The 144,179-nt window shown below is 35.6% G+C and overlaps 2 protein-coding genes across 6 annotated transcripts; one reads left to right on the forward strand and one right to left on the reverse strand.

Moving 5' to 3' along the window:
* Nucleotides 1-1,996: 1,996 nt before the first annotated feature.
* LOC136043144 (uncharacterized) lies at nt 1,997-93,272 on the reverse strand. 5 transcript variants are annotated; one of them, XM_065728076.1, is made up of 10 exons: nt 93,008-93,272; nt 77,871-78,005; nt 70,450-70,605; nt 63,404-63,575; nt 55,136-55,270; nt 36,555-36,710; nt 25,341-25,489; nt 18,001-18,127; nt 4,582-12,890; nt 1,997-3,913 (listed from the first exon to the last, which is right to left on the reverse strand). In XM_065728076.1, exons 9-10 carry the CDS (start codon nt 4,974-4,976, stop codon nt 2,935-2,937), a joined length of 1,374 nt encoding a protein of 457 aa, XP_065584148.1. In that variant the 5' UTR covers nt 4,977-12,890; nt 18,001-18,127; nt 25,341-25,489; nt 36,555-36,710; nt 55,136-55,270; nt 63,404-63,575; nt 70,450-70,605; nt 77,871-78,005; nt 93,008-93,272; the 3' UTR covers nt 1,997-2,934. The 5 variants fall into 5 exon arrangements, with proteins under 5 accessions (XP_065584148.1, XP_065584149.1, XP_065584151.1 ...); XM_065728077.1 differs by having other exon boundaries at nt 18,001-18,130; XM_065728079.1 differs by lacking the exon at nt 55,136-55,270.
* LOC136043138 (uncharacterized) lies at nt 22,038-22,502 on the forward strand. Its single transcript, XM_065728069.1, has one exon. It carries the CDS (start codon nt 22,038-22,040, stop codon nt 22,500-22,502), a length of 465 nt encoding a protein of 154 aa, XP_065584141.1.
* Nucleotides 93,273-144,179: the final 50,907 nt, after the last annotated feature.

The raw sequence follows: 144,179 nt of genomic DNA on the forward strand, positions 1-144,179 counted from the left end.
TTTTAAATTCTGAGCATACTGAATATTTAGGAAGGTCAGTTTCCTGTCACATGTTCTTTGTTTTACTAAATATAAGCTACAGTTTTAAATTATCTGAGTCAGTCAAAATTCTGATTTTGTCCTTTAATAAACATCCTACACCAGTCAAACCCTATATTGTAGATCAATAATTTTAAAGATGAATTCATGGAATGGAAAGTCAGTGGAATTTTGGGAGATTTTTATTGACATTATAAGAAAGAGGGAGTATTTATACAAGAAGTCTGAGAAGTTTTACAGCAATAGACAAGTAGTTAGGAACACCTGGGATGCCATAGCAACCTCCATGTCAAGGAGTGGATTTGGCCCCATGACAGGTTAAATTTTTCCTTTTTACGGATATAATTCTGTGTTTACTCAAATTTTTGCCTAGCATATGTTTTACAAGGGATGAATTTCCCTTAAAAACGGTAATTAGGCAATTAAAAAATGTATCAAGTGATGTAGCCTATTCACTCTTGAACTAACTGAACAATTGCCTAGGCTATTGTAAACTTCAAATTTACCAGAGCTCTATCCCATCTCACTCTGGCTTGCAGGAGTTGGCAAAAATTATTCAAGTCAGATGTAAAAAACACAATTGGTCTACATTTACTAGGCTAGATTATCAATTAGAAGTAGTAGGGTATAGTTTATGGCACCTTGCCTATTCGTTAAGCTTTGTTAAAATTTGAGTTTTTGTAAGATCTGTTTTATATTCTATGCTAGACTAATAAATTCTTACCTTTTGCTAGGCTAAGCCTATACAAATTAGACCAATAATCCAAAACTAGAAATTGTTAATAGTATGATTTCATCACATTTCTGGGATGAACCCTTCAAAATCAAAAACATATTTAAATTGTATTATTCTGTGAATTATTTTTAATGTTTTGCACTTATATTTCATCACTAGATGGTTTATAAGGTTAATTTGAAAATAAAATGCAATTTGCTGACCAAGAATCATCTTTGTCATTCTAAAATAGAAATTTCTCAAATTAGTCTAATAAAACTTGGTATAAACTATAAGGTAATCAACCATGTTTATCTCCTACACAGAAGACAAATTATTGAAGTTTTAAGACCTTAATTCATGATCACATAAAATATATTTCAAAATATACCTGAATGATTTTCACTTTGGCAAAATGACAAAATTCTACTGAAGACAAAATGACAAATATTACTGAATAATTTTTCACTTCCACATCAAGTTTTGAAACTTTATTTACAAAACTATTCTCATAAATATTCATTACAATTTTTTTTATATAAAATAATAGTTTGCCATAGAAATGACTACTAACCATTCTTTATTTCTTCTTTGTGATACTGAACTTTTAGAAACTTAGAACACATCTGTGTTCCATATAAATAAGACCTTAATTCTCAAATCTGTGACTATTTAGTATTAAGAAAATATATCAAGTACATTGTTTAGTTATAATTGTGTTCTAAATCATATTACTATTAACAGTCCTTTTGCCATTAAAATTGAATAATAACCATGTATATATTGGCAAATATTAAACATAGGCATTTACAATAAATACAACCTAATCCTTGACATAAGAGTCCATTGGTGTCCAGGATTAAGAACTATTGCCTGAAAAAAAGCTGAACCTACTAAATCTTTTATCTACAATCATGATTTAATAAAAGAATTGTATTTCCTCTTTTATCTTGTCTGCTTACTATAGTTGCTTTTGTGAAAAGACATTATTTCAAATTTTACCTGACAAATGAGCCGTGCATTTGGGAATGCTGTCAAAAATAAAAACACTGACATCTTCAAATATTCGTATGTTATGGGCACCATTAAAAAATCTGTTAATTATAGTAATGTTTTCTCTTTACATCTAATGATTGCCTCAAGCTGTGGGCTTCTTTAAAGAGAAAGTTTATGGAAGAGAGAAGGACAAGAAAGTAAAAAAGTGGAGACCCAAGGAAAGATGGAGAAGAAATGTGTCTCTGCATGAAAGATATGGATTTTATGGGCCAATATCTACAGGAGAGAAATGTAGCCCAGAAACGTATGTCAAGTAAAATTGGTTTTCCGTCTTTTGAGGATGATGATAGTGTTTCTTCAAGTTGTAATATGGATATATGTGACACTGTGGTCATAGGTAATGATTTAGTAGAAGAGCCACCTTCTTGTTCTTATGTTTGTGACCTGCCTGACCAAGAGACTATTCAAAATGATCCATTTTTTAATATTGATCAAATTATAAAGACAACTACACCGACAAGGAAATTTATATCACAGAACATTATTGAAAACCCGACACCAGAAAGACAATCAAGTAAACAATCTAAAAATGAATTGAGTGGAGACAGTGGCTTCAAAAAGAAAAAGATGTTTGAACCTTCATCACCCTCATCTTCTGCTATTGACAGATTAGCAGCATCCACCGAAAACTTTCTGAATAAGTCTTCCAAAGTTAACACATCAAAATATAGAGCAAGTCTAGTGGGTGAACTTGTTTCTGCAAAATTAAGAGCGCTTCCATTGAGAAAACAAGTGGAAATTGAAAAAAAAATAAATGATATTTTTTATGAACATGAAATGGAACATTTTCCAAATGTTTAATTTTTATTTCTACTTTGTGAGCTTCTTGTCATATTTAAAATAACCAATAAACTCGGTACTTTTTTCTCTTAATAGTTTTATATTTATTAATTGTAGCAGATTATATGGATGACAGGTGTAAAAAAGAAATAAAAAATAAACAGAATACAAAAACACAAACTCAAGAGATTTCTTTGTTAACTGTTTGCTAAGTGGTAGTAACTTTAATAACTCATGCCAATTGTGATCATTGTCAATATTTTTCACTGTTATCATCATTAATCTTTGGATAATATTCATCACAATGGGGTAAAATTATACAGTATTGCTACAAGCAAAATCAGTCAAGCACTATCAAAATACCCCTTATTTATATGCTCTTCTTGCCAGAGCACACGTCCTTTCTCAGAAGAGAAGTATTTCCCCAGATATTTACGCTGTTTGATAGCTAATTCACTAGCTCTATTCGAAGTGATACGGTTAGTAATGTCCCTCATATTTCTCAACGGCTGTTCCTCCCTCCAAGATCCGTTTTCTAGGTCATTAGAGTCCATATCTGTTGCCGTGGCATATGATCTGACACCGGTTGTAATGTCATCTGTTATGAGGTAGTTATGCAAGCAACATGCAGCTTTGATCAAGGTACTTACTGTGGTTGGTTTCAAAAGTATAGGGGCTCTAAAAACTCTCCACTTGGAACTCAGAATTCCAAAAGCATTCTCTATTACTCTCCTTGCTCTAGACAAACGATAGTTGTATGTTTGTTCCATAGCTGACAGGTTCTTACCTCCAAAAGGACGTGCTATGTTAGGTTTTAGGGGAAAAGCTTCATCTCTTATAAACATGTATGGAAACTTAAATGATTGTGGGTTCATATTCAGAAGGGGCTGTGGTTCAGGTAAGTCTAACTTATTCTCATTCAGTTCTTTTCCAAATGTTGAAGAGGCATATATGCCAGCATCACCCTCACTTCCATAGCTTCCAATGTCAACATAGATAAAACGGTAGTGTGCATCACATACTGCAAAGAGTACCACTGAGAAATAGTTTTTATAATTATAGAACTCTGATCCACTTTTGTATGGTGCCTGGATCTCTATATGTTTGCCATCAATTGATCCAACACAGTTTGGAAAATTCCATCTAGTCCAAAAACCTTCACTAATCTTGATAAAATCTTCTTTGGTTGGGAATTTCGGGTATTTTGCTTCCAGGACTTCAACAATTGCACACAAAGTGTCTTTTATTATGCTTGATGCTGTAGACTTTCCAACCTGGAAAGCAGTAGATAAGGAACTCAAACTATGACCTTCACCCAAGTACCTAAAAAGAATAGGAGTTAATCCTGTTTAATTATGTTTTGCTAAATAGGCCAAATGTTTGTACAATATACCAACATTAATCAGTATAAAGGGCATATTCCTCTAAAATTAGTAAGCATATTTGTTAGCATAGTTGGGTGTGTTCTGAAAAAATATAAAAATATTCTTCAATGTAAGATGTAGAAATTGCATGTGGATATTAAAAAATCGCAAGCCCAAAGTCAATCATAAATAATTTTTAGACAGAAAGTGCTTTGTGGAGGTTTTTCTTGCTGTGAAACCCTTATAATTTTTGGCTGTAAATTCACATATCACTAAAATACAAAAAGTATGTTTCAAAGCTTAGTAACATCATTGAGATATAAAATTTCACAAAATTGTTATGACAAAAAAGTAAAATACATCTTGAAAATGCTTGTTTCTTTTTATAATATACTTGTCACTCTTACCTCTTTAGCTATCAAGCAAAACTGTGGTGTCAAATGTTGGCTGAATTAGAAATAATTGAGCAGAAGAGATTTAAAGTATTAATCCTTATTAATGTAGATTTAAGGTATTAGATTTAAGAGATTAATCTAGCATCATATAAATCACCTAGATACCCATTTCAAACAACAGTTAGTATTTAAAGTCAGTCATGGTCTTGAGACATTATCAAAGTTTACATACCTTAATGTGAGACACAATATTTCACCAGTGCTGATAGGTTTTTGCATCCGGGTGACCTGTTTAACCATGAGATGATGTTCTGAGAGGAGCCCAAGGAGATTATTGTACTGGGATTTTTTCATGCGATTCCACTGTTGAAGGAGATCTAAATCTTTTAATAGAGTTATTTCAGAAAACCAGTTAAAATATTGACCATGCCTCTGGCGCATAGCTGCTCCAAAAACACTCTTTGAGTGTTTCTTTTTCTTTGCTATCAGTTTTTCTTCATTAGTCTTACGTTTCCGACTCTGCTCGAGAAGTAAAGTGACAGTTGTACAAGCCAAAACAACATTCAGATTCTCACAGTCACACATTTTCAAGGTTTGAATTTTCTGGGTAAATTTTTCTGGTGTCATAATTAAAAATATTTTTTGTAAGATTTTACCAGTTTTGAACGGGCGTGGTGAATAAGGATTATACGCGTACAGTTTAATTTTTTTTATACGTAAGCCTGAACAATGCTTAAGGAAAGTCTGAGTATATTCATTTGAGGAAATGATAAGGGAGACGATTAATTGACCAAAGGTGATATTTATACGCTACTAAATCACTACAACTACCACCACTACTATTGCTACTTCCAAAACCACAGAACTACATTTAGAATAATCAGGAGAAATTTGAACTAAATCGAAACACACTATGTGGCTGGACATTGTCAAAAGAACCCATCTCGAGAATGGATTTGAATACCAAGTTGGAACTTTCAAAAAATACTTAAAAAGGAATATTAATTGACTAACAGACAATGTGTGCATAAGACTACTAATACTAGTACCGCTGCTGCATATACAACTGTTACTTCTACTGATGCTGCTACTTCAACTACTACCTCTATCGTAAATAATGGTAAGGCGGAGAGCTTTAAGATAAAATCACAAAAATGTAAAAATAGTCAGGTTATCAAAATAATATATCAGCAATGTCATAGTAATGGTTAATTGTATTAAGTTGAAACTTCCAGGACTTGATAGGAATGATGTTCAAGTCACCAAAAAGCAATACACATACTATTAATACATTCACCACAGCGACTGTAGCTAACGACGCTAGTGTATCAAGATGAAACTTCTAGGGAACATTTAGGGGGAGAAATGAACGAAAAGCTATATGCATGTAGGTTTCTAAAAGGGCATATAAGCCATATCATTGGTAGAGCCACTTTATAATAGCTAAAAATGTCACTGAAACATTTAAAGGAGCTAATTCAATTCAATATTAAAAGTTTTAGTGTCCTTTTCCAATTCCTACCAAGCCCATTCATTTTCCGAACCCATGTGATCAAAATTTTGAGACTGCAATTTTGTTCAGCATAGAGGAACGGCCCAGCAGCTGTGTATTTAGAGATTTTTGGTATGTCAAACCCCCACAAGTATCGAATCAGCTAATTATTTCTTAAAACTAAATGTTGGTTCAAAAGTCACTTCGTGTATGGCTGCCAATAAGAAACTTCAGTAATATATTGAACGATTGGGAATATCAATTTGAAACTTTCTGGGCTACTACTTTTGCTCTTACAATTCCAGTAAATCAAAAGATTTTTAGCGTATCCAGGCTGCCACAAAGTATAGATTGAATTTTTGGAGTGATATTGTTTTATATTTCAGGTAGACTTGAGAAGATATAAACTTAAACCAAAAATGAGATTTTTTTTTCAGGTTTAAAATTGTTGAAAAAGTATCTCCAGCATACAAATAGGAAGCCAAATTATGGAAACTTAACTTTCAAGTAACTTCCAAAATAAGGGAGAACTTAACTTTCAAGTTGGAGGTTGTTTTTATTGAAAAATAGAGTAAAATCTGACGGCAACAAGCTCTCTGATCAATATTCTGGACCGTGGAGAATAATAAAAATATAATAACCGCATTCCATTTAAAATCTTAAACCCAAACTCTGAAAAACTTACCTTGCCAGGTTAGAATGCATAAAAAAGCAGAATTTACAGAAGCAGGAGTTGCACGTCTCACAACGTCTGATTCCTCAGACGATGTGGATAAACCACCACAATCAAGATTAAGGGAACTGAAACTTTTTAACTTTAAACAAAGGTATTTCGAGAATGATAGCGAAAAGGAAGATTTCCACGAATTCCTAACAATGACAAATATGATTACTCCCAAAAATATAACCCCAACGGTACTAAGGCAAAGTAAGCGATTCATCTTCAAGTGAAAGTTCAGAAGAACTAGAGTATACCATTTCCATAAAATCTCAATTTTTTTCCCGAGAGAATCTCAACCCCTTATCCTCCAAAACCAATCCCAGACGACATAGTATTGCCTACAACACCTATAGACAGACCCTTAACATTACATGATGAGTTAAACAAGGATATCATTACTGCAGGTCACCAAAGATTGGAAAACCCCAATCAGCCACAAAAGAAGACTGCTTTTAGCAATGGATATAACAAATTATCCCACTAAACTAGACAAAGCTTGTTTGCAGCAAATCCTCAGATGCATGAAAAACGATACCATGACAAAACAGTATCCAAAGCCAAACCCAAAGATTGGATACCCTGAAAAAAAACTATGAGGCAAAGAATCACCCATCCTCCTGAGAACATGGCTTTCAAACAATGAAGGCATGCATCCCAAGAAAACATTCGACTCTTCTCCAATTTCTAAAAGTCTCTTATCCCCCCCGTATAAAAAATCAACAGGAAGAATCTCAACAATCTCAACAGGAAGAAAATCAAACAGGAGAAATCTACTTCCAGGGGAGAGGAAATTTTCACAGGACAAGGAGGGTCAACACCAAAATCTCAAATTTCTTCTTCCAAAGACCTCAATACTAAATCGTCAAACATCAGTTCTTCAAAAACTGACAGTGAGTCAGACCGAGAAGAACTTAAGGACTTAGAATGATCGAAGCCGCAATCCGCGACAGCACACGTAAAGTAAGCGTAATTAAAGGTCAAAAACTCCTAAAGAAGCAGTAAAAGAAATTTGACCTCATATCGCTGGCAAAACCAAAGAAAGAGAATCCTCAAGCAAAACCAGAAAAAATTACCACTAAATCAGGCAGAGTAATCAGAAAACCTGAAAAGTATGAATAAATATAATATGAAACTGTGCGTAAAATCAAATGGTAAGCTTAAAAAACATAGGCGATGAATAAAAACGTAATTTCACAAGCACGGGGACAAAAACGTTCTTATAAACCCACAAAGTTGCCAGGTTCAACATGTGTTAGTTCTTCAGATGTATCAAACATAACAAATCTACGAGGAATTATCAGTAAAGATTCATTGCAACACTTAAAACTTTCAGATACCAGGGAACAAAAGTATATTTTTAAATCCATTTAGCGTCGTAAAACACCAATCCACTCCAATAGTACGTTTAATTTAAGCATTGACAAAAAACTAATAAAAGTGGATTAAACCTTTGGATTAAACAAAATAACAACCAAATAACAATTTGTTGGATAACATTTGGTGTAAAAATAAAATTAATTACTACTAAAATGAAATGCAACAATCATTGACGAAGAAAACTACAGAAGAATCAGGCTCTCAAGGGGATCAACAAAACTTAGGAGACCCACATCGCTGAGATGATTCTGTCTCCCATTTCATTGAGGATCATCAACAAAGTCTTTCCATTATAATTCCTCAACTATTTGGCTCCCATGAAACAATCTTGATTAGAATATCCCTTATTTTATACCAACGTTAAGCTCCCAAGACTCAAGGAAAACTCCCAGCATCATTCATAGAATTAAACCCCCTAGTGACATTGCAAATAAATACCCTCCCCCCCTGCAGCAACAGCTGGCACTTCCTTCTAAAGAAAGACAATTAGAGGAACTGTCAACTAGGCGCCGACTGACGTAGAAAATTATGATTATTTACTTTTTTTTGGTTTTTAGTGCCGTGTAATTTTTATTTGTTTTTCTTTATACACGCATACCCTATCCCAAATAATTCAAATATTTAAAAATTAAAATAAAATTTCAGTAAAATTTACAAAAAGAAGTGAAAATTAATTGCAACTTCAGTAGAAATTACAAAATCATTACCAGAATATGAAGGAGATACGGATGTTGATCAATTCAATACCAAAGTCGCTCAATTTTTTGAGATGACAAAAATTGACTTGAAAGTGTTTAATAAATGCTACTCCTAAGATTGAAAGGACAGGCACCAATATTTTTGAAACAAATCGAAAATACCATAAGCAAAGAAGCCACTAGAACAATTCACTCAATAGAGTTATTGCAACAAGCCCTGCAAAAAAGATTCATTGACACAAGTTCACTGAATAAACAAAAACATGGTTAAATTATCGATAAATACTGTAGAAAATAAAACCCCTATAAAATCAGGAGATTCTTCTCCACGATTGTTCTCTAGAGAATCATCACCAGAACCCGTTCGAAATCAAAATCGAAACCCGAAGACTCCAAGACAAATACGTTTTGCCCCCAATTATCAATTGAGATCACCAACCAGTAACCAACCAATAAAGTGTTAAAGCTGTAATCGATTAGGCCATATAGCCAGGAACTGTTGTGTGAACGACAATTATCACCCCAATTTTAGAGGGACGAGCAGCCGTTTGTCCAGGGGGGACAAACTATAAAGGGTACACAACAAATGGTAATCGAGGGCAAACTTTCTTGACAAGAGGTAATTGCTAAAATCCAAACAAAACTTCCAAAGCAATACACATCAGTATCACGGGAGAACAAAACAACCTAATAATGGTTGGAACTGGAATACAAGAGGTAGTTATACCAGCCGACAGGAACAATATAACAATTCCACTTCAAATAGTAATCAAACTAACCAAAGTAGATCAAATCAAATTTCTACACCTAACATCTGGGAACCCCAGGGAAACGATACAAGCCTCCATAACTCGTAGGACCAAAATTTGGCGGCAGACATTTTTAAAGGTCCCCAACAGTGATCAAACAATTTTTATGTGCAGCAAACAATAAAATGTTACCGATATTTAAGGATTTTAGGGTAGCAAAATATTCATTTCTCAGCCCTTTTAGATTCAGGGGCAACGGTAAATGGGATAAATGCATTCGTATATCACAAATCGCCCAATTATATTAAACGGCAAATGAGTAATATATGCCCCAACCTGTTGAGTGTAACCAGACATGATCTGGACGTGAAAGAAATTAATTTCTTCAGAAATTTGATCTAAACCACATAACTGTCACCTCATTGAAACAAAAATTATGCAACCTACTGTGGGAAATTAAAGATGTTTTTTCAACATCTGAAGACGACATGGGACTTTTCCCATTTTACAAACATGCAATCCAAACTACGGGATTACCAGAGGCAAAACAGCCCTATCGTATCCCATATAAGCATAAAGAATGGCTAATAAATAAAATGTAGAAGCTAGAAAGAAATGAGAACAAATATATGTATATAATATTCCACTTAAAGAAACCAATAGGATCGATTGTTGAAAGTCAGGACAAATCAATTTCAAAACAGATTTCGAGCGACTGTAGTTTGTGGGTATTAGATTTAAAAGGAGATAGATAACAAGGTTATCGAAGGTCACAAGGTTTCCTTCTATGAGGGGGTACAGTTAAAAGAGGTTCAAAAAAAATTTCAAGGGTGAGATAACAGTTTGCTCACTCAATTTCTATGGGTTTGCAGGCGGGCTAAAATTTGAGAGGATTTTCTAGAAGCTTTGTTTTTGTCAAAATGTCAACTTTTGTTGATTTAAGCCCGAAGAAACAGCTAAGATTACATTTAGATTTAGTTATATTTAGTATATACTTTGGGTATTGCTTACTTTGAGGTCATAAATAAGCAAAACAGTGCTGATGACCTAGCCTTTTGTTTGTGCGTAAATTGTATTCTGTTTGGGGATATCGACATGTAATTTCAACAGTAAACTTAATCATAATGGGTGTTCTCTATTTAATGATTTAATGATAGAGTTATGATTATTATGATTTATATCTTATATCTTTTCTATGTTGATTGTGTTACGTTATGGATCTTTTGATTTTGTTCTTATGATTGTAAAAAGTACTTATTTTTGTTCACAGATTTTCTTCACTTTTCCCTTTTTTCCCCTACCATTATGATCTTTCATTTAGGGGATTTGCGCCCCTTTTTGGTTTGATAGGATATAAATAAAGTTTTATAAAGCAGTTGGTTGTCCAATTTTATTTCAGTTTCCAGTTAATCCTGAAAGGAGCACTATGATTGTGGTAAAAGAAGATGGATCTTTAAAATTGGAGTGTAAGGCAACTGGTGCCCAACAACCTGATACTATATATGGTCCAAAGAGAGTTATGGAAAATATAAAGAATGGAAGCGAAATTTTTTTCATAATGGAGAAATTTTTAGCGAAACACTAACAATTTCAAACATCGATAGAAAAGAAGCTGGATCATATGAATGTGTTGCTACTTTTTTTAAGAAAGAAATGAGGTTGTCCAATTTTAGTCAAATTTCCAGTTAATCCTGAAAGGAGCCCTAAGATTGTGGCAAAAGAAGATGGGTCTGTGACATTAGAGTGTAAGGCAACTGGTGCCCACAACCTGATATTATATGGTCCAAAGAGATATGGAAAATATGGAGAATTGAAGCGAAATTTCTTTGATAATGGAGAAATTGTTAGTGAAACACTAACAATTTCAACACTAACAATTTCAACACTAAAAATTTCCAACATCGATAGAAAAGCAGCTGGATCATATGAATGTGTTGCTAATTTTTTTTTTTATAAGAAAGAAATGAGATCATAGGACCAAGCAAAAGTCCTTATTCTGCACCCGTTATTTTGGTCCCCCAAAAAAATAATGATCTTAAGTTAATAGTAGATTATAGAGCACTAAACAAACATAAGTTAGTGACAAATTTCCTCTACCTAGAATAGATGAAATTCTAGATCACATTTCAAATAAGAATAAAATATTTACTACCCTAGATTCAACACAAGATTACCATCAAGTTAAAATAGCTCAGAATGAAGTATTTAAAACTGCGTTCTCCAAAACAGAGTGTGGCTCTTATGAATATTTAAGAGTACCTTTTGGACTAAAAACGAGTTCAAGTGCAATATGTAGTGCAATTATTGTGAAAGTGCATTATTGTTAAGAGATCTAAATAACATAATTTATTTTGTTGAAGACGTCATTTGTATGGATAATAATTCAGAAGACCATTTAGTAACCTCAGCAAAAGTATTTGAAAAATTTGGAGAAGGAAATTTAAAATGAAGACCAGAAAACATAATTTTTCTTCATACAAACAAAAAATTAGTTTTGACACAAGGACAAATTTCCCCAGACCCTGAAAAATAAAATCAGTTAAAAATCTCAAAAACCCTCAAACTATTAAACAATTGAGAGAAATTCTAGGATTAATGAGCTATTTTGGGAGATTCATAAGGAATTACTCACAGGAAGCAAAACCACTAACTGACCTTATCCAAGCAAATTCACAAAAAATTACTTGGTCAATAAAAGCTCAAGATTCCTTAGATTACCAAAAAAAACACTTATTTCAGAATCTATCTGATCATTACCAGATTTCTAAACAGGAAAATTCGTAGTTACATCGGATGCCTCAACCAAGGGAATTGGGGCAATCAAATCCCAAATAATAAACGGAGAAGAAAAAGATAACGTACGCTTCTCGTACCCTAAATCCTGGAGAAAGTAATTACTCAGCTACCCAGCTTGAATTATTGTCAATTATACACCAACTAGATAAATTTCGACTGTATCTATTGGGAACATAATTTAAACTAAGTTTAGATCATAAAAGCCTTCAATATCTACAGACTTTCAAAAAGCCGACGGGGATACTTGCACGATGGATCCAAAAAATTCAAGATTTAGATTATGAATTCGAATATCTTAAAGGAAAAAACGCAATCCCTTTGGAAAATGAAACCGAAGAAGTTAACGCAATAAAACCAAAATATTACCCAAAAAATAAATAAAAAATAAAAACCGACAATCCTATCAAGGAAGAATGCAAAGACAGTCTACTTTCATTAAATAATATAAAAATAGGTCATAAGAAAGATAAAATCTGTGCTGCCCTAATAGATCATTTTCTATACGACGAAGAGCTACCTAATGCCCTGATAACTTTCAAAAAAGAAATTGACAAATTTCTATTATGACTTAGATGAAAAAATATTGTACAGAATTGTGACTTGACTTAACTTGACTTAATGCTCCTGCCGAAATGCTTCCGGCGTCGAGAGTGATGCTACATGGTGCCTCCATTTGGACCGGTATCTTGCAAGGGTGTGGACATCATCCTGAAAGAATAAATAAATTAGGACTAAATAGATTTAGGAATAAATAAAACCTTCCATAAACTAAGCAGTAATTTTTCGTTACTTTAGCCTTAACAAAATTGAAGGATTACGCGAATAGTTGTGAAACATGTAACTGGTAAAATTGAAAAGAGATGCAAACAATTTTCTAATATTTTAAGAATTTACACAAAAGAAAATAGAAGAGATTGACATGAAACCATGCCCTATTTAACAAATGCGATTAATACAGTTGTCTCCCCAGCTACACGTGATAACTCATTTTATATACTATTCGGACAAGATTTTCGAATCCCGTAAGATGAGATTATGAAGTCAATACAATACTCTAATGATTCCGTAGATTATAAACAAGAATTTATCAAAAGAATGAGAAAGACTTAGAAACTTGTAAAACAAGAAATCGAAAAATCAAAGATAAAACAAGAAGCCGAAAACATCCTAAATATTAAGAGAGAACTTATTATTCAAATAGGAGATTGTGTTTACTTAAAAAATGAAACGGAAGCCGACGGCAAAAAGCTCTCTGACCAATATTTTTTACCTTATAGAATAATAAAAAAATATGACACCAACATTACATTTAAATTCGTAAACCCTAAATCTTAATAACACCTATAAAACACATATTTGTCACATAAAAAGGGCGAAATTCACAGAAACATGGACCCAATACCCAACAACATTGGATTCTTACGATAATAAAAATAAATCTCCGCAATCAAGACTGAGGGAACTTAGACCTTTTAATTTCAAACAAGGTTATTTTGAGAATAGGAGTGATGAGGAAAAATTCCACAAATTTCTAACGATGACAAATATGATTACTTGCAAAGATAGAACCACCATCACGCAAAAACGCAAAGATAGGGATTCATCTTCAAGCGAAAATTGGGGAGAAATCGGACTATACGATTTCCACAAAAACCATAATTTTTTCCCGATACAATCTTAACTCTTACCCTCAAAATGATTCCCAGACGACATGCTACCCCAACATTATTTGATGAATTAAAAAAGCTATACATACTCCCGGTGACAAAAGGTCAGAACAAGTGAATCAGCCCTAAAGGCAAACATTGCGAGAGGCCATGGACTTAATAATATACCCAATTAAGAACAGAAAAAGTACGTTTGAAACAAAAGTGGTCACCAGTGAAGAACAATACCATGATATAACAGTATCAAAAGCAAAACCAAAGGACTGGGTATCTTGGAAGGAGACAATAATGCAATGAATTCTCTATCGTCTTGAGGACATGGCTTTCAAACAATGGAGGTAAAACATGAAAATGTTTGACTTCCCCAAGCTCCAAAGAATCCTTCAACTCTCCCGAGCCAAGAAATCAACAAGAAAAATCAATAAACAACCCTTCTACTTCCCTAAAAGAACAAAAAACAGTTTGATTCCCCTACAATCTATGAGTTTGAAAATTGTTACTTTGCAATTCGAAGCCTCAATAGCAAAAATTTAGCCAAAAATTATCTAAAAAGTAATCAGACAAAAAGCATGATAAAAACAAGAGCTAAGAGCACACATAGCACTTATGACGAGATCGGAAGAGCAAAGAGCTCATATGGCATAAGCTCAAGCGAAATTCAATGGATCAACAGATGAATTTAAAAGGAATATTATAGGCTTAATGTCGGTCGTGATTTAAAATATGAGCTCTGAAACACAAGGTCCTTCTAAATATCAAAATTCATTAGGATACGATCACCCACTCGTAATTTAAAAATAGCTCATTTTTTTCAAATTTTTCCTCTCATTTCAGATGGTCGAATCGGGGGAAACAGCTTTATCAACTCAATTTGAGCAGGCCCCTGACACGCATACCAATTAACATCGTCCTAGCACACCCAAAAGCGCTGAACTCACCAAAGCACTGGATCCCTTCCCCCTAACTCCTCCAAAGAGAGCAGATCCAGTCCAGTTACGTCAGTGACGTATCTACATTTGCTTATTCTAACCACCAAGTTTCATCCTGATCTCTTTACTCTAAGCATTTTCCAAGATTTCCGGTTTCCTCTTCCGACTCCTCCCCCTAGTCACCGGATCTGGTCAGGATTTAAAATAAGACCTCTGAGACATGAGTTCCTTCTAAATATTAAACTTCATAAGCATCCTTTCACCCGTTCTCAGGTTAAATATACCTCAATTTTTTTAATTTTTCCGAATTGACACCCCCCCCCCCAACTGCCCCAAAGAAAGCGGATTCAGTCCGATTATGTCAATCATGTATCTAGGACTTGTGCTTATTCTTCCCACGAAGTTTCATCCAGATCTCTCCAATCTAAGTGTTTTCCAAGAATTCCTGTTTCTCCCTCCAACTCCCCAGTATCACTGGATCCAATCGGGGTTCAAAATAAGAGCTCTGAGACACGAGGTCCTTTTAAGATCCAGTCACCCGTTCTTAAGTTAAAAATAACTCAATTTTTCTAATTTTCCGAATTAAACCATCCCCTACCCCCCCCCCCAAAGAGATAAAATTCATTCCAGTTATGTCAATCACGTTTCAAGAACTTTTGCATATTCTTCCCATCAAGTTTCATCCCGATCTCTCCGCTCTAAGTGTTTTCCAAGATTTCCGGTGTCCAAGATTTCTGTTTCCCCCACCCAGCCCATTATGTCACCGAATCCTATTCGAATTGAAAATGGAGGTTTTGAGACATAAGATCTTTCTATATATTAGGTTTCATTAAGATCCTATCACCCATTCGTAAGATAAAGATACCTCAATTTCCACGTTTTTCAAGATTTTAGGCTTCCCCCCACATCTCCCCCCTAATACTACCGGATCTGGTTAGGATTTCAAATAAGATTTCTAAAGCACAAGATCCTTCTAAATATCAAATTTCATTAAGATCTGATCACCCGTTCGTAAGTTGAAAATACTTCATTTTTTCTAATATTTCCAAATTACTAATACCCCCCCCCCACTCCGACTCCCCCAAAAACAGAGGATCCAGTCCGGTTATGTCAGTCATGTATCTTAGACTTTGGCTTATTCTTCCCACAAAATTTAATCTTGTTCTTTCCGCTTTAAGTGTTTTCCAAGGTTTCAGCCCCCCCCCCAAAGACACTGGATCCGGTAGAGATATCAAATATGACATCTGAGTTACGAGGTCCTTCTAAATATGATATTTCATTAAGATCCGATCAATCATTCGCAAGTTAAAAATACCTCATTCTTTCTAATTTTTCAAAGTTAACCCTCCTCCCCAACTCCCTCAAAGAGAGCAGATCCGTTCTGGTTATGTCAATCACGTATCTAGGACATTGGCTTATTTTTCCACCAAGTTTCATCCCGATCACTCCACTAAGCGTTTTCCAAGATTTTAGGTTCCCCTCCAACTCCCCCCAATGTCACCGGATACAGTCGGGATTTATAATAAGACCTTTAAGACACAATATCAATCTAAATATTAAATTTCATTAAGATCCGATCGCCCGTTTGTAAGTTAAAAACACTTAATTTTTCTTATTTTTCCGAATTAACTGTCACTTGGCACTTTTGGCACTTTTGACATTTTTTTTGGCACTTGGTGAATACCAAGTGCCAAAAAAATAGTATTTGACTACTTAGTGACTCCAGCAAAGTTCCTAACCGACTTCAAAAGCAAAGGCTAATTATATGCTGAATATAGGTTCGATAAATTTGAGTATGCGTCAAATAAATCTTATACTCTATCACTACTTCGTGACTCCAGCAAAGTTCATAATCGACATCACAAGCAGACGTTAATTAAATGCTGAATATATGTTCCATAACGAAATTGCAAAGTTGTGAGATCCTGGTTTACAGGGAGGTCAAACATCCCATAACTAGTGAATATATACAAAAAGACTTAAGAAATTTGGCAGTCAATTTCTAGATAGGTGGAAGTGAAAAGCTAGCCTGGGTAGGAATTTAAGACAATATTTATTTGTACCTAAGCCTGAGTTTATCCATGTTTCAGTGCTCAATTTGTTGCATTACATCTACTGTACAATTTGTATGTAAGTGCCGAAATAAATTATTATTTGTGATTTTATCATCTTTGTTTACGAATCCAGATGCCAGGCATAATTCCCGTGGTCTTTAGAAATGCTTTATAGGGAATCTATGCGATAGAGCAAGACCCATCCACCCCCAAGATGATTATACTACTGAGAAGATAGGGCATTAGCAACAGCGTCCCTCTTGCTTGATCTCTCACTTGTTTAACCCCTGTAGGATCTTAATCTTTCACTCGTTTAATTCCCATAACGTTATTTTAAGTTGAACCTCCCATATTGTTTTATTATCAACAAACCCCCATGTAATATTATTAACAATAACCCCTCCCCCTCTTAACAGTAGTGTATCAAGTTCGTCCTTCTTTCAATACAGTTTTAAAATTGATGATTACCCTAACTTCTTCGGGGCTGGCATAAGCGAAACGAATGGTCAAACTATTAAGGGTTATTACTAATAACATAAATACTAGTTAAACTTAGTTAAGCCAAACTTAATAAGTGAAAGCAGTAATGCTGTTATAATAAGAGTAAAGAAAAAACTTCTATTTTAAAATGATAGTCAAACGTAGACACAAAATTGAAGAACTGTGTTTTTCCTTATCAAACACAACCTCTATGATAGTTTTACAATCTAATAAATTTATGAATATGTTTTTATCACAACCTACTTTATTTAATTTTTATTTATAGCCAAAATTTTGGCTAGAGAGTAAACCAGAAGTAATCCAAGAAGATTTTAGCCAGAAATAAGAGAGCATCTTTGTCATGTGGATATTCGAAGTAGGAATAATCAACCCGTGAGATTAGAAAGGTTGAACTTTTGGCTTTTTGACATTCAGTAAAAAAAAATCTGTATGTTTTAATCAAAACCTGTGTTATCTTTTTTTATTTGTTAGTGGTAACTAGTTTTCATTTAAATAGATTACCATTTTTTGACGCACAAGCTTCTTGTTATCAGCGTAGCAATTTTGTTATCAATAATAGAATAAAGGTCGGCTAAATACCAGTTTAAGAATAAGAGATGAGACATGATTCTCGGAATTAAGTATTACCGAAAACTCAAAAACAAAAAATGCAACAAAAAATACATACCACACATCCAACAGTTGCAAAAAAAAATCAGCCAAAATTCAGGTGATTCAAGGACATTGGAACTACATGGCTCATGTTCTTTCTTGTTTTGGTTTTTCCAGTGAAGGCATGAGGGAAGGTTAAATGTCTGCTTAAAAATAAGAGATGAGAAATAACGCTCAGAAGAAAGTATTAACAAAAGTTTGAGCACAAAAAATTACAGTAAAATATATTAACCAAAGCTGCAATAAACAATATTTGTTTTCTAGACTGACCCAGTGATCAGTCTAGTAAAGGTCTTTTAGGAAAAATACGAAAATGAGCATTCTTAGATTTTTTTTTTTTTTTTTGGTCTTTGTTTCTGGCAACTGTGAGTGCGATGGTTGTATTAACTGCAAGGAGCTACCACAGAAATACAACTAGAAAGGGGAATAGAAAAAACACTAGAATGGCATAAAGACGACAAATGTCAAAAAATCGCATCCGGCATATTGTATTACAACACAATGAATTAACTGAGAAACAAAGTCCTTCTAAATATCAAATTTCATTAAGATCTGATCACCCGTTCATAAGTTAAAAAACCTAATTTTTTCAAATTTTTCCGAATTAACCGCCCTTACACCCCCCCCCCCAAGATGGTCAAATCGGGGAAGTGACTATTTCAAATTTAATCTGGTCTGGTCCCTGATACGCCTACCAGCTTTCAGCGATCGCTATATTGATCATGTATCTAGTTTCGAATCTTCTTCAAGTAAACAGTTTTACCTGTTTTCCAAAAGTCCGCAAATTAAGTGCACTGAGTTGTTTATATTCTACATTTGGAGAAACCTTTCATTAAGTCGTTTATCTCTTATATTCGGAAAAACCTGTGCAGAAGAGAGCGATAACGAACACGAAGGGCCGTATTGGTACCGGCTGGATATCCATCCTTCAACTGCTGGGGATAGACGATTCGGGTATCTGCACTTCCCACAGGTCCGAAATACCCCCTCCTAAGTTTTAAAAACCCCGTGAGGAGTTGACATCTGTCGGCTTCTTGATAAGACCGTGAACCATGGCAAATAATTGTCCTAAATGCAAAAAGAACGTTACAAGAGCTCAGGGTGGAATTGAGTGCAGAGAGTGCTGCAGCTGGTTTCACTTTAATTGTGCCTCAGTAACTTACAACAAAGATACAATGGAAAAACTGAAGGGAAAGTGGCTCTGTCAGAAATGCAAATATAAATCTGGCACCCCCAAAAGCACTCCAGTACAAAACAAATCCACTTTAACACCAGCCGATGGACGCTCGGTCACTCATCCACCAGGGACTCCGATTTCAGTATTCACAGGCTTGGATTCTTCTCAGTCAACTTCCACATCCCAGCAATATAAAACTGGCGACTGCTCGTACTGTCACAAAGTGGCAGAACATTGCTCCTCGTTGCAGTGCTTTTTCTGCTCAGAATGGGAGCACGCTGGATGCAGATCATTGCACGCAGATCTATTCCTAGCGATTAAGCAGCTTGACAACAACTCACAATTGTTTAAGTACGAGTGTACAAGCTGCTCGAAAAGGAACGTATCAAAACTACTCCTGAGACTACGAGATTCCGTGGCAGACCAAGGTCCCACAATGGCACCAAGGCCAAATAGACAAGTAAGTCAAAGCAGGGCTCTGATCCAAGAGCCGGCCATCGATATGCTAATTCTTGCAGAGAGAGAAAGGAAGCAACGCGATGAGAAACGTTTCAACTTTGTTGTTGCAGGGCTACCAGAAAATGATGGCTGTACGGACGCCGAAAAAGTTGTTAAGCTTTGTGAAGACCACGACCTTGGAGCTCGCTTGACGGACACCGAAATCCTGGAAACAGTTCGTATCGGTAAAGCTCCCCTTGGAAGAAAACCGAAACTAATGCTGGTCAAACTAAAACGCAGCAGCCCAGATAGCCTTAAAAAGCGCCAACAAATAGTGAAGGGAGCTCCAGTACTCAGGACATCCAGCGATGATGAAATACGAAAAAACATATACATTAACCCTGACTTGACACGCATGCAGATTCAGAAACGAGCGGAATTCAGGAGAAACAAAGATGAAAGAGCAGCACAGTCTTCTGGTGGGAGCCATTGCTCCCAAACTGCGTAATGCGAATGTGAGACAATAGCCAAACAGCCAAAAGAGATAAACTTACTAGTTTTTAACTCACACAGTATGGTTGGAAAGTTCGGCGAGCTTCAAGCATTCCTCTACGAAAACTCTCGATACGATGTAATCTGCATTTCTGAAACTTGGTTTCATGAAAAAATACTATCGACTAGATTTGGAATACCAGAATATGAGGTTTTTAGGAAGGATAACACGGCAAAACCACAGGGAAGTGGAGTGGCAATACTTTCAAGGGAAAACTTACACATATACGAGCACAGTAGTTTCTCTAATAAGACAATAGACGCCATAACTTGTGTTATGCCAACTTCTAGCAATGGTTCTCGCCTGGCAATTGTAGCCGTGTACCGGTCAACAGCAACTTATAAGAAGCCGAGAGAGGCACTGACAGCAGATCGTGAATTTTCTGCCTACCTGGAGAATATCTGTAACAAATTTAAATCCGTAGTGATATGCGGAGACCTAAACATACCTGAAATGGATTGGAAAAATCATTCCTTCAGGATGAGAAGCCTACGCGTCAAACCAATACTTTGGAAGTTGTATTCAACACACCCATGGTAGACCTGCTCGTTACAAAAACAGTCGTTAACCCCGTTACAAGTGACCACTAACATGCTGTCCACTGCCAAGTCCGTGCTGAACAACTCAAAATTCGTACACAGGATGATGGACCCACTTTTAAATTAAACTTCCATAAAACAGACATAACAAAACTCAAAATAATACTAGAGCATACCGATTGGGAAAACCTTGTGTAAAACCTACCAATCGCCGAAGCCTGGGAAGTTTGCTATGGCATACATCACCGAACCGTCACTCAAACCACACCTTTCAGGAACAAAAAACACATTGGAAAAAGGATATTCCTTCCCAAGCACATAAGAAAGCTCATCAGGGACCGGAGGAAGTCATATAGAGATTACGAAGCCTCTGGAAGCATAAGTAGACTCACCAAGCTTCAGAAACTCAGCTCAAAATGTAGAAAAGCTATCAGAAACTACAACAAAGATTGCGAACGAGAAGAATTTCAGAAAATAAGAACAAAAAGCGATTTCTACAACCTGTGCAAACGCAAGCTAGGTCAGCAACAGAAACTACCAACACTAATAGATCGAGGTGATGTGGTCCATAGCACTAGCCTAGATAAGGCGAATGCTCTTGTAAAATTCTTCGCCAGTGCGTTCACTATTGACAATGGCTATTTACCTCAACTCCAAGACTCACACCCAGGAAGCGAGCTCCACAGCATTGGCTTCACGCCAGGAAGTGTTCTAAGAGCAATGAAGGGCATGAAAGCGTCAAAAGCACTCAATCCTGATGGCATCCCGTCCTTCATCCTGAAAGAAGTGAGAGACGAGCTATGTGAACCAATGGCAATACTTTTCCAAATCTCATTCGAGCAATGCAAGTTTCCTACTTCCTGGAAGCTATCCCATGTAACACCTATTTTCAAAGGAAAAGGGAAACGGAGTGACCCGGAGAATTATCGCCCAATCAGCCTTACTTCACCTTTCCTGAAAATCATGGAAAGGGTCATAGCGGAAAAGTTAAACTCGCACCTCGAATTGAACAACCTCATCTCAGATCATCAGCATGGCTTCCGTAAAAATCGTTCTACTGTTTCCGAACTAGTAGTGATACACGACTACATCCAGTCTACCCTTGACCGTGGGATTCCAATAGATATTATCCTAATCGATCTACTTAAGGCCTTCGACCGAATATCCTTGCGAAAACTCATCCACTGCCTTGAGTCTATGGAATCCAGGGACAGCTAAAAAATTGACTCTCAGCGTACTTGAATGATAGAAAAATAGCAGTCAAGGTTGCAGACACACTATCCACATGGACAGATGCAACCAGTGGCGTCCCACAAGGTAGTGTTCTCGGCCCAGTCTTGTTCGTCATGTACATAGACATTTGCATAAATGCCATTTCCCAAACCGACTTCGGCCTGTTTGCAGACGATACGAAGCTCCTGGGAGAAGCTAGTGCATCATCACAAATCCAAAGCGACTTGGACGCCCTGACAGAGAAGCTCAAAGAATGGCAACTTTCACCAAATTTAGCAAATTGCTCTGTCGTCCATCTTGGCCGCCAAAATCCAATGTACACATACAAAATGAAAGGTATCGACCTGACAAAATCTACCAGTGAAAAGGACCTAGGTGTAATTCTGAGCTTGGACCTCAAACCAGAAAAGCATATCGGCCTGGTTGTGCGTAAAGCGTCGAATACTCTCTGGCTACTCAGTCACTCCCTACGATACCTTGACAATCACTCAAAGATCTTAGCATACACAAGCTACGTCAGGCCACAGCTTGAATACGCCTCATCTCATCTGGTCGCTATATCTCAAAAAGGATATTGACAGAATAGAACGGGTCCAGAAACGCTTTGTAAAAGGACTTCAAGGATTCAGAAACCTTCCGTATGACAAAGCTCTAAGAAGGCTCACTCTCCATAAACTTGAGACAAGAAGAACGATCTTAGACTTAAAAACCCTCTTCAAGATAGTTCATGAGAATTTTGGGAACGTAAAAGACAAGCTTGTTCAAATAACTCCCCAAAGCAACACAAGATCGCACAGTCTGCAATTGGAGCCCGTGAAGATGAAGATTGCAAGATCTAATTCTTACCAACATTCGTTCATACCCCGGGTCATCAGGATCTGGAACAAACTACCATTCCCAGTCGAAAAGATGAAATCACTGGAAGCCTTCTCCAATAGCCTAAACATAAACATACCATATCTCGAGACCTTTAACGTAGGACGACTTTAAATGGAAATCATGCCGCAGTCGATCCGCTCTTCGCCCTGCCATAACATTTTTCTTTTAAAAAGGTGTCAGTTGTATATAAATTTTGTATTGAGAGGCGTGGGGAAAAGTTATTTATTTATTTATATTTAAAAATTGGAGTGGGCCTGGATTGGAACCTGAGACCTCTCGCACCCTAAACATGAATCATGCTACCAGCAAGCCACACGTATGAAAAACGATCATTTCTCTTATCGACAAAGCAAACTTTTCTCAACTATTTGGTTCACTCCCCCCCCCCTCCCCAGATGGTCGAATCGGGGAAGCGACTATTTTAAATTTAATCTGGTCCGGTCCCTGATACGCCTGCTAACTTTAGCGGTCGTTAAATTAATCATGTATCTCGTTCCAGATCTTCCTCAAGTAAAAATTGGGGTAGGCCTGCATTCGAACCGAAGACCTCTCGCACCTTAAACGAGAATCACGCCACTAGACCAGCAAGCCAAACCTAAGAACAACAATCCTTTGTTTAATCGAAAAACTAAATTCTTCTCAACTATCTGGTTCGCCTGATCCAAGCCCCAGATGGTCGAATTGGGGAAGCGACTATTTCTAATTCAATTTGGTCTGGTTCCTGATACACCTACCAACTTTCATCGTCCTAGATTATCTGGAGGAGCCTAAGCTAGCAAGACTGGGACCGACTAACAAACAGAGATAGACTGATGGACAGAAATTGCAAACACTATATGTCACTTGTTAAATACCAAGTGCCATAAAAACTGTATATTCGAAAAAACAATATTTCTCATAAAGCTAAATACCCTATCTCCTTTCTAAAACTCCTGAATAAGGATTCTCCGTCTGATTCGTCAAAGATTTATATATATATTAAGGATGTATATTTATGAGAAAACTAGATAATGAGTCGAATGTAAGAAAGTAAAAGAAGGAATTCCGTAAGATAATTAATTGTTTGTTTGTAAGGAATTCATTAAACTGAGGAAAGAATTTTTTGGATGTGGTATATAAGGAAGGAATGGATGGAAATTATATTAAATGATAAGTTATATGGGGCTTAAGGAGTTGGAAGAGTTTTTGAGCGCATAAGGACCATTTTCTGTAATCTAATCGCTTCTTAATATAGAATAGAACATATTTACTCACTAGAGATACTCCTTTGTCCGTCCGCATCTTGAATATGTTTCTACAGTTGGGCATCCGCAAATTTCACGAAGATATTCAATCAAATTAATTTTTTTCAAAGAACAGCACTTGACTTCAATATACGAAAAAAAGTGTCCCTTGTGTCCGGGAAAAATTAAAGCTTTTTTACGCTTGTACTGACCTTCAGTTCACAGTCTTTTCATTTTCACATAAGAAATTATTTGGTCCATATAATATGGCCCAAAATATAAATAGGTGTTTTCAAAATTGTTATTGATTGTTTTATAAAATGACATTCCTTTGTCAGTTTTACATATAGAAGTATTTTTAAGCCTCTTATATGTTGTTCTGCTTTTAGTTTTACTTCATAATAGAAATGCAACCCATGCAAGCTTGTGAGTTATATCTAAAGTACATTTTATCTTAACGTTTGCAATTACTTAAATCTTTTCTTTAGTCAAAGAAGAAATTTTAAATATTGAAAAATTTGAAGCGTAAGCAAAGTTACATTATTCTGGTCTAACTGATCAACTATCTATAAATAGGCAAACAAGCAATCAAATTTTAAAATTGTCACTAATGTTTAGCTTATGTCTCCTTTAGTTCCCCCTTTCTTATATCCCCTTTAGGTTCCCTTCATAAACATTCTATCAGGCTTTAAATTTCTATCAGCAAAACGAAATTTATTTTATTAAATATATCATTTTCCTGACTGAAAGACAAAGAACGAGTTCACATAAATAATTTAGCAAATAATTGTAAAATCCCAAGAACTATTATACTAGTTGTTTTACATTTTAGTTTTAATGGGCGGCTTTTAAGATTTCTATTCGTTAAACAGAGGGGTCTTGAAATCAAATAATGTGAATTAACTCAAGGATAAACGGCAAATTCACCCTTTACCGATATTAGGATTTAATTCAAGAATAGCTTGTAAAAATTTGTCCTCAGTCTTTAAGTAAGAAAAATTTTCTAAGAACAAATTTCTAAGTAAGAAATTTTTGTTAAATATCCGTGACACCAAAATTGATAGCCTCTACCTAATCTCTAGTATAACTCCAAAAGTAAAAAAATCTTTAGAGGGAGAATATCACAGAACGATGCTAACAGCAGCAAATAATATGATAAAATAGCAATAGATAATTGCCAGTCAAACACATTTAATTAAATTTCAGCTTTCAATCAAGTTTCTCATCCCCCTGTTTAGATCCAAGAGACCCAATGTTCCTCAACTGTTATCAGACAAATAATGCAAATCTGTTTTCCAGATTAATGTCTACTACCTAATATCAGCCATTGGTATCACATTGGGTGTCGCTGAGTCTCTTCTTCTCTCTTAAATATCATGAAACTACCATTTCCAGCTTCTATTGACATTGTTATTCTATTTTTGAAGTTGTGCTTCTTTTATATCACGGTGAGAATTCTGCGCCTGAAAAGGTATGTAATTTATGTGAAGTAAACAGACACATTTTACTGCCGGGCTTGCCTCATATAACCTTGCTTTGGTACGGCAATAACGAATTTTTTTTCAACAGATGAAACACAATTGATGAAACCAAATGTTGAGCAGGAGACGTACGATGGCACGTACGCAGGGGGTGGGATCCAGCCTCCCCCCCCAAAAAAAATAAAATAAAAATCCCATGATTTGATTTTATTTTCACATAGTCTTCTTACACCTCTCACAGAATAAAGATTTTGAAAGATTTGTGTACCCCAAAACACATTCCTGCGTACGTACCTGGAAAGGGGAATTTAATCACACCATCCCTTTACCGCAAAAAAAAGTTGTTTTTTATTGTTCGACTATAGACCACTGTCTATAGTGTTTCGCATTGTTTCGCAACAAAAGACTCGAAACAAAACTTGAAAAACATCTAACGGAGAAGACAAACAAAAATAAAGTAATAAAAACGAAACAAAATAAAAATAGAAGAAAATAACCACAGGATACCCAGTTACTTTAAAAATGTACTACAGAAAGTAAGCAAGAAGACATAACTCATTGTTTTATATACATGGTATTGAGAGGATTATCCAGGAATATAAATAAATAGTAACCTAATGAATGATAAAATAAAATTTCTAGCAACTTCAGAAACAGGGACTGGAAAATGGTGCTAGCGTCAAATAATATCACTAATTCGATCTAGCGTTCGACCGATCTTGCCGATATTGTTTTCTGTCATTAACTTAGCAAATTTGTTAGTTTCAGAAACTGAGACCCAGTGCTTATTACTATGCTAATATTGCCTTATAATTACACCAAAGGAACTGAAGAAACGTCAAATACCAGATCAGGAGTTGGTCACTTTTTCTTCGGTAGTAGCGCAAAATTTTACTGTTTTAAGATACAAAGATCTCATCGAGATTTTCTCAATTTAGAATTACGCAAGCATTACAACTTATAGCATAGGAAAGAAAAAAAAACAGAAAGAAAAACAAGTATTTAGTTAGATATCCATCAGAAACATTTTCTGAATGTGATAATCTCCGCTGTCACAGTTATATACTACTCACACCCTCCTAAAAGACCGACACATAGTCCCTAACTATTTGCAAAATGAATATACCGATATATCTTGCTGAAAACAAATAACCAGCAGATTGGTGTTTGCTTTTAGACGGAGGACTCTTAAATACAAGCGTTAGAAGACCAAACTTTGTGATAAACTAGCAGAATTGAGAATTGAGAATTACTAGAGAATTGAGACCTAAAAATGTTTATTAGAGAATTCCATGGCGGGCAAAAGACTATGCTGAGCTTTACAAACTTTATTTCTGTTGGCTAATTAAGGATTAATCTGCTCCTTATACTGTTTTATGTTTTCAGTCAAGAGCTATATTTTCATAATTCTAGAGCCATGGGAAAACAACAACAGCCAGTGTATTTGGAGGAGCTTTTTAAAAATATGATGCATAAACTAGGAAAACGAAACTTCAGTAGGTCAAAACTTTCAACTTCTCTCTTTACTTTAACCGAAAAAAAAACATTAATTAATTTTTGATAGAAGAACATACATCTTGAACACCAATTAATTAACAATACATTAATTATTGAGACAGCAGTTCGTTAAGGGAAAACCAAAGTGGTTCGGCCGGGCTAACGAAGAATTTATTTTTGTTTTGGGATGAATCTAATTAACTTTTTTTCGAAAAATCCAATATAACCAAATCAGCAAAAAAAATGTACCAGTTCCCACAATTTTAAGATTATAACTAGTATATACAAAACAAGGTTATTCTATTTATGAATGGCACAGCTGAGACCGGACCAGAAAAATGTGTTCAAAAAGCCAAGTTGAAACAAAATTATCTTTCTCCACGAAAAAATGAAAATTAAATTCGTGCATCCAGATACAGTACTGTATATTTTGAAGAGACATTACTATCAGTATTTGGGCTCTTGAAAAACATCGCGTGAGCAATAGACAAGAGCATGGTAAATATCCGACATACATTTTTTCTCCTTGGTATTTTTCAGCGTTGCCAGTCAACTTATTTAGTTTTATGCAAAGTCTGATGGTTTAATCTAAGTTAGCTTTTTAACCTATTTCTAAGATTTATAACTTAATTTAACCTAACCTAACATTTGATATCAAAGCTTGCATAAGACTGAAATATATGATTCGCAAAGCTACTGATTCGCAAAGCTAATTGAATCCAAGCAGGAAAAAGGAATTTCGGACAGTCACCGGTGGACGACGACGTTAACCAGATTTTGGAAATTCACAGCAACAGTTTTACTAAAATAACCATCCTTTCTTCTGAGAAGGAAGATCAAAGTTCGAGTCACTCTCGGAAAAGGAGACTGTTAGGTGTGACGACTTTTTGGATCACTACTTTTTCTGGATTCTGTACAACTAATAGAACTCACTGTGGCATTAAGCTGCCTTACTAAGTACTTTCTAAGACCAAACTGTTCTTGTCTCATACACTTGTCTATAGCATCTCTCAGTCTAAAGATCATCGTGTTACTAAGTAATTTACTGTCTACAAAGACCAGACTAAAGCTTAGATAAATACCACAGTCACTCACTTAACACCTGTCTTATATAGTGGTTTAATTAAGCTTTTTTTTCTGAAATCGCAAGGTACTTCCCCTTTTCCGTAAATCATATTTACAATCTTCAGGAGGTTATTTCTAACCTCAGGGGCACCCTGATCTTGTATTGTCTAAATATGCAACGGCTGACATAATTTCCCCTTTCTTCCAGTGATTTTCGCATTAGAAATTGAAAGAAGAATTGGGAAGCTAAGAAAAGCAAGTGCCTGTCCTTTAGATATCCCATTTCCCCTTATTAAAATACTGGTTTTGAAGGTGTTCCTCTGATCTCGTTTATTCTCCTAACTATACAGAGAATTTTTTGTTGATTGGCAGAGAAAAAATCCTTCCTCCTTTTAAAGACCTGGGAGCATTCAGACGTCTCAGTTCCACATTTACCTTAATTCTATTGCTTATCTTGTCAACTTAACTGATAAAATTCCTTAAAAGCCTAACGCCTGACGTAAATATCCATTTAAGAGCCAAAAATAACATTTTACTTGGTTAATCACAATGTATTAGTTAGAAATTTTCACTGAATTCAATATTGACCTTTCCCTAGTGAAATTGGTTGATCTTTTATATCCAATAAACCACAAGTAGTCATATATCATATTCATTGTTTCACCCTCCCTGTTCCCAATGGAGTAGCCCAACGTACTCTTCATGTTCGACACCACGGTCTTGCTAAGGAGATTTCCCATCAATTGAAATTTATTGACGAGCTTATGGTTGTTGAAACCTTCTATAAAAATAAATCTTATTAATATTAAACGAGATGCCTTCCTCAATAATGCCAATGTGTTTCCTTAACCCTAGAAGGGTAAGAATTCGTAAATTTTACGACACCAAAACACGTTTCGCAAGTTACCATGGAAACGGAAGCTTTGCACGAACCCACCTCCCATATATACTAATACTATGATTAGTCAATTCTTGCTCTGTCATCGGGTATTTATTATCTGAACTGGTTGGGGAGATATTAAGGATTAGTGGTAAAATTTATAAAAGCTTTACTATCTAAGTAACTTTCTCACCTGTTCGTGAAAACTGATGTCTATATTAAAACTGCGTCATTACAAAGCTTTTTTGAACAATGGGGTCCGATCAGTTTTCAAACGTTTTTTGCAAGCTTCATAGCAAATTCTGTCTGATATAGCATATGAAAATGATGAATTTAACTTGACAATTTTCTGGTTTACCATAATTGTTCGCCTATCTGGGAAACAAATAGAAACGTCACACTTGACAACAGGACGTCGGTTACATTAGCAGCAGAGCTTCTGAAAAAATGTTTCGACTGAAGACAATTGGGACTGTATGAAAAAAAAAAACAACAGAGATATTCTGGCAGAGCTACTTGTGAGCAATGGGAGAACTACAGGAACCGGAATGTTCTGTTTCGATTAGGAGCTGAGTCTAGTGTCTTATCTAGCTAATCAATCAAAAATGGTTCTGTTTCTGTCAACTTGCCATAAGGCTTACCAGTATAACACATATAATACAGAAGCCTGATATCACTGAATACTATAATAACACCAAAGGCGGTGTTGAAACATTCAACAGACTGTGTAGTTCAATGTCAACCGTTTGGAAGATCAACATGTAGCCCATGTGCCTGTTTTATGGGCTGATCAACATCGAGTGCATTAACAGTTATGTCATCTACTCCTTCATTATCTCCAAACTCAGCAGCATTCGATCATATTCGATATCAGTCGAACAACGGAAGTGAAAGGTGAAATACGTTCAATTATGTCTGTGGAAAGGGAGAGAACGACCTGTAGCTTTTGCCCAGCATGCATTTGTCGAATGACTACTAATTTCTGAAACCACTAAAAAATTTCGTTTTACGGTGAATACCATGCTAAGTCATGCACATAATGTGACTCCAAGAAATGACATCAATCTTTTGTGCTGCTTAAGACATTATTTGGATATCTGTTTTTCATAATTCCAACTTACTGTTAAAATAAACCTAAATGATGAGTTTTGGAAGTCAGTATTTTTTCAATTAGTAATTTTTAAGAAAGTCTACCATCTACATAACATTTTGGGAAGATTACCTTTCCGGGGTTAATTCCCCCCCCCCTCTTTTCTTAATCATATGCCTTCTGAAATTTCTGCTTCCTCCCTGAAACTACTCGGAAAGTATATTTATATACTGTTATATTGTATATTTATATATATATATATATATGGTATATTATACTGTATATTTATATTTATATACGGAACTGTATATTTAAAATAACAATACTATTCTTAAAGCAAAAGCACAAATCTCCTTTCTATAACTCCTGAATAAGGTTTCTCCTTCTGATTCGTCAAAGATTTATATATATCAACGACGTATGTTTATGAAAAACTAAATAATAAATCGAATGTAAGAAAGTAAAAGAGGGAATTCTGTAAAATAATTGTTTGTTCGTAAAGAATTCAATTGACTGAGGAAGGCACCCGCAAATGGAGATATGCTTCTCCACTTTGGCACCTGAAAATTTTTCAAGAAATCCAAACAAATGAATATTATTCAAAGAATAGCCTCTTCACATCAAGAATTTCTGCTTGACTTCACGATACGAAAAAAAAATGTCCCTTGTGTCCGGGAAAAATTATCACAAAAATTTTCCTGTTTTTTACGCTCGTCCTGACCTCTTTTCAAGTTCACAGTCTTTTTTTCATATTATAGCCCATATAATCTGAACCAAAATTTATATTGTTTAAAAATTTTTATTGATTGTTTTTATAAAATGACGGTGCATTCTTTTGCCAGTTTTATATAAGCATATAAGCATTTTATATGTTGTCCTGCTTTTGTTTTTATTTCAGAATGAAAATTCAGCCAAGCCAGACTTGTGAGTTATTTAAAATATATATATATATATATATATATATATATATATATATATATATATATATATATATATATATATATATAATGTTCTTATTAAGTATGGCGTGTGGTATATATATACATATATGTATATATATATATATATATATATATATATATATATATATATATATATATATATATATATATATATATATATATATATATATATATATAATTGTTCTTCTTAAGTATGGCGTGTGGTACATATATATATATATATATATATATATATATATATATATATATATATATATATATATATATATATATATATATATATATATATATATATATATATATCTTACCGTTTGCATTAGGTGGCGTTTACATTTGCTCAAATCTTCTGTTTAGTCAAAGGAAAAATTTTAATATTTGAAAATTTGAACCGTAAGCAACGAGACAATATTCGGCTCTAACTGATCGACTATCTGTAAATAGGCAGATAAATTATCAAATTTTAAAATTGTTACTAATGTAACACACTAAGTTTATGTCCCCTTTAAATTCCCCTCCTTAAAATTCTCCTTTAAATTTCTATCAGCAAAACGAAATATCTTTTATTAAATATATAATTTTCCTGGCTGAAAGACAAAGAGCGAATTCACATAAACGATTACGCTAGTAATTGCAAATTCCCAAGAACTATTATTGTAGTTGTGTTACATTTTAGTTTTAATGGGTAACTACTGATATTTTTATCCGTTAGAGAGAGGGGGTCTCGAAATCAAAAAACGTCAGTTAACTCAACGATAAACGGCAAAAAAGAGCCAAGAGCTCATATGGCACTTGTGTAGAGGTCGAAAGAGGCAAAAGCCGAGAGCTTCTTCCCACCAAGTCTCATTACGATATCTCCAAATCGGGGAAGCGACTACTTCTAATTGTGTTGCGAGAGCAACACTTTGGTTTTGTCCATGTTTTTTGTTTTTTTGGTTTTTTTCCTATGCCGCCAATCTCAGCTTATTCCTAGAAACTGGTAAGGATTTAACCTGTGCGGTATTTACGGAAAGTGTGGACCTCAGGCCAGATTGATGAATATGACATTACATTTTGGAAAGCTCCGCAGAACTGTTGCCTGGGGCCAAAAAGGATGGTTTTTGCTTGTCCATGAGCCAGAGCCTATGGTGTTCGAAGTGAAGTGGAGTTATATAGCCTATGTGAGAGAGGAGTATCTGAAGTTGTGCAGCCAAGCTTTCGTTTCATCAAACCATGTTTCTGCTTTCGAGTGGAAAGTTCCGTTCGAGCAGGCAAGCAGGCAGGCTCCACTTTCAAATTGATGATGGACTAAAATCTATAAGTGTTAAATATATGCGGCAGTTACCCGGCCCCACTGCCAATATATCTTCTTTGAGTGATAAATAGAAAAACTTACATAGGCAAAAATGTGGCATTTTCCCACGGGTGCGAGAGTTCTGCCATCTATTGTTTCTACCCATTTCTGTTCGTGATTTTAGCTGAGTTTATCATTCGGTATTTCGGACTTGGAATTGCGGTAAAGAAATGGTATTAGATGTGCCTAATTAACTTTAAAAGTTCTCTCATTGCTAAGGAAATTGGAGCTTATCCTTTGCTCCTTTTTAAGTGGTGACGTTAGAAAGTTGGTCTACAGCAACAAAAAAATCAACTTTTGAACTAAGACAGATAGGATTTTTTTTTCGACGGTAATCGATAGCTCTTGATGAGCTGATCAAAGTATAAGACATCCATTTTTTGGTACAAAAATTCCTTCATGAGGTATACCAGATTGAAAGTTTCAAGGGGTTGACAACTTCAGTAGTAAGGTACACACGAAAACGAAATCTAGCCCGATAAAAATTTTGAGACATATAGAGGACTTGTAAGCAACAGTCGGCTGTTAGGTAATAATCATCTTCGGCAATAAGGGGTTGCCACTTTTGCTAGTTGGTGTACCTATTATTTGTTTCCGGTGCATTTGATAGTTAAACCAATTTGGTTCCAGTGGTAAGGAACTTGTAAGTAATAATCGGCTGTTGGGCTACAATCATCTTCAGCAATGAGGGGTTTGCAACTTTTGCTGGTTGGTGTACCCATTTATTTGTTTCCAGTGAACTTAATGTCCATCACGGGAGAGGGACTTGTAAGTAAGAATCTGTTCACTTTGGGCTAGAAATTTGTGCAAATTGTATTCAATCTCTATAAATCTGACAGAATTAATTGTTTACGCAATGGGTACAAAAGATAACGTAAAACAATGAGGTAGTTTCGTAATAATTAGTGTCACCTATGATATTTTAATCCTGAAAAGTTTTATACTGATAGATTTATACTACCAACTAGATTATATAAGATATTGTTCCAAGTTTTCATCCGTCACGATGTCTACGATTGAAAAGGACAAAGTTCAACTGGCTGCAAAGTCAATTTAGTCCCTTCTTTCGATATTATTTTGTAGTTGTTGTTTTTTCAACGCTGAGGAATAGCCTTCAGTCATGTGATAACTGATTGCGTTCTTGTTTGAACACACCGTTTTAAAAACTTCGATAGGCTGACAACTTCATAATTTAACCGATAGTGAAGAAACAAGCACAAACGAGAATGTAAAACAATGAGATAGTTTCGTAACAATTAATTGAATGACATCTATGGTATTTTGATCCTGAAAAGTTAGGGATAGCTTTATAATACCAACTAGATCATATAAGATATTGTTCCGTGTTTTCAGCCGTCACGATGTCTACGATTGAAAAGGATAAAGTTCAACTGGCTGCAAAGTCAATTTAGCAAAGTCAATAGCCTTTGATCATGTGATTACTGATCGATAGCGAAGAAACAAAACCAAAGTGTTGCTCTCGCAGCACTTTAGTCGGTGAAACCGGACAAAGGTTGCCGCAACACTTCACGTTGCCGCAACACTTCACGTTGCCGCAACACTTCACGGTGCCCTGGCAACTTAGGTCTAGGTTAGTCTGGTCAGGTCCCTATACACCTGCCAGCTTTCAGCGATCGATGTATTGATCATCCATCTAGTTTTGGATCTTCTTCATATAAAAATTAGGGTGTTCCTGGATTCAAACCTAAGACCTCTCACACCTTAAGATAGAATCATACCCCTAGACCACACGCCATACTTAAGAAGAACAATTATTTGTTTTATCGGCAAATACAATTCTTCTCAACTATCTTGTTCGCTCGCAACCCCCCAGATGATCGAATCGGGGAAGAAAATATTTCTAAATTAGTCTAGTCTGGTCCCTGATACGCCTGCAAACTTGCATCGTCCTAACTTATCTGGAACTGTCCAAACTAGTAAATCCACCCCCCCCCCCCAACCCCCCCCCCCCTAAGAGAGTGAATCCAGTCCGGTTATTTCAATAACAAATCTAGGACATGCGCTGATTCTTCCATTAAGTTTTATCCCGATCTCACCACTCTAAGTGTTTTCCAAGATTTTCTGTTTCCCCCTCCAAATAACCCCAATGTCACCAGATCCACTCAGGATTTAAAATAAGAAATCTGAGACAGAAGGTTTTACTAAATATTAAATTTCATTAAGATCTGATCACCCGTTCGTGAGTTAAAAATATCTAATTTTTCTGAATTACCCCTTCCCCCAACTCCCCCAAAGAGAGCCAATCCGTTATGGTTATGTTTATCACGTATCTAGGACTTGTGTTTATTCTTCTCACCAAGTATTATCACGATCTATCTACCCTAGGCGTTTCCCAAGATTTCCGGTTTCTTCTTCCAACTCCCTCCAATGTCATCGAACCGGGTCAGGATTTAAAATAAGAGCTCTGAAACACGAGGTCTTTCTAAATATCAAATTGCATTAGGATCCAATCACCCGTTCGTAAGTTAAAAATACCTCACTTTTTCCAATTTTTCCGAATTAACGAATTAGATACCTCCCCCCCCCCCAAACTCCTCCAAAGAAAGCTTATCCTGTCCTGTTAATAACAAATCTAGGACTTGCGGTTATTCTTCCCATGAGGTTTCGTCCCGATTTCTCAACTCTAAGCGTTTTCCAAAATTTCCGCCCCCCCCACCTTCCCCAACTGACACTGGATCCGGTTGGGATTTGAAATAAGAGGTCTTAGTTATGAGGTCCTTTTAATTATCAAATTTCATTAAGATCCGATCACTCGTTCGTAAGTAACAAATACCTCCTTTTTACTAATTTCTCCGATTCCCCCCTCTCCAATCTCCCCCAAAGAAAAAAAACCGTTCTGGTTATGGAGAGCAGGTATCTAGGACTTGTGTTTATTTTTCTCACCAAGTTTCATCCCGATCTCACCACTCCAAGCCTCTTCCAAGATTTCAGGTTTCCCCCTCCAACTCCCCCCAATGTCACCAGATCCCGTCAGAATTGAACATAAGAGCTCTGAGATATGGCATACTTCTAAACATGAAGTTTCATTAAGATCCGATAACTAGTTCGTAAGTTAATACATTTGTTTTCTAATTTTTCCGAATTAACGGTCCCCCTACTCCCCCCAGATGGTCGAATAGGAGAAAGGCATCTTTCTAATTTAATCTGCTCTGGTTCTGGTTCTGGCGAAACCGGGACAGACAGACCGACAAAATGGTCTCGTATCTAGGACTTGTGGTTATTCTTCCCATGTAGTTTCATCCCGGTCTTTCGACTCTAAGCGTCTTCTAAGATTTCCGGTCCCCGTCCCCAACTTCCCCCAATAAAATGAATCCGGTCGAAATTTATAATAAGAGGTCTGAGTTATGAGGTCCTTCCAACAACCAAATTTCATTAAGATCCGATCACTCGTTCGTAAGTTAAAAATGCCTCATTTTTTCTCATTTTCCCGAATTACCCCTCACCCACCCACCCCCAAAGAGAGCGGATCGGTTCTGGTCATATAAATCACGTACCTATGATCTGTGCTTATTTTTCTCATCGAGTTTCATCCTGATCTCTCCACTGTAAGCGTTGTCCAAGATTTCCCGTTTCCCCCTCCGATTCCCCCCAGTGTCACCAGATCTGGTCAGAACTTAAAATAAGATCCCAGAGACACGGTATCCTTCTAAATATGAAATTTAATTGAGATCCGATCACCCATTCGCAAGTAAAAAACACTTCATTTTTTCTGATTTTCCTGAATTAACCCCCCCCCCCCCCCCGGATGGTCAAATCGGGGAAACGACTATTTCTAATTTAATCTGGTCTGGTCCCTGATACACCTGCCGAATTTCATCGTCCTTGCTTATCTGGAAGTGCCCAAACTAACAAAACTGGGACAGACACACCGACAACAATTGCGATCGCTATATGTCACTTGATAAACATCAAGTGCCGTAAAAACCCTTTAGAGGGAGAATAGCACAGAATAATGCTAACTACTGCACATAATAAATAGAAATCCAAGGTAAAATAGAAATAAATAATTTCCAGTCAACCACATTTAATTCAGTTTCAGCCTTCAATCAAGTTTCAAGAAACCTTATCCCCCTGTTTATATCCAAGAGACCCAATATTCCTCCAAGAAATAATACAAATGCAAAACAAATAAATCCAAGAATAGTACATAATACAAATCCAAGAAATAATACAATTTTATTTTCCATATCAATGTCTACTACCTTGTATCCTACTTCGTCATTGGCCATTGGTATCAAATTGGGTGTCGTTGCGTCTCTTCTTTTCTACTAAATAACATCCAACTGCCAGGTTTTATAGACATTGTTCTTCCTTTTTTGAAATTGTGATTCTTTAGTATTACGGTGAGAATTAAGTGCCTGAAAAAGTACACAATTTACATGAAGAAAACAGACACATTTTTACTACCGTGCTTGCCTCATAACACCGAACTTTGGTACGGCGATCAGCGAATCAGTATATTTTTAAACAAATGAAACACGATTCAAAAATGGTGAGTGGGAGACATGGGCTGGTGGGCTGGCTCGTGCACAAGGCGTGCCCCCCCCCCCCCCACCCAAGAATTCCCCGATTTGTTTTTATTTTCACAAAATTTTCTGATACTTCTCACAGGATAAGGGATTTGAAGGAGTTGTGCCCCCCCCAACACAAATACCTGCGTACTTGCTTGGACAGGGGCATTTAATCCCACCACCCCTTCACCGCAAAAAACACGCAGTTTTTATTGCTTGACTATTAGACCCCTTTGATTGTTTCGCAATACAAAAACCTCTAACCAAGATAACGAACAAAATTGAAGTACTAAAACGAAACAAAAATAAAAATAGGCAAAATTTACCACAGGGTATACAGTTGCTTTAAAAATGTAGGGTACAGAAAGTAAGCAAGAAGACATAATTCAGTGTTTTATGTAGAAATTATTGAGAGGATTATCCGGGCAGAAAAATAAATAGTAACCTAGTTAGTGATCAAATGAAAACGTCTATAAACGGTGGAGACTGAGACTGAAAATTTGTCCTAGTGTCAAAAATATCACTTGTTCCATCTAGCGTTTGACAGATCTTGCCGCTATTGTTTTTTTGTTTTTTTCTTTAACTTAGCAAATTTGCTGGTTTCAGAAACTGAGATCAACTGCTTATTACTAAATTAATACTGCCTTACAATTACACCAAAAGAACTGAAAAAACGTCAAATACCAGACCAGGCGTTGGTCACTTTTTCTTCGACAATAGCGCAAAATTTAACTGTTTTAAGTTACTAAGATCTTATCGAGATTTTCTTCATTTATAATTCCGCAAGCATCACAACTTATAGCATATAGTGCGGGCGAAAAGCGTCGAAAAACACCAGAGTACTTCCGTATTTGAGGAAAGCACCAAAATTGGCTGAGATGTACTTTCGAGTATGCTCTTTAATATGGATTAATTACGCAAGCGAAATTTTCCCTCGGAACGCCACTAGGTGGCTTGAAATCCAAGATGGCGGACAAAATACGAATTTGTCAAGATGAGAAGAGATATCCGTTCAAACAGGCTAGTATGGAGTAATCGATGACACAGGCTCCGAATATGAGCTTAAAAATACCTAAGTTGTACCGTAGTGCCGATAGGTGCCTCAAATCCAAAATGGCAGACGAAAATACGAGTTTGTCACAATGAGAAGACATGGCCGTTCAAATAGGCTAGTATGGGTTAATCGATGGCATAGGTTCCGAATATGAACGCAAAAATAACTTAAGTTGTAACGTAGTACCTCTAGGTGACTCAAATTCAAAATGGCGGACGAAAATACGAGTTTGTCAAAATGAGAAGACATGGCCGTTCAAATAGGCTAGTATGGGTTAATCGATGGCATAGGTTCTGAATATGAACGCAAAAATAACCTAAGTTGTACCGTAGTGCCGCTAGGTGCCTCAAATTCGAAATGGCAAACGAAAATACGAGTTTGTTAAAATGAGAAGACATGACCGCTCAAATAGGCTAGTCTGGGGTAATCAATGGCACTGGTATATGAAAGTAAGAGTGGACTAAAGTAATAATATCTGGAATTCCGTCTATTGCTCTGAATAATGATAAAAAGCATTTTGATACTAAACTAACTAAAAAAATACAACCAGTTTGCATGAAAAACCCGACATTCACAATAAGAAAACAACAAAAAAACAACGCTCGTTCGTCCAAACATGAAACATCGCAAACGCCTTAAATTTGCCTCCATGTCAACTGCTTTCGTTCAACCTGTCATCTAGCGGTCAGTTTCATCGTTACTATAAATGACGTAGTTTTAGCCGTGCTCCTTGAAGTTTAAGTGTTTTTTTTATTTCTTATAAGCTAAAAAAGAAAAGGGAATTGGTGGTTGAAAAAGATGTATGCAAGACATTACTCAAGGATTAACGAAACGTATTGTTGTTGCTTGTATCGGCAAGTAGTTCCTCTTTATTAGTTTGACAGACAGCGCTATCTATTGTTACCTTGTGTTACTTCCAGCGAAGTTTGCCAGATGTCATGCCAGTTCAATGGGCATCCTTCTCTTGTTACTAGGGTTTGCCCAATAAGAACAGAAGAATTTATGGTCATCAAACAGTTCGTGGTAACGAACTGTAGTAAGGGGCGACCCGGCTCAATATTTACCAAAACTCTAAAAAATGGAATTTTGATACCAATAGTTACATCAAAAGAATCGTATTTTAATGTTGATTTTAAATATATAAGTTTCATCAAGTTTAGTCTAAGCCATCAAAAGTTTGAGGTTGAGAAAATTTGCCTTATTTTAGAAAATAGGGGGAAAACCCCCTAAAAGTCATAGAATCTTAACAAAAAACACACCATCAGATTCAGCGTATCAAAAAACCATAATGTAGAAGTTTCAAGCTCTTATCTACAAAAATGTGAAATTTTGCATTTTTTGCCAGAAGACATATCACAGATGCGTGTTTATTTGTTTTTTTGTTGTTTTTTCTTCTGTTTTTTTGTTGGTTTTTTTTCCCCAGGGGTGATCGTATCGACTAAAATGATCCTGAAATGTCGCAAGAGGGCTCATTATAACAAAAATTAATTAAAAGTTCTAGTGCCCTTTTGAAGTGAACAAAAAAATTGGAGGGCACCTAGGCCCCCTCCCACGCTAATTTTTTCCCCATGGTCACCGGATCAAAATTCTGAGATAAGCATTTCATTCACCATAGTCGAAAAAACCTATTAATTATGTCTTTGGGGCCGACTTACTCCACCACAGTCCCCGTGGGAGGGGCTGCAAGTTACAAACTTCGACTAGTGTTTACATATAGTAATGGTTATTGGTAAGGGTACATACGTTTTTACAGGGATGTTTTGGTTTGGGGGGGGAGAAGTTGAAGGGGGGTTACGTGGGAGGATCTTTCCATGGACGAATTCGTCATGTGGAAAAGAATTTCAATTAAAGGGGCGCAGGATTTTCTAGCATTATTAAAAAAAAAAAAAAATAAAAATAAATATGAAAACCATTTCTCCGACAGAAGACCAAGAACATGCAGACTTCCTCAAGCTAGTGCTTTGCTTTTACAACATATTCTTAAAGTTCCACTACAGTCAGATCATGTGTGGAGTCGCAGCCAGGAATCAAATCCCACCCTTTCCAGTTTTTCTTACTTTGGCTGGGCCAGAGGCACCGATGGAAAGTGGCTTCCCAAGTGGTTAGGTTCCCTTCCCCCAGTGTCAAAAGTCTGTCGCGAGACAGTGCGTTGTGGTTGCAGAAAAGGGTGTGAAAGAAGGTGCCGCTGCAGGAAATTTGACCTTAACTGTAGCCCACTATGCTGGTACAAATCAAAGTGCTTTAATTGTTGAACATGTGATTATTCTTTTTACCTGAAGATTCGATTGATCTCTTTGTGTTCCTTATAAAATTATAATTTTTAAATGCTTAATCCGTCCGTTTAGCTGATGTTGATTCACTTTTAATAAATAAAAGAGATGAAGTGTTAACAAGTATTTAACTGATTTTAAATTAGCAAATGTATACAAAGGTCATAAATTGAACGCGTCTTGGTCTCATTCTTAGGAAATTTGTACTGTACAGAGTGTATTACTATTAGTCTGACACATGAAGAGCTCATATGGCACTTGTGACAAGGTCGGAAGAGCCAAGAGCTCATATGGTATGAGCTCTAGCAAAATTCTAAGAATCAATAGACTGTTTTAAAAGGAAAATCAGAGGCTTAATACCGGTCGGGAATTTAAAATAAGAACTCTGAGTCACGAGTCCTTCTAAATATCGATATTCATTAAGATCCAATCACCCACTCGTAAGTTGAAAATACCGCAATTTTTCTAATTTTTCCTCTCCTTTCAGCCCCCCAGATGGTTGAATCGGGGAAAACGACATTTTAAAGTCAATTTGTGCAGCTCCCTGACATGCCTACCAATTTTCATCGTCATAGCACGTCCAAAAGCACCAAACTCACCAAAGCACTGAACCCAACCACCTAACTCCGCCAAAGAGAGCGGATCCAGTCTGGTTACGTCAACCACGTATCTACGACATTTATAAGCGTTTACCAAGATTTCCGGTTTCCCCCTCCAACTCTCCCCAATGTCAAAAGATCTGGTCGGGATTTGAAATAAGAGCTCTGAGACATGAGTTCCTTCTAAATATCAAATTTCATTAAGATCCGATGACCCATACTTAAGCTAAAAATACCTTAATTTTTCTGATTTTTCCAAATTAACAACCCCAAGCCCCCTCAAAGAGAACAGATCCGTACCAATTATGTCAATCTCGTATCTATACCTTGTGCTTATTCTTCCCATCAAGTTTCATCCCGATCTCTCCACTCTAAGGATTTTCCAAGATTTCCGGTTTCCAAGATTTTCGTTTCCCCCTTCCAACCCTCTATGTCCCCGGATCCGATTCGAATTGAAATGGGAGCATCTGAGACATAAGATTCTTCTATATATCAATTTTCATTAAGATCCGATCACCCATTCGTAAGATAAAGATACCTCAATTTTCATTTTCCAAGAATTCCGGTTTTCCCTCCAACTCCACCCAATGTCACCAGATTTGGTCGGGATCATAAATAAGAGCTCTAAAGCACAAAATCCTTCTAAACATCAAATTTCATTAAGATCTGATCACCCGTTCGTAAGTTACAAATACATTCTAATTCTCATTTTTTCTAATTTTTCCGAATTACTCCCTCCCTCCCCCCAACTCCACGAAAGAGGGCAGATCCAATCTGGTTATGTCAGTCACGTATCTTGGACATGTTTTTATTCCTCCCACCAAGTTTCATCCTGATCTCTCCGCTTTAATTGTTTTCCAAGATTTCCGGTCCCCCCCCCCTCTTAATGACACTGGATCCGGTCGGGACTTAAAATAAGAGATGTGAGTTTCAAGATCCTTCTAAATATGAAATTTCATTAAGATACGATCACTCTTTCGTAAGTCAAAAATACCTCATTTTTTCTAATTTTTTAGAATTAACCCTCCCCCCAACTCCCCCAAAGAGAGCTGATCCGTTCCAGTTGTATCAATCTCGTATCTGGGACTTGGGCCTATTTTTCCCACCAAGTCTCATCCCGATCCCTCCCCTCTAAGCGTTTTCCAGGATTTTAGGTTCCGCCCCCCCCCCAAACTTCCCCTCCAGTGGATCCTGTCGGCCCTTAAAGTAAGAGCTCTGAGACACGATATCCTTCTAAACATCAAATTTCATTCAGATCCGATCACTCCTGCGTAAGTTAAAAATACCTCATTTTATTTAATTTTTCAGAATTAACCCTCCTCCCCAAACTCCCCCAAAGAGAGCGAATCCGTTTCGGTTATATCAATCGCTTATCTAGAACTTATGATTATTTTTACTACCAATTTTCATCCCAATCCCTCAACTCTAATCGTTTTCCGAGATTTCAGGTTCCCCCCCCCCTCAATTCCACCCAATGTCACCGGATCCAGTCGGGATTTAAAATAGGAGCTCTGAGACACGATATTCCCCCGAACTTCAAATTTCATTAAGATCTGATCACTCCTTCGTAAGTTATAAATACCTAATTTTTTCTAATTTTCAGAATTAACCCCACCCCAAACTCCCCCAAACAGAACAGATCCGTTCTGGTTATGTCAATCACGTATCTATGACTTCTGCCTATTTTCCCAACCAAGTTTCGTCCCGATCCCTCCATTCTAAGCGTTTTCCAAGATTTTAGGCCCCCCCCTCAACTCCCCCCCAATGTCACCGGATCTAGTCGAGATTTAAAAAAAGAGCTCTGAGATACGATATCCTTCCAAACATCAAATTTCATTATGATCCCATCACCCATTCGTAGGTCAAAAATACTTCATCTTTTTCTATAACCGACCCCCCACTCCCCCCCAGACGGTCAAATTGCGGAAATGGCTATTTCTAATTTAATCTGGTCCGGTCCCTGATGCGCCTGCCAAATTGTATCGTCCTAGCTTACCTGGAAGTGCCTTTAAGTAGCAAAACCGGGACAGACAGACCGACAGACAGACCGACTGACAGAACGACAGAAAAAAGCGATCACTATATGTGACTTGTTTAATACCAAGTGCCATAAAAATTAAGGGTGATTGATTTGAGATCTCATATAGACATCTACAGTGGTAAAACATTACCGAGAAGATGGCGAAGATCATGACATATATAAGGGGGGAGAGGTATATTTGCGATTAAGACGATTATTATATCCGGAAAGAGCCTAAGAGAGGCATTCAGTAGGGTCCATTTTATTCCTATATAAGTAAAGAATTTATCTCTAAATTTATATAAGAAATTATTTTTCAAAATCTAGAGGGAAGTGGGAGTTTTTTTCAATTTATTTAAGTGAGAATCACAAAGCAATGTAACTTTAAAATCAATGTATCAAAATCTAAGGGAAGGAGCAACAAATATAGGGGGATATACCCCCTCACCTAGATTGTGTTCCGATAGAAATATAACTTTAATAGTTCTTAAATTCATTGTTTATAATTATCCTATCTGGAAGCAAACATTTTGCATAAATATCTGTCAATGATCAATACAAAATATGTCGCTCACACCGATAGTCAACTGCTAGAAAAATAAATATAACATACTATAAAATTACATTACTTATAATTGTTTTAACACTTAGGCTACTTCTCAAGCGAAAAGATCAGTAAAAAAAAGAAAAAAAAAGAAAAAGTGACTACTGATGCTTCTACCCCAAACTGTGTAGTTTCCCCGCGTAGGGGAACAGAACCGGAACCATGTCGTCACAAAAACCATGAATCAGACAGGCTGTCTGCAAATAAATTCATTTTTAACCACAAATTCAACACAAATTTTACCACAAATTAGGAGGCTTCATGTAGCACGATGAGGACCACGCTGTTCCTAGTAGGGGAAAACAATTTCTTAGGAGGTAAATGATGCAGAAACTGCTTACTTTCATTTAAAAGTTTTTTTTGTTTATTTTCTGGACGTTTTTGAATTAACGAATTAACTTATATAATTAAAATCAACATTAAAATGCGATTCTTTTGATGTAACTATTGGTATCAAAATTCCATTTTTTTTTAGTTTCGGTTACTATTGAGCCGGGTCACTCCTTACTACAGTTCGTTACCACAAATTGTTTGATGACCGTAAATTCTTCTGTTTTTACCGGGCAAACCCTAGTAACAAGAGAAGGATGCCCATTGAACTGGCAAGACATCTGGCAAACTTCGCTAGAAGTAACACGCAGTAACAATAGATAGCGCTGTCTGTCAAACTAATAAATAGGAAGTACTTGCAGATACAAGCGTCAACAATACGTTTCGTTAATCCCTGAGTAATGTCTTGCATACATCTTTTTCAACCACCAATTCCTGTGGACCAATACCACCAATAAGATTGTATGACTTTTAGGGGGTGTTTCCCCCTATTTTCTAAAATGAGGCAAATTTTCTCAGGCTCGTAACTTTTGATAGGTATACCTGATCTTGATGAAACTTAAATATTTAAAATCAGCATTAAAATGCAATTCTTTTGATGTAACTATTGGTATCAAAATTCCATTTTTTTTTTAGTTTCGGTTACTATTGAGCCGGGTCGCTCCTTACTACAGTTTGTTATCACGAACTGTTTGATAAAAATACACAAATATAGAAGTTCGATACGTGAGTTAATTCGTATGGTACGTATATTTATTACTAACAAAAACGTTCGTACAAAAATAAAAAATCTAGTTGTATTTTTAAGTAGCCAAAATTTGGAGGGCAAGTAGGAGGGCAACTCTGATCGTCCGATCAAAACTATGAGAAAGCCATTTAGCCAAAATAAAGATGCAAATTTCGTTTTAATGATTCATGTGCGATGATTAAAACATACATTAATTCAAAAACGTTCAGAAAATAAATAAAAAAACAAGTTTTTTTTAAAATAAAAGTAAGGAGCAACATAAAAACTTAAAACGAACAGAAATTATTCCGTATATGAAATATTGAAGTATATGTATAAGTGTAATAGTGATATATGACCGTATATGAATATTGTCCCCTCCTCAACGCCTCGCTCTTTACGCTAAGTTTTTTTTATTGTTTTAAAAAGTAGAGCTGTGACAAAGAGTCAAACTTTAGCGTAAAGAGCGGTGCGTTGCAAAGGGGACAACCCCTTTCATATACGGAAAATTTCTGTTCGTTTTAAGTTTTAATATCGCTCTTTACTTGCAATTAAAAAATTTTATTTTTCTATTGTTTTTATTTAGGTTTTTTTAAATAGATAAAAGTCGATTCTGAGAAGGTCAGCAAGAGACATGATCATTCAATCCCAAAATCTTACTTTTTTTCACGAAGTGTTTCGTGACTTCACAAAAGACTCAAAACAAAACTTGAAAATACACCTAAAAGACAAATCGTATAACAGAAACAAAAGGAGATTGTTACAAATACTAAAACTCACTGCGAGACAAAGCTACCAATTTCGGACAGTCAACGGTCAATGATGAAATTAACCAAACTTCAGAAATTCACAGTAACAACTGAACTGCAATGACTATCTCTTCTTCTGGAAAAGGAGCATCAAAGTTCAAGTCGCTCTGTAGATACAGACAAAAGGAGACTGTTAGATGTGAAGAATTTTTAAATCACTACTTTTTATAGATTCTGTAACAACTACTAAAACACACTACTGTACCAAGCTGCCTAACACGAACATAGCTAGGCACGCTTCTCCTCCGTACCAACCTCTCTAGAGCCACCCTCTTTGCACCCTTTCAGGAATTTCTAATTCCCCTTAGATCCACCGAAATGAACTCGCATGCCTAATTTGGAAACGAATTGCATTCCATTTGGCCGTCGATAGTTGGCTGAAAGTAGAATAATTGTCTGCCATTTTTTATTCGTAGCACAGGTCCTAGCCATCTCAGCCTTTCTCTCATTCTAACATTTTAAAGCAGTATTGAATCCAAATTTTCCTAAAACCTATGGTTTGAAGCACAATTGGTCCGACGGGCTCTCTTAAAGGAGTATTTATCTTTAAATGAGTTCCACTGGGTTTCCCCCTCCAACTCTCCCCAATGTCAAAAGATCTGGTCGGGATTTGAAATAAGAGCTCTGAGACATGAGTTCCTTCTAAATATCAAATTTCATTAAGATCCGGTGACCCATACTTAAGCTAAAAATACCTTAATTTTTCTGATTTTTCCAAATTAACAACCCCAAGCCCCCTCAAAGAGAACAGATCCGTACCAATTATGTCAATCTCGTATCTATACCTTGTGCTTATTCTTCCCATCAAGTTTCATCCCGATCTCTCCACTCTAAGGATTTTCCAAGATTTCCGGTTTCCAAGATTTTCGTTTCCCCCTTCCAATCCTCTATGTCCCCGGATCCGATTCGAATTGAAAATGGAGCATCTGAGACATAAGATTCTTCTATATATCAATTTTGATTAAGATCCGATCACCCATTCGTAAGATAAAGATACCTCAATTTTCATTTTCCAAGAATTCCGGTTTTCCTTCCAACTCCGCCCAATGTCACCAGATCTGGTCGGGATCATAAATAAGAGCTCTAAAGCACAAAATCCTTCTAAACATCAAATTTCATTAAGATCTGATCACCCGTTCGTAAGTTACATATACGTCATTTTTTCTAATTTTTCCGAATTACCCCCCCCCCCCCCAACTCCATGAAAGAGGGCGGATCCAATCTAGTTATGTCAGTCACGTTTCTTGGACATGTTTTTATTCCTCCCACCAAGTTTCATCCTGATCTCTCCGCTTTAATTGTTTTCCAAGATTTCCGGTCCCCCCCCCTCTTAATGACACTGGATCCGGTCGGGACTTAAAATAAGAGATGTGAGTTTCAAGATCCTTCTAAATATGAAATTTCATTACGATACGATCACTTTTTCGTAAGTCAAAAATACCTCATTTTTTCTAATTTTTTAGAATTAACCCTCCCCCCAACTCCCCCAAAGAGAGCTGATCCGTTCCAGTTGTATCAATCTCGTATCTGGGACTTGGGCCTATTTTTCCCACCAAGTCTCATCCCGATCCCTCCCCTCTAAGCGTTTTCCAGGATTTTAGGTTCCCCCCCCCAAACTTCCCCCCTAGTGGATCCGGTCGGGCCTTAAAGTAAGAGCTCTGAGACACGATATCCTTCTAAACATCAAATTTCATTCAGATCCGATCACTCCTGCGTAAGTTAAAAATACCTCATTTTATTTAATTTTTCAGAATTAACCCTCCTCCCCAAACTCCCCCAAAGAGAGCGAATCCGTTTCGGTTATATCAATCGCTTATCTAGGACTTATGATTATTTTTACTACCAATTTTCATCCCAATCCCTCAACTCTAGTCGTTTTCCGAGATTTCAGGTTCCCCCCCCCCCTCAATTCCACCCAATGTCACCGGATCCAGTCGGGATTTAAAATAGGAGCTCTGAGACACGATATTCCCCCGAACTTCAAATTTCATTAAGATCTGATCACTCCTTCGTAAGTTATAAATACCTAATTTTTTCTAATTTTCAGAATTAACCCCACCCCAAACTCCCCCAAACAGAACAGATCCGTTCTGGTTATGTCAATCACGTATCTATGACTTCTGCCTATTTTCCCAACCAAGTTTCGTCCCGATCCCTCCATTCTAAGCGTTTTCCAAGATTTTAGCCCCCCCCCCCCCCAACTCCCCCCCAATGTCACCGGATCTAGTCGAGATTTAAAAAAAGAGCTCTGAGATACGATATCCTTCCAAACATCAAATTTCATTATGATCCCATCACCCATTCGTAGGTCAAAAATACTTCATCTTTTTCTATAACCGACCCCCCACTCCCCCCCCAGACGGTCAAATTGCGGAAATGACTATTTCTAATTTAATCTGGTCCGGTCCCTGATGCGCCTGCCAAATTGTATCGTCCTAGCTTACCTGGAAGTGCCTTAAGTAGCAAAACCGGGACAGACAGACCGACAGACAGACCGACTGACAGAACGACAGAAAAAAGCGATCACTATATGTGACTTGTTTAATACCAAGTGCCATAAAAATTAAGGGTGATTGATTTGAGATCTCATATAGACATCTACAGTGGTAAAACATTACCGAGAAGATGGCGAAGATCATGACATATACAAGGGGGGAGAGGTATATTTGCGATTAAGACGATTATTATATCCGGAAAGAGCCTAAGAGAGGCATTCAGTAGGGTCCATTTTATTCCTATATAAGTAAAGAATTTATCTCTAAATTTATATAAGAAATTATTTTTCAAAATCTAGAGGGAAGTGGGAGTTTTTTTTCAATTTATTTAAGTGAGAATCACAAAGCAATGTAACTTTAAAATCAATGTATCAAAATCTAAGGGAAGGAGCAACAAATATAGGGGGATATACCCCCTCACCTAGATTGTGTTCCGATAGAAATATAACTTTAATAGTTCTTAAATTCATCGTTTATAATTATCCTATCTGGAAGCAAACATTTTGCATAAATATCTGTCAATGATCAATACAAAATATGTCGCTCACACCGATAGTCAACTGCTAGAAAAATAAATATAACATACTATAAAATTACATTACTTATAATTGTTTTAACACTTAGGCTACTTCTCAAGCGAAAAGATCAGTAAAAAAAAAGAAAAAAAAGAAAAAGTGACTACTGATGCTTCTACCCCAAACCGTGTAGTTTCCCCGCGTAGGGGAACAGAACCGGAACCATGTCGTCACAAAAACCATGAATCAGACAGGCTGTCTGCAAATAAATTCATTTTTAACCACAAATTCAACACAAATTTTACCACAAATTAGGAGGCTTCATGTAGCACGATGAGGACCACGCTGTTCCTAGTAGGGGAAACAATTTCTTAGGAGGTAAATGATGCAGAAACTCCTTACTTTCATTTAAAAGTTTTTTTTGTTTATTTTCTGGACGTTTTTGAATTAACGCATGTTTTGATCTTGGCTCTCCGCACATAAATAATTAAAAAGAAATTTGCATATTAATTAATTACAATTAATCGAAAGATTTTGAGAAAAATGAGCGAGGGAGGAGGCCTAGTGGCCCTCTAATTTTTAATTACTTAAAAAAGCAACTAGAACTTTTAATTTTTTCCAAACGTTTTTATTGGTAAAAAATATACGTAACTTACGAATTAACTTACGTAACGAAATTCTATATTCCTATGTTTTTATTGCGTATATGAGGGGGTTCAACCCTCGTCGATACCTCGCTCTTTACACTAAAGCTTAAATTTTGTCCCAATTCCTTAAGAATGACCTCTGAATCATAAAGGCCATAGAATAAATAGTTGAAATTACTAAAAATACTTTAGCATAAAGAGTGAGGTATTTTAGGTTTTAATGCTGCTCCTTACTTTCAGTAGAAAAAGATTTTCAAATTTATTTTTTCATTGTTTTTTCAAATAATGCGAGGAAATCATGCGCCCTTGATTGAAATTCTCTTCCCAAATGAGAAGTTTCTCCATGGAAGCATCCTCCCACGTATCCCCCCCCTCAATTAAACAAATCCCCCTTAAAACGTCTGTACACTTCCCAGTAACCATTACTATATGTAAACACAGGTCAAAGTCTGTAACTTCAAGCCCCTCCCACGGGGACGTAACCCCCCCCCCCCCCTCAACTCTCCCCCTAAGCCAAAAACATCCCCCTGAAAACGTCTGTACACTACCCAGTAACCATTACTATATGTAGACACAGGTCAAAGTTTGTAACTTGCAGCCCCTCCCACGGGGACTGCGGGGGAGTAAGTCGTCCCCAAAGACATAGTTATTAGGTTTTTCAACTATGGTGAATAAAATAGCTATCTCATAATTTTGATCTGGTGACTTTGGGGAAAAAATAAGCGTGGGAGGGGGCCTAGGGGCCCTCCAATTTTTTTGGTCACTTACAAAGGGCACTAGAACTTTTAATTTCCGTTAGAACGAGCCCTCTCACAACATTCTAGGACAACTGAATCAATACAATCACCCCTGGAAAAAAAACAAACAAAACAAGAGCTAAGAGCTCATATGGCACTTGTGACGAGGCGAGAAGAGCTAAGAGCCAAGAGATCATATGGTATGAGCTCTAACAAAATTCTATGAATCAATAGATTGATTTAAAAAGGAAAATAAGAGGCTAAATGCCGGTCAGGATTTAAAATAAGAGCTCCGAGTCACGATGTCCTTCTAAATATCAAAATTCATTAAGATCCGATCACCCACTCGTAAGTTATAAATACCTAATTTTTCCCTCCCCTTTTAGCCCCCCAGATGGTCGAATCTGGAGAAACGACTTTATCAAGTCAAATTGTGCAGCTCCCTGACACGCCTATCAATTTTCATCGTCCTAGCACGTCCAGAAGCACCAAACTCGCCAAATCACTGAACCCCTCCCCCCAACTCCCCCAAAGAGAGAGAATCCAGTACGATTCTGTCAATCACGTATCAAGGACATTTGTTTATTCTATCCACCAAGCTTCATCCCAATTCCTACACTCCAAGTGTTTTTCCAAAATTTCCCCCTGCAACTCCCCCCAATGTCAAACGATCTGGTCGGGATTTGAAATAAGAGCTCTGAGACATGAATTCTTTCTAAAAATCAAATTTCATTAAGATCCGATCATCTATTTGTAAGATAAAAATACCCCAATTTTCACGTTTTCCAAGAATTCCGGTTTCCCCCTCCAACTCCCCCCAACGTCACAGATTCTGGTCGGAATTTAAAATAAGAACTTTAAAGCACAAGATCCTTCTAAATATCAAATTTCATTAAGATCTGGTCATCCTTTCGTAAGTTACAAATACCTCAATTTTCAAAATTACCCCCCCCCCCCCCCCCCCAATTCCGCCAAAGAGAGCAGATCCAGTCCGGTTATGTCAGTCACGAATCTTAGACAGGTTTTTGTTCTTCCCATCCAGTTTCATCCTGATCTCACCGCTTTAAGTATTTTCTAAAATTTCCGCCCCCCCCGCCCCCAACTGCCCCTCCCCCCAATTACGCTTGATCCGGTTGAGATTTAAAATAAGAGATCTGAGTTACGAGGTCCTTCTAAATATGAAGTTTCATGAAGATCCGATCACACCTTCGTAAGTTAAAAATACGTCATTTTTTCTTATTTTTCAGAATTAACCCCCCCCCCATAGATCGAATCTGTTCCAATTATGTAAATCACGTATGTAAGACTTCTACTTATTTTTCCCACCAATTTTCATCCCGATCCCTCCAATCTAAGCGTTTTCCATGATTTTAGGTTCCCCCACCCCAAACTTCCCCCAACGTCACCAGATCCAGTCATGATTTAAAAAAAGAGCTTTGAGACACGATATTCTTCTAAATATCACATTTCATTGAGTTCCGATAACCCGTTCGTAAGTTAAAAAAACCTCATTTTTTCTAATTTTTCAGAATTAACCCCTCCCCCAACTACCCCAAAGAGAGCGGATCCATTCCGATTATGTCAATCATGTATCTAGGACTCGTGATTATATTTTCCACCAAGTTTCATCCCGATCCCTCCACTCTAAGTGTTTTTCAAGTTTTAGGTTTCCCCCTCCCAACTCCCCCCAATGTCACCAGATCTGGTCGGGTTTAAAATAAGAGCTGTGAGCCACGATATCCTTCTAAATATCAAATTTCATCGAGATCCGATCACCTGTTCGTAAGTTAAAAATACCTAATTTTTTCTAATTTTTCAGAAATACCCCCCCCCCCCCAACTATCCCAAAGAGAGCGGATCCGTTCCGTTTATGTTAATCATGTATCTAGCACTTGTGTTTATTTTTCCCACCAAGTTTCATCCTGATCCCTCCACTCAAGTGTTTTCCAAGTTTTAGGTTTCCCCCTCCCAAATCCCCCCCCAAAGTCACAAGATCCGGTCGGGATTTAAAATAAGAGCTCTAAGACACGATATCCTCTAAACATCAAATTTCATTGAGATCCGATCACCCGTTCGTAAGTTAAAAATACCTCATTTTTTTCTAATTTTTCAGAATTACCCCCCCCCCCCCCCCCAACTACCCCAAAGAGAGCAGATCCGTTCCAATTATGTCAATCATGTATCTGGGACTTGTGCTTATTTTTGCCATCAAGTTTCATCCCGATCCCTCCACTGTAAGTGTTTTCCAATATTTTAGGTTCCCCCCCTCCAACTCCCCCCAATGTCATCAGATCCGGTCGGGATTTAAAATAAGAGCTCTGAGACACAATATCATTCCAAACATCAAATTCCATTAAGATGCCATCACCCATTCATAAGTTAAAATTACTTCATTTTTTCTATTTTTCCGAATTAACCGGCCCCCCACACCCCCCCAGATGGTCATATTGGGAAAACGACTATTTCTAATTTAAGCTGGTCCCGTCCCTGATACGCCTGCCAAATTTCATCGTCCTAGCTTACCTGGAAGTGCCTAAAGTAGCAAAACCGGGACCGACAGACAGACCGACAGAATTGGCGATTGCTATATGTCACTTGGTTAATACCAAGTGCCATAAAAACAAATAAACAAGCATCCGTGATCTGTCTTCTGGCAAAAAATGCGAAATTCCACATTTTTGTAGATAGGAGCTTGAAACTTCTACAATCAGGTTCTCTGATACGCTGAATCTGATGGTGTGATTTTCGTTAAGATTGTATGACTTTTAGGGGGTTTTCCCTCCTATTTTCTAAAATAATACAAATTTTCTCAGGCTTGTAACTATTAATGGATAAGACTAAACTTGAGGAAACTTATATAATTAAAATCAACATTAAAATGCGATTCTTTTGATGTAACTATTGGTATCAAAATTCCATTTTTTTTTAGTTTCGGTTACTATTGAGCCGGGTCACTCCTTACTACAGTTCGTTACCACAAATTTTTTGATGACCGTAAATTCTTCTGTTTTTACCGGGCAAACCCTAGTAACAAGAGAAGGATGCCCATTGAACTGGCAAGACATCTGGCAAACTTCGCTAGAAGTAACACGCAGTAACAATAGATAGCGCTGTCTGTCAAAATAATAAATAGGAAGTACTTGCAGATACAAGCATCAACAATACGTTTCGTTAATCCCTGAGTAATGTCTTGCATACATCTTTTTCAACCACCAATTCCTGTGGACCAATACCACCAATAAGATTGTATGACTTTTAGGGGGTGTTTCCCCCTATTTTCTAAAATGAGGCAAATTTTCTCAGGCTCGTAACTTTTGATAGGTATACCTGATCTTGATGAAACTTAAATATTTAAAATCAGCATTAAAATGCAATTCTTTTGATGTAACTATTGGTATCAAAATTCCATTTTTTTTTAGTTTCGGTTACTATTGAGCCGGGTCGCTCCTTACTACAGTTTGTTATCACGAACTGTTTGATAAAAATACACAAATATAGAAGTTCGATACGTGAGTTAATTCGTATGGTACGTATATTTATTACTAACAAAAACGTTCGTACAAAAATAAAAAATCTAGTTGTATTTTTAAGTAGCCAAAATTTGGAGGGCAAGTAGGAGGGCAACTCTGATCGTCCGATCAAAACTATGAGAAAGCCATTTAGCCAAAATAAAGATGCAAATTTCGTTTTAATGATTCATGTGCGATGATTAAAACATACATTAATTCAAAAACGTTCAGAAAATAAATAAAAAAACAAGTTTTTTTTAAAATAAAAGTAAGGAGCAACATAAAAACTTAAAACGAACAGAAATTATTCCGTATATGAAATATTGAAGTATATGTATAAGTGTAATAGTGATATATGACCGTATATGAATATTGTCCCCTCCTCAACGCCTCGCTCTTTACGCTAAGTTTTAAAAAGTAGAGCTGTGACAAAGAGTCAAACTTTAGCGTAAAGAGCGGTGCGTTGCAAAGGGGACAACCCCTTTCATATACGGAAAATTTCTGTTCGTTTTAAGTTTTAATATCGCTCTTTACTTGCAATTAAAAAATTTTATTTTTCTATTGTTTTTATTTAGGTTTTTTTAAATAGATAAAAGTCAATTCTGAGAAGGTCAGCAAGAGACATGATCATTCAATCCCAAAATCTTACTTTTTTTCACGAAGTGTTTCGTGACTTCACAAAAGACTCAAAACAAAACTTGAAAATACACCTACAAGACAAATCGTATAACAGAAACAAAAGGAGATTGTTAGGTGTGAAGACTTTTTGAATTTGGACTCTGTACAAATACTAAAACTCACTGCGAGACAAAGCTACCAATTTCGGACAGTCAACGGTCAATGATGAAATTAACCAAACTTCAGAAATTCACAGTAACAACTGAACTGCAATGACTATCTCTTCTTCTGGAAAAGGAGCATCAAAGTTCAAGTCGCTCTGTAGATACAGACAAAAGGAGACTGTTAGATGTGAAGAATTTTTAAATCACTACTTTTTATAGATTCTGTAACAACTACTAAAACACACTACTGTACCAAGCTGCCTAACACGAACATAGCTAGGCACGCTTCTCCTCCGTACCAACCTCTCTAGAGCCACCCTCTTTGCACCCTTTCAGGAATTTTTAATTCCCCTTAGATCCACCGAAATGAACTCGCATGCCTAATTTGGAAACGAATTGCATTCCATTTGGCCGTCGATAGTTGGCTGAAAGTAGAATAATTGTCTGCCATTTTTTATTCGTAGCACGGGTCCTAGCCATCTCAGCCTTTCTCTCATTCTAACATTTTAAAGCAGTATTGAATCCAAATTTTCCTAAAACCTATGGTTTGAAGCACAATTGGTCCGACGGGCTCTCTTAAAGGAGTATTTATCTTTAAATGAGTTCCACTGGTTGTGGCCAAGGATGCACCCCCTTCTGTTTTTAGGAAAACTCCGAACAATTATCAAAGTATGAAAATGAGAAATATGTTTCTCCTGTTTTAGGAATTTCTAGTTTCCCACCTATTCTGAACTTGCCCATTCAAAATAAATAAGGTAGGTAAAGAAGAAGGTAAAGAATACGCCATTGGACTTAACAGTCCCTACCAGCTGTGCTGCTCTCCGTTTCTTGGCCCTTCAGCAAGGAAGTGCTATGGGGGTGGGGGCCAACCATCCTGTGTTTTCGCACACCCTTCCTATTTACCTTCCACAGATTTCTTCAGGTGCCCATTTATAGCTGGGTTGATTCTAGAAGAGCTTACAGAGTCGAGCCACTGACCCCCGTCCCAAACGAAACAATTGGGTCTGTTTAAAATAAATACGACGAAATAAATCAGGCATAATAGCGTTTTTCCCGGCCTGTCAGCTTTACTGGTAGAGTAGTATTTTTTTTTAATATTGAAGTAAATATTTTTAATTTTCAATTGATCGAAAAAAAAGAAAAAGGAGTCATAATAAAAAGGGGCTTCAATTACCTGTCAATCCTTCGTAAGACCCCTACCCACTTCACTTGGGGACAGCCTGTCCGTGATTGGGTCCATTGAATGGATGGAACAAAAATCAGGATCATTTGATAGAGGTATGGATGGTAGGATGACGAACTTTGAAAGCTATAAATAGAATTCAAATATTGTAGAAAAAAAGTAACTGCGAAATTGGGAATAGTAACTGATTACTATGGAATATTAATCGTTTGAGGGTTAAGCATCGGGAGTCCCCAACCACCTCCGGTAACCCTGGCATCCCCCATCCCATAATATGCGCATGATTCTACATTGAATAGGCTGTGTCGTCCATATTAAACTACAGAACAAAATGCTTCCAGGTTAATAAACATGTTTTTAAACTGAAAGTATGGAGTGGCATAAAAACGTAAAACTAACAGAGGCTAATCTGTATAGAAAAGGGGTTCCCCCCTCCTCAATACCACGCTCTCTGTGCTAAAGTTTGACTTTCTGTTCCAATCATTTAAGAATGACTCTTGCTTTATTAGAATAATAACCTTTTTTGAAGGTTCTAAATAAATTAAGAGCGCATTGACGAGGAGTCAACCCTCCTCATTTACGTCATTATTTTTGTTTGTTTAAGTTTTAATATTGCTCTGTAATTTCAGTTGATAAGACTTGTTTTTTTTTCATTTAATTCTGATATTTTTTAAATAATGCCAGGAAATCAAAGGGAAGATTCCCTTTCCCAAAGGAAAATTGCTGTATCCAGGATTTTGCTTGGGAGGTTATTTTTTTGGCGAGGGACAAAAATCTTTGAACATCAAAAGTGTGAAACTGTTATTTTATCTCTCTTAGTTTCTGGGAATATTTCTGACCCACTCTGTTATTATGAGAATATAGAGTGACATTAAACGACAAAATGAACAGAACTCGTTCCAAATAGGAGGGGGACTTCCCTTTCCTCGTCTCCACCACCGTCTCATGGTTTTAGTAACTTTAGATGATTCTCATTCGATCAGAAATTGAGAGTTCTAGTCCTTTTTATAGGTCAAAAGTGGCTTGAAACCAGCCAGCTGTGGATGAGGGAAGGGGCATTTTTGGACAATGACAGGGTGGAGGAATAAAACATAAAAAGGAGAAATAAGTCTGGCTGTAATAGTTTGAGACGTCCGATTTTCTACGTTTTTGTGGCAAAAAACAGAGCTTTTTAGTGAATCAAACAGTTCGTGGTAACGAACTGTAGTAAGGAGCGACCCGGCTCAATAGTAACCAAAACTCTAAAAAATGGAATTTTGATACCAATAGCTATATCAAAAGAATCGCATTTCAATGCTGGTTTTAAATATATAAGTTTCATCAAGTTTAGTCTTACCCATCAAAAGTTACGAGCCTGAGAAAATTTGCGTTATTTTAGAAAATAGGGGGAAACGCCCCCTAAAAGTCATAGAATCTTAACGAAAATCACGCCATCAGATTCAGCGTATCAGAGAACCCTATTGTAGAAGTTTCGAGCTCCTATCTACAAAAATGTGGAATTTTGCATTTTTTGCCAGAAGGCAGATCACGGATGCGTGTTTATTTGTTTTTTTGTTTTTTTGTTTTTTTTTGTTTTTTTTCCCCAGGGGTGATCGTATCGACCCAGTTGTCCTAGAATGTTGCAAGAGGGCTCATTCTAACGGAAATGAAAAGTTCTAGTGCCCTTTTTAAGTGACCAAAAAAATTGGAGGGCACCTAGGCCCCCTCCCACGCTAATTATTTTCCCAAAGTCAACGGATCAAAATTCTGAGATAGCCATTTTATTCAGCGTAGTCGAAAAACCTTATAACTATGTCTTTGGGGACGACTTACTCCCCCACAGTCCCCGTGGGAGGGGCAACAAGTTACAAACTTTGACCTGTGCTTACATATAGTAATGGTTATTGGGAAGTATACAGGCGTTTTCAGGAGGATTTTTTTGGTTTGGGGGAGGGGTTGAGAAGAGGGAAATATGCTGGGGGAACTTTCCTTCGAGAATTTGTAATGGGAGAAGAAAATTTCCATGAAGGGAGAGCAGGATTTACTAGCATTATTTGGTAGGTCAGTTTAGATATAAAAGTTTAAATATTTCAACTTTGGGCCAATCTATGGCGAACATACAGATGGAAGCTCCAAAAATCACCCCGAAAATTGACCACATGCCTGAAATTAGATTGTGCATATTAAAATGTGCATATTTGTTCAGTTGAACATCACTTTCATGATGCCCCGGAAATTTCGCCTTGACACGTTAAGCCGTTCCAAAAATATTGTTGATGTGTGCATTTGACACCCTTTTCATCTTAATACTCTAAGCTTTACACGTGAAATTAGCTACACTTTGATTTATGATAATATTTGCTTGTGTTAATTTTGAGATGATTATTGATCTTAATTTTTTTACTTAATTATTACTAAAAATTAATAATTAATTATTCATGAATTAATTATTGTGGAGAGACAAAATAAAACATGCATTAATTCAAAAACGTTCAGAAATTAAATAAAAGAAAAATTAAACGGAAAGTAAGGAGCGACATTAAAACTTAAAGCGAACAAAATTATTCCGTAAATGAAAGAGGTTGTCCCCTGCGCAACTCCTCACTCTTTACACTAAAGTATTTTTTTTAATTTAAAAAGTACAGCTGGAAAATAATAACATGCATTACTTCAAAAACGTTCAGAAATTAAATAAAAAAAACAAGTTTTTTAAACTGCAAGTAAGGAGCGACAGTAAAACTTAAAACGAACAGAAATTACTTCGTATATGAAAGAGGCTGCTTCCTCATCAACGCCCCGCTCTTTACGCTAAAGTTTGACTCTTTCTCTCAATTCTTCTTTCTAAAACAGTAAAAAACTTTAGCGTAAAGAGCGGGGCGTTGATGAGGAAGCAGCCTCTTTCATATACGAAGTAATTTCTGTTCGTTTTAAGTTTTACTGTCGCTCCTTACTTGCAGTTTAAAAAACTTTGTTTTTTTTATTTAATCATCTGACAGGATTTTATATAATGGCTTTAAAAAACAAACAATTCCAACAAGGTTGAACATGTAAAGATTAGACCTTGTGTTTCACCCAATAATGTTTCCTCATATTCGTAGAATGTTGAAAAACTGAGTACGGTGGTTCATATTTGTAGAATGTTGAAAAACTCAGTACGGTGGTTCAGTTTCACGAAGTTTAGTTGCACGGGGGTTCACTTACACGGGGGTTCGGTTCCACGGTGGTTCAGTTATGGGGGTTCACTGTTCAGTTGCTGGGGGTTGAGTTACACGGTATTTAATTTACACGCATACCGTTTCAAACAGTTCGTGGTAACGAACTGAAGTAAGGAGCGACGAGGCTCAATAGTGAAAGAAACTCTAAAAAACGAAAGTTTGATACTAAAAGATACATTAAAAGAATCGAATTTTTATGCTGATTTTAAATATATAAGTTTCATCAAGTTTAGTTTTACCCATCAAAAGTTACGAGCCTCAGAAAATTTGCCTTATTTTGGAAAGGGGGAAACAACCACTAAAAGTCATAGAATCTTAACAAAAATCACACCATCGCAGTCACCGTATCAGAGAACCCTAAATTAAAAGTTTCAAGCTCCAATCTATAAAAATGTGGAACTTCGTATTTTTTGCCAGAAGACCGATCACGGGTGCGTGTTTATTTGTTTGTTGTTTTTTTTTTTTTTTTTTCAGCGATCATCGTATCGACCAACTGGTCCTAGAATGTCACAAGAGGGCTCATTTTAACGGAAATGAAAAGTTCTAGTGCCCTTTTTAAGTGATCCAAAAATTGGAGGGCACCTAGGCCCCCTCCCACGCTCATTTTTTCCCAAGTCAACGGATCAAAATTTTGAGATAGCCACTTTGTTGAGCATAGTCGAAAATTATAACAACTATGTCCTTAGGGATGACTTACTCCCCCACAGCCCGAGGGGGAGGGGCTGCAAGTTAAAAACTGTGACAAGCGTTTACATACAGTAATGGTTATTTGGAAGTGTACAGACGTTTTCAGAGTTTTTTTTTTTTGGTTTGGGGGGGATAGAGGGGAAGGGGCCTTGTGGAAAGATCTTTTCTTGGAAAAATATGTCATGGGGTAATAAAAAATCAATGAAGGGGGCGCAGGATTTTCTAGCATTATTATAAAAAAAAAACAATGAAAAAATAAATATGAAAAAGTTTTTTCAGCTGAAAGTAAGGAATAGTATTAAAATTTAAAACAAACAGAGATTATTACGCATACGAGGGGTTCTTCTCCTCTTAAATATCTCGCTCTTTACGCTCAAGTATTTTTAGTAATTTCAACTATTTATTTTACTGCCTTTCTGATTCAGGGGTCATTCTTAAAGAATTGGGACAAAATTTAAGCTTTAGTGTAAAGAGCGAGGTATTAACGAGAGGGCAAACCCCCTCATATACATAATAAAAATAGACGAATATAGAAGTTCGTTACGTAAGTTAATTCTTAAGTTACGTACAGTTTTTACTACTAAAAACGTTTGATAAAAATTTAAAGTTCTAGTTGTCTTTTTAAGTAACCAAAAAATTGGAGGGCAACTAGGCCTCCTCCCCCATCCTTTTTTCTCAAATTCGTCTGATCAAAACAAAGAGAAAGCCATTTAGCCAAAAAAAGAATTAATATGCAAATTTTATTTTAATAGTTTTTGAGCGGAGAGCCAAAATCGAACATGCATTAATTCAAAAACTTTCAGAAATTAAATAAGAAAAACTAGTTTTTTTTTAACTGAAAGTAAGGAGCGACATTAAAACTTAAAACGAACAGGAATTATTCCGAATACGAAAGGGGCTATCCCCTTCTCAACGCCCTGCTTTTTACGCTTAAGTTTTTTACTGTTTAATAAAGTAGAATTGAGAGAAAGAGTCAAACTTTAGCGTAAAGAGCGGGGCGTTGAGAAGGGAACAGCCCCTTTCGTACTCGGAATAATTTCTGTTCGTTTTAAGTTTTAATGTCGCTCCTTAATTTCAGTTTAAAAAAAAATAGTTTTTTCATTTAATACCTCACTGAGACGAAGTTAATTATCTCTGAACACAGACAGACTCCAGTTTTACTCGGATCAAGAACTTGAGTGTGGTTGCTATAACGTGCAAGTACCTTAAATAAACATAATTTAAATAATTTCATCATAATAATTAATAATAATTAAATAATTTTAATGATAATTAATAACAGTCAAAAAGAAACTATTCATTATATAATAAAATTACAATAATTCCTTTAATATAAGAGAACTTTGTTAAAATTTTACCTGAAAATTTTGTGAAAGAGGGAGGGAGAGGCGATAATCAAGTACGATTTTAGTACGATAGCTTAGTAGGCTGACAGAAGAAAAATTGTTAATTCTTAATTTTTCTGGTTTCCACTGTATTTAATTTATCATCCTGTTCATATAAGAATTATTCATAAAAAAATTCACTGTAAGTAAAGAAGTCTTGAAAGCACTAAATAAGCATAGTCCAACGATTTAAGTGGGAACTTGAGTTAAGTTGGCAATTGATCTTGAGGAAAATTTAAATACTTTTTAAAGACCCTTTTTTTTCACGATAAATTTATAAAATTAAAAGTACTGGAAAGTTTAATACGAAACTAAATAAAAATAAAGCAATCCAAAGAATACACAGGCATAATTCAACATATTTAGCGTTCCCACGTTTGATGCTCCATTTTTACGATACTAACAGTATTTTCCCTATCAAACGTAACCTAACTTTTTTGTGTCCAAATATATACCCCATTTTAGGCTATATATTTCCAACCAGATTCAGCGTATCAGAGAGCCCTTCTGTGGAGGTTTCAAGCTCCTACCTGTTGATTTTTGTATTTTCTGCCAGAACAATGACAACGGATGCGTTGTTAGTTTTTTTTTTTTTTTTTGCTTTTTCTTCAGTGGTTATCTTATCGACCCAGCAGCCCTAAAATATCGAGAGAGGGCTCATTTGACCAGAAATTAAAGGTTCTAGTCATCTTTTTTATGTGACCAAAAATATTAGAGGGCAATTCAGCAATTTAGGATGTGTTCTGGCCTGGCCAGTCCCCTTTATATAATTCTTTGTTGTAGTTTCCATGATTTGTTACACTAAAGTATTATATTTTCATCATATTTTAGAATATTTGATTAGGATAAATCTAATTACATTTCTGGAGTGTTGTCGGGCTAACACGTAAGTACCAAATTTTGAGATAGCCATTTTGTTCAGCATAGTTGAAAGGCAGAATAACTATGACTTTAGAGATAACACGAAACCCCACAACCCCTGGGGAAGGGTCTAAGCTATAAGATTTCCCTATTGTTTACACACAGTATTTGTTATTGGTAAGTATGCATACATTTTTCGAGTAAGGGGCAAATTTTCTGCAGGGGATTTTTCCACAAGGAGAATTTTCCATAGGGAGGAAAGTTTCCCCGGAAGTGAATTTTAAACTGGGGGAATTTGCCAGAATTCCAATGCCAAATTCTTCTTATGTCTGGCTTTCTCTTTGTCGACTCAGTTTTACGCAGAGATGTTAAGGGTAATTGTTCGGGGTAAATTTTCACCAGGATTGAATTGTCTAGAAGATATATCCGTGGGGAGGAAATTTCCGTGAAGGTGGAGCCAGATTTCCTGTCATTATTTCAAAGAACTATTGGAAATTAAATAAGAAAGCAAGTTTTTTCAACTGAAAGTACGGAGCAACATTAAAATTCAAAACGAACAGAAATTACTATGGATATTAAGGGGTAGCCCCCTCCACAACACCTCGCTCTTTATGCTATAGTTTGAAATTTGTCCCCATTCTCTCGGAACAACTCCTGGAACAAAAGGTTCGTTTAATTAGAACAGTAAGAAGCTTTATTGAAATTACTCGAAAACTTCAGACTAAAGAGCACTGTAAAAATATTTAAAATACGTCCCGAATTAAATGTAAACAAAGAGCGGAATCGAAGAGAAAAACTGGGTCAAAATGGGATATTTCCGAGCCGCGGTTCCCCCTAAGCCACGGCACCCGGAATACCTCTCACAGTTATCCCCCACCACCCACCTGGGAACGGTTCTTGTTGGGGTAAAGTAGAGTGGAAGTGCCTTCAAATGTGTTAATTAGGCAAAAATGTTCTGCATATTATGAAGCATGAATTATTCTCTAAACACTTTTCCTTTTCAATCAAAACAGCCCCATTTGAAGGTTAGCCAAATATCTTCATTTATGATTCTAAATAAGTTTTAGATTGCCTGGTATAATTTCTTCCATGTCCTCTAGAGGGGAATAAATTCTGGCAAAAGAAAATTTAAAGATAAAAAAAAAAGATAATTTAAAAGTACTGCTCATTTATTTTTTCCTTGTCGAGAGCATCAAATCTAGTTTTACCAATACAAGTCCTTTCACTTTGAAGCAAAACTGCTCTTATTCCTATTTAAATACTCCATAGAAAACAAACAACAAAGAAACTCAAATTTAAAAAAAAATTCATATCATTCCACTTTGACTGCCTCATCCAGAATGTGTGAATCAACATGATTGATCACAGCAATATATTTCCAGGCATTGAATGAAAAAGGCAAGAATTCGACGCAAAACGTCTTCATACATAAAGCATGTCTAGCCTGTTTATTTGTATCAATAAAATATTGAAAGCGTGCTTCCACATTAGGGAATACCATTCAAGGCGAGTCTGTGAACTTTTCCTGCGCATACTCTAGTCATCTGAAAAATCATGTTATTGCCAATGGTGTTCATAACGTATTGTCAAATTCCAGTAGGGTGCTCGGGAGCTTTCAAAGAGTTAGCTAACTGTAAGATTTCTAAATGACAATTCTCGCATCTGCCTAGGCACTTTGAGGCCCTTTAAATGAACTTGCCTGATTCAGATGAATTTGTAGCAATGGGAATAGCGGATGGAAACAACCAGGGTCGCATCCAGGATTTTTCGGAGGGAAAGGGCGGGTGTTAATGAAGGATCTTTTTTGGGGTGGGTGGGAGATTTATAAACAGCTTTTCAGCTAAAACAGTATATATATATATATATATATATATATATATATATATATATATATATATATATATATATATATATATATATATATATATATATATATATATATATATATATATATATATATATATATATGTATATATATATATATATATATATATATATATATATATATATATATATGTATATATATATATACATAGATATATATATATATATATATATATATATATATATATATATATATATATATATATATATATTTATATATAGGTATTTTCTCGATCTGTGTCTACTACCTTGTATTTTATTTGCCATTAGCCATTGGTATCACATTGAGCGTCGCTGAGTCTCTTCTTTTCTCCTAAATAACATCTTGCGGTCATATCCAATTTCAAATATTTCTATAGACGTTGTTCTTCTTTTTTTGACGATGCACTTCTTTCATAATACGGTGGGGGGCTATTGCACCTGAAAAAGCATATAATTTATGATAAGTAAACAGTCACATTTTACTACCGTGCTTAGGTACGGCGATCAGGAAATGAGTTTTTTTTTGTTTTTTTTTTAATAGATGAAAGACGATTCCGAGAAGGTAGGCAGGAGACATGGGCATTCAATATCAAAATCTTAAATTTTCTTTTTTCACTTAGTGTTTCACGACTTCACGAAAGACTCGAAACAAAACTTGAAAAATACACCTAAACGAAAAATCGTACAAAATTGAAGTGCTAAAAACAAAACGAAAATTGCAATGAGTCTCATTGACAGGGTATCCAGTTGCTTTAAAGTAAAGAAAGCAAGCAAGAAGACATGTTTGCCACAACCCTAAGCCGTTACAAGATATCAAAGGCCTAATTCAGTGTTGTACAAAGATACTATTGAGAGGATTATCCGGGGCATACAATTGAATATTACCCTAATTAGTGGTCAAATAAAAACTCCTAGAAACTGTTCTACCGTCTTTAATAATTATGCTACCGTGGTACGTGACGCTGCTTTATTGACTCAAGCTTTCTTCAAATTAATTTTTCAAACGTATTCTAGTCCCTTGAACTCGCATAATTCATTTTACCAACATTTTCATCTAAGATGCTTACATTATCATCAAGTCTAGGGGACTTTTAATTCCGTGCTCTCACATTGCCTTTGCTGTGCTCCTTAGGACAAAGTGCACCAGAATCATACGTGCTAATGGTGATAGAACGCAACCCCATTGAACTCCTGATTAAACATGAAACCAGCTTCTAACCTCAATTTCTACCTTATCCGCAGCAGTGTTATCAAACAGTTCGTGGTAACAAACTGTAGTAAGGAGGAACCCGACTGAATAGTAACCGAAACTGTAAAAAATGGAATTTTGATACCAATACATACATCACCTGAATCGGACTTATATGCTGATTTTAAATATACATGTTTCATCAAGTTAAATCCTACCCATCAAAAGTTAAGAGTCTGAGAAAAGTTGTCTTATTTTTGAAAAACAAGTAAAGACCCCTTAAAAGTCATAGAATCTTAATGGAAAGCACACAATCAGATTCAGAATATCAGATTACCCTACTGTAGAGGTTTCTATCTACTATCTGCAAATATGTGGAATTTTGTTGTTTTTTTTTGCCAGAAAAATCACAGTATTTATTTGTTGTTGTTTCTGTTTGTTTTTTTCAGGGGTGATCCTGTCGACGCAATGGTCAAAGAGTGTTGCGAAAGAGCTCATTCTAACAGACTTAAAAGTTCTAGTGCCCTTTTTGAGTGAACACAAAAAATGAAGGGCAACTAGGTCCCCTCCCACGCTCATTTAATCGGGGGAACAATGAGCGCCCCTCACGCCCCTCTCTTTAAGCAAACGCTCTTTACGCTGAAGTTTGAATCTTTCTCACGACTCCAATTTAAAAATAAATAAAAAACTTTAGCGTAAAGAGCGGGGTGTTGAGGAGGGGAAAGTCCCTTTAATATACGGAATATTTTCTGTTCGTTTTAAGTTTTAATGTCGCTCCTTATTTTCAGTTAAAAATAAAACTTGTTTTTCTTACTTAATTCTTGTACACAGCACTAATCACTTTAATGTATTTGTCTGGTATACCATACAAGGACAAGACCTTCGCTGAAGCTCTTCTATCAACAGAATCGAAAGCTTGCTCATCATCTATAAAACTAAGGACTAAATGTGTTTGATCACTCAGACACTTCTCATTTATTAACCTGAAATGGAAAATTTGGCCAAGACATCCTCAACACTTTCTAAGACCAGACTGTTTTTCTGTCATTAACTTGTCTACACCATCTCTCAGTTCAAAAATCAACATGTTTACTAAGTAATATGCGGCCTACAAAGACCAGGTTAATGCGTAGATAGATACCACAGTCAGTCACTTATCACCTATACAGGGGCTTAATTAAGCTTCTTTTTTTTAAATCGCTAAGTACTTCCCCTTTTCCGTAAATCATATTCACAATCTTCAGTAATTTATTTATAACCTCAGGGCCACTATGTTTAAGAAACTCATCTTCTATTGTCTAATGATGTACCGGCTGACACGATTTCCCCTTTCTCCCAGTGATTTTTGCAATAGAAATTGAAAGAAGAATTGGGAAGCTAAGAAAAACAAGTGCCTGTCCTTTAGATATCCCATTTCCCCTTATTAGAATACTGATTTTGAGGGTGTTCATCCGATCTCATTTATTCTGCTAACTATACAAAGAATTTTTTGTTGATTGGCAGAGAAAAAATCCTTCCTCCTCTTATAGGCCTGGGACCATTCAGGAACCTCAGTTCCACATCTACCTATAATTCTTGTGCTTATCTTGTCTACTTAACTGGTAAAATTCCTCAAAAGCCTAATGCCTGACTTAAATAATTTCCATTTAAGATCTAAAAATAGCATTTGACTTGGTTAATTACAATGTATTATTTCAAAACTTTCACTGAATTCAATATTGACCTTTTCCTAGTGAAATTGGTTTCTTCTTTTATATCAAATAAATCATAAGTAATCAAATACCATATTCGTTGTTTCACCCTCCCTGCTCCAAATGCAGTTCGACTCCACAATCTCCCTAAGGAGTTTTCCCAAGAATTGAAATTTGCTAATGAGCTTAAGGTTGTTGAAACCTTCTAAAACAAGAGCTAAGAGCTCATATGGCACTTGTGACGAGGTCGGAAGAGCCGAGAGCTCATATGGTACGAGGTCGGAAGAGCCAAGAGCTCATTTGGACGAGGTCGGAAGAGCCAAGAGCCAAGAGCTCATTTGGCACTTGTGAGAAGGTCAGAACCTAAAGTTAAACTTTATAGCACAAGATCCTTCTAAATATCAAATTTCATTAAGATCTGGTCACCCTTTCGTAAGTTACAAATACCTCAATTTTCAAAATTACCTCCCCCCTCCCAATTCCACCAAAGAGAGCAGATCCGGTCCAGTTATGTCAGCCACGTATCTTAGACAGGTTTCTATTCTTCCCATCCAGTTTCATCCTGATCTCACCGCTTTAAGTATTTTCTAAGATCTCCGGTCCCCCCAACTGCCCCCCCCCCCAATTACGTTTGATCCGGTTGAGATTTAAAATAAGATATCAGAGTTACGAGGTCCTTCTAAATATGAAGTTTCATGAAGATCCGATCACTCCTTCGTAAGTTAAAAATACGTTATTTTTCTTATTTTTCAGAATTACCCCCCCCCCCCCCGCAATTGAGCGGATCCGTTCCAATTATGTAAATTACGTATGCAAGACTTTTGCTTATTTTTCCAACCAAGTTTCATCCCAATCCTTCCAATCTAAGGGTTTCCCATCATTTTAGGTCTCCCCACCCCAAACTTCCCCCAATGTCACCAGATCCGGTCAGGATTTAAAATAAGAGCTTTGAGCCACGATATCCTTCTAAAAATCAAATTTCATGGAGATCCAATCACCCATTCGTAAGTTAAAAATACCTCATTTTTTCTAATTTTTCAGAATTAACCCCCCCCCCCCCAACTACCCAAAAGAGAGCGGATCCGTTCCGTTTATGTCAATCATCTATCTAGGACTTGTGTTTATTTTTCCCACCATGTTTCATCCCGATCCCTCCACTCTAAGTGTTTTCCAAGTTTTAGGTTTCCCCCTCCCAACTCCCCGCCCCCATCACCAGATCCGGTCGGGATTTAAAATAAGAGCTCTAAGACACGATATCCTTCTAAACATCAAATTTCATTGAGATCCGATCACCCGTTCGTAAGTTGAAAATACCTCATTTTTCTAATTTTTAAGACTTACTCCCCCCCTCCCAACTACCCCAAAGAGAGCAAATAAGTTCCGATTATGTCAATCATGTATCTGGGACTTGCGCTTATTTTTCCCATCAAGTTTCATCCCGATCCCTCTACTCTAAGTGTTTTCCAAGATTTTAGGTTTCCCCCCTCCAACTCCCCCCAATGTCATCAGACCCAGTCGGGATTTAAAATAAGAGCTCTGAGACACAATATCATTCCAAACATCAAATTTCATTAAGATCCAATCACCCGCTCATAAGTTAAAAATACTTCATTTTTTCTATTTTTCCGAATTAACCGGCCCCTTCTCCCCCCCCCCCAGATGGTCAAATCGGGAAAACGACTATTTCTAATTTAATCTGGTCCGGTCCCTGATACGCTTGCCAAATTTCATCGTCCTAGCTTACCTGGAAGTGCCTAAAGTAGCAAAACCGGGACTTTAGGTTTTCCCCCTCCAACTCCCCCCAATGTCATCAGATCCGGTCGGGATTAAAAATAAGAGCTCTAAGACACAATATCATTCCAAACATCAAATTTCATTAAGATCCAAATACCCGCTGATAAGTTAAAAATACTTCATTTTTTCTATTTTTTGCGAATTAACCGGGCCCCCACTCCCCCCCAGATGGTCAAATCGGGAAAACGACTATTTCTAATTTAATCTGGTCCGGTCCCTGATACGCTTGCCAAATTTCATCGTCCTAGCTTACCTGGAAGTGCCTAAAGTAGCAAAACCGGGACCGACAGACCGACAGACCGACAGACAGACCGACAGACCGACAGACAGACCGACAGAATTGGCGACTGCTATATGTCACTTGGTTAATACCAAGTGCCATAAAAATTAATGAGTGTTTTGATTAATACTGGACAAGATGCCTTTCTCAATAATGCCAAAAAGTTTCCTTAACCCTAGCTAGAAGGATAAGAATTCGTAAATTTTACGACACCAAAACACGTTTAAGCAGTTACCATGGAAACGGAAGCTTTGCACGAACCCACCTCCCATTGATTAATCAATTCTTGTGCTGTCACCGGGTTTTATTATCTGAACTGGTTGGGGAGATATTAAGGATTAGTAGAAAAAATTACGAAAGCTTTACCATTTATGTAACTTTTTCAGCTGTTCATGAACACTGATATTTTTATTAAAACTGTGTAATTATAGAGCTTTTCAAACCTTGTTTACAAGCTTCGTAGTAAATCTCATCAGGTAGTGTATGAAAATGCTGAATTTAGCTATTTTCTGATTTAACATAATTAAACGTCACGCTTGACAACGGGTTTACATCGGTTACATTTGCAGCAGAACTTCTGAAAAAAAATGTTTCGACTGAAGACAATTGGGACTGTACGAAAAAAAAACATCAGGGATATTCTGGCAAAGCTGCTTGTGAGCAATGGGAGAATTACAGGAACCAGAATGTTCTGTTTCGATCAAGAGCTGACTCTAGTGTCTTATCTTGCTAATCTATCAAAAATGGTTCTGCTTCTGTCAACTTACCATAAGGCTTTTCAGTATCACACATCCAATCCAGACGCCTGATATCGCCGAATACTATAACAACACAAAAGGCGGTGATGAAACATTTAACAGACTGTATAGTTCAATGTCAACCGTTTTCGAGTGCATAGGGATCATTTTCTGTAATCTAGTTGCTTATTAATACAGAATAGAACCTATCTATTCACTACAAATATTTCTTTGTCTGTCCCCATCTTGAATATCTCTCTCCGGTTTGGCACCCGCAAATTTTGCAAGAAATCCAAAAAAATTAATTTTATTCAAAGAATAGCCTCTTCACTTCAAGTGCTGCTTGACTTTAAGATACGAAAAAAAATATCCCTTGTGTCCGGGGAAAATTATCACAAGAAATTTCAGGTTTTTTACGCTTGAACTGACCTCTTTTCAAGTTCACAGTGTTTTTTTCATATTGCCGCCCATATAATATGGCCAAAAATTTATATAAGGGTTGTTAATTTTTTTTTTTTTTTATTGACTGTTTTTATATGACGGTACTTTCTTTGCCAGTTTTATATATGGAATTGCTTATAAGCCTTTCATGTGTTGTTCTGCTTTTGTTTCTATTTCAGAATGGAAATTTAGCCATGCCAGGCTTGTGAGTTATTTCTAAAATAAATTTTATCTTACCGTTTGCATTTGATGGCGCTTGCATTTGCTTAAATCTTCTGTTTAGTCAAAGGAAAAATTTTAATATTTGAAAATTTTAACCGTAAGCAAAGATACATGATCCGGCTCTAACTGATCGACTATCTGTAAATGAGGATAAACGTAATCAAATATTAAAATTGTTACCAATGTAACAAACTTAGTTTATGTCCCCTTTAAATTCCCCTTCTTAAAATTCTCCTTTAAATTTCTATCAGCAAAACGAAATTTCTTGTATTAAATATATAATTTTCCTGACTGAAAGACAAAGAGCAAATTCACAAATTGCAAATTCCCAGGAACTATATATACTAGTAGTTTTACATTTTAGTTTTAATGGACGGCTTTTGAGATTTCTATCCGTTAGAGAGAGGGGTCTTGAAATCAAATAGCGTCAGTTAACTCAAGGATTAACGGCAAATTCGTCCTTTACCGATACTAAGCTTTAACTCAAGAACAGTTTGTGCAAATTTTCCCTCAGTCTCTAAGTAAGAAAATTTTCTAAGCAAAAAATTCTGAGTAAGAAATATTCGTTAAACACCCGTCACACCAAAATTGTTAGCCTCTCCCTAATCCCTAGCATAATTCCAAAGGAAAGAACTCTTTAGGGGGAGAATAGCACAGAAGGATGCTAATAACTGTAAATAATATGCTAAAATAGAAATAGATAATTCGTCTCCCTAGATCCTAGCATAAATTCAAAACAAAAAACGCTTTAGAGGGAGAATAGCAAAGAATGATGCTAACTACTGCACATAATATGGTTAAATAGAAATAGATAATTGCCAGTCAACCACATTTAAAACAGCCCTCAATCATGTTTCCAAAAAACTTCATCCCCCTGTTTATATCCAAGAGACCCAATATTCATCAGCCGTTACCCAAGAAATAATACAAATTTGTTATCCAGATTAGTCTCTACTACCTTGTATTCTAATTCGTCATTAGCCATTGGTATCAAATTGGGTGTCGTTGAGTCTCTTCTTCTCTCCTAAATAGCATCTAACAGCCAGGTTTTATAGACATAGTTCTTCCTTTTTTGAAGTTGCGCTTCTTTTATAGTACGGTGAGAATTGTGCGTCTGAAAAGGTACGTAATGTATGTGATGTAAACAGACACATTTTACTACCGTGCTTTCCTCATAACACCGAGCTTTGGTACAGGGATCAGCGCATCAGTATTTTTTTTTTTTTAGCAGAAGAAACACTATTCCGAAATGGTGAGTAGGAGACATGGGCTGGCACGTACGCAAGGGGTACCTCTCCTGAAATCCCACGATTTGTTTTTATTTTCACATAATTTTCTGATACCTCTAACAGTATAAGGAATTTGAAGGATTTGTGTCCCCCCCAGAAACACATTCCTGCGTACGTGCCTGGACACGGGCATGAATCCCACCACCCCTTCAACGCAAAAAAAAACGTAGTTTTTCATAGAACTTGAAAAACATCTAACCGAAAAATCGAGCAAAATTAAGGTACTAAAAACGAAATAAAAATAAAAATAAGTATAATTAACCACAGGGTATCCAGTTGCTTTATAAATGCAGAGTAAAGAAAGTAAGCAAGAAGACATAATTTAGTCTTTTATATAGATAGCATTGAGAGGGTTATCCGGGCAGATAAATAAATAGTAGACTAATTAGTGATCAAATGAAAATTTCTAGAAACTCCTGAAACTGGGACCTAAGACTGGTGCAAGTGTAAAAAAAATCCCTAGTTCCATCTAGCATTTGACAGATTTTGTTGCTATTGTTTTCTTTCATAACTTGGCAAATTTGCTAGTCTCAGAAACTGAAATCCAATGCTCATTACTATGGTAATATTGCCTTAGTATTACACCAAAAGAACTGAAGAAACGTCAAATATCAGACCAGGCGTTGGTGACTTTTTCGTCGACAATAGTGAAAACTTTAACTGTTTTAAGTTACCAAGATCTAATCGAGATTTTCTTTATTCAGAATTACGCAAGCATTACAAATTATTGTAAAGAAAAGAAAAAAAAGTAACAGAAAGAAAAAACAAGTATACAGTTAGATTACCCGTCAGATACATCTTCAAAATTTGATAATCTCCGCTGTCACAGTTATATGCTATTCACACCCTCCTAAAAGACCGACATGCAGTCCCATCTTGCTGAAAACAAATAGCTGGCAGAGACTTTGTGTTTGCTTTTAGACGGAGGACTCGCAAAAAAACATGTTAGAAGACCGGACTTCAGTGATCAAAAAACCAAGTTGAAAAGAAATTATCTTTCTCTCCGAAAAAAATAATTCGTGGATTAGTGTATCCTGATACAGTACTGTATATTTTGAAGATATATTACTAACAATACTTGGGCTCTTGTAAACATTGTTTGAGCTTTTTCAGTTACTTATACAGAGGCTAAGCTGTGGAATAAGCTTGTTCCAAGTACCAAAGAATCAGCCATCAATCAATTCAAAACTGAGCCGCGTGTAGGGTTGCTTGGTAGGTATACCTTTCAAATATATTGAGATTTATGGATTTATGGATAGATCAGGGCTTCTTAAACTATGAGTCGCGACTCCATTTGGGGTCGCGTAGCAAAATTATGGGGTCGCAAGTGATAAAAATACAATTTAACAAAAAATATTTTTTAACTTGTAAAATTATTGTTATAAAAAAAATAACAATCATCGTAGATAAATATATCATAAAATGTTCTGGTTCGGAAAGACTGTTTATACCAGCATTTCTATTCCGATCATTATAATATCTTGTATAAATTTACAATGAATCCGAATATGTTATAGAAATTTATAAAAAATGTAGATTTATTTTTGTCAATCTCTTAAAACTGAAATAATCCTGATAAATATTATCAACAAAATTTCTAATTATTATTTCGAAGAAACTATATAAACATTACCTGTTATTTTCATTTAGCCATTGTATGATTGTGAACGAAGTGCATGTTATTCCGAATTAACCCTTAGTTGAACCCTTAGTTTTCCGAGTTTAACCCTTTCGCGACCGACAGGACCTTACAGTCCCAGCATGTAAAAATCCTTTGGGCGCTTCTTAACTGATTGATGTCACCAGAATTGAACGATGTGCTTCGGGAGGCTGTTAGGGTCATAAATTGTATTAAGAGCAATGCCCTTAACAGTCGCTTATTTTCAAATCTCTGTAAGGATACGATTTCCAATTATACAACTTTTTTGTTACATGCAGAAGTAAGATGGCTGTCAAGAGGTCGAAGTTTAAAAAGATTATTGTTATTAAAAGACGAGATCGAAATATTTTTAACTGAACGAAAATGTGAATTTGCTGCTTTTTTTCAAGATGACTTGTGGCTATCCAAGCTGTGTTATTTGGCAGATATTTTTGCGAAGTTAAACGATCTTAACTTGTCTCTCCAAGGAAAAAATTGCGATATATTTACTTCAAACGATAAAATTTGAAGTTTTATTAAAAAGATCAGCATTTGGAAAAGTAGGGTCGAAAAAAATTCGTTCGAAATGTTTTCCAGTGTCGACAATTTTGTAATTGAGGAAATTCATCGTAAAACTTTTATCGCAAAAACTATTGTAGATCACTTAAAAGCGCTACAAATACTGTTCCAGACATATTCTATATTTAATATTGATTTACAAAAATAGTTTGGATTAAAAAGCCGTTTTGGATTGGCTTAAGCGAGATTGATCATCTGCCACTTAAAGCTCAAGAAGAATTTGCTGAGCTTTCGGGTGACTCAAACTTAAAAATACAATTCCAAAAAAAAACCCTTGACCGAATTCTGGATCGGAACTAGAACTGAATTTCCCACAATCGCCGATATGGCGTTAAATGTACTTCTGCCATTCAACACCACATATTTATGTGAAGTTACTTTCTCAGATTTAACACACATTAAATCTCAATATCATTCAGCGATAAAAAATGTTGAAGAGGTCTTACGTCCAGCAGTTTCAAACATCAAACAGTTCGTGGTAACGAACTGTAGTAAGGAGCGACCCGGCTCGATAGTAAACGAAAAGATACATCAAAAGAATCGAATTTTCGCGCTGATTCTAAATATATAAGTTTCAATTAATTTAGTCTTTGTCATCAAAAGTTAAGAGCCTGAGAAAATTTGCCTTATTTTGGAAAATAGGGGAAAACATCCCCTAAAAGTCATAGAATCTTAACGAAAATCACACCATCGCATTTGGCGTATCAGAGAACCCTATAGCAAAATTTCAAGCTCCTATCTAAAAAAATGCGAAATTTCGTATTTTTTGCCAGAAGACAAATCGCGGGTGCGTGTTTTTTTTTTTTTTTTTTTTTTTTTTTTTTTTTTTTTTTTTTTTTTTTTTTTTTTTTTTTTTTTTTTCAGGGGTCATCGTATCGACCAATTGGTCCTAGAGTGTCTCAAGAGGGCTCATTCTAAAGAAAATGAAAAGTTCTAGTGCCCTTTTTAAGTGATCAAAAAAATTGGAGGGCACCTATGCCCCCTCCCACGCTAATTTTTTTCCAAAAGTCAACGGATTAAAATTTTGAGATAGCCATTTTGTTCCGCATAGTCGAAAACCATAATAACTATGTCTTTGGGAATGACTTACTCCCCCACAATCCCCAGGGGATGGGCTGCAAGTTACAAACTTTGACCAGTGTTTACATATAGTAATGGTTATTGGGAAGTGTACAGACGTTTTCAGGGAGATTTTTTTGGTTTGGGGGGCGGGTTGATGGGAGGGGGCTATTTGGGAGGATATTTCCTTGGAGGAATATGTCATGGGGGAAGAAAAATTCAATGAAAAAGGCGCATGATTTTCTAGCATTACTATAAAAAAACAATGAAAAAATAAACATGAAAATGTTTTTTCAATTGAAAGTAAGGAATAGCATTTAAATTTAAAACGAACAGAGATTATTACACATATGAGGGGTTCTAAAAATACTTTAGCATAAAGAGCGAGGTATTTATCTCCTCCTAAATACCTCGCTCGTAATTTCAACTATTTATTCTACGGCCTTTTTGATTCAGGGGTCATTCTTAAAGAATTGGGACAAAACTTACGATTTAGTGTAAAGAGCGAGGTATTAACGAAGGTAAAAAGCCCCTCGTACACATAATAAAAATATAAGAATATAAAAGTTTGTTACGTAAGTTAATTCTTAAGTTACGCATATTTTTTACTAATAAAAACGTTCGTTAAAAATTAAAAGTTCTAGTAGCCTTTTTAAGTAACCAAAAAATTGGAGGGCAGCTAGGCCTCCTTCCCCACCCCTTATTTCTCAAAATCGTCTGATCAAAACTAAGAGAAAGCCATTTTGCCAAAAAAAAAATTAATATACAAATTTCATTTCAATAATTTATGTGCGAAAAGCCAAAATCAAACATGCATTAATTCAAAAACGTTCAGAAATTAAATTAAAAAAAAATGGTTTTTTTAACTGAAAGTAAGGAGCGACATTAAAACTTAAAACGAACAGAAATTACTCCGTATATGAAATGGGTTGTTCCCTCCGCAATTCCTCGCTCTTTACGCTAAAGTTTGACTCTTTGCCACAATTCTACTTTTTAAAACAATTAAAAGCTTTAGCGTAAAGAGCGAGGGATTGTGGAGGGAACAACCCATTTCATATACGGAGTAATTTCTGTTCGTTTTAAGTTTTAACGTCGCTCCTTACTTTCAGTTAAAAAAAACTAGTTTTTTTTTATTTAATTACACCAAGATTTGATTTGTTAGGCAATAAAAAACAGGCACGTCCATTTCATTAAATTTTTAACGCAAACTTTAATTTAATATTTACCACGCAACTACTTGGATATATTCGAGAGAATTAAGACGGTCAGAATACACTTTTGTTTTTGAAACTATAATAAAAACATTTCTATAACATTTTGTGCAAATTTCAATTTTAGATTTTTATATGTTTCAAAACGAATTCTAAATTTATATATTCTCATATGCTAACGTATATTGTTACCTAATAAATATATCATAAAAAATATTAATTTATTTTTCTTTTATATTTGTTGGGGTCGTTAAGAAACTCGCAATCATAAATGGGGTCGGGAATTACAAAAGTTTAAGAAATAGATATCCCCTCCAAATCCTGTGGCATGACATACACGAAGGATAATCAAACAAATCCACAAACTAAAAAAATAGGGTGACCGATTTGAGATCTCATATAGACATCTAGTGGTAAAACATTAAGGAGAAGATGACAAAAATCATGACATATATGAGGGGGGAAAGGTATATTTGCGATTAAGACGATTATTATATCCGGGAAAGGCCTAAAAAAGGCATTGAGTAGGGTCCACTTTATTCCTATGTAAGTAAAGAATTTATCCCCAAACTTATATAAAAAATATTTTGCAAAATCTAGAAGGGGGTGTGAGTTTTTTCAATTTTTTTACGAGAAAATCGCAAAACAATGTAACTTTCAAAATCTAAGGGAAGGAGCAACAAATATAGGGGGATATACCCCTCACCTAGATTGTATTCCGAAAGAAATATGACTTTAATAGTTCTTAAATTCATTGTTCATAATTATCATATCTGGAAGCAAGCATTTTGCATAAATATCTATTAATAATCAATACAAAAATGTCGCTTACGTCTAATGTCAACTTCTAGAAAAAGAAGTATAACATACTATAAAATTGCATTACTTATAATTGTTTTAAAACTTAGGCGCCTCCTCAAGCGAAAAGATCAGTCAACAAAAAAGAGAAAAAAGTTATTACTGATACGTCTACATCCAATCGTGTAGTCAGGTAATAGAACCGGAACCATGTCGTCACAAAAAGCAAGAATTAGACAGGTCCCCTGCAAATAGATTCATTTTTTACGAAAAATTCAACTAATTAGGAGGCGTCTTGTAGCACGATAAGGAACGCGTAGTTCCTTGTAGGGGCAACAAATTTCTTAGGAGGAAAAGGATGCAAAAACTGAAGAAATCCAGGAAATATTGGGATTTTGTGTTACCGTGAATATCACACGAATGTTGACATTTACCGGTGAATATAAGACATATATATTTTCTAGTTGGTTTTATTCAGCTTGGCAGTCATTAGTTTTATGCACGGTTTGATGGTGATAGGTTTATATATGTTAGATTTTTTACCCATTTTTAAAATTTATAACTTAATTTAACCTAACTTTTACCATCAAAGCTTGCATAAGACTGAAAATGCTGATTCGCAAAGCTAATTGATTCCAATTAGAGAAAAGGGAATTTCGGACAGTCAACGGTCAATGACGAAATTAACCAGACTGCGGAAATTCACAGTAACAACTGAACTGCAATGACTATCCTTTCTTCTGGAAAAGGAAGATCAAAGTTCGAGTCGCTCTGTAGATACAGACAAAAGGAGACTTATAGGTGTGAAGAATTTTGAAATCACTACATTTTGTAGATTCTGTAACAACTACTAGAACTTACTACGATACCAAGCTGCCTAACACCAACATAGCTAGGCACGCTTCTCCTCCGTACCATCATCTCAAGAGCCACTCTCTTTGTACCCTTCCAAGAATTTCCAATTCCCCTTAAATCCTCCGAAATGAACTTGCCAGCCTTATTTTGGAAACGACTTGCATTCCGTTTGGCTGTGGATAGTTGGTTGATAGTAGAGTATTTGATTGTCTCCCATTTTTCATTTGTAGCACGGGTCCTAGCCATCTCAACCTTTCTCTCATTCTAACACTTTAAAGCAGTATCGAATCTAATTTTCCCTACAACTTACGGATTGAAACACAATTAGTCCGGCAGGCTCACTTAAAGGAGTATTTATTTTTAAATGAGCTCCACCGGTTGCGGCCAGGGATGCACCCCCCCCCTCACTTTTCTAGGAAAACTCCGAAACAATTATCAAAGTATAGAAATGAGAAATAAGGTTCTCCCGTTTTAGGAATTTCTAGTTTCCCTCCTTGTCTGAACTTGCCCATCCAAAATAAATAAGGTGGGTAAAGAAAAAGGTAAAGAATACCCCATTGGACTTTACAGTCCCTAGAGGCGGCGCTGCTCTCCGTTTCTTGAATCTTCAGCCCGGAAGTGCAATGGGGGTGGAGGGCCAACCATCCTGTGTTTTCGCACACCCTTCCTGCTTACCTTCCACAGATTTCTTCCGGTACCCATTTACAGCTGGGTTGACTCTGGCTGAGCTTACAGAGTCTAGCCATTGACCCCCGTCCCAAACTAAATAATTGGGTACGTTCAAAATAAATATGACAAAATAAATCAGGCATTATGGCGCTTTTTCTGGCCTGTCTGTTTTTCTGGTAGAATAGTGTTTTCTTTTTTTTAATATTCGAGTTACTTTTCTGAATTTTCAATTCATCAAAAAAAAGAAAAGTGACAATAATAAAAAAGGGGCCACAAATACCTGTCAATCTTTCGTAAGACCCCTTCCCAGTCCACTTGAGGATACCCTGCCCTTGACTGGGTCCATTGAATGGATGAAAGTAAAAGCAAGATCTTCTGATAGATGTTTGGATGGTAGAAAGACGAACTTTGGAAGCTATAAAGAGAATTCAAATATAGTAGAGTAACAGTAACTGATTGCTATCGAACAGTAATGAAACTGCGTTCGTTTGAGGGTGCAAAACTGGCAGTCCCCCTCCACTTCCGATAACCCCAACAACCCCCATTCCATAATATGTGCATAATTCTACATGGGATAGACTGTGTCGTCCATATTAGACTACATAACAAAATGCTACCATGTTAAAAGACATGTTTTAAACTGAAAGTACGGAGTAGCATAAAAAGTTAAAACGAACAGAAACTATTCTGTATATGAACGGAGTTGCCCCCTCCTCAATACCACGCTCTTTGCACTTAAATTTGACCTTTTGTTCCAATTATTTAAGAATAACTCTTGTATTATTAGAATAATAACCTTTTTTAAAGGTTATAAAATAAAATTAGCGTAAAGAGCACATTGAGGAGGAAAACATTCCTCATACACCTCATAAATTCTGTTTGTTTAAGTTTTGATATTGCTTCGTAATTTCAGTTGAAAAGACTTGTTATTTCTTATTTAATTCTGATAGTTTTTAAATAATGCCAGGAAATCAAAGGGAAAATTCCATTTCCCAAAGGAAAATTCCTCGATGAAAGATCCACCCACGAAGCCATTATGAACACTTTGTTCGATATAAAATCCCAAGGGTCGTATCCAGGACTTTTTTTCAGCGGGTTATTTTTTTAGTGAGGAACAAAAATCTTTGAACATCAAAAATTTGAAACTAATATTTAATCTCTCTTGATTTCTGTGAATATTTCTGGCCCATGCTGTTATTATGAGAATAAAGAGAGACACTAAACCCAAAAATGAGCAGATTTCATTCCGTATAGGAGGGGGCCTACACCTTTCTCATCTGCACCTCCATGTCATGGTTTTAGTAACTTCAGAGGATTCTCATTCGATCAGAAATTGAGATTTCTAGTCCTTTTTATAAGTCAAAAGTGACTTGAAACCCACCAGCTGTTGGAGGGGTGGTTTTGGCTATTTTCAAGGGAAGGGGCATTTTTGGACAATGATAGCGTGGAGACATAAAACATAAAAAAAGAGAAAGAAATCTAGCTTTAATGGTTTGCGACGTCTGATTTTCTGTTTTTGTGATAAAAAAAGAGCTTGTTTGTGAATCATCTTGACAGGGTTTTATATAATGAATTTAAAAAAAAAACAATTCCAGCAAGGTAACAAATAAAAACCCATTCGTTATCATTCTTCCGGGAGAAAATACAAAATATAAAATATGACATACGATACAGAATAAAAAGATCGTAAAAAAGTGAAAGCAGATGATACAAGATCAATGGCGGCACCATGGGCGCTATCAAAATCTGTACCTCTTGCTGATATAATGAATGCTGCTGGCTGATCTTCCGAGTCATTACCTTCATGAAATAGAAGATGAAACCGTTGCTTTAAATTTTGTCGCGGTTCAGACAGCTATTTAGTTACGCATGGAAATATTTGAGTTGATAATAAATTATATATTAGCTGATTTAGGAACCCACCAACAAATCGGTTGGAATCTAGTCTTCTGTTAATAATGTACAACAACGTGTGAGGTAGGTCAGCAATGCCAAGGACGAACTTTTGAATAAGAGGTCAGTTTAGCTAACATATATTTGCCTTACAAATTGGTACTAAAAGTCCCTCCACCACCCCGCTTATAGAGGGCTATGGAGTTATCAGAGATTTAGTTCAAAACTGAAAACTGCTTATATTATAGATACATCAATAGGATATTCGAGGGGTCTTCGCGGAATTTGTGGTGTCTATGTTCGACTTCGGATTAAAAAAACAAAGAAAAGCTTTTGTTAATAGTGTATCAATGTGTGAGGTAAATATAGGCTAGCCAAGCTGAACTTTCATTCGAAGGTTCGGCTTTTGACTGCTTTGGCTCTCCATATTTGAATATTTAAATCATTTAGATTTGCTTGACAAACCAACTTCAATTTCCACGATAACTGGCTTAAAACAGTCTTATAGGGAGGCAAGTCATATTTAAAAATAAATATATGAACACTCCGGTATAAACAGAGACAATGAGAAATTTTTTATAAACCAAATTGCACTATAATTTAATGCAACGAGAACAAACTAGCATTCATTTTCATGAAACAGTTCATAGTACGAACTGTAAGTAGGGAGCGACTTGGCCCAAAAGTAACCGAAGCTGTAAAAAGGGAATTTTGATTATAATTGATAGATCAAAAGAATTGGCCTTTTTTACTGAATCCAAATAAAAAAAAATTCGTTAACTTTAATGCTGCCAAGCAAAATCTACGACTCGGAGAAAATTTCCTTATTTTCGGAAAAGAAGATCCCCCAAAAGTTTGAATAATCTTAATAAAGACTACATTATTACATTTCACGTGTCGGACCACTCTAATAAAAGTTTCAAGGTCATCTCTACAAAAATGGGGAACTTTAATAATAATAATAATTTATTACAAACCCGCTTATAAAAAAGAAGCATGAAGAAGCGGAGCAAAACAAAAGAAAAGAGAAATTAAAGACGAAAACAAATCAACCGAACATAATAATCACTAAATACAAACAAATCACACTTCAACTATCAAGCAAAAAAGTCGCTGGGAAATCAAATAATAGTGCCCTGTGTTTCACGAGAGCTTGTTTTTCAAAATTCGGCATGAACTCAACAGGATCAGGTATATGATACTTTTCTAGCAGACCAGTGTTACGGAGGTAAAGTGGCAGACCAAGCAGAAACTTTAAATATTTGCAAAAGCCTGAACGGATTCGCAACATATCCGAATTCGAAAGCCAATGCCAAACGGGTGAGATGTAGTGAGCAAAGGGAAGAGCGACGGCACGATACAACCTAGCAAGAATATGCTTATTAAATTTAAACTTCAGAGCTGCAAGTTTAGCATACCCAGACCGAAAACCCGACAGAACCTGGTCAACAAAAAGAGCACGCGAGCTTCTGAGGTCGCTTCCATATGTGATACCTAGGTACTTCAACTTGCGGCTTGGAAGTACTACTTGCCCTGCAACGGTAACACGGGTAGCCTCGCGACGGGCAACTTCAGACGGCGCACGCGGGGGTTCAAATACAAGAAATTCTGTTTTAGCAGGGTTAATAACCAGACCAATATTAGTATAACCTCGACTTAGGAGATCGATATTAGCTTGAAGGTTACAAAGCGATGTGCTCACCAGTAATATGTCGTCGGCGTAGCACAGTAGGCTCACATCCATACATTCAGTGTTAAAACCACCGTTAATCTTTTTTGTTACCGACGAGGTTAGTGAATTGAAGAGTACAGGGCTTAAAACCGACCCTTGACGCAGTCCCCGGTGAAGCTTAATCGGTTTCGACAGGAATTCACTACTCAACTTAACACGGATAAGGCTACTCGAATACCAGTGCCATAGGACGGCCGCTACATGTGGGTTCACACCTTGGTGCAGCAGGTTCAAAATTAACTTTGAATGAATTACCGAATCGAACGCCGCGGACACATCTACTGCACAAGTTAAAAGAGTCCGTGATTGATTCTGAGCTTTCGATACTATACGCGTAAGGAGGCGATGTGCAAATGCACAACCGAGGTGGCGACGGAACCCGAATTGTCGATTGTCAATTTTACACTTGCGTAACAGCTCAGGTAACAGAAGTCTCTCTAACACTTTGCTTAATGTATAGAGCCAATGGTATACAGCCAATGGTCCTCAAGCGTCAGAACAGAGCTCGTTCCAACAAACATCAGAAGTTGTAGCGCCCCTTTTACGTGACCAAAGAGATTGGAGGAAAACTAGTCCCCACCGAAGCCCCTCCCCCCCCCCAAGTCACCTGATAAAAAATTTAGGAGAGCTATTTGAGTCAGCATAGTAGAAAGATTCAATACCTATGTCTTTGGGAATGACAATACGCCCCACACCTTAGAAATTTGTTTTCTTAGATGGTTGAGGGTATTCCACGGAGATAATTTTCATGGAAATCAAAGGTTTTTAGGGATTTTTCCACGATGGTTTTACAATGGGAAGGGGCATTCCATAGTAAGATTTTAAAAAGGTCAGAAATTATCCCGTGTATGAGGAGGACTGCCCTCTCCTCTGTTTCTTCTTTGTTACATTAAAGTTTTTCAGTTCTTTTAGCAGTTTCTGGTTACAATTCAGCAGCTTTTCTGATTTAGGGACTCGTTCTCAAGGAATTGGGACAAAAGCTTAAACTTCAGCGTAAAAACCGAGGGATGAGAAAGAGGAAGCCTCCTATTCTTGGATACAAAATAATTAATATTCTTTTTAAGTGTTAATGCCAATCCTCACTTTCAGCCGGATAAAAAATATTAAATTTTAAGACAGTACACATTTATAATTTTTAGAACAAATTTGAGTACTTGCTAATTATAGCGACCGCACCCGAGAAGTTAATTATAGCGACCACACCCAAGAACTGACGTCAGAAACCAGGTCCACTTCATAATATGCAGATAATTCTAGCTAAAAAAAAATTACATGCAGACCCGCTACACTTTACTCCCTACCCCAACCCTCATAATGCACAAATATATAGCCCAATTTACAAATTTTCTATCTTCTCTCCTAATGCAGCTCTCCTGATTCAATTTGTGTGCCTGAAATTTGAATCCATGTGACAAAACAAGAACCGAAAAACAAGTGACAGGTGACAAAGCGCATTGAACCGGAATGATTTGGGGTATGTATTTGAACAATAGAGTGGAGGGATAAAGTGCAGCGGGTTAGCAAAACTAATTAGCTACAATTATTCTGAGTTTTATGAAGTAAGAATTGTTTTCTAATTTCAGACTGTCCAAATATTGATGTGGTCGCTATAATTAACAAGCGACTCAAATCTGGTCATTAGCAAAAGAGTGTTTGCCTAACCTAATTTATGAACGGTCTTTTCACTGCTTTGACTTGGTTGTTGTTTCTTCTATTTCATCTTACTTTTTTTAGTTTTTCCTTCCCTTTTTCTAGGGCTAAGGACACCTTAGCAAAGGTACTTGCCAAAATATGCACTTTGCTATTTTGAAAACCATCAATTATAAAGTATCTTTTCATTTACTTTTATTTCTACATACACTTTCTCGAAAATTTCTACTTTATACCCTATTAGTGCATCTGTAAAATAGTAGTAGTAGCAGCAGCCCTGAGAGTTTCAACTTAACGCCCTTAGCGTTCCTGATCTGCCGTTTGGACAATCAGACTCCAACTAGTACCTTTTTATCTGGTGTCAAATAGCCTAAGACTCAAACAGTAGTAGTAGCAGTTATCATAACACTAGTAGTGGCATTAGCATTAGCAGTAAGTCTTAAGTGTTTCATATCCTGAGTTTCAATAAAAGTTGTATTTCCCAATAGTTTCAACAAAATCATCGAAGCCATTCATGAGATATTGTTGATGCACCCTTTTGACAACCGGCAAGCACATAATGTATTTTGATTTAGCTTAACAAATCCCTCAATATATTTGATCTGTCTCACCCTCCATTAAAAATTCCCTTCCTTTACGGGAAACTTCTCCATGGAAGTTACTTCCATGTAAAATACACCCCTCCCACCATATAATTCCCCGGAAAAATTGTCCTTAACATACTTCCATATGAAAAAGACTTAAATTTCTGATTATATTTCCAGTCACTCCAGAAATCCCCCATTCCGTGAAAATATTTTCTGGGAAATCCAAACTTGCTGAAAATTCCCTTCGGGCCATTCCCCCAGAACATATTCACATGCGAACTTCAGTTGGCAAAGAGAAAGTAAGACAAATTTAAAGAATTTCGTATAGGAATTCTGTCAAAGCCCACAGTCTCAAATTTCCTCAGAAAGGTTCATCCTAAAAACTTCCCTCCCGGCGGCAAATTTTCCACATGGAAACTGACAACAGTTCTTGCCTGGAGGACTGTGGGGAGGTTGACATCCCCAAAGACATAATTACAGGAACTTTCAACAATGCTGAACAAAATAGCTCTCTTAAAATTTTTATCAGGAGTTCTTCGGGAATGATAGGCTGGGGTGAGGGATTGCTGGTTACCCTCTATTCACTTTTGACTCTTAAAAAGGGTACTAGAACTTCCAATTAAATGAGCCCCATCCGATCCGAAGTTTATGCGACCATCCGTTCAATAAATACCTTATATGTCCTAGGGGATAACTTACAACCCATGCCTTTGGGCTCTAAATGGTCGTGTCCAGTCTGAAGACATTGTTATATGCTCTTTGGATTATTGTCAACAAAAGTCTATCTCACACTTTCGATCGGATATGTTTTGGGAATACAGAATCTCAAGGAAAGGAAGCTATTGGCCCTCCATCATTTTTGACTCTTTGAAGGGAACTAGAACTATACCTTTGCGATCCAATGAACCTCCTCCTAAGTTTACACGAACATTCCTCCATAAAAGCCTTATAACCCTAGGAACATAACTTACAACCCTTGCCCCCAGACTCTGGAAGGTTGTGTCAACCCCAAAGGCCTTGCAACGTGATGTTTAAACAATTTTTCGGACGAACGGCTACATCAAAATTTCTATCGGATTCATTTGGGGAAAATGCGACGTGGAGGAAGGGAGATAGCTGACCTCCGATCACTTTGTCTCTTAAAAAGGGCACTGAAATTTATGATTTCCAATCCAGTGAGCCCCCTTCAAGTTTATACGACCATATTTTTTTAAAATTTATATCCCCCCAGGGAATAACTTAAAACTCTTGTCCTGAGGGCTATAGAAGGGAGGGATTGTCATCCAACAAGACAATTTCTGGACCTTTCAACAAAGCTGAACAAAATGGTTATCTCGAAATTTTGATTCGGTGTGTTTGGAGACATGAAGGGCTTGGAAGGGGAGACTGGTTGCCCTCTAATAACTCGACTATCAAAAAGGGCTTTCAATTTCGAATTTACTGAACCCGTTTCGAAGTTTCTGCGACAATCCTTATATATGAAAAGCCCTAGTCTAAAAAAAAACAAATAAACAATACATTGTACCCACAATGCTCATCACATAGGAAGGCTAATGTCTATATTAACGAACTGTTCAGGCAACTAAGAAATAAACTTACCTCTACAGGCAGAATTACGTCATGAATCCAAATTTGATATTCATTTGCATTGGAAATGAACTTTACCCCCACCCCTAATGTGCAAGTATATACCATGAATTAGTAAATACAGGAGTGGAGTGAAGTTTATTTCCGATGCAAAAGAATGCTAAATTTGGATTTAGGATGCAGTGCTGACTAATGAGTTTAGTTTACTTCTTAACTAACTGAATAGTTCATTTAAAGAAACATTACCCCTTAAGCTGCACTATTACGCTGCCTATGATAACAATAACATAGGCCATATAATCTTGAAAGATAGTTCCTATTGGTCCATGGGCCCACTTTCCGAGGCCCGTTTTCAGCGGATGAACAAACATCAAAATAATAAATTAAATGGTTCTTGTGTCTTATAGCCACCGCACCCAAGAAAAGAAGTTAGGTTAATCCTAATGAAACAACTATCGCTTCATAATACGCAGACGAATTGTAGCCAACACATTTTGAATGCTGATCCACTATGCTTTACCCCAACCCAATGTGTAAATATATAGCCCGAATTATATATTTTCCAGCTATTCTTGCAATGCGTTTCTCTTTTTAGTATTTCTCTTTTGGTCACTATTTTTGGTATTTTCAGTTCTCTTTTGGTATTTGACCAGTCAACAACTAATCGAATTTAAACCAGATTAACTCTGTACCTGTTAGGACTAAATAACGAGTGAAATACTTTTGAACTTGTAATTGAAACTTGTTAGATAACTTTATAAACTTCTATATGATTACGGCTTAATGATTATTTATGGATTGTGGCTGTGAGTTAGTATTCAGCACTACTATCATCTGAGTCGTGCATTGAAATATTCAGATTACTTGCAATTATTTGCAAATCACTGGATTACTTGCCCCACTCAAAGATAAGTTATTATTTATTCTCATTGCATTCATTTAGCCAGTGTGGATCATTTCATAATTGTGCTTATTGAGAACTTCTCTGTGGATATCCAGTTATGAATTTTGCTCAGCAAAATCTCGAGGAGGGGTTGGACCATCAGTCGATTGTGAAATACACTAGTGATTTTTTCCTGTATGAAGACGTTCTTGGCGCTAAGAAACTTTTATATAGCAATTGCTTCCCAGAAGAGCCTATACCTCGTCGTTCGATACCCAATGCTAAGAATAGTTCATTGTCGGACATTATCGCTACTCTTTCTCGCTGCTCTGCAGAAAATATTGACATTCCAGAGTTCGTGATCAAATCCCACTCTGAAGGCAAACCAATCGCAAACCCTCGTAAGCCGTTGTTCTTAAATATCCACCTCCAGAACTAAGAGACCCCGTTTCTCGCAAGGAAAAGCTTGATTCTTTCGCCGGACATGATGGAATTATGTCGGTAAAGTCCGATCTGGTAACGAAAAGATGGGTTGTGGTTACGCGGGATAAAGTTTCCGCCAATTCTGCTGCCGCATCAGCTGTTGCGAGCTATCCAAATGTTCTTGCTAAAGTGATTGATCGCAAACCTCTTGGAGTAATTAGGGGACTTCTCGATAGTGTTTCTAGCAGTATACTCATCTGCGCTATTCCTGGTCTTGTTGAGGCCACCCAGATCGACTCTTCTCATACATTCCATTTAGAGTTCCTTGATTCCGCTGCACAAAAATCTGCCATCGCTACAGGTCTTTGCTTGGGTAACGAGTCATTCGTTAGCTCACTGCACATGTGCCCCGAATGAGATGAAGTGCTCTAAATGTTCAGGATGCCATTCCAATACTAAAAACAATCCTTGCTTAGAGGCTCCGAAATGTGCCAACTGCGACGAGGCTCATGTTTCCTATAGTATGAATTGCCCAGTGATCAAACGCGCTCTGAACTCTGCTCCAAAATGAGCCAAGCCACTATTTTAAGTTTTGCTTCTCTCAATATTGATGGCACAAAAGACAAAGACTTGTTAATTGATGAATTATTAGTCCATGACAAAGTGTTCTTGCAAGAACATCTTTTGACCAAATCAAACGTTTCTAGCCTAAAGCGATCTTCTGTCCACCATTTTTTTTCGCAAGAGGCCAAGAAAACTAGAGACCACCCTTCCGGTGGCCTAGCAATTTTCTTCCGTTCCCCATCAAAGCCCTCTGTGATTCATTGTGACGATAACATCTTAGCGATACAATGTGACAGTAACGCCTTTATAAACGTTTACTTATCTTGCGATCGACGTTCTATAGCATCGTTCACATCTTTCGTTAAATGTTGCTCCAGTTTCAAGTCTCTAATCGAAAGTCTACGTCTGAAAGACCTAAAATTGGGCTTTAGCTGGTGACATTAACTGTGACATTCTTGGTACCTCCGATAGGTCAATCCTCTTGCTAGAATCACTTTCTAGCATATATCACGTCGCTGTTAAGAGCCTCCCATTCACGTGTATGCATAACAAAGGCTGTTCAAAATTGAACCTGGATCACGTGATCCCTTCCAGTTCCAGCTTAATATCATCGATTGTCAGGGTGGACGAAAAGAAGATTGATGACGATCACCTTATTCTTAGCTGTAATTTGTCCTGTGATCTATATGGCAAAACATTTTCGGCTCAGCCAAAGTGGCATACAAAGTTGAGCTGGGATCGTGCTAATGTCCCCCTATACCTCGCTACGCTAACTGCTTTCCTGTCGATCATAAAAGTGCCATTTGATCTGCTGCAAACTTCAGTTTCCTCCGCCTTCAAGTGGAGTTGACGTAAATTGCTATTATTATCAAATTGTCCATTGCCTTAAATCAGCTTCCAAAGCTGCAGTGCCTGTCGATAAAGTTCGGATAGGTACAAGAAAGCCTAATTGGAACACTGATCCTGAAGTAAAACGTGCAAAGCAAAAAGCCAAATTTTGCAAACGTATGTGGATATCATGTGACCAACCATCGTCCAGAGCTGTTTTCTCTTTGAAACAAACGTGTAAACTTGAATATAAGGCCCGTTTCATGAGAGCACGCTTGAATGCATGGCCAGGCTCCACCGATAAGGCCTCCTGGAACAAGGTTATTAATAGTGAAAAATTCGCCGGGCTTTAAGAAAAATTAAGCATTCAAATAGATGGTGACGGCCTTTCTTACCAATTTTTTGCTTATGATTGTCCTGCTCTACTTAACCATCTACAAATATTTTTCCAGTCTTGCTTAGCACAGTCGCTTGTTCCTGATAGTTTCCTTTGTGGCCGTGTAGCGTCTATTCAAAAGCGAGGCAAGGACCCCATGTCATGTGTAAATTATTGTCCCATTACAGTATCGTGTTTTTTTAGTAAGTTGCACATTTGGTACTACCAGAAATTGAGTCGAATTGTGATTTTACGCCTTTTCAATTTGGTTTTCGGAAAAGTTTCGGTTGCTCCCGTGCACTTCCTGTTTTAAGCCGACTCACGAAAGGTGCCGTAAACACAAAAATGTCTTTATACTGTCTAACTATTGATATTTCTGGGGCTTTTGACAATATTGTGCACTCTCAGACTCTATTTTCCCTTGCGTCTTCAGTTGTCAATCCTTCCGTACTAAGTTTATTTTCTTCTTGGCATTCAAAGTCTAAAATTCAAGTTACCTGGAATGGCCAAATATCTGACCCAGTAAAAGGGAGTTCGGCAAGGTGCCGTATTGTCTACTAGTATATTAAATGTATGCTTGCATCGTGCCTGCGTCCTCTTAGAAGTTTTATTTTTTACGGTAATATTGGTTTGTCTTCTGTTGCATATGCAGACAATGTTCTCCTCCTTGCTCGGACTCGCCGTGAATTGCTTTCTAATTTTACTATATTAACCAATGAACTATCTAAGATTGGATTGTCAGTTAATGCGTCTAAATACGAGTTTATTTGTTTTAATAGCCCTTATGCAGTCGCTCCATTCGTTGCTAGGACTGCAGTTCTACCATGTACTTCTTTAGTTTGTTGGATTGGTCTGTGTTTCGGCCCAACACTTTCCGCTACCTGTTAATCCCCAGTGAATCAAGCCGTGAAAAACCTACGCGTCGCTTACGGAAAAATATCCCCAAACAAAAGCCGTTACAATCGCAAAGGTTTGTGCATGATTTATAACACTTATTGCGCCCCAGTGCTTTTGTTTTTATCAGGCATGGCTCATCTGTTTCGTAAGAAAGATCGACATACTCTATGTACGGCTTATTTCAGATTAAATATATAAAAAAAACAAGTTTTTTAACAAAAATTACTTCGTATATGAAAGGGCTGCTTCCTCCGCTCTTTACACTAAAGTTTGACTCTTTCTCTTAATTCTACTTTTTAAAACAGTAAAAAAAACTTTAGCGTAAAGAGCAGAGGAAGCAGCCCTTTCATATACGAAGTAATTTATGTTCGTTTTAAGTTTTAATGTCGCTCCTTACTTCCCGTTAAAAAAACTTGTTTTTTTTTTATTTAATTTCTGAACGTTTTTGAATTAATACATGTTTTGATTTTGGCTCTCCGCAGATGAATTATTAAAACGAAATTTGCATATTTTTTTTTTTTTTTTGGCTAACTGGGTTTCTTGTAGTTTTGATCGAGTGATTTTGAGAAAAAAGGAGTGGGGGAGCAGGCCTAGATGCCCTCTGATTTTTTGGTTACTTAAAAAGACAACTAGAACTTTTAATTTTTTACGAATATTTATTACTAAAAGATATAAGTAACTTACAAATTAGCTTACGTAACAAACTTCTGTATTCTCATGTTTTTATTACGTATATGAAGGGATTCACCCCCTCGTCAGTACCTCACTCTTTACACTAAAGCTTAAATTTTGTCCCAATTTAAAAATGCTTTAGCGAAAAGAGCGAGGTATTAGGAGGAGGTAAGCTGATCATACACGTAATAATTTCTATCCGTTTTAAGTTTTAATGTTTCTCCTTACTTTCAGCTGAAGAAACTTTTTCATTGTTTTTTTTTTAAATTATGCTAGAAAATCCTGCTCTTCCTTCATGAAACTTTTCTTCCCCCATGACAAATTCCTCCAAGAAAAGTTCCCCCAACAAATCCCCCAGAAAACGTCTGTACTCTTCCAAATAACCATTACTATATGTAAGCACTGGTTAAAGTTTGTAATTTGTGGCCCCTCCCACGGGAACTGTGGGGGAGTAAGCCATCCTCAAAAACATAGTTATAAGGTTTTTGACTACGCTGAATAAAATGGCTATCTCAGAATTTTCATCCGTTGACTTTGGGAAAATAATTAGCGTGGGAGGGGGCCTAGGTGCCCTCCAATTTTATTGGTCACTTAAAAAGGGCACTAGAATTTTTCATTCCCGTTAGAATGAGCCCTCTCGCAACATTCTAGGACCACTGGGTCGATACGATCAGCCCTAGGAAAAAAAAATCAAACATGCATCTGTGATCTGCCTTCTGGCAAAAAATAAAAAATTCCACATTTTTGTAGATAGGAGCTTGAAACTTCTACAATAGGGGTCTCTGATATGCTGAATGTGATGGTGTGATTTTTGTTAAGATTCTATGACCTTTAGGGGTTGTTTCCCCCTATTTTCTAAAATAAGGCAAATTTCTCAGGCTTGTAACTTTTGATGGGTAAGATTAAACTTGATTAAACTTATATATTTAAAATCAACATTAAAATACGATTCTTTTGATGTAGCTATTGGTATCAAAATTCCATTTTTTTTTAGTTTTGGTTACTATTGAGCCGGAATGCTCCTTACTACAGTTCATTACCACAAACTGTTTGATTGAAGCAAAGTGGAAGCACCTTAAAAAATTTTAACTAAATTTTTTCTTCATACTATGAAGTAAAAACTGTTTTCTCAATAGTCAATAGGATTATACAGTTAAATAGTCAATAGCACTAATTGTAAGCTTATCATTTCCAAACATTGGTGCATAAAGCAAGTCAAGACATTTTCATTGACAGTCAAATCATATTTGGAGGAGCTTGTTCATATCCCTGATTAACAGCCCATCATTTATCCTACCCCCCTCCCCCCTACAAAAATCTAAACATTCAAGCCTATATAAAACAAAAATGTCCCAGGTAAGCTGTACCAAAACAGCATTATAATTTTAAAATAAAAAGTTTATGAAAAGCAAGAAATTTATCCTGTAATGTACACTGAATCAAATGAAATATTTCAACTTTTATATGGCCAAAAATCCCGTGTAGGCTATTCTTGCCCTACAGCAGATATCATCTGTTGTAGATATACAGCAGATATCCCAAAAAATGAAAAAACATTTTGTAGATTAAATGAGAATTGCTAATAACATCTTATGTTATGATAATAGAATGCTTGAACAGTTATAATAGGCTTGTGGTGATAAAATTATAATAGTAATATTACACCTTTATTCTCATTTTGGACAAAATGAGACAATAATCAAAGATTAAAATCCATAATTGACCATCCAAGTGTTTTCAAAAAAATGCTTCACATCTCTAATTTTTCTTATTTCCCTCCCTAATGGATGGATAGGAACCTATGGTTAATAACAAAAAATTGGTGTTGGTCTACATTTATTCATGTGCCTAGTCTATCTAGAAAAATTGAAATTAACACATTTTGAAGGAACTTCAACTATGCACAACCCCCTCCCCTTTATTAAAAATATACATAGGCTAACCAATTTTATTTATGTTTTTGTTTCTCTACTCATTCTAGTTATGAGTGCACACTTAAGACAAGAGTGACACATGGAATATAGTTTGGGATAAATATTTGCAAATTAGTGGTTTTGGGGTAAATGTTTTGTGCATATTATGAAATGAGAATTGCCTTTTTTTTCTACATGTCTCCTTTTCTTTAGTCTTGGCTAATACCAAAGTAAATTATAATGAGAACCTAGCCTAAACAAATCTCCAATTGTTTTTTTTTTTTTCTCTTCTGGTACAAAGTAATAAATTTACTTGGGGATTCAATTTTAAGCCTTTTTTTAGGCCTCCCTTTAAAAATACTACAATTTTCCCATTTTTTTAGGTAGGCTAGCCTATAGGAAACACTTAAAACATTAGCTCAAAACTTAGGCTATTATTTCATTGTAGATCTGTTGTGTAAAAGTTGTATAATCCATTTCCATCACTTGATTCATTCAACAATTTATAGCCTAAATCTTTGAAAAATTGCTGTGTGTAATTTAAAATAAAAATATATTCTTGTGAAGGTTCCATAAATGTATTAAAATTGAATATCCAAGTACAATGATTAATATATTTGGACCCAAAAATAAACAAGAAGTGAATTGATATGTTTGGCTGAGTTGTCACAGAGTATTAAAAAGATATAGCCTATACACTTAGCTACACTTGATATCTACACTAAGATATCTACATGTTAGAAAAAAAACTAAATAAGAAATGAAGTGATATGTTCAGCTAATTTGTTGAACAGTATCAAAAAGATGTATACACTTAGCCTACCAAGATTTGGTTTATTTGATTTGGTAATTCAGCAGTATCTCTAAACATTATATTGTTATCTCACCAATTGCTTCAAAGTAGTTTAATAAACCAGGTTAAGCTTAAGACTATAAATTGTATCTAAATTTATTGTTACCTGGCTTTAATTTGTTGTATGAACAGATGACATTACCCTAGAACTTGGGCATATGATAAGGACACATTTTGCGAAAACAATTTTTACCTCTTTCAACAATAGCCTAGCCTAGTCTACACCTTGTTACTTAGGCTACAATACTCAAATTAGATTCAAATCAAAGAAATTTAGCCTACCATTTGATTCCAGGTCATTTTTTTCAAATTTAAAATCCTAGGCTAAGTGGTAAATGTCAAGCCTTTTTATTGGGGGGGGGGCAAAAGGGTCCATATCCAGATTCAAGATCCATGGGATATTTAATAAATTTTATTCCACATTATTGTGGGGAAACTCCCCCTCCCAAAAAACAACGCCTAGGCCTAATCACACCTGTTGATAGACTGACCTAGAGATATCCTAATCAGGAAATCTTAAACTAAGCCCAAAGATTAAAATATAAAAAATCTTGCTTACTGGTCAAAGATTTCTCTGCGTAGTTCAGGATTGGGTCAGCAAAATGTCACTAAACACAGATATTCACAAAATGTAACAAAACACAGATGTTTTGTGGGGTAGGCTAGACTGATTTTTAAACAAAGTAAAATAAGTTAAGAACACAGACAAGTCTCATAAATTACCAGTTCACAAATGTTAATCAACAGGAAAAGCTTCTAAAAGCCTGGAAACCACTTGACAGAAAAATAATATAGGCACACAATAAGCTAATCAATTTTTTGCAAGTAATGTTACTGCTGCTGCCGTAAAAAAATTAAATATTCCCCCGTCGCCATCTACAATAGAAATAAAATATAACTGTTATTTATTTATTTGTTTTATATTATTTTATGTTAAACTTCAATATCATAACTGTTTCTTTTTATATTTTTACTAAAATCAAAGAACGTGTTGGAACCGACGATCTTTCAATCCGATGTTGAGTGGTCTATCTTTAGCTATAAATTCTGTCACCATTTCAAAAACGAATAGTACGTTTAAACAATAGGGGCAAGTTACACAGCTTTATCCTTTTCTGGTGTATGAAGGGTGTTTCCCCCTCTCTTAAACACTTCACTCTTCTATAACTTCTAAAACACCAGAAAACACTTCTAAACACCTCTCTTTTCACGATGAATTGCTATTTAGTAGTTAAAAAGCCCTTTGTAATGTTCTAACTAAGTGACCCTTGTGTTTTGGGAGTCGTTATTAATGAAACGGGATAAAATTGAAACATTAGTGAAAAGATTGTAATGCTGATGAAGTTATAATTTTTTGCATTTACGATATGAATTATGTATGTTTTAAATTTATATGACCCTTTTTGCTTTCTGCTTTACAAATTGGAAAAAAAATCATATAATTTCTGATGTTTGTTTTTAATTCTGGAAAATCCGGCTCGCAGCTCAACGGAAAAATCCTCCCTCCCACTGACCATTCTTTTCCTCCTGGACCCAGTATAGGTCGTTTATAACCGAAACGGAAATCTCTCTCGGAATTTGATTTTGGTTGTTATTACGTATATGAGTGAGTTGCCCCCACCTCGGTACCTCGCAATTTATGCTAAAGTGTTGTGAATTTTTAAAAAGCTTATTATCCTAATTAAAAGGTCCTTGCGTGCCAAAATCCATTCTTAAATAATTGGAACAAAAAGTCAAACATTAGCTTAAATAATGATATACTGAGAAGGGGGTAACCCCTCTTGTAAATTATTTCAAATTCATTATTTCTGATCAATATTCCGTTTATGAAAGGGGCTGTCCCCCCTTCGAAGTCCCGCTATTTAAGCTAAGGTTTGACTCTTCGTCAAAAGCCTACTTCTTAAAACAATAGAAACTTTAGCGTAAAGAGCGATGTGTTTACGAGTGGACAACCCCTTTCATATATGAAATAATTTATGTTCGTTTTAAGGTTTAGTGTCGCTCATTACTTGTAGTTAAAGAAAAAAGTATTTAGTTTCTGCACGTTTTTGAAATAATGCATGTTTTGATTTTGACTCATCGCACATGAATATTTAAAAAGAAATTTGCATTATAATTTTTTTGTTTTGGCTAAATGGCTTTTTCATAGTTTTGATCGGATAACTTTGATAAAAAAGAACTGGGGGATGAGGCCTAGCTGCCCTGCAATATTTGGTAACTTTAAAATGCAACTAGAACTTTTTTCACGAACGTTTTTATTAGTAACACATATACGTAACTTACGCATTAACTTACGCAATGAACTTTTATATTTGTATATTTTTATCATGTATATGAGGGGGTTTACCCCCTCGTCAATACCTCGTTCTTTACATTAAAGCATGAAGTTTGTCCCAAATATTTAATAATGACCCCTCAATTTAAAAGGCTGTAGAATAAATAGTTTTAAATACTAAAAAATACTTTAGCGTAAAGAGCAAGGTATTGCGGAGAAGACGATCCACCTTATATTCATAATATTTTTTGTTCGTTTTAAGGTTTTAATGCTGCTCCTAACTTCCAATTGCAAAGAAATTTGTTATTTATTTTTCCTTTTTTTTCAAATAATGCTAGAAAATCCTGCGCCCTCTTCATGAAGAATCTCTTCCCTTATACTAAATTCCTCCATGGAAAGATCTTACCACGTAACCCCCACCCCTAACACACCCTGTTCCGAGCACGAAAAAGTCCCCCTGAAAACGTCTGTACACTTCTCAATAACGATTACTATGTGTAAACAATGGTCAAAGTTTGTAACTTGCAGCCCCTCCCACGGGAACTCTGGGGGAGTAAGTCGTCCCCAAAGACATAGTTATAAGGTTTTTCGACTACGCTGAATAAAATGGCTATCTGAGAATTTTGATCCGTTGACTTTGGGAAAATAATGAGCGTGGGAGGGGGCCTAGGTGCCCTCCAATTTTTTTGGTCACTTAAAAAGGGTACTAGAACTTTTCATTTCCGTTAGAAAGATCCTTCTCGCAACATTCTAGGACAACTGGGTCGATACGATCACCCCTGGGAAAAAAACAACAACAAAAAAACAAAAAAAAACAAACAAATAAACACGCATCCGTGATCTGCCTTGTGGCAAATAATACAAAATTCCACATTTTTGGAGATAGGAGCTTGAAACTACTTTAATAGGGTTTTCTAATACGCTGAATCTGATGGTGTAATTTTCGTTAAGATTCTATGACTCTTAGGGGGTGTTTCCCCCTATTTTCTAAAATAACACAAATTTTCTGAGGCTCGTAACTTTTGATGGGTAAGACTAAACTTGAAGAAACTTAAATATTTAAAATTAGCTTTAAAATGTGATTCTTTTGATGTAGCTATTAGCTTCAAAATTCCATTTTTTAGAGTTTTGGTTACTATTGAGCCGGGTCGCTCCTTACTACAGTTCGTTACCACGAACTGTTTGATATTGCAAATTCCTCCTCCGGCTTCCTAGATGGCACCGAGAAGAAAAATAATTGCTCGATTTGGTTGAATAGATGTGCCTCCTCGGATTCGGTCTTCCAGTGATGATTTATGTAAAAAGACTATCAATTTTATTCATGTTTGTAACCCTCTGCAGCCTTTTTTCCATATTGATACTGGTTAATTAGTCCATGTTGACTTTTGTTAGTTTGATTTTTTTTTTCTTCGCTGTTTATCGTTTTTGTTTTTGTTTATTTATAATACTCCGTACTTTGTGTTTTTTATACTTTTACGGGTAATAAAGTTCATTCATTCATTCATTCATTCATTCTTTGTTTCCACCCGTGTTAATTTAAATTGAAATAAAAACTAGAAATGAAAGCTGACCAAACAGAAGCTGAAAAAACAAGTTAGGGATGGGAAAATGCATTGAAAATATATAATTTGGTCTATATATTTGCACTTCATGGGAGGGAAGGTAAAATATAGAGGGTCAACATGCAAGATGTATTAACTATGATTATTATGCATGTCAGGAAGCAAGAATTGTTTTCTTAACATATTTTTTCTCTCCAGTTAGTTCTCAGGGCAAATTACCCAGACTATAATTTACATTAAGTATTTGCGCATTATGGGAAAGAGGGGGCAGAGCCAGCTACTTATCGGTTATATAAAATCGGGAAGTGAAGTTCGATTAGTTCTAATGAAATGAAACAAATTATGATGAATAGGCCTATACAATAGTTTAGAAACCAATTTGGGCTATATAATTTTGCATATTAGGGGGGTGGACAGCATAGCAAATATTAAATACGTAAAATAACCATTGCTGCATTTAATATATGCTAAGTTTTACCAACACCCTCGCCACCCTTAATGTGCAAATATGTAGCCCAAATTTGTTTGCATAAATCTAACCAAACGAAAATACAAACTAAATACTTAAATAAAATACAGCTACAATTTATTTTTCAACCAGACCAAAGCTAATTGTGTGGTCTAAAGAAGTTGCTTGACTAGTTTTTTGTATGATGTTCGCATCATTCATGATCGAAATTGTATAATGTTTATTATATAACCGATAAGTACCCAGAGCCGTTCCTAAAGTTGATGGTGTCTGAGGAAAAATTAATTACAGCCCTCTTTCCCTCCTTCCCAGTTGAAAAATAAGCAAAAATAAAACAGAATCAAAGTGAAAAATTAGATAAAAATAGTCAACTCCCAGCTGGAACGCCCTCCACGGCACTCGGAGCCACTGCCCAGGTGCCCCCCACCCGTTAACGGTTCTGGTTAGGGTAAATCATTGTAGAAGCACCTTCAAATGTTTTAGCTAAAAATTTTCTGCATATTATAAAGTATGAATTGTTTTACTAATACTTTTTCTCTTTTCCATAATGCGTAAATGTTTAACGTAAATTATAGCCTGGGTAATTCGCCTTGAGAACTAACTGGAGAGAAGAAATATGTTAAGAAAACAATTCATACTTCATTTGTAGGCTAAAATATGTATTTAAGATTCTAAACAATTTTTGGTAAATATTACTTCCCCCATAATATTTGTAGTGGTGGGGATTGTCACAAAAGGGAAGTACCTGCCTCCACTCCTTATCCCTCTAGAGGGCCCTGACCTTTGATGATCTTTAAAAATATGCCTGTTATAAAAGTGAAACCTTGCAAAATAGATCTTCTGCTTAAATGAAATACAACGAAATTGTTTTCAGCTTCACAACTTCGCTCAATCCCAATTTATAAGGTTATAAAGATATGCAAATATATTTCCTAAATTTTGAAAAAAAAACATTGACATTGAAAAGAAACAATGTCTGATAGACATAAAAAAGAGAATCTAAACATGCTACCCCTTTTACTTCCTAGTTATTCCTTCTGGAGAGCCGCAAATCGACGATGTTACCATAACGGGCTATTCATGTGACTAAGAAATAAATTTACCACTATAGGCTACCCTTATACTCTTTAATAGGTAGGTTAGGTATCAAAATAGTCAACTCCCCAGCCGGAACGCCTTCCACGGTACTCGGGGCAACTACCCCAGTCCCCTCCCACTTTGAACAGTTTTGGTTAGGGTAAAGCATAGTAGAAGCAACTTCAAATGTTTTAACTAAAGAATTTCTGCATATTATAAAGTATGAATTGTTTTCCTAATACTTTCCCTTCTCGATACCCCCATTTGTAGGCTAAAATCTGTATTTAAGATTCTAAACAGTTTTTGGTAAATATAACTTCTTCTATGATATTTACAGCGGAATGGATTGTCACAAAAGGGAATTTAAACATAAAAAGGAGAATCTAAAAATGCTACACCTTTTACTTCTTAGATATTCCTTCTGGAGAGCCGCAAATCGACAATGTTACCATAACGGGCTATTCATGTGACTAAGAAATAAATTTACCACTATAGGCTACCCTTATACTCTTTAATAGGTTGGTTAGGTATCAAAATAGTCAACTCCCCAGCCGGAACGCCTTCCACGGTACTCGGGGCAACTACCCCAGTCCCCTCCCACTTTGAACAGTTTTGGCTAGGGTAAAGCATAGTAGAAGCAACTTCAAATGTTTTAACTAAAGAATTTCTGCATATTATAAAGTATGAATTGTTTTCCTAATACTTTCCCTTCTCGATACCCCCATTTGTAGGCTAAAATCTGTATTTAAGAATCTAAACAGTTTTTGGTAAATATAACTTCTTCCATGATATTTACAGCGGAATGGATTGTCACAAAAGGGAATTTAAACATAAAAAGGAGAATTTAAAAATGCTACACCTTTTACTTCTTAGATATTCCTTCTGGAGAGCCGCAAATCGACAATGTTACCATAAAGGGCTATTCATGTGACTAAGAAATAAACTTACCAACATAGGCTACCTTTATAGGCTGTTATAGGTAGTTACCTTTGTAGGCTAGGTAGCTAAAAAATATTCCATTTCACGGTATATATTTGCACATTAGGTAGGTGTGGGGTAAAGTTCATTTTCCATGCAAACCAATGTTAAATCTGGATTCAGGATACAAAGTCTGTCTAGCCTATAGATGTAAGCTTAGCCTATTTTTTAGCTACTTGAATAGCAAGTTAATTGTGCATTACACCCAATACCAGTCTTTTCACTAAGACCCAAAGCTGCGTTTATTCCTATTTCAATAATCTAATAAAACTGAAACTTACATACAAAAAAGTCAAATATTTCCAAAGTGCCTCATTTTTATTCAAAATGTATAAAACAAGATAACCGAAGAATCCATATCAAACAGTTCGTGGTAACGAACTGTAGTTAGGAGCGACCCAGCTCAATAGTAAACGAAACTCTAAAAAATGGAATTTCGATGCTAAAAGATATATCAAAAGAATCGGATTTTTATGCTGATTTTAAATATATAAGTTTTATCAAATTTAGTCTTTGTAATCAAAATTTACGAGCCTGAGAAAATTTGCCTTATTTTGGAAAATAGGGGGTAACACCCTCTAAAAGTCATAGGATCTTAACGAAAATCGCACCATCGCATTCAGCGTATCAGAGAACCCTCCTATAGGGTGCGTGATTATTTGTTTGTTTTTTTGTTTTTTTTTCTTTTTCCCAGGGGTCATCGTATCGACCAACTGGTCCTAGAGTGTTGCAAGAGGGCTCATTCTAACGGAAATGAAAAGTTCTAGTGCCCTTTTTAAGTGACCAAAAAAATTGGAGGGCACCTATGCCCCCTCCCACGCTCCTAGTTATCCCAAAGTGAACAGATCAAAATTTTGAGATAACCATTTTGTTCAGCATAGTCGAAAACAATAATATCTATGTCTTTGGGGATGACTTACACCCCACAGTCCCTGGGGGAGGGGCTGCAAGTTACAAACTTTGGCCAATGTTTGCATACAGTAATGGTTACTGGGAAGTGTACCGACGTTATCAGGGGGATTTTTTTGGTTTGGGTGTGGGGTTCAGGGGAGGGGGCTATATGGGAGGATCTTTCCTTGGAGGAATATTTCATGGGGGAAGAGAAATTCAATGAAAAGGGCGCAGGACTTTCTAGCATTACTATAAAAAAAAAACAATGAAAATATAAACATGAAAAAGTTTTTTCAATTGAAAGTAACGAGAAGCATTAAAACTTAAAACGAACAGAGATTATTATGCATATGAGGGGCTCTAAAAATACTTTAGCATAAAGAGCGAGGTATTTAGGAGGAGATAAATACTTCGCTCTTCATACTAAAAATTTTTTAAAGTAATTTCAACTATTTATTCTACGGCTTTTCTGATTCAGGGGTCATTCTTAAAGAATTGGGACGCAACAAGATTTAGTGTGAAGAGGGAGGTATTAACGAGGGGACCAGCCCCCTCATATATATAATCAAAAATATAAGAATATAAAAGTTTGTTACGTAAGTTAATTCTTAAGTTACGTATTTTTGTTTACTAATAAAAACGTTCGTAAAAAATTAAAAGATCTAGTTGCCTTTTTAAGTAACCGAAAAATTGGAGGGCAATTAGGCCTCCTTCCCCACCCCTTATTTTTCAAAATTGTCTGATTAAAACTAAGAGAAAGCCATTTAGCCAAAAAAAGAATTAATATGCAAATTTCATTTTAATAATTTATGTACGGAGTGCCAAAATCAGACATGCATTAATTCAAAAACTTTCAGAAATTGAATAAAAAAACAAGTTTTTTGAAATGAAAGTAAGGAGCGACATTAAAACTTAAAACGAACAGAAATTACTCCGTATATGAAAGGGGTTTTTCCTCCTCGACGCCCCGCTCCTTGCGCTAAAGTTTGATTCTTTCACGCAACTCTACTTTTTAAAACAATAAAAAAAAACTTTAGCGTAAGGAGCGGGGCGTCGAGGAGGAAAAACCCCTTTCATATACAGAGTAATTTCTGTTCGTTTTAAGTTTTAATGTTGCTCCTTACTTTCATTTCAAAAAACTTGTTTTTTTATTTAATATTGGAAAGAGGCCAGAGTCTAATGCGCACAAAGCCTGTAACTTGTTCATTTGCATCAATGAAAATTGAAGTATGAATAAGAAGAGTTGTTTTCAATTAGGAGACTTCCCATCTAAAATTATATTCTGTCGTCTTTAGCGGGAGGACCGTTTCATTTATATTTTCATTTCAAATTCGAACTTGTGAAGATAATGCTAACTTCTTCATAACGCAGGGGTGCTAATCCATGGAAACATGGGGGTGAGGGTAAGGATTTTATCAAGTTACAAAAAGCTATTAAAAACCTTGAGGTATGGGAGGGGTTCAAATTTGTTTAAATTATATTACACAAAAAGGGTTTCTGACGGAAACACCTTTGTCTAATTCTGGTTAAAATATCGATCACTCCCCCTCCTCTTATTGACACTGCCGTACTTAGCTAAGGGAGGAGCATCTCCTCAGTCAATCAATGAAATTGGGTGATAAAATTATTCAGGGTAGGCTACTTATCTATTATAGCGACAACACTCAGGAAGTAAAGTTCGGTTAATCCTAATGAAATATTCCTAAGCATGATGAAAATATAATACTTTAGAAATAAAATTGAACTATATATTTGCAAATTAGAAGAGGTGAGGGTAAAGTATAGAATTGTTTTCTAACGTCAGACTGTCCAAGTAGTTTACCCCGCCTCACCAATGTGCAAATATATAACCCAAATTAAATATTTCCCATTTTTTCTATCACTTGTCTCTGTATTGTCTTATTCTGAGCTGAAAAAAACTAATGCAAGAAACCGGTTTTACAATATGTCAATGAATGAGTAAGTATGTAAATTTGAATGAGTATATAAATTCTGCATTCTTTTCGCATTGTGTTACAAATCGAGGAATATTTCAAATTTTTATATTTTTACGTGTTTTCAAACAGTTCGTGGTAACGAACTGTAAAGGAGCGACCCGGCTCAATGGTAACCGAAACTCTAAAAAACGGAATTTTGATACCAATAGTTACATCAAAGAATTACATATTAACGCTAATTTTAAATATATGAGTTTCATCAAGTTTAGTTCTACCCATCAAAAGTTACGAGCCTGAGAAAATGTGCCTTATTTTAGAAAATAGGGGGAAACACCATTTAAACGTCATATAATTTTAAAAAAAAAATCACAACGTTAGATTCAGCGTATCAGAGAGCCCTACAATAGAAGTTTCAAGCTCCTATCTACAAAAATGTGGAATTTCGTGTTTTTTGCCTACAAGACACGGATGCGTGTTTATTTGTTTGTTGTTGTTTTGTTTTTTTCAGGGTGATCATATCGTCCCGGTGGTCCTAGAATGTCGTGAGAGGGCTAATTCTAACTTACATTAAAAGTTCTAGTTCCCTTTTTAAGTGACTAAAAATGGGGGGCACCTAGGCCCCTTCCCACGCTCATTTTTTTCCAAAGTCTCCGGATTAAAATTCAGAGTTAGTCATTTTATTCAGCATAGTCAAAAACGTTAGAAACTATGTATTTGGGGACAATGGTTATTGGGAAATGTACATACACTTTCAGGGGGATTGTTTTGGTTGAGGGGAAGGGTTTGATGGTAGGGGGTTATGTAGGGCAACTTTCCATGGAGGAATTTGTCATGGGGGAAGATAGTTTCCATGAAGGGGGTACAGGATTTTTTAGCGTTTTTTAAAGAGCAATGAAAAAATTAATATCAAAAAGTTACTTCAATTTAAAGTAAGGAGCAGCATTAAAACTTAAAACGAACAGAAACTATTACGTATATGAGTGGTTTACCTCCTACTAATACCTCGCTGTTTACGCTGAAGTAATTTTATTAATTTCAACTATTTATTCTACGGCCTTTGTGATTCGGTGTCATTCTTAAGGAATTGGGCCAAAATTTAAGCTTTAATGTGAAGAACGAGGTATTGACGAGGAGGCAAACCCCTTCATATACGTAATAAAAACATACGAATTTAGAAGTTCGTTACGTAAGTTAAATTGTAAGTTAAGTATATTTTTACTAATAAAAACCATCGTAAAATTAAAAGTTCTAGCTGCCTTTTCAAGCAGCCAAAAAATCAAAGGGTAACTAGGCCTACTCCCCCACTCCTTTCTTCCTCAAAATCGTTCGATCAAAACTATAAGAAAGCCATTTAGCCAAAAAAATAAATTAATATGCAAATTTCGTTTTAATTATTCATTTGCGGAGAGCCAAAATCAAAACTTGCATTAATTCAAAAACGTTCAGAAATTATATAAAAAAAACAATTTTTTTTTAACTGAAAATAAGGAGCGACATTGAAACTTATAACGAATAAAAATTACTCGGTATATGAAAGGGTCTGTTCCCTCCTCAGCGTCCCGCTCTTTACGCTAAATTTTTTTACTGTTTTAAAAAGTAGAGCTGAGAGAAAGAGTCAAACTTTAGCGTATGGAGCGGGGCGTATAGGAGGGAACAGCCCCTTTCATATACGGTGTAATTTCTGTTCGTTTTAAGTTTTAATGTCGCTTCTTACTTTCAGTAAAAAAACTTGTTTTTTTTATTTAATCTTAAAAAAGAAGCACATTATGGCCAAGCTTGGCATTGCCTTATTGAATGAGTATATAAATTCTGCATTTCGCATTGCCTTGCTAATCCAGAAAATGTTTTATTTTTATTTCTACGTATTCTCTTAAGACCACCGAACATCCTAAAATATGTCATTTTTAGCTAAAATGTTTCAATCATGAAATCTCAAAGACAAGAGATTTTGCCAGTTATAAGAAAAAGACCCTATGTAAATCTCTTTCAGTGGCCAGTTAAGATCAAAGGCAATGAAAGCAAAAAAATTCAATAAAAACATTCCTGCAAAATGGCTTTTGTATAAGCATGAAACTCATATAAAGATGTAAATCCCTTAATTGGAGAAACTTCTTTACTTACAACATCTCTGACAAAACCAAGATGTTAAAAATACATTTCTTTTTATTAATTAAATAAAAAAAACTAATTTTTTTAGCTGAAAGTAAGGAGCGACATTAAAACTTAAAACGAACAGAAATTACTCCGTATATGAAATGGATTGTCCCCTCTGCAATCCCTCGCTCTTTACGCTAAAGCTATTAATTGTTTTAAAAAGTAGAATTGTGGCAAAGAGTCAAACTTTAGCGTAAAGAGCGAGGGATTGCAGAGGGGACAACCCATTTCATACTCGGAGTAATTTCTGTTCGTTTTAAGTTTTAATTTCACTCCTTACTTTCAGCTAAAAAAATTAGTTTTCCTATTTAATTTCTGAACGTTTTTGAATTAATGCATGTTTGGTTTTGGCTCTCCGCACATAAATTATTAAAATGAAATATGTATATTAATTCTTTTTTTGGCTAAATGGCTTTCTCTTAGTTTTGATCAGACGATTTTGAGAAATAAGGGGTGGAGAAGGAGGTCTAGTTGCCCTCCAATTTTTCAGTTACTTAAAAAGGCAACTAGAACTTTTAATTTTTAACGAATGTTTTTATTAGTAAAAAATATACGTAACTTCAGAATTAACTTACGTAACAAACTTTCATAATCTTATATTTTCATTATGTATACGAGGGGGTTTGTACCCTCGTTAATGCTCGCTCTTTACACTAAATCGTAAGCTTTGTCCCAATTCTTTAAGAATGACCCCTGAATCAGAAAGGCCGTAGAATAAATAGTTGAAATTACTAAAAATACTTTAGCATAAACAGCGAGGTATTTATCTCCTCCTAAATACCTCGCTCTTTATGCTAAAGTATTTTTAGAACCCCTCATATGCGTAATAATCTCTGTTCGTTTTAGGTTTCAATGCTAATCCCTCCTTTCATTTGAAAAAACGTTTTCATGTTTATTTTTCATTGTTTTCTTAAAGTAATGCTAGAAAATCCTGCGCCCTTTTCATTGAATTTTTCTTCCCCCATGACAGATTCCTCCAAGAAAATATCCTCCAACATAGCCCCCTCCTCTCAGCCGCACCCCCAAACAAAATAAAGTCCCCCCTGAAAACGTCTGTACACTTCCCAATAACCATTACTATATGTAAACACTGGTCAAAGCTTGTAACTTGCAGCCCCTCCCCCAGGGATTGTGGGGGAGTAAGTCATCCCCAAAGACATAGTTATTATGATTTTTGACTATGCTGAACAAAATGGCTATCTCAAAATTTTGATCTATTGACTTTGGGAAAAAAATGAGCGTGGGAGGGGGCCTAGATACCCTCCAATTTTTTTGGTCACTTAAAAAGGGCACTAGAACTTTTCATTTCCGTTAGAATGAGACCTCTTGCGACATTCTAGGACCACTTGGTCGATACGATGACCCCTGGGGAAAAAAAAACAAACAAACAAATAAACACGCACCCGTGATTTGTCTTCTGGCAAAAAATACAAAATTCCACATTTTTGTAGATAGGAGCTTGAAATTTCTACAGTAGGGTTCTCTGATACGCTGAATCTGATGGTGTCATTTTCGTTAAGATTCTACGACTTTTAAGGGGGTGTTTCCCCCCTATTTTCTTAAATAATGCAAATTTTCTCAGGCTCGTAATTTTTGATGGGTAAGACTAAACTTGATGAAACTTATATATTTAAATAAGCATTAAAATGCAATTCTTTTGATGTAGCTATTGGTACCAAAAGTCCATTTTTTAAAGTTTTGGTTACTATTGAGCCGGGTCGCTCTTTACTACAGTTCGTTACCACGAACTGTTTGACAAAATGGTCATTTAGGAAATGTTTCATTTTATGTCTTAAATTTACACAATGTGTTTTGTTTGTCATCTTCTGTTCAAATTTCTAATTTGTGTCACTTTTTAGCCCGTTTACGCCATTGTGTCCAGGCATATACGAATGTCTCATTTTGAAATAAAAGGTGACCAGTTGGAAACTCTGCTCCCATTTGTTACCCAGGCACCTTTTGGTCTCTAGTGCCGTTGGTGGTTACCTGTATTTTAGAGCAGGAGTGGGTCAGGCTAATCAAAATCCGATTAATATAAACCCTATTTGTAATAGTAAGTATGTCTCGGATTTGGGGGAGAGGAGGCAACCAAAGGAACTTATTCTCTGACTGCACTTCAGCTGAACATTCATGTTCTCTCCTCGTCAATAGATAATTTAAGACAAACTGTTTCGGATGGAAAACCCTGATGTTGTTGGTTTATGCGAGACGTTTTTGGATTCTGGGAATGAAATTTTATTAAATATCCATGGCTACAAAATGGAACATATAAACTGCGGCAACATGGCTAAAGGAGGTGTTGCTATGTATATATCTAGTAATTTGTATTACCGCTTGTGGGATGACTTATCAAGGAATTTTGAAGGTATTTTTGAGTCACAATTTATAGAAATTAGATCTAATGGTATTGATCTAATCATAGGCAATATTGATAGCTTTCCTTGCGGTGCGGTTTCGTTGTTTCTCCGGAGTCTTGGGAAAATACTTGACAAAATACTGAAACGTCCGTGTCAGTTAATCACTATGGGTAACTTTAATATAAATTTGACGGATTCGAATTCTTCGGCTTCAGTTGATTTTCTTTCAGCCATGATCGACACAGGAACTCTACCAACTACATCCATCCCCAAACGACTAACTATGTTATAGCTTCTTCGATTGACAATCACTTCTCTACGCTTAGCTCGAAGGAAAAGTCAATTTTAGTTGGTGATATCTCCGATCATTCCCAATATATTCTCGGTTCAGCTTTAAACAGGGTAAGAATGATCGGAATCAAGAGTTGACTCTTCTATTATGTTTGGTAAAGAAAAAGTTGCCTCTTCTTGGGTCTAAATTGGCGGAAAGTTCGCGGATCTTGATTGATAATGATAAGGGTTTTTACATAAATTACATAAATTATACTACAATAAACATTATGCTGCTCAGTTTAGGGACCTAAACTGCCCTTGTTTTGCAGCAAAACAACAACATATAAATGATAACTTATTCATTCAAGATCAAAGAAGAACAGGAAAAAAAAACAGACGAAAGATTATGCAGTCTCTAAACAGCCAGAATAAACAACCAAACATCTCTAAATTTTAACCACCACGATTTACAAACTATCTAAAAATACTTTTTCATTCTTCCTTAATAACATAAGGTTTTCAGACCACCTAACACTCTCTGGGATTGAGCTCCAAATATCAACACCAACATCTTTAACCACAAATCCAGATATTTCGAAGAAGCAAGCGTTCCGGGCATTTATAGCTTCAACAGCTTCATCATAAATCCCGGGTTTTCGGGCGATATCTTGTTCTTTTTTCCTAGTAGGCTTCAAGGGACAAATAGGCTCAAATATGGGGTATTTATTCCAAGAAAATTGTCGAGGGCACGCGAGGGATCCGATTCCTCATACACTTTCTCCCACGACAGTACACTTATTTGTTCGCGGAACTTACGTAAATTTGCCGACCGAAGATCTCTTTTAAGTTGACGCCTAGTCTTTTCATAATTCAGGCTCCTTTGCTTTATTACATAAAAAAAACTAGTTTTTTTTAACTCAAAGTAAGGAGCGACATTAAAACTTAAAACGAACAGAAATTACTCCGTATATGAAATGGATTGTCCCCTCCGCAATCCCTCGCTCTTTACGCTAAAGCTTTTAATTGTTTTAAAAAGCAGAATTGTGGCAAAGAGTCAAACTTTAGCGTAAAGAGCGAGGGATTGCAGAGGGGACAATCCATTTCATATACGGAGTAATTTCTGTTCGTTTTAAGTTTTAATGTCGCTCCTTACTTTCAGTTAAAAAAACTAGTTTTTTTTATGTAATTTCTGAACGTTTTTGAATTAATGCATGTTTGATTTTGACTCTCCACACGTAAACTATTCAAATGAAATTGGCATATTAATTCCTTTTTTGGCTAAATGGCTTTCTCTTAGTTTTGATCATACGATTTTCAGAAATATGGGATGGGGAAGGAGGCCTAGTTGCCATGCAATTTTTTGGTTACATAAAAAGGCAACTATTAATTTTAATTTTAACGAATTTTTTTATTAGCAAAAAATATACGTAACTTTAGAATTAACTTACGTAACAAACTTTTATATTCTTTAATTTTTATTATGTATATGAGGGGGTTTGTACCCTCGTTAATACCTCCTTCTTTACACTAAATCCTAAGTTTTGTCCCAATTCTTTAAGAATGACCCCTGAATCAGAAAGGCCGTAGAATAAATAGTTGAAATTACTAAAAATACTTTAGCATAAAGAGCAAGGTATTTATCTCCTCCTAAATACCTCGCTCTTTATGCTAAAGTATTTTTAGAACCCCTCATATGCGTAATAATCTCTGTTCGTTTTAAGCTTCAATGCTACTTCTTCCTTTCATTTGAAAAAACGTTTCCATGTTTATTTTTCATTGTTTTCTTATAGTAATGCTAGAGAATCCTGCACCCCTTTCATTGAATTTTTGTTCCCCCATGACAGATTCCTCCAAGGAAAGGTCCTCCAACATAGCCCCCTCTCCTCAGCCTCACCCCCAAACAAAAAATCCCCCTGAAAACGTCTGTACACTTCCCAATAACCATTACTATATGTAAACACTGGTCAAAATTTGTAACTTGCAGCCCCTCCCCCAGGGATTGTGGGGGAGTAAGTCATCCCCAAAGACATAGTTATTATGGTTTTCGACTATGCTGAACAAAATGGCTATCTCAAAATTTTGACCCGTTGACTTTGGGAAAAAAATGAGCGTGGGAGGGGGCCTAGATGCCCTCCAGTTTTTTTGGTCACTTAAAAAGGGCACTAGAACTTTTGATTTCCGTTAGAATGAGCCCTCTTGCGACATTCTAGGACCACTTGGTCGATACGATGACCCCTGAAAAAAAAAACAAATAAAAAAAAAAAAAAAAAAAAAACAAAAACAAACAAACAAATAAACACGCACCCGTGATTTGTCTTCTGGCAAAAAATACAAAATTCCACATTTTTGTAGATAGGAGCTTGAAACTTCTTCAGTAGGGTTCTCTGATACGCTGAATCTGATGGTGTCATTTTCGTTAAGATCCTACGACTTTTAGGTGGTGTTTCCCCCTATTTTCCTAAATAAGGCAAATTTTCTCAGGCTCGTAACTTTTGATGGGTAAGACTAAACTTGATTAAACTTATATATTTAAAATCAGCATTAAAATGTGATTCTTTTGATGTAGCTATCAAAATTCAATTTTTTAGAGTTTTGGTTACTATTGAGCCGGGTCGCTCCTTACTACAGTTCGTTACCACGAACTGATTGATCATACATGCAACAGGAAGATGATCAGATCCCGGATGGATAACATAAAGTTAAAAAAAAATATCTAAATTATAACTATTCAAACATAACAAATCAAAATTAAAATTGCCCATGATTATACAATCATTTTTTTTCAGACAGAAGTTTACATAAATTATCATCAAATAAATCAAGGAACTCAACCGAGGGAGTAGGCTACTAGGTGGTTCATAAACCAAACAAATTACTATCTTTTTATCCTTACGAATTGCAATTTGTACAGAAAAAATTTAAGCCTTATCTTCAATCCAAAAGCATAAATCATCCCTTTCTTCAAATTGTATCTCATTTTTCATAAAAAAAAAGACAAAGCTCCTTGTCCCATCCGATTTCACACCTTTGAAATTATTTGGTATTATGGAAAAATTTAAGACGAGAAACAACTGTCCATGGGCAAAAACGCTTCGAAAACTCGAAGCCCTACGATACGAAGCTTTCTGTATCGGAAAATCAATTGTGATATACTGACTTTTTCTTACTGGCGCAGGGCATTTACCAACACTATCTTGAACAATTTTACAATCTAAATTTCATTAACATCTAAAGCTTTATTTTCTAACTCATCCAACCGATCCTTCTTGTATAACAGAAATACTATATTACTAAGAAATAAAAACAATATAAACTGTTCTAATTCCTTTTGAAAAAAAATAATAAAAAGATAAAACACTTGAATTTGAATATACTTTACTTGACTTGAATATATATTTTAATTTCCATGCGTTTTAAAATTTATTTGATCGTCAATATCAGTATTTTTATATGCACTTCCTATGTTATTATTTGTTTTAGATTTGATTTGTTTTGGGTTTCGTTTATTCTTTCAGATGGTAGTTTTTTGTTATGGATCTTCTAAATTTTAATCATTAAAAGGCTTTGTTTCTCATCTTTGGTTTTAATTTTGGATCTCTTTGATTTTCTCTGAAAGACCTCTTTGCAGGTACTCTTGCTTTTAAATTAATTTAGGTTTGCCTTTTTTTAGTCAACGTTCTATTATTGATCAATATATATTTTTTTTTCTTCTAGACGTGTCAACAGCGTCATATGTATAAGGCTTATTTTGCATAAACGTTTTTCTAAGGCAATGTTCTGACTGTTCTAAGGACATTTAAGGCAACACTCAAATATCTAAATGAATTATTTCAAAATTATCTGTTTAAAATTATTTCAAAAGTTAAATTTTTCTAACCCTCGAATAGGACCAATAGTTATTGGTTTGCTTTAAAGTATCTTTTCAAAACCTGTCATAAAAAAAGGTAGAAACGTCGTGATAACGATAACAAACTGTAATTAAGGATCAGACTGGGATAATAGCAACCAAAATTGGTAGGAAAATTATACATTAAAAACATATGCATCAAAAGAATCTGTTCTTTAAATGTTTTCAGATATAAAAAAAAATGCCAGGTACAAACTCACGGGTTAAAAAGCTAAAAGCCTGAGGATATTTGCCTCCAGGGCCATATCCAGCAGTTTTAATTGGCATTCACCAGTTATTCTATTCATTTCCATTTGGAGGGTGGAAGGGCAGGAAAAGCTAGGTAAGGGCGGAAATCTTTCGAGGGGGTGGGATGGGAAAAAAACTTCAAAAACAGGCAATTTCTTGACAATAGGAGGTGGTTCAAATTCACTAAACCCCCAAGATACGGCCATGTTTGCCTGATTTTGAAAGAGTTTTAAAAGAAAAAAACGGAGAAAGTAAGTATTATTGATGGAAATTTCAGCATTCAATTGAGCGCTTCAAAGAGCCTTATTTTAGAGGTATTGCACTCCCTATTATAGATATTTGGGATACTGTATTTCTTAGGAGGAATATAACGATGATTTTTATTTGGAAAATACTCACTTGAAAAATTTTGCTCAATATCCACATGATTTTTATCTATTCTACCATTCGTAAGTGAGATATAGAACTGAAAACAACACTTTTGCTGACACTTCTTAAGTGGAAAATCTTGGAAGCATAAAACGGTATCATTATAATAACTATGATCCAAAACCCTTAAATGGAGGTTTGCAACAACACCTCCTTCATATTCATCCTCAAGGCCCCCTCAATAAGCTACGCAATTAAAGTCCTACAAACACCAATAAAAAATTACGTTATTCGAGGCGTGGTTCAGTTAGTTCATCGCGTGACTTCAAATTACATTATCATACGTTCGATTCCAGCTTGGATTTTTTTTTTTTTTTTAAATCATGGTTTGTCCCTTCTTATGATTATTTTTCAGATAAACCATTATTTCTGCAAATGTGATGAATACATATCCATTTTTAAAGCATATCCCAGGAAGACTCATTTTAAACATATAACTTATATCTACTTGTCTTTTAGCAATTTTACCATCCATAAGCGCCATATAGCAATAAAACGGCACTTTTTGTGAAACTTTTTAAGTGGAAGAGTTTTGAAGCATAAAACAGTACCATTCCAATAATTGTGGTACAAAGCCCTTAATTAGAGGTTTATAAGAACCTCTTACACATTCTATCCCTCTATACCCTCTTAGTAAGTTCCATAAATCATCTGCTCATCATAAAATAAAAGATTATTGCGAAAAAAAATTAACTAAAACTAAATAGTTTTAAAAATTAAAAATAAAAATTAAGCTTCAATGGTCAACAGTTTCTAACGGCAGTAGTTAAGGGGAAGGGACGTCTATGCCCCCTTAGTTTTTTGCTCCTGTCTAGGTTTTGAAAAACACCTTTTTTGGTCATTTCATTAGAAAAGGCACTTTTTCACTTTAAAAAAATGGGAAAAACTAAAAGTGCACTTTGTGGGAATATGCTACCAAGTCAAATTTATAAAAAGCGATTAGGTATAAATACAAATTTTTAAATAAGCCCTAAAACAGCTCTCTTTTGTTACAGTAGCCTTCTAGTTTCTGCAAGTCAGTAGGTGATTTATAATGCCCTGTCTTCATTATGGCTTTTTCAGATGAAGTTGGCCGAATAAAAATAGCTTTCTGCTCATCCAAAAACAATCGTTCCTGAAAAACATGCATTGTTTTGTGAAATATGGTTATCAAACTTCATGTCATAGACTGATAGTTTTTTGTAACTGTCAAAGTTGTTTCCAGTATTTTCTAGAGGTGTCTTTTCTCCCCAAGATCGGTGATAACTAGCAATTATATTAAAAATAAGTTTTCAACTGAAAGTAAGGAGCACATTAAAACTTAAAAGGAAAATACTTGTTTGCTTGTTTGTTTTTCATCACATTTTCAGTATTGTAAAGAGTGAGCAAAAATCAAACAATGATAACAATAAAGACAGCTTGTGTCCGTATTTCTCTATGGTACTGCTTTATTAGATTCTGCGAGGTGTGAGTTATTTTCTCTTTGTCTTCTTTTCCCCCTCCTTTTATATTTTGTCTCTTTTGTTTTAAAGTCTTTTATTTTTTACATGTTACTCTGTAATTAGTTTCCTTGTGATTTGCGCTGTATTTTTCTTCGTGTTACTCCACGTATTATACGTTTGTATAATGTGGGTCAAAATTTAATAATAATAATAATACCTTATTCAGTATAAATAAATAAAAAAATCATGGCAGCGTTTTATCTACGTTAAATTTTAGTCAAAAGTGAACAGAGATTAATTTAAAATAAAAAATAAGTTTTCCGAGGGAAGTAAAGAGCGAAGTTGAAACTTAAAACGGACAAAAAATATTACTTCACAGCTTATCTAATAGATATCAATAAATCAGTACAAATAAACCAACCAACTATGTTTCCCTATACTTTTAGGATTATACAAAACTAGCGCTTTACTGAAAACGCAAAATAATATAAGAGTTTTGGTATAGTAAAAGCAAACCAGTTAAGGAAGCTTTTTACAGAATAAAAATATTATCAATACGTTTTAGGACAAATCGCTTTTAAGATAAAGCAACAATCCATTTTAGGAATGTTGCTTTATTTTTTTTTTTACGTTTAATTTGGTATTACTTCTGCACAATGGCTCAGTTCAATGACTGGCTGTCGTTTTGGTTCTGAAAAGGACATGTCAAGGCTAGTTTGTACCCAAGTTCGAAGCGAAGCCATCTTAATAACATTAGGACTGCAGGACTAGCTTTGGAATTTGTACCATAGCTTGAAATTCACTGTTGTATAGAGAGAAGTAATCAGATTTCCCGAGTTCATATTATGTCTTATTTGATCTTTATTTCAAGTAATACTAAAGCAGATTTCATGCAATTTAAAACTTTATATTACTCAATATTTGTATTATAGCCGGCGAGATGACAATGCTACCTAATAAATCAATCCAATATTTCTGTGTGCTTTTCAATTATTGCTCGGTTGTTAAAAACATATTTAATTTTACGCTAATCTTTTTAAGACAATTTTAATTGTAAACTGAAAGTTGCTGATGTCACAACTGGTGTTAGACTAAGAAGGCTTTATAGGTTCCTTTATCGTTGTCAGGTTAGATACTCACTTTTGTTTCCCCAAATCAAGATTCCTGTTTTGTATGCTTGACTTTTGTGTTATCAGTAAAACACTATTAATCTTAATAGCATAGTGAATCATAATTAGTTGGTTTATTTGTCCTAGTCTTACTAAAATATATTTGATAGACTATGAAGTAACAATTGTTGTCCGTTTTAAGTTTCAACTTCGCTCTTTACTTCCCTCGGAAAAACTTAGCTTTTTTCAGTTAATAACTGTCAGAATCTAGTGGAGTCTAAACACCATAATATATAAACGATTTTCTTGATTGCAAATTAGAACACAGCCGTGTATACATGTACTTGATGTCATTGCCGAAAAAGAATGCAATTAAGCAAATTATTGGTTATTATTTGAAGAATAGGAATCTACCTGTTTGTTTTCGCTTTACACATTGGCCTATATTGATAAAATAAATATAAAATCTGCAATTGTAATATATTCAGTCAATTAATTGTTTTTATTGCAAAGAGTTCAAGCATCAAACTAGGTTTAGGTGAAGCTGACATACTGAATTTGTGTGGACCGGTGGAGGGAGGGTGGAATAGTTATCGATAAGTTTGACATCAGATAATTTACTACTGCGTTAATTCCATCCTCTAAAGAGATTTTTTTACTGTAAAAGGTTCATTAATTTTCAATTTGAAGCTTACCCCTCATTTTCAGTTTTCCCTCCATTTTTTATTTTTTAATTCCTAAAAAGCAATAGAAAATCTATAATAAGACCACTTTCAATGCTGAAATCTCAAAGAATCCCCACACTCCTTGAGAACAATTTTTAAAAATTATTTGTCCGTTTTTCAATTTGTAGTACTCCTACCTCCCCTCCCCCATACTTCTCTAAAGGTATCAACTCCCAAGCCTCTCCTGCCCACTTAAAAAATTAATGACACGTATTAAAAATACTGGATACGGCTCTGAAAGAAAACATTCTCAGGCTTATAACTTTGATACGGGAGCTTAAATCTGGTAGTTTTACATATCTAAAACACCATAAAAATAGATTCTTTTGATGTATATGTTGTTAGAAAAAACGTTGTATCAATTTCAGTTGCTATTATCCTAGGCTGCTCCGTAAGTACAGTTCGTTTTCATTACCACAACATGGTAATGAAAACGATTTTTTTTTCTTTTTGATTGCAGGTTTGAAAAGATGCATTAATGCAACTATTTAAACTATTGGACATACTGGGGATATTCTTGAATGTGTTCATTTAGATTTTGAATACTATCCTAAGGTCTTTAGGAAAACGTTTATGCAAAAATTAGCCTTTACACATATGAATCTATGGATACATCTATATATATATATATATATATATATATATATATATATATATATATATATATATATATATATATATATATATATATATATATATATATATATATATATATATATATATATATATATATATATATATATATATATATATATATATATATATATATATATATATATATATATATATATATATATATATATATATATATATATATATATATATATATATATATATATATATATATATATATATATATATATATATATATATATATATATATATATATATATATATATATATATATATATATATATATATATATATATATATATATATATATATATATATATATATATATATATATATATATATATATATTATTAATTTGATCAATAATATAATTTTGACAATATAAGCCAAAAGTACATTAATTTAAAAACAAAACTATATACAAAGAGGTCTTTTAGAGAAAAGCAAAGAGATCCAAAATCAAAACTGAAACCGAGAAAAATAAACCCCTGATTTCTTTTTAAATTATAAAGCAAAAAATCTGGAACCTTGAACTGCAAAAATTAATAGGAATTAAAATCATTATTTATGTAAACAATTTTTTTTTTCATTCCTTCTTTTAAGTCTTTTTAACAACTGCAGTAATTTTAGTTTTAGAAGAAATTTTGAAGAATTAAGTTAAGCCTAATCATCTTTTTTGTTCCCGCTCAATTTTAGAAACAGATCCTAAGAATCTTAATAACGCCACTGCTAGAAAAAACAAAAGATGTTTATTTAGTAAAAGCACGTTAGATTCTACGAAGATTAATTTAGATGAACAGGTTATGCAAGAGAAATGTAAAAGAAAATACACACACGGCTAAGCTAAAAATAGTGTTTTCTTTTGTACATCAAATTAAAGGGTAATCCTATATTTTTTCACGCAGATATTTTGAATCAATGTGCATTGTACAAATGGTAGAACTTGCACGAAAAATTGAAAAATCTTTTATTTTCGTGGTGGGAGAAAAAAATTATCGCTAAAAAGAACCTGTAAACTTTAATTGTTGATGCTTCCTGTAATTCTTATATTAAACATTAAACAATTATACATTAAACATTCAGTTCATTTTCAATAGTTTTTTCCAGTCACCTTGATTTTTATAGGGATTTTATTCTTTTTTTTGTCAGTATTTTGGAACCTGAAGCACACTGTTTCAGACAAAAAGACAAATAGTTTCATTCGTTTCGGGCGAAAACTCCATCATTTTGACACCATTTTCGAGGGGCTTTTAGGATATTTTCCTATGTCCATAAATTTTTTGCACTTTTTTGTGCGAAAACTAAGCTTAGCTAGTGATATCTAGCGCAATGAGGATCCTATCTTTTCCGAATAACCCGTTAATATAAAGCGTACAGAAACGAACAAATTATTGCAAATAATTTTATGGCGGAATTGTAACATGCGCGGAACAAGTGTTACAAGTGTGGTAGAAATGGGCCAAGTGCGCCTTAAGTGTGCCAAGAGTAGCATAACTGTACCAAGCATGGTGGAACTGCACCTAGAGCGGCAAAACTGTTTGGCACACGCGGGGTTCCAATGTGTCAAGCAGATAGTGAAAAGTGCAGGGTTGCCAAAGGGACACTTTTAGTGCTTTTTTGGCACTTTTTCACTCTGGGTGACACCGTGCCACTATTGGATGAAAAAAGACAGCTTTTTGAAAAAAAGGCACTTTTGGGGATTTTTTCAAAATCAGTACCATATGTATTTATTTTCAGTTTTTTCGTAACTGCAAATGCTTTTAATTTGTGCTTTTCAGGTTCTATCATATCAGCACTACTTTCCTTTTCAAAAGCGCGAAAATTCAAACGTGGTGAAACATGTGACTTGCTCAAGAGAGTTTAGAAAAAGATTTTTTGATAAAAAACTGAAGCAAGCATATAACTGCTGGTAAGTAAAAGCTTAAGGTGTTTTATGACTTGTAGTCTACAGGAGTATGCAGAGGTGTGGCCTGGATGGTGGTTAGTAGCAAACTATCTGATCCTGATCTGATTTGCTGCTGCTTAATCATTTTTTGGACGAGGGTGAACAGATTCTTCCCAAAGTCAACCTAATGGAAACACGATTTTCGTTTTTTGTGTATTTGAGGGGGGGGGGGTGATACGGAACCCGAACCAAACACGCAATAAAAAAAAACTATGTGGCGTTTTTGTGGGTTTTTTAGGTCAACTTCACGAAATTTTCAAGTTTACTTGAAAATCCCACTCAAGTTCTCACGCCGTGTGACCGGGGGACCTATCTAAACTTTTTAGGCCGAGACGGCTGGGGCGGCTCATAGTGAAGACAGGTTTTATCGTCGTTTCTCGCCATATAGAGTAGAAATTTTGGCCGAAAACGTAAAAACTAAGCAACACATTTTGTCATTCATCTTAATTGTACTCCAACTTCTCTTTACGTTCCTGTAACATTGCAAACGCAGCACAAATGATTCAGAATCTTCTGCAGTTCCTGAAATAAGACTGCGCTTTCGAAGTTTTTGCCAAAACGACGAAAATGAAAACTGTCGTCCAAAAAGCGGCAAAGCCGGCTCTGGTGCCGGAAAACGCCATAATAAAAACAGGGCTTGACTGAGTTCTCGGAATAAGAATAACTAGTACAACCGAAGGTTCGAGAGAACCCGAGAAATTGTACGATTGTTTTTCTTCTTCGCGTATTAGGCGATTTGAGGTTTTATATGGGATTTACTTATTTGAAGAACCCCTTTCCTTTTACTTGAAAAAGAAGAACGTAAATCTGGCCCTGGAGTTGCGAGAAAACCATTTAAAGCGTTTTTTGTCAACTTCTAAAGTATATTGGTTTATTTTCTAGGAGGACACTAAAAGTTTCCCATTTTTGCTGAATTTGACACTTTAGTCCCAAAAAGTTTTGGCAACCCTGGAAAAGTGGGCACCCCTCGTGGAATAGTAACGGTACAAGTTCAGCCACTTCAACAAAGAATTTAACATGAGTTTCATTTAGCCAATCAACTGCACTATCTATGATATAAATATTAATAAAATGAAAGCTATTTTCCTTATAATAAGATTAGGGCATTAATATTATTTTGTGTTAGGGCGAGATGCCCTAATCACTTTGATTAAATTTTACTTTAATTTTGCTTTCTTTTCTTATATTTAAATCAGGAGGGGGGATTCCGTAATTCTTCGGGCACCACCAGCCCTAGGAAGGATTTTGGGTTTAGAGGTAGCGAGTGGCAAATGGCAAAATTCCTGATCTTTGTAATTTTGTTGGTGTGTACTTGACTTAGTATACATTTTAATTTCTACTTGCTTTATGATTTATTTTTCATCCATGTACCTGTTGCGTGTAGGTTTGATGACACTATTTATTTTCATTTGATTTATGATTGCTTTTTTGTTTTATTTGTTTTACTGATAAAAGCCAAAAATTATTTCTTAGGCCAAATAGGCTAATCATGACAAAACGAAAGAACCGTAAATATGAGAGACCGTAAATAAGAGAGAGTGAGGATAATGCCAGCCAGCAAAAAAAGGAAAAAAACTATGTAAATATTTCAGTCGACACCTCTACTTGACCGTCTTTAAAAGGTAAAAAAAAGTACTGGTGAAACTAGAACGTAAAACGTACTAAAATAATTTTTAAGTTACACAATGCAAATTTTAGGGAAAAACCAGTTATGATGATATGGCTCACCTATTTTAAGGGCATTGTAAAAAGTTTAAGGTAGTATATAAGGGCAATATTAGGGCAGTGGGGGGTAGCCTCATGATAATGGAATTTGATTCTTATAGGGTTTTTTTTTCAGGTGAATATTCTAATGGGGTAGCCGTCACACTCTTCTCAACCTAGCCTAAGACTAAACAAAGTTCCTTCTTTTGTGATGCTCACCTTAGGAAATTATTCTATGAATTATGGAGAAAAATCATTTCTAACAGCCTAACAGATAACAGCCTAAACTCGAGGTGGCAGCATTGCTTAAGAAAGTCATCTAAAATCGGGGAAGTCCCTGCCATAGGTGACCTTAAATACGATATCATTTTGTTTGCTCGTCAATTAAATAATTCAATTATAATATTAGATGACCGGTATTTGTACGGAGATCGTTAGTAGTATTGAAAAGAAATTTTAATTGCAAATTAAATTCAAGAGAAATTTAATTTAAATTTTAAAAGATTGAAATCTTTTAAAAAGAAATTTAATAAATAAATTTAATATAAAGAAATTTAATTCAGGTATTTTTAATTAACCTGAAGAAAGTTGTTTATTTTGAATTTATGCGTTTTTCTCTATGAGCTAGGTTTTTTTTTATAGTAAATTCAATGTCAGTTTCTAATTCTTTTTACGCCTTTTAGGTTAGGTATATTTTAGCCTGGGATCCATTGTTTGTGTTTAAATCAACTCAAAACTCATGGCAAATCCTTAAAAATTTGTGTAATTCTGATCCTCTAATTACAAAAAATAAAATAAAATTGTAATTTATTATTGCGTTTTTAGCTAATCGGTTATTTTCGAACAAAATACCATATTCGCTTCCATTAAATGTCACAATTGGCATTGGATGGATCATTTGGATTTTATGGCCATCTACATTCTCTCATATGGTCTTAAAAATCCTTGAATCATGATATATAACCCCAAAGCTGTCTTGGCAGCTTATAATTTACTTTTTAATTTTCTGAATTTTAAACTTTGAGTACTTGCATCTCAAACGGAGTAAAAACTTTGAGTCCCTTCATTTAAAGTCTCTTAGGCCAGTGTCCTTGTCAGAAATGTAGAAAAAAAAAAGCAATTCAAATACCTGTTCAGCATTTTAAGAGTCAAAGGTGATCAGAAAACAAAATTCCCCTTGTACCCTCTATTCCTCAAATTCACTTGACCAAAAATTTGAGACAACCAATCCGTTAATAATAGCCCAAAGATTATAAATAGTGCCTTTGAGTTTGACAAATATTCAGAGCCAGGGGCAAGGGTTGTAAGTTATGCTTTGGAGCATATAAGGTTCTTCTGAAAAGTTTGCCACATAAGCTTTCGAGTACACTCATTTGATTTGAAATTGGAATTTCTATTTCTCTTTTAGAGAGTCAAAAGGGATCAGAGGGCAGCTAGCCCCCCCTCCATACTTTTTTTCCTCAATTGGCTCGTATAGAAATTTGTTATAGATGTTTTGTTCAAAATTGCCTATAGATCATAAAGCAATGCCACTGAGGCTAAGAAAACCCCGCTAAGTCCGGGATAATGGGTTATAACATATAACCAGAGAGGTTATAAGGTTTGATAGAAGGGATGGTCTCACAAATCCTGGAGGACGCTAATGTCATTGGAAATTAAAAGCTCTGGCTTAATTTGTATAACTCAAGAGAAATCAAAAGGTAGCCAGCCCCCCCCCTCCGGTGCCTGTTTTTCTTTAATATTTTCGATCAAAATTTTGAGTTTGTCGTTAGTTGCAAAATGGTCCAAATGTGAAATAGCTATCAATTTTATTTCTCACTAAATATTCCTTCCTAATATACTGTATAAACTTCGGAGGAGGTTTACTTGATTGGACATCAGAGAGTAAATGGGTAACCATTCCCCCTTTCCTCCTTCACCCCGTTTTTTCCCAAAACATCCAATCAAAATTAGAAAATAACCAACCTGTTGAAAATAGTCCAAAGATTACAAACGATACCTTTGGGGCTGATACAACATTAAGAGTCCATGGGCAAGGGCTTCAAGTTATGTTCGGGAACATATAAGGTTCAGATTGGAAATATGTCCGTATAAACTTAAAAAGATGCTAATTTCATTGGAAATTGGTAAGTTCATTTCCCTTTTAAGGAGCCAAAAGTAGTTGGAGACCAAATATGTTTGCCCCCCCCCCGCACACTCTAGTCCCCGAATAATTCCAATTGCAATTTTCAGACAGTCATTTTGTCAAAAATCACCTAATGATTGTATAGCAACGCCTCCAGGGTTAATGCAACTTCACAGAACCTGTATGTACGGGTTGTAAGTTATATCCAAGGAGCATATGAGGTTTGATAAAAGGATTGATCTTCAAAATCTTGAAAGAGGTTCAAGTGATTGGAAATTAAAAGTTCTAGGTCTATTTCACAAAAGTCAGAAGTAACCGGACGGCAACAAGGCATCCCTCATACACCCTTTTTTCTCAACACTTTGATCAAAATTTTGAGTTGAGCATTTTGCTCATAATAGTTGAAATGTCGAATAATTAAGGCTTTGGATTTGAATCCCCCCAGCCCTCAGCAAAATCCCCTTAAGTTCTGCTAGTTCCCTATCGTCACCATATAAAGTTCTTACGGAAGATGTGGTTGCATAAACTTTTAAGGAGGCTCCTTCTATTGGAAATAAAAATTTCTTGAACCCTTTTTAAGAGTCAAAAGTGACTAAAGAGAAAGGAATCAAATGCTTCCTATCAAAATTTTGAAATAGCCAGCCTTCTTTCCCTATCCTCTTATCCCCAGAGGTATCCAGTCAAAATTTTGATGTATTGTCTGCAGTTCGGTGTTTACTGTGGTAATATTTTTTTTTGGGTGGGAGAGAGTAAACACCAGCTACCACTGTAGTAATATATTGCAACTTGTTAAAATTTATGGGTTTTAATAAAAGGTAGAATAAAAAGGGATATTTTCTGTGTGTGTTTGTGGAGGGAGGGGTATTGCTGTGGGATAATTTCCACGGGATATTTTACGGGGTATTTTATTTCAGTAGGTAGGCTGAGTACCTACTGAGTCGCCTTCTCAGTGGGAGCCCTCTCCAGTCCACTCAGAGCGTCCCCAAGTGTGAGAAGGTCTTACAGATACGTAGGGTACCTCCCATAAAGGGAAGCACATACCAAGAGGGACCTAGCCTCTGATGGTCCATAAATTGAAAGTGGGGTGCCTTTAGCTGAGGGCACAAATACAGATGAAGGAGGAAGAAGGCCTCTCTAATGCACACTGAGAAGGACCCACCGGCATGTGGACATGCCCCGTTAGTTGCGAGCCTTCTTCCAGCAATGGCTTAAATTGCATGATACTGCATGATACCATCGTGCGAGGATCTTCTCCAGGAGGACAACAGCAAAACAGGGTGGGAGATTCAAATTTGGACGACGGCCTCTGCATGTTGGGTAGGCCTGTTGGGTTCCAGCCGAACAGTTAGAAACTGGCGTCCCTGCCCCTAGCCAAGCCAAAGGAGCCGGTTGGTTGTTAGCCTAGAAAGCTATTCTCGTAGAACAAGGACCGCTAAAGAAACGTCAACGATAAGCCTTATATCCGAACCTCTAAATCTCATGACAACCCATGCGAGCCCCAGGACTGGAAGTCCCCTTGCTGGAGTTGTAGCAATACTAGGTCCAAATGCGGTAAAGGCTCTCTACTCATGGAAACTGGTCAATGAAAGAATACTGGATGCAAAATTTGTTTCTACCCCCCCCCCCCAATTTTCGTTGATCGTGTGCTATGTACCGACAAATTATGTTGATGACACCCATAAAGATGAGTTATACGACAATACCCACGCTGCGATGGAATCAATTCTACTCCACGACGTCACCTGTATCACAGGTGTCCTCAAAGCAAAGGCTGGCCAAGACATATCCTACTCCCTTGAAGTGATAGGTCACCACGGACTTGGCATCATAAGCGAAAATGGAGGTCAACTTTTCAGCTTCACTAAGGGGAATGATTTACTGATCAGCGGTAAGCTCTTTCAGTATAAAGATATCAACAAATACAATTGGACATCCCTGGACGGCACCGTCAAAAACCAAATGGACCATTTCCTGATCCACCAGAGATAGCGAACAAGCCTAAGAGACGTTCGAAGCTTCCGAAGCACCGAAGTTGGTTCAGACCATAAACTAGTAGTCAACACATTGAAATTGTACCTCAAATCAAATAATCGGAAAATGAAGACAGACATACTCAGAAGCTTTGACGAGCACAAACTAAGTGACAAGGGCGTTCGATATTCGTTTGGTATCAAACTGTCCAATAAACTTGGATCCCTATATAACCTACCAGAAAACGTCAAAGAAGATTGGAAGACAGTCCAAAAAAACTATACGAATGTAGCCAAATAATCCCCCGGGTTTTAAAGGCCGGCTAAGCAACATTGGATATCTACGAAGACCTGGGATCTCATAGAAAGTTGAAAGGAACTCAAGTCCAGCTCCCTCGAGGAAAATGATCACTCAGAGGTGACCAAGAGCTTTGCCTTTAAAGAGGCTGATGGAAATGTAAAGAAAATTGCCAGATCTGAGTGACGGCAATACATGAACAAAAAGGCCAGACAAGCCGAAGGAGCAGTGAGCCATAGAGACACACAAACCATATATCGCCTTACCAAAGAAATAGTAGGCAAGTCAAGCATACAAAAATGCCTCTTAAAAGATGAAGATGGAAGGCTCCTTACAGATACGGAAAAACAAAAGGAACAGTGGGTGAGTTATTTCGAAGCCCACTTAATCGTCCAACTCCAGCAGTACCACCAGATATACCTGACCAACTTCTGTTCATTTTTCACATCGGTGATGAAAAGCACATAGCCGACGAGTTATTCTAAGCAGATAAGAGACTTAAGAATGGGAAGGCCCCTGGTGGAGACTGCATTTCAGAAGAAATGATCAAGTTCAGCACACGTCGAGCCCTGGCCATCTGGCTATCCTTCTTCTTGCTCTTCTGGCAAACAGTAAAATTCCCCAAAGACTGGAGAACAGGAGCCTTTGTCAAACTCTTCAAGAAAACAGACACTAAAGAATGCAGCAACTATAGAGGAATCATTCATCTCTCGATCCCTGCGAAGCTCTTCACAGCGATAATATTAGGAAAACTCCAAACTGTCCTCGATCATCACTTATGTGAAGAACAGCATGGATTTTGGTCAAAAAGATATTCTGTCGACCTTAGTTTTACTATACGCAGAACGCTAGAAGATCCTAACAAATGGATACAGTGCTTATATATACTCTTCATGGACTTCGAAAAGGTGTTTGATTCTGTAAATTGTCAGACCCTGTGGAGATTATTGCAGTTTTACGGCATTCCCTAGAAGCTAATCTGTCCAACTGGTGACATATACGAAGAGACAAAATGCTGTGATAAAATATCAGACGGCAGCACACACTCCTTCAAGATGATATTTGGTGTCAGGCGAGGCTGCCTCCTTTCACCTCTCCTCTTCATCCGAGTTTTAGACTACATCATTAGAAAGATAAATGGGTATGGAATCTGGATTGCAATAAAACTTCTTTAGGATGTCGACTTCGCTGACGGTGTTGGTTTCATAAGAGCCGATAAGCAGATGCTACAGGAATTTCTGAAAAAACTCGTAGAGAAAGCTGAACAATACGGACTACACATCAAAGCCCCAAAGACAAAAGCTATGTCAATCAGTAGTTCGCCCATAGGAATCTAACTAGGAAGAGAGGACATCGAACAGGACTCAGACTTCAAGTACTTAGGGATTAAGGTCACTTCCAGCCAACGCATCATTTCAGAGACTTCTACGGGTCTGTATATCAACCGTATACTCACTTAAGTTGAAACTCATGTTGTTCCTGAGCAATATACTGTCTGTCCTGAGTTACGCTATGGAATGCCTTAAGCTAACTGCAGAACAAGAGAAACACCTTACTACCTTCGAGAATAACTGTCTTTGACGAATCCTTAGAATCAGTTGGAGAGAATGTGCCAGCAATGACGAGACACGTGAAACAAAGATTAGTCCTTTCTTAGTAGAAAATGATTCGCTGCTAAGTATAAGTGATAATCTGCTATCTTTGTTGAAAAGCCTTATTCTGAATCAAGTTCTTGAGACAATAGCTTTGGGGAAGCAAAAGGCAACGAAATTAAAATTCGCATGGGGCTTGGTCCTCACTTGTTGAGACTCTGAAAAGTATTCCACTTTCCTTTATGATGAACTTTACCACTGACAGGGGCGTCAAAAAACTGCTTTCTACAGCAGTGCTTTGGTGTGGCAAAATTCTCGCCATTCAGGTTGATATTTTAGACCTTATTGAAAGTCCTGACGGCAGAGCCAAAACACTCTTCAGCGTCATAGAAAGCAATCTGAAAAAAAAATCACCCCTTTAAAGAATTGAATCAATTTTTGTGCGGATACTTGCTAGGCCAAGTTGTGATCAGACAACTCACTACCAGGCAAAATTAGAACAGAATATCCGTGGGCTGCTTGAAATAACTGTAGTAGCCTTGTCATTAATTTTGTTGCATTTTACTCCTGTAAATAACTACCAAAGCAACTGGAGGACTTTTATAAAAATTATAACGTCCATGAACCAGCTATGTGTCAACTGACTATCCTCCTTACTGCAAAAAAAAAATCAATTTTGTTTTAACCTCTTACACAGGACTCAATGACTTGATTGTCTTCACTTTGCCTCCTTTTCTATTTTAACTTTATCTATTTAGCTAGTGGATACTTCAGCAATTAAGAATAAAATAAGAATTTCAAACAATGTAAAAACAAATATAAGTTAAAATTTTGCATCGTTTTGTATAAATAAAAAAAGATCTTATTCATTCATAATGGAAAAAATTACAATCTTGATAAGATTTTATCCCAGCCAAAGAGGATTCTTGTCGGCAAACCTTTTAAGAGCAAACGAAAAGCAGGTCGTCCAAGAATGGGACTGGATAATGTCCTTAAGAAAAATTTGACATGTAGAGCTGTGTTGGCCTCAAGCGCCTAAATCTTCCGAGGTTTATATTAATTCCAGTTCATTTTCGACATTATTACAAAATATTTATCATTTATTTATAATTTATTTTCTTTTAAGCACCAAACCCTATTTTAACAAGCTCCCCATCGTCAAATAATAAAAATTTTAAAGACTTTTATCCTAAACATAAACCATGTCAAATTTTTTAACTTTTTCGTTATATTCCAAATTCCCCACTTGCATACCCAAAACTTTCACCAAAATCAAGTTATTTTTAAAGTAAATCTGGAAAAATAAAAAAAGTCCAACTCCCAGGTTGTAAATCTACTCCTAATTGTTAAAGTTTTGCTTCCTGAATTTTTTTTTCCAATTACCTTAAGTTTTGCTTTATAGTGCACCTTTTGGTATGAGAAAGTAGTGAATATTTCGAAATTTGAAAACGTTGCTTCAATGGAAGCTAGAAAATGAAACAAAAAGGTAAGATCAAAAGATGTGTTTTGGAAACAAAATAAGCTTTATATTGAACTTGTGAGATATTTTGCTCATGGGACTCCTTGTATCGCATCCTCGCTACCTAGCAGATTTTAGAAAACATTAAAATCAAGAAAACAGGAGAGAGAATTACTACTCATTGATAAAAGTGATTTTCGTGTGAAAAATATTTATCCAAAACGTTGGAATAAGTTTCAAGAATAATTTGGTAAAAAAGCAATAACTAGTGCTATTTGTTTTTCTTTTTTTCACATGTTGTGCTTTAGTTTTTAAACTTTACTTATTAAAAATCCAAAGCATCAGCTACAGCTGATGAATGTGAGGAATAATTTTTTTTGTGATTTTCTGCACTCATTTCTTATGAGCTCCCACTGTCTTTGTCCTTTTCTTGTGCAAAAAAGAATAAATGAGGTTCTACTCTTCGTGGCATTGAAATTCAAAAACTTCAGTCAGCTAGAATCTTCAAACTGTCTGTGGGAATTAAAGGTAATGAGAGAGTAGATAGAGAAGCCGAAACCGCCGCACTAGAAGGTCAGAGTGAGTTGGATGTTCCTAATCCAAGAATTGCAACTCAAATAGAGCGAATGATTAAAACAATCCGCCATCAAAGCTTCCAGCATAACCTGAACTTATCAGGAAATTTGTTTGTAACTACAAAGGAGCGGAGCAAGAGAGAAGTTGTAATATATAAATTTTTGAATAGATGGAGATAACTTCGAAGACCACACTGCCTTTCCATGACGAAATTAAAACAGTTCAAAATAGGGATGATACCTTTTTATTGACAGTGAAATATAAAATTATTTAACTGGATATTTCGAACACATACACAGTGTTCATCATCAGCAGTAAAACTCTTTTACTGCTGATGAGCAGTTTTTACTGCTGATGATGAACACTGTATTTGTGTTCGAAATATCCAGTTAAATAATTTTACATTTCACTGTCAATAAAAAGGTATCATCCCTATTTTGAACTGTTTTACTTTTGAATAGATGGCAATCAAGAATCGTATTTAGACTCAGATCCGGTCATGCTGGGGTTCGAAGTTATAAAACAAGGTTTAAAGGAGCTTCAGAAAGATGTCAATTTTGTGACGTTGAAGAAACTATTGAGCATTTACTTCTCGAGTGTGATAGATATGCGAGTCAAAGGAAGGAAATAGTGGAATTCTTTCGTGTAAGAAGCCAAGTGTATATCAGATTCTGGGTGGTCTCACTACATCAGAAGACAAAGTGCAGATACTTCAACTTGTTACAAAGTACTTAGAAGAAATCCACCAAGATTTTAGACTTTGAAATCAGTTATTGGAGTTCCAGAATTTACAAAGAAGGCTCTTAAGTGTCAAACAGAGGAGAGCATAGTTCCTTCAACTTCAACAACTTCAAACTGTCTTATTGCCAGGTTTGAATTAAGACGTCATATTGCAATATTGAAAAACGAGTATATGTTAGCAAAAATTCAAATCTAAGCAGCCTGTGCTTGCCAGGAAAAATTTTGGATTTTTTACTGTTACAAAAAGATTTTTCACGATTTTTAACCGAACATAACAGATTTTTCATTTTCTAGTGTAAAAACACTGGTGTTCAATTGCAAAAAGAGGTACGCATAGAGGATCTTATGTCAGGAACGGGTAGCATAGAATTATGGCAGTATTGGAATAAAAACACACAATTAGAAAAGTATCAAAATAAATCGTTTTTTAATTAAGTAGATAATGAGCTTTTACACATTTTATTAGCTTCAAGGAGCACTTCAAGCAATAATAATAGACACTGTGCGGTGTTATCAGCAACGTATAATTTTTCCTTATGACTTGTTGTATCGTCGCTTCATTCCACCCAGCTCTCTGATTTTCATTGCCAAAATAATAAGTCGTTCTCGAAAGAGGATCTCAACACAAAATAACAAAAAAAAATGCCAATATTGGACAAGAGGCTCATTATGTTTGAAAATTGGGTTCCAAAATACGTTTTAATTAAAAAAATGTTAATTCCAAGACGGAGTGTGTAGTAACCCGTAAAATACTTAGTATACTGCCAAACTGGCTCCTAATGGTGCCAGGTCACGTTATTGGGGCAAAAGGCTGCTGCAGCTCTGTTTGACTTTGAATAATAACAATAATTATGAAAAGAATATAAATTTTCAAGAACAATATTAGCTTCCTTTTGAGACATTAAGCTGGCTTTTATTAGTTACCGTTCTGGAGCTATGGCCTGATATGTCAGCGGCCAAAAATTTTGATTTTTTCGAACTTTGAGTGACGAGGAGGACGGGCTAACGTCATCAATTAGAGCTCAAATTTCGGCTATCTCCATATCTGGAAAGGGTAGTCATTGCTGGGGGTTAAGACTAACATAAATGTGACATTAAATTTTTGTGATCCCCCCAAATCTACCTAGTAATGTACCACAACTTGGATTTGGGTAAGCCATTTAAAAACCGACGTTAATCTTATACAGTAAATAAATATAAAAAAATATATAAAAAAGATGAAAAAGGGGTACCTGTATTTTCTAGGATTTTCACATGTTAGGTCCATTTTGATAGTTTTCTAAAATCACAAGGGGAGGATAAAAATGAGAAATGAGAACAAAAAGATCATATTTTGTTGCTTGAATCACCTTACTCCATGAAGCTCCACGTTTAGTGAAACCTGTTTAGAAGGGGACAGTGTGTATATCATCCGTCTTATATTTTTTCCCTCTCTCCCCCCTTCCATTCTGAAAATGTTTTCTTCAGTAATTTAGCTGACAAATGCCTTTTTCGGTGTTTATGTCAAAAACCTTGAATGCTAAAAAAAAAATATCCCCCACCCCTAGATTTTGAAAAAAATATTGTGCCCCTCCCCAACTGTCAGGAATTTAAGACTAATCATCTTAATTTGTGTCCAATGCTATTTTTCCTATGATAGAAAATCATGAATAGCTTCTGCGATTTAAGCGATTTTGAGCTGATTTTTTTTTTTGATGACTCTCGAGTTAAAAAGGAAAAAATGTTGGTTTCACATTTTCTGTATATGCTTTACATACTGTGGAAAAAAGAAATCAAGCTATTTTAGTTTGTTGAATAAAAATTTAGTGGATGGGAAATGACAGTAGATTTTTTTGTTAGTTCATCCTGCCAGTATTTAAAAAAAATATTGGTTGTAGAATTGTTATATTTTTATTTTTAATGGTGCAAAAAAGTATTTTTAATTATCAACATTTTTTATGTCTAGATCTTATAATCTACAACCATTACAGCAAATTTCTGATGTCTATCACAAATAGTTTGAAAGCAAAATCAGAAAAATACAATTTCAAAATGTGCTTGCATTTTATTTTATTTTACCCCTGTTTCCGGCTTAATAGCGTTGTTCATAAGCCAATAGAAAAAAAGGCGGGATTCTTTTTCCGCAAGGCTCTGTGCCACCCACACGGGTGCATGTCTGAAAAGATCTAAATCAACTAAACTTCAAGGTAAGTAAAAATAAATGTCATATTTTACCTCTGATGATCTTTACCTTGTACCTCATAAGCTGTATAAGGCAGTCCTTCCAATATGGTAATAATTACCTGCATTTCCCTTATGTGTGTATGTTTCACAAATGATTGGCTTATCAACAACTGTTTTTTTTTCTATGGTTCTTTTCATTTTTTATGGCACTTGGTACCAACGGTTAATTCGGAAAAAAATAGAAAAAAGGAGGTATTTTTACTTACGAACGGGTGATCAGATCTTAATGAAATTTGATATTTAGAAGGATATCGTGTCTCAGAGCTATTATTTTAAATCCCGACCGGATCCGGTGACACTGGGGGGTGGGTGGTTGAAGGGGGAAACCTAAAATCTTAGGAAACGCTTAGAGTGGAGGGATTGGGATGAAACTTGGTGGTAAAAATAAGGACAAGTCCTAAATACGTGATTGGCATAACTGGAATGGATCTTCTCTCATTGGGGGAGTTGGGGGTGAGGGTTAATTCTGAAAAGTTAGAATAAATTAGGTATTTTTAACTTACTAAGGAGTAATCAGATGTTAATGAAATTTCATATTTAGAAGGGCGTTGTAACTCAGATCCCTTATTTTAATTCTCGACCGGATCCAGTGTTATGGGGGAAGTTGGGGGAGGGAGAACTGGAAATCTCGGAAAACGCTTAAGAGTGCAGAGATCAGGATGAAACTTGGTGGGAAGAATAAGCACAAATCCAAGATAGTTGACTGATACAACCGGACCTGATCCACTCACTTTGGAGGAGTTAGGGGGTGGGGGTAATTGAAAAAAATTAGAAAACATGAGGCATTTGTAACTTCGAACGGTTGATCAGAACTTAATGAAATTTGATATTTAGAAGGATGTTGAGCTCTTCAGAGCTCTTATTTTAAATAACCACCAGATCCGATGACATTGGGGGGAGTTTGAGGGGGCAACTGGAAATCTTGGAAAACGTGAAAATCGAGGTTTCTTCATCTTACGAATGGGTGATCGGATATTAATGAAACTTGATATATAGAAAGATATTATGTCTCATATGGTTCATTTTCATTTTGAATCGGATCCGGGGACATAGAAGGTTTGAGGGGGAAACAGAAATCTTGGAAACGGGAAATCTTGGAAAACACTTAGAGTGGAGAGATCAGCATGAGACTTGATGGGAAAAATAAGCACAAGCTCTAGATACGTGATTGACATAATTGAAATGGATCCACTCTCTTTAGGGGAGTTGGGGGGGGAGTATTAATTCGGAAAAATTAGAAAAAATGAGGTATTTTTAACTTACGCGTGGGTGATCGAATCTTAATGAATTTTGATATTTAGAAGGACCTTGTGTGTCAGAGTTCTTATTTTAAGTCCCGACCGGCACTAGTTATAAGGACCGGCATTAGCTATTAGACATAGGTATAAGGACGACGACTCATACTGGACAAAAGTGATATGTTGATGGAGGCTGGAATAAGCATAGCAAAGCACATGATTATTCGGCCAAAGGATGTGTTGCAGTTATCATATATATATTTACGAAAAAACTGTTGTATGTTTGCATAAAAAATAAATACTGTTCTATAAGTTTTTCTTCTGCAAACGCCAAAGTAATACCCAAAGATCATTTATGCTTTCTGAATTATTACGGAAATTATGGAAACAGATATTCAAGTTGAAGCCTTTCGTTCCAGTGAGGAGATGCAAGGATCACAGTTTTTAGTTTTTATCGGTGACGGCGATTCTAGTGTTTTTTATAAGCTAAAACAAAGTGTTTCCTACGGTTCCAACATACGGAAACATGAATGTGCAAATCACATAAAAAAAAATTATATAATCCATCTATATAATTTGTGCAAAAATAAAAAAGATTTTTACACAAAACTTCTTCCTAGACAAATTATCCAGCAACTGACAAAAAATTTAAGGGGTGCGATAAAAATAAATTCTGAAAATAATGGAACAGCGGAAGCTGGCTCGTCTGCAGGGGGGTTCTTCGGGACCCCCCCCCAAAAAAAAAAAAAATTTGTGAAATGTTTAATTTCCCCATGGTTTCTTGGGATTTCTGGCAAAAGTAGGACATTTATTAAGAATCTAGATACATGTGTGAAGCCTTTTTTTATTAGTTTTACAGCATGCAATTATCCGATCAAATCACTGTCCAATTATTAACCCATTTTCTGTCTAAATTTTTACCCTCTTTGAAGTAATTAGCGATTGTACTGTTATTTTTTATTTTTTTTTTGTAAAGAGAGTTTGCTTTCCACAGCAAAATAGAAATATCCTTGATACTAGGGCGTTTATCCCCCCTTTTGAGGATAAAGTACAGGTTTTAATGGATCAATTTTGGAAACCATCATTTTTCATTAAAGTCGACGTTTTCGCTGTAGAAGAACTACCCCACAAAGATCCCATATTGCACTGTTAACCCAAAAATCTCCCTTTCAGTGGGATATAAAAGATTAATAACTAGTTCTAAATCGCTATGAACATAACCTGAGCCTAAAACGTGCTTCTGAGGCTTCAGTCTTCTTCCCCCCATCGGCTACAATACTACAGATTAAAGTTAATCTGTATTTTCCGATATACGTGCTTTTTGCATTTATTTAGTTACTAAATAAACAAAGTGCTACTTTATTTCTGCTGTTTCGAAGGTTTCGCCCCCCCCCCCCCCCCCGAAAAAATTCCTGTGTACGTGCCTGAACGGAAGAATTGAAAAACTAGTTAAAAAGAGGTCTGTACCGTCTTTTCGGAAACCACACAAAATGTGATTCTGGCTGTCCTAAGATTGCTGAATTGACCGTGAACGGTAAAATAGAAGGTCGGTGGAATACTTCTTCCCTACACGTGTTCAAAGATGTTATGAGAGGGGTCGATATTGCGTGTCAAAAAGCAGAGCAGGTTTGAAATGATGCAACTACAAACTTAGCTGAAACCTACATGTCAGTTGTTGCAAAATTCATCGAATGAAAGCAAATAAGCCGGTCTAAACGAGGTCATACCATGCTAGAGTTAATGGAGTAAGTCTTGCTTATAATTCAGGTCCAAAATGGCATCAATTAGCTTGGAAAAATATTTTTGGGCTTAGTCCTTCTAGCGTAACAAAAAAAAATATTGCAATAAAACGGCTAAACTTTGTGTAAGATCTAAACGTAATTTGACCAGTTATTATAGTGGTCTTGGAGGAAAACACGTTGCTAAGTTAAAAAATAGAAATTATAACGTTGGTGATCGTGACTATGTATCAAATTGTAATAAGCCAGACGTGACTTCTGATGCAATAAATTTGGCCATGCAAAAACATACTGACCAGTATTTAAAATTGGATTTTGTCAGTACAAACTTTTGTTCAACATTCCAAGGGCCAATCCAAAAATGACAATTGTGTTGAAGAAATATCTAAGAGAATAACTAGTAGTTACTTCCACATAATTGCAACCAGAAAAAATAGCACCAGAGTTGCCCCAATTGTTAAGCAAATTCGAAACTTGGGACCTAGATTCTGCTCTGCCCTAATGAAAAGGGGCTTAGATTTAGAAGTAGTGGCACTAGAAGCATATGACAACAAATTCAACTTAAAAGTCATAAAGGGAGATGAAATAGAACTCAGTGTGCATCCACAGCATCAGTATCTTGCTGTATCTGTAGATGGATTGCTCCCTAATGGCAAACCTATAGAGATAAAAACTGTGCATAATATACCAGAGTTCAAAACCATTTTTGATGTGGCTCAGTCAAAAAATTTAGTTAAAGGATTTTTTCTTGAATTATCCAGTGAAGGTCTTCAGCTATAAGAAAATCACAGGTATTTCGCCCAGATACATGGCCAACTGGAGATACTGGATAAGATGATATGCCCCTTAACTATTGACGATTGGGAAATAATTACAGTTCACCGATCGCAAGAATACCGGGAAAACATATTTCCGAAGCTTGAAGCCTTTTGGAATGAATCCTTACCTCCTGAAATTTTTAGACTCAAGGGTTGCAAGGAATATGGAAATTAGAGAGCCTGTGTCTGTAAAATGTACAACAGCCCACCAACCGAAGGACTCAAGCTTGTCTCAAGAAATAAAAAGAGGAAAAATAAGAAGGTTGAGTCTAGTTGAAGTGAACAGCAAGAAAAAAAAATTCAAAGAAGGGATCGGGAGAAAACAGTGAATTTACCAGGAACTCTATGCATGAAAACAGTAATTTTGAAGAGATAATTTGGTCTGATTTGGAATAGATAAATCTTCGTCTTTGATAAAAAAGAGAAAATGTGTTAAAAAATGTTGGTAAGGAAAATTCTTTTTTCCTCCATAAATTTCAATCTCACTCTTTGTCAATGTGCAAAAATAATGAAGTTTCTTATCTGGTCTGAAGTATATTAAATATATTTAATACAAACAATTTTAGTTTTTCATAAATTTCTTTTATGTTACTTGGGATTAATATTTTGATTTTTATAGTTTTTTTTTCTACAATTCTTACGTTTTTTGTACAATTCGTTCAATTTTGGTATTTAATTAAAGCATCATTAAGTCTATTTCCCAAATCTTGTGCATCTCGCCCTAACACAAAATAATGTTAATGCCCTAATCTTATTATAAGGTAAATAGCTTTCATCTTATTAATATTTGGTGCCCACTTTTCACCACCTGCTTGACATATTGGAACCCCACATGTGCCGAACAGTTTTGCCACTCTTGGTGCAGTTCCGCCATGCTTGGTAGTTATACTACTCTTGGCACACTTAAGGCACACTTGGCCCATTTCTACCACACTTGTAACACTTGTTCCGCTTATGGTACGATTCCGCCATAAAATTATTTACAATAATTTTTTTGTTTCTCTACGCTTTACAATACCGGGTGATTCGAAAAATTAAGGATCCTTAGTGCGCTAGATAATACTAGCTAAGCTTAGTTTTCAAACAAAAAAGTGTGTTAGTTTCCGCACAAATAAAGTACAAAACATTTATGGACATCAAAAAATATCCTAAAAGCCCCTAGAAAATGGCGTCAAAAGTAGTGTGAGTTTTCGCGCGAAACGAATGAAACTATTTGTCTTTTTCTTTGAAACAGTGTGCTTCAGTTTCCAAAATACTGACAAAAAAAAAGAAAAAAATCCCTATAAAAATCAAGGTGACTGAAAAAACTTTTGAAAATGAACTGAATATTTAATGTATAATTGTTTAATGTTTAATATACTAATTACAGGAAACATCAACAATTAAAGCTTACGGATTCTATTTAGCAACATTTCTTTTTCTCCCACCACGAAAATAAAAGATTTTTTAATTTTTCGTACAAGTTCTACCATTTACACTCAATGCACATTGAATCAAAATCTCTGCGCGAAAAAATATAGGATTACCCTTTAATTTGATGTACAAAAGAAAACACTATTTTTAGCTCAGCCGTGTGTATATTTTCTTTTACATTTCTCTTGCATAACCTGTTCATCTAAATTAATCTTCGTAGAATCTAACGTGCTTTTACTAAATAAACATCTTTTTTTTTCTCCCACTGGATTAAACTTTACGTAAAAAACATGCAGACCAATTATATTTTTGTCAAAGTCTCATAAATGGGTTTGCTATCGAATAGATACTAGCAGTGGCGTTATTAAGATTCTTAGGATCTGTTTCAAAAATTGAGCGGGAACAAAAAAGATGATTAGCCTTAAGCCAATTTCTCAGTTTGAATTCTCGATGAATGCTTTCTGTCAGCATCTAATCGTCGGAACATCATAATGGATAACTGGTTTTGTCGTTTGCAAATTAGAACAAAGCCCGGTATGCATGTACTTAACGTCATTGCCAAAAAAGGATGCAATTAAGAAGATTGTTTCTTAGTATTTGAAGAATTGGAATCTACCTGTTTGTTTTCGATTTACACATTGGCCTATATTGAGGTTAAATAAAAAAAACAAGTTTTTTTTAAATGAAAGTAAGGAGCAACATTAAAACTTAAAGCGAACAGAAATTACTCCTTATATGAACAGAGGCGCCATTTGGGCCAAATCTTGGGGTGGGCATGAACTCCATCTGCCCCCCCCCCCCCCGATTCACTTTGTGTCGCGTAAGAAAAATCCGGCTTTTGGCAGAACATTGATTGAATATTCTAAGTAAAAATGCATTTTCAGCACCCATGTGTTGCTTGGAAATGTATTGTAACCAAATGTGGAACTCAGCCACACTGACCTCTAAGATTAATTATAAGAACGAAGAATACAATCAAAGAGATTAAGTGATTAAACTGAAAGTGGAAAATTCAACCAGACTACAGGCTGGCATTACTCAGCGAGAAACTTTCTTATTTAAGTAAACAATACGTCGGTGAAAGTATCCTTCATTGTTATGCTGAGGATTGTAACCAAAACCTCAGTGTCCCTTCGGCAGAAATCTTCCAGATCAAATATATTTACAAAAAGGAAAAGCATAATAAGAAAAAAAATATAACAAGGTAAAATTCTAGTCCATTGACTTCTTGCTATCTTGGAAAGTTGTCGAGCTAGAGAATTGAAACTTTCAGGGATGTGTCTACAGGCTAAAGTATATCCCGGGAAGTTATTTTGAAATCCCAAACTATACCCCTTCCCCCCTCTATATAACACAGTTTTTTGTGCATTACAGCTTATATTTTGGTCAAATTTGATCCTATATTACTATTAAAAGTGTAAATCCTTGCTTACCTTAGAAAAATTCAACTTTTCACTGTTTTTTAAGCTACTATATTCCATAATTAGTTCACCGGCATTGAAAAACAATTATTACCTTTTATGGTATAGTTCAAAATGGAATGTAGGCATTTAAACGCATCCCCTGTTTGAAACTCTTATCTTTAAATGGCTTTTGACAGGGGTAATACAGATAAGACTTTGAACTTTTAAGGGGCTTCTCACTCAAAATTATGATTCGTTGCTACAATTGGGTAAGGTTTATGTTATATGTGTGTCAATAACATTTATTTTGTAAATCATAACGGCATAGAGAAAATCAATTTCTTTAAAAAGGCCCAATAATGATTCTTAGAAACCTGAAGAGAGGCAAAACAGAAATTTAGTGGGAAAATAAGCATAAGTCCTAAATACGTGACTGACATAACCGTAACGGATACGCTCTCTTTGGGGGGGTTTGGGGGGGGGGGTAATTTGAAAAAATTAGAAAGATGTATTTGTAAATTACGAATGGGTGATCGGATCTTAATGAAGTATGATATTTAGAAGGATCTTGTGCTTCAGAGCTCTTATTTTAAATCCCAACCAGATCCAGTGACATTGAGGGGAGTGGGATGGGGAAACCGGAAATCTTGGAAAATTGAGGTATCTTTATCTTGCAAATGGGTGGTTGGATCTTAATGAAATTTGATATATAGAAAGATCTTATGTCTGAGTTACTTAATATAGATGCTTATACAGAAATTACTCTGTATATGAAAGGGGTTTTTCCTCCTCAACACCCCGCTTTTTACCCTAAAGTTTGACACTTTCTGTTAACTTTACTTTTTAAAACAGTAAAAAACCTTAGCGTAAAGAGCGGGGTGTTGAGGAGAAAAAGGCCCTTTCATATACGGAGTAATTTCGGTTCATTTTAAGTTTTAATGTTGCTCCTTACTTTCAGTTAAAAAAACTAGTTTTTTCATTTAATTTATACCATAGTTTTATAAATATATATTTAAAATTATCAAAATAAACAAAAAAAAGCCCTTAATAAACATTAATTACAACACAACTATCCAGAAAAGAAGTTTTACAAAGGAAAGTAAAGAACCATATTAAACTTAAGACAAGCTTCAACACATTCCTATCAAACAGTTCGTGGTAACGAACTGTAGTAAGGAGCGATCCGGCTCAATAGTAACCAAAACTCTAAAAAATTGAATTTTGATATCAATAGCTACATCAAAAGAATCGCATTTTAATTCTGATTTTAAATATATAAGTTTCATCAAGTTTAGTCTTACCCATCAAAAGTTACCAGCCTGAGAAAATTTGCCTTATTTAGGAAAATAGGGGGAAACATCCCCTAAACGTCGTAGGATCTTAACGAAAATGACACCATCAGATTCAGCGTATCAGAGAACCCTACTGTAGAAGTTTCAAGCTCCTATCTACAAAAATGTGGAATTTTGTATTTTTTGCCAGAAGACAAATCACGGGTGCGTGTTTATTTGTTTGTTTTTTTTTTGTTTTTTCCCCCAGGGGTCATTGCATTGACTAAGTGGTCCTAGAATGTCGCAAGAGGGCTCATTCTAACGGAAATAAAAAGTTCTAGTGCCCTTTTTAAGTGACCAAAAAAATTGGAGGGCATCTAGGCCCCCTCCCACGCTCATTTTTTTCCCAAAGTCAACGGATCAAAATTTTGAGATTGCCATTTTGTTCAGCATAGTCGAAAACCATAATAACTATGTCTTTGGGTATGACTTACTCCCCCACAGTCCCTGGGGGAGGGGCTGCAAGTTACAAACTTCGACCAGTGTTTACATATAATAATGGTTATTGGGAAGTGTACAGACGTTTTCAGGGGGATTTTTTTGGTTTTGGGGGTAGGGTTACGGGGAGGGGGCTATGTGGGAGGATCTTTCCTTGGAGAAATATTTCATGGGGGAAGAAAAATTCAATGAAAAGGGCGCAGGGCGCAGGACGAATCTGGTCACGTTAGAAAAAAACGTCAAATTCAGAGCTTAATATACAATGCTGGGTGTTCGGAACCTCTCTATTATGGAGTATAATTTTAAAATAACACAACTATACGAGCGACAAAACATATATACCACAACCATAACTCAACTAACGAAAGAACTGCTAAGAGATAACACAACTATAAAGCGAAAACAGGTGAAAACTAACGGGAAAATAAACGAACTAAGAGGTAGTCGAAAAACCTTATAACTATGTCTTTGGGGACGACTTACTCCCCCACAGTCCCCGTGGGAGGGGTTACAAGTTCAAAACTTTGACCAATGCTTACATATAGTAATGGTTATTGGGAAGTGTACAGGCGTTTTCAGGAGGATTTTTTGGTTGGAGGCAGGGATTGAGAAGAGGGGGATATGCTGGGGGAACTTTCCATCGAGGAATTTGTCATGGGGGAAGAGATTTTCCATAAAGGGAGCGCAGGATTTACTAGCATTACTTAAAAAAAAAACAACGAAAATTTTTTTTTTCAGCTGGAAGTAAGCTGCAACATTAAAACTTGAAAAGAACAGAAATTATTACCCATATGAGGGGCTCACCTCCTCCTAATACCTCGCTCTTTACGCTAAAGTATTTCTGGTAATTTCAACTATTTATTCTGCGGCTTTTGTGATTCAGGGATCATTCTTAATGAATTGGGACAAAATTTAAGCTTTAGTGTAAAGAGCGAGGTACTGACGAGGGGGCAAACCCCCTCATATATGTAATAAAAACATAAGAATATAAAAGTTCTTTAAGTAAGCAAATTTAAAAGTTACGTATATCTTTTACTTATAAAAAGATTCGTAAAAAATTAAAAGTTCTAGTTGCCTTTTTAATTAACCGAAAATCGGAGGGCAACTAGGCTTCCTCCCCCGCTCTTTTTTTCTCAAAATCATTCGATCAAAATTATGAGAAAGCCATTTAGCCAAAAAAAATAAATATACAAATTTCGTTTTAATTATTCCTCTGCGGAGAGCCAAAATCAGAACATGCATTGATTCAAAAACGTTCAGAAATTAAATAAAAAAAACAAGTTTTTTAAATGAAAGTAAGGAGCGACATTAAAACTTAAATCGAACAGAAATTGCTCCGTATATGAAAGGGGCTTTTCCTTCTCAACGCCCTGCTCTTTACGCTAAAGCTTTTTTACTGTTATAAAATGTAGAGTTAAGAGAAAGAGTCAAACGTTAGCGTAAAGAGCGGGGCGTTGAGAAGGAAAAGTCCCTTTCATATACGGAGTAATTTCTGTTCGTTTTAAGTTTTAATGTCGCTCCTTACTTTCGTTTAAAAAACTTGTTTTTTTTATTTAATAATATTTAAAGCTCAATGTTTTGTGAGAAACCAGGAAAGGAAAATATATAATTAATGAACAAAAATCAAATAGTTGATAAAATGAGAATTTTGTCAGCCAGTAGCAAAATATGAAGACGAAAATCGAGCAAATATTTCGACAAGGACCTCTGAATAATGGAAGTGTTTTCAAACAAAATGAAGTGATGAGGGTTATTTTGCACGTGTTGGGCCAAGGCAGAATCAAAATTTTCGGGTTTTTGGTGCAAACTATGACTTCGTGGATTGAATATTTGTGTTTCAACAATCCCTTCTCCCAATTGTTGGCGTTTTACCAATATAGAAGATTTAGAAATGTTACACATCCCTTAAAATTTGAAAACTGGTATTTTTCGCATTTCTAAATCTCTTTCATAGGGTGGTATCCAGGAAATTTCCAAGGGAGAAGTATCAACAAAATAGACAGTTCTTCAAAAAAAGAATCCAGATATTCTATGCTTCGTAAAATTAAGAGCATTTAACCCAGCCTGGTAACGACTACCAGACATCTACTAAGAGACCCTGGCATCTATAAACACTGTCCCTGTCTGGCAGTTGTGGAGATGAGGAATGACGATTTCTTAAGAAATAAATTAGAAAAAAACTACCCACGAAATTTTGATACCTTTTCAAAGATCACTTCTGCAAAAATTCATGCTGACATGTTTGGTCAGAGAGCGAGATCTCTTTTCATAGCATAAGAAAATTAATATTGCAATGGATTTATAGATATTAACCTTAAAAGTGATAAAAGTGATTAAGGTGATTTGATATCTTCAAGGATCAACTCATTTCATCCAAACTTTGTACCCAAACTATTTAGAATTGATTGGGCGGTCTTGCCATAACTTGTTGAGGTTAGGTTAACCTAACTTGTAGAGCTTGGATTGGAGATCAGAAGGAAAATCATAGTTGGAAATGAAAAGTTTTTTTATACCTTGGATGCGAAGGAAGATTTATTCTGTGAGGAAGAATTAGCGACAGTACTAAAAGAATTAAAACATAATAAGGCTCCAGTTGCTGATAGTGTGCTAAATGAGTTTCTTAAATATAGTGGCCCTGAGGTTAGAAATAAGCTACTGAATATTATGAAAATGATTTTTGAAAAATGGGATATACCTAGCGATTTTAGAAAAATCCTAATTACACCACTGGATAAGAAAGGTGATAAGAGTGAGTGGTAATTATAATTTCTGTCCTGGCACTCTAGGATCTTTTTTTATAGATCCTGCTTTTTCTCAACTAGTACTTTGTTCAAAAAATCTGCCTGTTTCGTTGAATTTGTCTTCCCCCTTCTCCCAAATATGAATTCCTGTGTTTCAACTACTTAATAAACCATAGAAAAGATTATAATAATTTTTAGGTTTTCGTCCAGTTTGACTAACTTTGCAATGATAATATATCAATAAAAACACTTAAATTCAAATTACTAAAAGACAAAAGGGAAAATTTGTTTTCCTTTCTCTTGTATTCAGCCACACTAAAGGCTGATTTGGTCGACTAACCTCTATAAAAAATACCTGAGATCTAAAAGAATTCATTCTATCTATTTTCATAGACTGGAACAATTGAAGATTGACTGCACTGGATTGACATGCCCCAAGCCCCAATATCCCAAGAGTTATTGGTACCAACCTAACCCAAAACAATGTTGCTAAGAATGTAAAATTCCTGAACCTACCCAGTCGACTAAGAATTATGAAAAAGACAGAGAACAGGACGAAGAGGCACAGGTTTGTTTTTCAAATAAACAATGCTACCTGTAATTATTGTAATCATTATTACCTGTAATCACCGTAATTATACAATATTTTAATTATTGTTATTTATTTTTTGAAAATCGTCCCGCTGGAAGATCTACAGAGTTGAAACAAAAAAGTAAAAAAAAGTAAACAGATTCAGAAGAACGGAAGAGATTCGGGGAAGATAGTAAATAAAAGTATACAATAAACTAATCTAATAGTATAGAAAGGAACATAGAGCAAAAATCCAAATGAATGTGGTGCGTCTTGTAAAGCGAAAATGTCAAAGAGACGTCGTTATGCTGATCTGATTGAATAATTTCTTAGACCCCATAGCCTTTTTAAATTTATAATTAGAATTAAATAAAACACTGGAAAACTGTGAAAATTTTAATAAGATACTGAGTTTTCAAAGAAAACAACAAAACTTTTTTACTTTCTGTTTTTCATGAACAATTACTTTTTTTCGGTTTCCACGCGTGTTCGTAGAAAACTTGCTATCAGCCAGCGCCATCTATCAGCAGTAAGCAGCACATGGTCCTCGTAAATAGTATTTTTTTTTTTACTTAATTAGTTCATTTAAAAATTATAAATTCATTTTATTTATAATGGATTTTTTATCATTGGAATATCATTATTAATGTTATTTTGTCATGATTTATTCAGTTTGCTTAACTTATTATTTAATTTTATTAAATTAATTTAGTTAACTTATAATATTAAAACAAATATAGTTCAGGCAAGGCACATATCCAGGACAGCCCTTGGGTGCTCCGTAGATAGCAGCATAGGCATGCAGAAATATATTTCATGAAAGTTTCCAATAATACAATATTTTTTTTTTTGATATACTGTCAATTATTAACAAAAAACTTTACATAAAAGCATCCTCTACAAATGCCACAGCATGATATTAATGAGTAAGGATAACAAACGAATCTGCAAAAAAAAATCAATAAAAATTAACAGTAACCTCATAAGGGGTTTAAAAAACAAAACAAAACTACAACATCGTGTACCCAGCTGTCACTAACTTCACACTCATCACTCAACTCCTTCCTTGACACACTTCAATCAAAATAAAACATTAAATTTAATTATTTAATACCATTTTAATCTTTCAATTATGCATACTATTAAATTAATCATTAAAAGTATATTTCGAAAACAATCCATTCTTCAATAGAATTTTAAATTCTTTTAAATTATTACTTCTAATATTCTTATTTTAGAAACTCCAATATTAGCAAGACAAACTTCTTTCTTGCACCTGGGATCTTTTCTTGCTCCTTGGCTGGATTCACGGTATTGCCTTATGGGGATTCAAACACAGAAATTTAAACCTTGAACTGAAAATCAAAAGTATCAATTATAAATGCCCTTATTAATGCTTCAAATTATTTCGCCCTCTTCCCTATATTTTGAAAACTATTTTCTTTCTAGTGTTTTAGATGAAACAAACGCTGCATAAAAAAAAAACAAAAAGAAGAAAATTTAAAAAAAAAATGTTAATCATCAAATATTAATTATAAATTATTTATAAATTTTATGTATAGCTCAAATTTTATAGTTTGTACGGTATAAGGACTCTCATTGTTCCTAGATGAAATAACGGCATTATGGAAAAGTTTAAATTAACTAAATTTATTCTAAACAGGGAACTATGGGATTAATAAAAAGATTACCCACCCCATTTTTCTTTTTTGTTTGTTTAATATTGCAATATTTTAATCAAAAAATTGAATTTCTTGATGAAAACTGTTGTAACTAACCTGTGATAGACTCTTCCCTATAATTTATACTATATTATTTTATTTTTGATATATTAAATTTATAGGCTAAGAATGACGCAGATATATACTATGGTGGCTGGTGGCTGTAGATTCACAGTGAATGGAATCCTCGAATTCTTCCTTGGGGAGAAATGAAGTGCATCAATTGCAACTGTAAAATAAGTCACCTTACTAGTGGCTTGTCCAAGTTTCTATTTTGGGGCTAAGGGAGTTTGACTGGAGAAAAACTTTGTATTTTCATTTTGTCATACAAATTTTTATTTTTACTTTTTCGGCTGGGGAGGGGTCCACTCACCTGTCCAAAACTATGCAGTTGTCAAATTTTATTTTAATTTTTTTGGGGGTGGGGGGTTGTGGTGGCGGGTCTCATATGTTAAAACAGCGAAAACCACAATTTTTTATTCAATTTTTTTTTCAAGGTCCAGCATTTCTTTCAAATTGTAAAAATAACAACTTACTTTACAAATGCCGTTTATAGTAATCCCGTATATAATGGGATAATCTATTGGTAGCACAAGAATATTTTTTTCTTTTATCAAACAGTTTGTGATAACTTACTGTAGTAAGCAGCGACCCGGCTCAATAACAACCAAAATGTTAAAAAAATGGAATTTTGATACCAATAGCTATATAAAAAGAATTGCATTTTAATGCTGATTTCAAATATATAAGTTTCATCAAGTTAAGTCTTACCCATCAAAAGTTACGAGCCTGAGACAATTTGCCTTATTTTAGAAAATAGGGGGAAACAATCCCTAAAAGTCATAGAATTTCGTTGAGAGAAAGAGTCAAACTTTAGCGTAAAGAGCGGGGCGTTGATGAGGAAGCAGCCCCTTTCATATACGAAGTAATTTCTGTTCGTTTTATGTTTTAATGTCACTCCTTACTTTCCGTTAAAAAAACTTGTTTCCTTTATTTAATATAATAAGAAATCCACAATATTCATTGCACTATTTCAGCGTCATCCTATCCGACCGTATATGAAAATCCTCAACGCCCCGCTCTTTATGCTAGAGTTTGACTCTTTCTCTCATCTCTACTTTTTAAAACAGTAAAAAACTTTAGCGTAAAGAGTGGGATGTTATGGTATGGTCTCCCGCAAGTATGGGTGTTTTCATACTTTTGCTTAACGAGATCTGCAATAATTTATAGGAATTTGATAGCGTAATATCTATTTTGACA

Source organism: Artemia franciscana, unplaced genomic scaffold (genome assembly GCF_032884065.1).
Source record: "Artemia franciscana unplaced genomic scaffold, ASM3288406v1 Scaffold_320, whole genome shotgun sequence".
Classification (NCBI taxonomy): domain Eukaryota; kingdom Metazoa; phylum Arthropoda; class Branchiopoda; order Anostraca; family Artemiidae; genus Artemia; species Artemia franciscana.

Coding starts and splice junctions, on each gene's coding strand:
- LOC136043144 (XM_065728079.1), bottom strand. CDS start 4,976: ATGACACCAGAAAAATTTACCCAGAAAATTCAAACCTTGAAAATGTGT. Junction 3,914..4,581: donor ATATTGTGTCTCACATTAAG/GTATGTAAACTT, acceptor TATTCTTTTTAG/GTACTTGGGTGAAGGTCATA.
- LOC136043138 (XM_065728069.1), top strand. CDS start 22,038: ATGTACATAGACATTTGCATAAATGCCATTTCCCAAACCGACTTCGGC.